Source organism: Carcharhinus amblyrhynchos, chromosome 14 (assembly GCF_965287045.1).
Source record: "Carcharhinus amblyrhynchos chromosome 14, sCarAmb.v2.hapA, whole genome shotgun sequence".
In the NCBI taxonomy this organism is placed as follows: Eukaryota; Metazoa; Chordata; class Chondrichthyes; order Carcharhiniformes; family Carcharhinidae; genus Carcharhinus; species Carcharhinus amblyrhynchos.
The window spans coordinates 36,263,467-36,388,852 of NC_137337.1; the positions used below are offsets into that span (position 1 = coordinate 36,263,467).

The 125,386-nt window shown below is 43.4% G+C and overlaps 1 protein-coding gene across 3 annotated transcripts; it reads left to right on the plus strand.

Moving 5' to 3' along the window:
* Nucleotides 1-35,551: 35,551 nt before the first annotated feature.
* LOC145352597 (guanine nucleotide-binding protein G(I)/G(S)/G(O) subunit gamma-2) lies at nucleotides 35,552-113,199 on the plus strand. Of its 3 annotated transcripts, XM_080202684.1 has the most exons (5): nucleotides 35,553-36,177; nucleotides 37,487-37,572; nucleotides 87,204-87,295; nucleotides 103,589-103,682; nucleotides 111,245-113,199. In XM_080202684.1, the coding sequence occupies exons 4-5, from the start codon at nucleotides 103,596-103,598 to the stop codon at nucleotides 111,371-111,373; spliced, it is 216 nt and encodes a 71-aa protein (XP_080058810.1). In that variant the 5' UTR covers nucleotides 35,553-36,177; nucleotides 37,487-37,572; nucleotides 87,204-87,295; nucleotides 103,589-103,595; the 3' UTR covers nucleotides 111,374-113,199. The 3 variants fall into 3 exon arrangements, with proteins under 3 accessions (XP_080058812.1, XP_080058810.1, XP_080058811.1); XM_080202686.1 differs by lacking the exon at nucleotides 37,487-37,572 and having other exon boundaries at nucleotides 35,552-36,098; XM_080202685.1 differs by lacking the exon at nucleotides 37,487-37,572.
* Nucleotides 113,200-125,386: the final 12,187 nt, after the last annotated feature.

Consider the following 125,386-nt stretch of genomic DNA (forward strand, 5'->3'; position numbering starts at 1 on the left):
TCTTGCAAAGAGATGAACTAATTCCAATTCCCTTTTGCCATCATTGCACAGGATATTGACAGCAATGTCCACTTAAATATTATCCAGTTGTTTGAAAGAAAATCACACAGCCTAGTGAGCAATGCACCCTCAGCATGTTTTAAGGCAACATCCCAGATTTACACAAAGTTTCATTTCCTTTAATCTAATGAATCAATCCAGGATGACAAGATATGAACCGACTTGTGGGAGCCCAATTTGATTTGAAGAGTAATTCATGTTTCAACACTTTGGTCCCATAGCAATTTCCTCTTGATCATCGATGCAATCGGCAACAGCTGTTCAGCATAGTTGCAGAACCAATCGTCTTGGAGCTGAGGAGTTGCACAGGGAAGCCAGCCTATCAGAATAAGTGATCAAACCACTGATGATGTCACAGTGGGCCTCAGTTATGAGAGGAAGGGAGGGCAATAGGACCTGGGCCTTGGGCTGAGGTGAGCAATCTGTAAGATAGAAGCACAGTGATGGTTACAGCATGGAAGGAAGTCATTCAATCCATGGAGTCTTTGTGCCTCTCTGCAAGAGTATTTTAGTTATTGCTATTCCTTTGCCCATTCTATTTGGCACTTTTGTTCCCTTTTGGTGCTTATCTAATTCACATTTGAAAGCCATTTCTTGAATCTGTCACCACCATGGTCTCAGGCATTCCAGACCCTAACCATTCACTGTGTAAAGAAAGCTTTTCTTCATATCACCTTTGATTCTTTTGCCAACTATCTTGTATGTGTTCTCTGCTTCTTGACCTTTCCGCAAATGTGAGTAGTCTTTCTCTTTCCTGTCTTCAGATCGCTTCATCAAAATCTCCTCTCCACCAGCTCTGCTCTAAGGAGAACAACCCCAGCTTCTCCAATCTATTCACGTATCTGAAATCCCTCATCCCTGGAACCAGTCTTGTGAATCTTCTCTGCATCCTCTTGAAAGTTTTCACATCTTTCCTCAAATGTGGTGCTCAGAATTACAAACAATGCTGCATTTGAGGCTGAACTAATGTTTTATAAATGTTCCCCGCCTAGAAAGGTTGACAGCATTGTTTAAACAGATTGTCATCGCATTAGTAAGTTTCCCGCCCCATGTTCCCTCACATTAGTGAAGTTTACAACAGGTTTTTAAAAACAACAACCAGACATGGGAATCTACTGGTGGTGCATGTGTAGGTTTCGCTGCTAGGGACAGAAGGGCATGCTTAGGCACTGCTCCCAGCATCCTGACACAGCCCATGTGCCCTGCCTTGGCACCCTGTCATGTACTGGGGGTAGCATTAGTTGCTTTAAGGTGAGACTTCTGTCCCTCTCTTGGGATGCAGTTCCACCATTGTCAAGGCAAGTCCAGAGTCAAGGATCAGAACAATTCTCAGACTGAGAATGGGAGAACATTTTATGCTCAAGCAGTACAGGAGGCCAGGACGCCTTTAGCAAGGTTTCCGAGGCACCTTTTTGTAGTGCAATCAGCTCCGTGCTGGAAATCAGCGTGGAACTGATTATCATATGGAAATTACAATTTCTGGGAGTGGTTCCCATCAGTAGGGTTTACAACTGCTCCCCACTAACAAGAAACTGGCGTCATCACCCTGCTGGTGGGGACAAAGGCCATTGAGGACCCGCTGGGAGGTCAGGGAGCAAGTGCCAGCTAGTTAACAAATGGAGCATGTGACAAAATCTCCCACTCCACCATTTACAGGGCCATTGTCTACAGCCATCCTTTGCTATCTCCAGATTCTCTGGTATAATTTTTAAAGAGGATGTTTTGATTTTATCCTCAAGTTTCAAAGGGTCAACATTGACTTCTGCACTTTATTGATGCTGTGATAACAATGGTAATTATACCATCATCGCTTAAACAATTCATATGTGCAACTGTGGTTAACCCCTCACACTCTTTACTGCCCACGCCCCACCGTCCCCTCACCGTCTCCCGCACCCACAATCTCTCCCATTGTCACAATCTCACTAACCTGATATCGTCTCTTTGTGGCTAAGGCTTGATTTGGGGTGTCACAGCTCGCTATTGCTGGCCTGCTCATCTTACCTGCTGGGCACCTGACCTCACCTGGTGGCAGCTTGATTTTGGTGCCTTGCGCCTCACTGGTGGCTGACCTCTGCCCTGGGTCAAGTCGCCTGTTCATCTCGCCTGCCGCTCCCCTGGGCAGCAAACCTCACCTCATGATAGTTTTGGGCACCTGGCTGTTGCCAGCCCGCCCTCGGTCGAGTCACAAACCCACTGGCCTTTCACAAAAATGGTAAAACCTCAACAGCCCCTGCCTCTCCCTCCTCGCCTAGTCACCTCTCTTCATTCCTCCTGCATCTCAAATTAACCGTTCAAACGGCTCAGACTAATATTTTCCCGCTCTTTCAGAATCACCAATCAGAGTCTGATTTCTCTCTGCGTTGCACGCTGAATGAGCCTATCAGCAAATGCAGAGTAATCAGGCTCTGATTGGATGCTCAGTGCACCAGGGATCATAGAGACCCTCCATTGGTTGGGGCCCTGTATCTATGCCCCAGATACACAAAGAGTGTGTTTCATTGTAACTCTGCCTCTGTTTCCTGGTGATCAACTCTCTGCTCCCAAAACAATAGAAAAGGCATCAAGGAAATATAACAGTTGCACAAACTAAACAATTTACTGTGACCAGGTTGTTGAACTACATATAGAATATATAAGAACAGTTTCTAAAAGCATTGCTCAGGGTAGTATATTGTTGCATTGTTTTATTAAGTGCAATTATTTGAAGATTTCTGACAATCAAGTGATTTTTATGAGAAAGCCCCTTTCTGTTTCTTTTCTGTGTATCCATGATGTACATGTACAGTGAAATTATGCCACCTGGAGGAATGATGAAGAATGTACATCCAGAAGCCTATCAAAGTTGTACAAGAAATATTATTTAATTCTATTTTACTGAGGGAGGGGGACAGTGGTTCCCAAACAGTGGGCCGTGAGCCCCAACTTGGGTCATAACCGGCTAGAAGCATTTCCAGGGGTAGCAGTGTGGTTAGCACTGCTGCCTCACACTGCTGGGGACATGGGTTCGATTCCCGGCTTGGGCCACTGTCTAAGTGGAGTTTGCACATTCTCCCCGTGCCTGCATGAGTTTCCCCTGCGTGCTCAGATTCCTCCCAGAGCCCAAAGATGTGCGGGTTAGGTAGGTTGGTCATGCTAAATTGCTCCTCAGTGTCAGGGAGACTAGTTAGGGTAAATGCATGGGGATAGGGCCTGGATGGGACTGTGGTCAGTGCAAACTCAATAGGCTGAATGGCCTCCTTCTGCACTGAAGGATTCTATAATCTATAGAACCAGCCACTGGAGTCCTAAGGATCTCCTCCTCTGAGATGGTGCCCCTCACTGAGACCCAGGCAGCTCTCGGTCCTGCTATTGCTCTGTTTGTCACTCACTCTTGGGATTTCATTTTTCTTCTTCCCAGGATCTTTCAAAAATCTCACCTGGAGGCCCATAGCGGCACATCAGCTGGGGGATGGACAGTCAGAATTGTCACATCTCCATGCTGGTTGTCATCAGCCGGTTGACTTGAGTGTGTGCAGGGGAGAGGGGCTGACTGCAGTGTGTGGCTGTGTGTTTGGGATGGGCTTGCGTGGACTGGGTGGGTAAAGAAGTTTCATCAAGTCTCTTGACGCTGGGGAATATCGAGAGCTTGGGTGAAGCCTCAGTGGCCAGTAACTGTTGCACTTCTGTTCAGAAGATATTCCGCCTCCCACATTCCCAGCATAGCTCCACATTCAAAATAATCACTAACCTGATGAATTAAATCCATTTTATTTTGAAGCTGCATTATTTGTAGCGGAATCCACAGTGAAACACAGCCTCTGGAACAATAAATATTGTTTTGCGTCATTTGAAGCTCTCAGTAGAAAATGAAATGTTTATTTGACTCATCTCAGATGAAAATCAATAATGTTGATGGCCTTTAGGGTGTGATATTGCTATAGATCAGTAATGCCAAATGCAAATGTGAACGTCAATAGTATCCGCTGCTTCCTGGACAAGATCCAAGAGGTGGACTGGCTCTGATAAAGTAATGGACTGGTGAGTAGATAATGTCATAACAGTTCTGCAAAGTACGTCAAAACGGAGATTTTTGTATTTATATGATGTATTTTATGTTGCACTATGATATGTGAACTGTAATAATGCTGTGTTATTTCTGTTTTGTTTTTGTTGACAACTGTTGATTTTCACAGGTTAAAATGGGGTCACACTAAAAGATAATTTGGGAAGCAGGGATGTGAGAGGTCAGTAAAAAATATTAACAGGGTGCACGTCACAGTTTTGACTGTTGTACTTATATAAATACACAAAAGTAAAGCTGATTAGTAAATGTATTTTATCATTGAACTTGTGTAAGGTATCTATTTCTGATGCTTTCTGAGAAAAATTTCAAAATGCAGAACAATAAAATTTCTATGGCAGTGATTCTCTTCATAAAGAAGGGGAGAACAGGCAGGAAAACAGGAGAATTTCCTGCCTGGTTTTTTGGGCATACTTAGTGGAACAAATCTCTGCCTATCTGTGCTCCATAGAGCGCCTCAGGGAGATTCATGCTGGAAAGGTGAGGGAAGGCGGTGGGGAGGGGGGCTTCATCCTGCTCGAGAGGCTGGCAGCATAGAGCTGAGTGGGCCACTGTACAGGCGTGTAGGCCCATCGCCCGTCACTGGCTTCCCAGTCGCTGGCCACCTCCCCCTGATCGCCAGCTTCCCAAACAACCACTCAATCACCGGCTTACCCAACCCCCCCCTCCTCCCCCTGCAGCCTGATCGCCAGCCAGGGTGCCAGACTGGCACTGCCCAAGAGACATGCCCTGCCTGCCCCAACCTCCTGGGGGGACCTCACTGGACTTGGTCCCCACCAGCAGGGTGAGCACGTCTGGTCCCCATTAGTGGGGACCAGTTGTAATCCCCGTTAATGGGAACACCTCCCAGCAAGATGGCAAGCCACTAGCAAGCCCAGACAGTACTGTCCTGTCAATTTCCACATGGTAATCAGTCTCACGCCAATTTCCATGATGGAGGACCTGGGGTGAAGTTCTGCCTGTTGGGAGCTGCCAGCCAATTAATGGTTGGCATTTCAATTGCCATAATGATGATGGGAGGGGGTTTGTGAGGGATGGGGCTTGGGGATTAGCAGAAATGGTGTTAGCAATCCCTCCCTTCCCAACACTAGTTTCCTCGATTAGGCACTGAGCATCTTTGAACGTGGGACCCCTTGTGAGCATATAAGCAACCCTGCATGGATTTACGTCTTGTTCTCCCTGCATGATGTCCACTGCATTAAATTTGGCCCCTTGAATGATTTCACTTCCAGAAGAGTATTTACTCAGAGGATGCACTTTTAGTTTTAAAACTTAATCGGTGTCACTGGTTTACTTGTAACTGTCTGCATTCTGATTGGGTTTAGCTTTAATAACCATTCAAAGCAGCGAGATCTTGTTCCTCTCTGCAATATAAGATGGTTTGAATAGATGGCCAGCAGCAGAGCACTCTGTGTCAGCTAGGTTAATAATGAAGAAGTATATATTTGTCATGTGTTTTAGTGAATAATAACACTGTTTGCCCTAAGAGAAATTCAAGCGCTTCAGTTGACCCTCATGTGCTACATTTTTAATTAATGTACATTTTTTAATTAAGGTTTTATTAGACTTTTTAGAAAGCGGAAGGAAAATCCCAGGTTGCATTTAGAATGCAGCAATATTCTGTAGATAGAGCAGAAGTGAAGGTAATCTGTTACAAGCCAATTATCAAATCCAGATTCTAGCAGTTTAACATGAGAAACATTGAAAATTGGAACAGGAGGAGGCCATTTGGCCCATTGAGCCTGCTCCACCATTCATTACAATCATGGCTGATCATCTAATTTATAGCCTAATCCTGCTTTCTTCCTATAATCTTGATCCCACTCACCGCATATCCAGCTGCCTCTTGAATACATTCAATGTTTTGGCATCAACTATTCCTGTGGTAACAAATTCCACAGGCTCACCGCCCTTTGGGTGAAGAAATGTCTTCTCACCTCTGTCCTAAATGGTCTACCCCGAATCTAGAAACTGTGACCCCTGGTTCTGAACTCCCCCACGATCGGGAACACTCTCCCTGCATCTACCCTGTCTAATACTGTTAGAATTTTATAAGTCTCTATGATTTCCCCCCTCATTTGTCTGAACTCCAGCGAGAACAATCCTAACCTAGTCAATCGCTCCTCATTCATCAGTCTTGCCATCCCCGGTATCAGCCTGGTAAACCTTTGCTGCACTCCCTCAAGAGCAAGAACATCCTTCCTCAGAAAAGGAGACCAAAACTGCACACAATATTCTAGGTGTGGCCTCATCAAGGCCCTGTATAATTGCAACAACGTATCCCTGCTCCTGTACTCAAAACCTCCTGCAATGAAGGCCAACATACCATTTGCCTTCTTTACCGCTTGCTGCAGCTGCATGGGGAGGGGAATGTGCTATGACATAACTCACCACATCTTCACTCAAGCTTGGAGGAAGGCTGTACATTCCTCGTCTGGGTTCTTGAGATGCTTCAGGTTTCAACCATGAATAAGTTTGCCAGAGGTTCCAGGATCCTTTTTCCCAGGAGATGGATCACTTCCATTGGCCAGGGTTTTACCTCAGAAATGTAAAATGGGCCTTTGTGCGCTTTTTTGGAATTTATTTTCTGCTGTCACAGGGGGGAAAAAGCATGTCTTGAGGGATAATGAGGTTGCTGTGGTTTTCTGAAGGCTACTCATTTGCTTTGTGTGAGTGGTAGCCAGTCATGTCTTTAGCCAATGTAAAACCTTTGTCCACCATATTCAAAATAATAACACTTTTATAACATAGCCAGGATGATACAGATAGAGACTTTTTATTTTGTCTTCTTGGCATGGCATGTATTTAAGCTACTTACTTCAAATACTTTCTATATAGTGAGTTCAAATTTTAACAGAATCCTGAGTATGGTTACATCTCTCCACATTTCCCTATTGGATTTATTAGTTTCTTGTATTTATGGTCCTGATTTTGGATTCTTCCACTGTTGGAAAAATTCTCTTCATACCTACCCCTGTCCAACCCATTCATCATTTTAAAAGCTTCCACTACGTCTCCTCTGAGACCTGTCTCTTTGAAATGAAAATGCCCCAATCTCCCTGTTTTGGTATCATTCTAGTAAAGCTTTTTTTTTGCACATTCTCCAGTGCTACTGTGTCCTATTTCTGTATAGAGAATAGAATTGTGCACACACCTATAATATCTTAACTACTCTTTCTGTTTTCTCTTCAGAGAATTGCATTAGGCTAACTAAGCGTGACATGGCCTTTCACAAAGTATAATTTGTTTCATGTTGCCTATCTTTAGATTCACATGTCTTTCCTAGAGCAAAGGTGACAGGATTATACTTCCCAAGCTTTCATCACTCTTTATGTATATCCAAACAACATCTGTTGTCCACCCATCCTCTGGCAGTATCATTATTCATGATATGGCGCAGCTGGCGTTGGACTGGGGTGGGCACAATAAGAAGTCTCACAACATCAGGTTCAAGTCCAACAGGTTTATTGGAATCACGAGCTTTCGGAGCACTGATCCTTCAGCAGGTGAGTCACCTGATGAAGGAGCAGTGCTCTGAAAGCTTGTGATTCCAGATAAACCCACTGGACTTTAACCTGGTGTTGAGACTTCTTATAGTACCATTATTGTATCAAACTCTTTATGTCAATCAGCCCAGTTTCCTTGAGTATTGGCATTATATTCTTTTTTGACTTGGCTAATTCATCAGTTGATGTTTCCTTTAAAATCATTTCTATAAGCTCATGCTCTAATGAAATATATATTATCTTTAATAAAAACTGAGGCAAAATAATAGATTATTCAGTACATCGCATGTCCCTGTCATTGTCTGTGAATGTGGGCGAGATTCTATGGCCATTCATGACAACGGGATTCTCTGGTCCCGCTGCAGTGAATGGAGACTTGGCTGAGTGCCAAATCCTCCATACTCATTGGCAATGGCGGCAGGGAGTGGATGGCCAGAGAATTCTAGCCTATACCTTGTTCAACCTTTAGTGGGCCTAGCCCTACTTTAATTTCTCTTTTGTTTTTAAACGTCTACTTGGTTATTTCTTCTTATGTTCTTTAGTAAATAACTTTGAAATTTCTTTTTGCCACCTTAAGAGTTTTTTTCAAACTAATTGTACTTTTGTTGTGTCTTTCTCTTCAGATTCATGTTCCATTTCATTCTTTATTCAACCATGGTGCTCAACAATTAACGTGCTGATTTGGGCTTTTAATGGAATACATTTCTCTTGATCTCTATTGATTAGCCTTTTAAGGTTTCTCACAGATTTTCAGTCCGCTTTTCTACATTTTCTCCTAGTTTGCCTTGTCTAATACCATTCTCATTTTCATCTAATGTGTTGCTTTCCAATCTATTAATCTAACCTTTGCTCTACTTACGTCACTCATGATTCTAAACTTGAAACTTATCAATGTTGTGATCATGACTGTTAAGACACTTTTACTTCTCCTGTCTGCTCTGATTAATTATCCATTAAAAGATTCAGCAGTAATTCTTGTGGAACTTTTTGGCCGGAATCTTATCACCGTTCACACCGGTGGGGGGGGATTTTCCCATCTGGCTCAGTGAATGGAGATTTGGCTGGCTGCCCTTGCTGCAGTGGGAGTGCAGTGTGAACGGCCAGTAAGATCGTGCCCTTTATGTTTTGTGTGGGAAGGCAATCCTGTGTAAACCACAAAAAAACACTTTTTCCCCTTTTGCTACTTATTTCTGCTACATTATTAGAAAGTAGTTGAACAACAACTACTGTGTTTATACAGTAAAGTAAACTCATCATAGTCCCAGATGATCATTGGTGGTGATTTAACCTGAGGATCACCACACCTCAGGTGAGGGGCAAGGTTTCTTTACCTTCATGAATAACCTCAGCTAGGTCAGGAATTGAACCCATGCTAGGTAGATGACTCAACATTGTTAATCAGCCGTCCAGCCAACTGAGCTAACTGACTTCCCACATTTGTAAAGTAGCTTTAATGTAATAAATTGTTCAAAGGCACTTTAATGGACTTTTACAAAGAAGAACCTGACAGCCAGCCGCATTAGGTGGAATGAGGGAAGGTGGCAAAAACAATGATGAAAAAGGTAAACAGCATCGGAAAGGAGAAAAGAGAGATAGATAAAGAATTCCAGAGATTAAGGCCTAGGCAGTTTAAGATGCAACCACCAATTGTGATGCAATTAAAGCTGGACATGGAATTAGATGATGCAGGTATCTTGGAGGATTGGGGGAGTGGGGGCAAGAGGAGATTACAGAGATGGGGAAAGGCTCTGGAGGGATTGAAAATAAGGGTGAGAATGTTAAAATCGAAGCACTAGGGGCCAGTGTAAGTCAGGGAGCACAGACTGAAGGGAACTTGGTACAACTGAGGACATGGACAGCAGAGCTATGGATAACCTAATGTTTGCAGACAGTCAAATGTGGGAGACTAGCCAGGAGTGCTCGAAACTGCCAAGTCCAAAGGTAACAAGGGCTCCCTTGATGAAATCTCCTACAATTATTTTAAACTCACCCCTCACCTTGTAGATTTGCCTCCACATTTCCTCCTGTAATTCCCTTAGACCATTTAGTAATCTATACTAAAAGTAAAGTGGCCATTGGCTGTCCTCCCCTTTGAGGGGCAGAGCTAACTGGTGGTGCTTTAACCCGAGGACCACCATACCGCAGGTGAGGGGCAAGATTAAGGTGGTGAGCCTTCATGAATAATCTCAGCCAGTATGGGAATTGAACCCACACTTCTGGCAGCACTAACCAGCTGTCCAGCTGTGGCTTTCCTTGGAGCAGAAAAGGTTAAGGGGGTTTGAAATTATGATGGACATAAATAAGGTAGCTAGGAAAGAATTTTCCCCTTAATAGTGGGTTCAATTACCAGAAGGCGCAGATTTCAGGTAAAGGGTAAGAGATTTAGAGGGGATTTGAGGAAAAACTTTCTCACCCAGAGGGTGTGGGGAATCTAGAACTCACTGCCCGAAAGAGTGACAGGCAGGAACCCTTACGCCATTTAAGAAACATTTAGATGAACACTTGAAATGCCATAGCATGCAAAACTATGGGCCAAGTGCTAGAAAATGGGAATAGGAAAGATAGGTGCTTGATGGTTGGCACAGACATGATGGGCCAAAGGACCACTTGCTATGCTGTAATACACTATGACCCCAATCTATACTATACAACCTATAAAGGTGGTGGATCTCTTCTTAGATTTATGAGTTGTTGCTTCTGTCTAACTATGAAACTGACAGTTCAATTGGGTAATTAGTTTCATTCTGAGTGGCATGGTCCAAAGGGCTTCTCTGCCTCTGCAGAACTAGAGGGCACAGCCTCAAGATAAGTGGGGGGGGGCGGGGGAGAAGTTTAGATCAGAGTTGAGGAGGAACTTCTTCACTCAAAGGGTGGTGAATCTCTGGAATTCTCTGCCCGTTGAAGTGGTGGAGGCTACCTCGCTGAATATATTTAAGTCACGGGTAGATAGCTTTCTGATAGACAAGGGAACTCCGGGTTATGGGGAGAAAGCGGGAAAGTGGAACTGAGCCACTTCAGATCAACCATGATCTTGTTGAATGGCGGGGCAGGCTTGAAGGGCTAGATGGCCTACTCCTGCTCTTATTTCTTATGTTCTTGGAGTGGCTAGCTGTGAATTATGGTACTTTGCATAGTGGAAAAAGCCGCAAACACTCAGCAGGTCAGGCAGCATCTGTGAGGAGAGGAATAGAGCTAGAAGATGAAATTTTCCCAGACCATTGGAGTCGTGGTGGAGGTGAGGGTAGGGGGATTGGGGGGCGGCAACCTCCTAGATCTATTGAGGTTGTTAAGAAGCCTATTATGAGCTGTGTTAGCTGAATCCTGGATTTCCCAGCCATTTGACCTGTTTCCCGAACAATCAGCAACTTGCCAGGGTCACTGAGGTGGGTACACGGTGGGTAGAATGTTTGCAGTGTAACTGAAAGAGTGCGGTAGTTTTTATCAGTTACACTGAAGAGCTCCAGTCATGTCCAGGTGAAAGATTGCTGTTCAAACCTTTTCTTCTGAGTGTTGGCACTGCTTGTCGGGTGATTTCCAACTTCCTGAACGACAACTCTCATTTGTCGAGCACTTTATTCACCTCCAGCGTCATTCTCCTGTTCTCAGCTTTCACCATGGTTTACACAGCTCACCTTCCATGTCTGCTGTGGGTCAGGAGTAGCAGTCGGAGAAACACCAGTGGCAGCATCAGCTGCCTTCTCCTCAACCACATACTCCCTCTTAGAGTAAAAGAGTTGGCTTACAAGATCCAGCTGGAAGCGGATGAGACGGTCACAGTGGTTAGCACTGCTGCCTCACAGCGCCAGGGACCCGCATTCAATTCCAGCCTTGGATCACTGTCTGTGTGGAGTAGCACATTCTCCCTGTGTCTGCGTGGGTTTTGCCTGGGTGCTCCAGTTTCCTCCTGTACTCCAAAGATGTGCAGGTTAGGTTGATTGGCCATGCTAACTTACCTCGCAGTGTCAGGGTAAATAGGTAGGGTTACAGGGATGGGGTCTAGATGGGATTGTAATCGGTGCACACTCAATGGGCTAAATGGCCTCCTCGTGCACTGTCGGGATTCTAAAAAAGACCTCCCAGTGACAGCCACAAGCAGACGATCGACTTTCTTGACATGTCTGAGCACCAGCCCCTTACGAGGATCAGCTCCTCACAGCAGATAGTTGCTGACCACCTTCCCTGTGGAGCACATAATGCCAATTGCTGAGAAAGTGCCAGTCATCCAAAAGCCACCCCGTCCATGCCTAGTTGTTTGCCTCTTGTCAGGTTGTGAGCACCCTACACCTGAGAGGAAAGAAAGCAGAGAATGGTCTTGATGTGGACAGGCTGACTGTAAAGCATGGGTGTGGAAGGGCAGTTGGGTGAGGGTGAGTGGGAGGGTTGCTCAGAAGAGGAAAGAGTGGAGCTACAAGCTGTGTCAGTCTGAGTAGTGTTGGGCAGGAGAATGCTTGGAAAGTGAGAATGTATGTCTTGGCATTATACCATTCGCAGCTATGGCCTCATGGTATCCTTTTGGTGTACCGTCTGCAGGTTGGAGGGACCACACTCCTGCTACTGACTTCCTCAGCCACTGCTTTTCTTGCTTGTTTGGTTGGAGAAGTTGTCACTTCTTCATGTCCTTGGAAGGCCAGCAATCCAGAAATTCAGTTAATAGACTTGGTTTCAAATCCCGCCAAGGCAGATGGTAGAGTTTGAATTCAATAAAAATATCTGGAATTAAGAATCTACTGATGACCATGAAACCATTGTTGATTGTCCGAAAAACCCATCTGGTTCACTAATGTTCTTTAGGAAGGAAATCTGCTGTCCTTACCTGGTCTGGCCTTCATGTGATTCCAGAGCCATAGCAATGTGATTGACTCTGAATTGGCCTAGCAAACCACTCAGTTCAAGGGCAACTAGGGATGGGCAATAAGTGCTGGCCAGCCAGCAACATCCAAGTCCCATGAATGAATAAAAAAAAAAGCCCTCCTCACTGCGTCAGCCTAGATTTCTCTGCTCAAGTCTCAGGAGTGGGGCTTGAACACGTAATTTTCTGACTCAGTCTCCTTCTGTGCTGTAAGATTCTATGATTCGCTCTGATGTGACAGCTGAACTAAATGCTAAAGCAACTATGTGTCAAGTCTTGTGCATACCATTGAGTCCTGAAGGAAGCTGCATAATGTAAGTGTCAGAGAAGACAAGGCCAGAGTGTGGCACAGACAGAATGTGCAGTTGGGAATTTGGTTCCAGTGGGAATTCGGTGCAGAGGGGCAAAGAGGTGTTTCATTTTCTTACTCTTTTCTCAGCCTCCGGTAGTTGGTGAGTTTTCTTTCTTGTCTCCAAGCTAGGTGAGTGAAACTTTCTGTTACTTTTTTGTGTAAATTTTCAATTAATTGACTAATTAAATAAGGTTGGACAGAAATGGCAGGGCTAGTGACATGCCATCACTGCAGCATGTGGGAATCTGTGGAATTCACTGCAATCCCAGATAACCATATATGCAGCAAGTGACTACAACTCGGGAAACTTCGGTTCAGAGTTACTGAGCTGGAGTTCAAGTTGCAGACACTGCAGGGCATCAGGGAGGGGGAGAGTACATAGACCTATTCTCAGGAGACAGTCATACCTCTTAATTTAGGCAGAACCTTAAGTGTTGGTCAATGGTCAGGGATAGGAGAGTGTGACTGAGAGTCAGGCGGGCATGCGGAAACAGTATGTAGTGACGGACATTGACTTTGTCCAAAAGATATGAAGTGCTTGCTACTCGTGGATGCGATAAAGGCTTGCAAGGTGGGTGAGCAGACTAGATATGGCACAATGGCAAAGGATGCCATTCTAGTAGGGAGAATGAAGAGGAAGAGGGTAGTGATAGGAGACAGTTTTGCAAAGGGGAGATCGATACTGTCCTCTGCTGCTTTAAACAGGAGCTCCAAGGGTGGTGTTGCCTGCCTGGTGCCAGGATGAAGGACAGTGATACCACTCCATGCCATAGAGCCATACATTTGCAGCGAGAAAGAGGCCATTGAGCCCATCTGGCCTGTGGCAATGTTTACACTCCAACCAAGACTCCTCTCTCTGCTTCATTTACCTTCATTAGCAAATGATGGTTTAGGGACAGGATTAATTAACTTTGGTCTATTTCTGCTGACATTAGAGGAGCTATAATAGACTTCTTGCTTCTCTTGATAAGTGAGGTGGATTTGGGGTGGGTGAGAATAGGGGCTAGGACCTGACTCCCAGTTTTTGTCTACTGAGATATACTGAAAAGTCGTGATAGGGGGAAGATGAGAATCAGGCTGGCTGTGAAATCCTCTAATGGTCAAATAGTGGAGCACCATAGTGATGGCCATATCAACAAGCAGCACAGGCACTGGTTCATAATTCAAAGACGTATATTCTGAGGTGTAATGCGAGGGCTTATCATTGGAGTAGGAGCAATAACCTTGTATATGGCACCTTCACTATTAAAGTTTATTAGTCACAAGTAGGCCCACATTAACGCTGTAATGAAGTTACTATGAAAGTCCCCTAGTCGCCCCACTCCGGCGCCTGTTAGGGTACACTGAAAGAGAATTTAGTATGGCCAATACACCTAACCAGCAGGTCTTTTGGACTGTGGAAGGAAACCGGAGCACCCGGAGGAAACCCACACAGGGAGAATGTGCAGACTCCACACAGACAGGGACCCAAGTCAAGAATTGAACCCGGGTCCCTAACACTGTGAGGTGCCAGTGCTAACCACTGTGCCATCGTGCCCACTGGATGATCTCACATGAAGTATGACTGCTGGTTCATGAAGACTCATGGATGCAATGGGAATGACGACCCACAGGGCTGTCCCTTATTCTGAGGAGGCCTCCAAGGCATTGAATGTTTTCCTATTGTTGGAAACTTATATACTAAAAGTGGAGAGGTTAGAAGCTGTTTCTCACACAGTTGCTCAAGCATAGAATATTTTGTCACAGGAATAGTTTAGGCAGAAAGCATGATAGCCTTGACAGAGGAAGGGAATAAATATTTGAAGCAGGGAAAGATACAAGGTTCATAAAGGAAAAGCAATTACTTTAGTTTAATTTAGCAGAGAGTTAGCACAGTCATAGTAGTGGGATGGGAATGCAGGGATCCGCTCAGGAACTCGCAGGTACATTTGGAGGCAGGAAGGGCTGGGAAAACCATGGAGCAAGGGGCAACACGGTGGCACAGTGGTTAGCACTGCTGCCTCACAGTACCAGGGACCCAGGTTCAATTCCTGGCTTGCGTGACTGTGTGGAGTTTGCACATTCTCCCTGTTTCTGCATGGGTTCCCTCAGGGTGCTCCAGTTTCCTCCCACATTCTGAAAGACGTGCTGGTTAGGGATATTGACCATGCTAAATTCTTCCTCGGTGTACCCAAAGTAGATGCAGGAGTGTGGCAATTAGGGGAAATTTCACAGTAACTTCGTTGCAATGTTAATGTAAGCATTACTTAGTTAAAGTTAATTCATTTCTTAATCACAAGTAGGCTTACATTAACACTACAATGAAGTTACTGTGAAAACCCCCTAGTTGCCACACTCCGGCACCTGTTTGGGAACACTGAGGGAGAATTTAGCATGGCCAGTGCACTTAACCAGCACATCTTTCAAACTGTGGGAGGAAACTGGGGCACCCGGAGGAAACCCATGCAGACACTGGGAGAACGTGCAGGCTCCACACAGACAGTGACCCAAGGCAGGAATCGAACCTGGGTCCCTGGCGCTGTGAGGCAGCAGCGCTAACCACTGTGCCACCATGTTGCCCTAATTGTGACTAATAAATAAACTTTTTTAGATGTCATGCCTGGTCCCTCCTCCTGCTCCTCCTGCTTCAGTGCAGTGATGGTCACCTTCTCAGTGGCAGAAGGAAGTTGATTAAGGCTCGTCAGCAAAAAATTAGCAGTGATTTTCCAGTGCTGAGACGTCATACAGAAATTCCACTGTGCCTGCAGCTCGTCAAGTAACACAACAAGGAAATTAATTCAACCATTTAAATTGTAAATCAATAGGTCCAAAACCCTTTGTGGGCAGAAATTAACAATTTCCTTCCAGCCTCCAGGAGACTGCTGTGAGGTATAGCGCTGGTGCTGAGGAAGTAGTGACCTTTACCTCAGCCACTTCTCCATTTTGTTCCCATTGTCCCTCTGTGTCCCACACACAGCAGCATTCTCACTACATACATGGTGAAGACAGCCGGCTGGCCTTGTGACCTCACGTGCTCACACACCAGCCTGACTCCACAACCTGCTACTATTCCTCATCGGGATGGTGATCCAGAGATGGCCTCTTCATTCGATGCCTCACATAAAATGACCACATGAGGAACGCTGCTTCCAAAATTGTCCCAGCTGTTGAAAGTTTTCACAGCCTGATCACGATCCCCCCTGACCATTCCTGGGCCAGCCTCAATCCTCCCCCTATCACTCGACCCCGATCTCCAGTGCCCTCTGCCATACCACAGTGCCAATCCCCTCCACACCCCCTCAGGCAGTCTCCCCCAGCCCCCAAGCCCACTCCAATCGCTGACCTCCATCCTGCCCCCATCAATGCCAATGGTAGAGTGGCAGCAGGACCTTCCACCCCCACCGATCACACCCAAGCCATGCCCACCATATGCCCCACCCCAATAGGCTCCTCCCCCAGGCACTGCCCCATGCCCAGTGGGCAGTGCCAAGGTGCCCGCTGAGCATGGACACTTTGCCCCTTGGGCAGTGCCAGGGGTCACAAGCTGGCACTGTAAAGGTGCCCATGTACAGGGGGCACCACACCCCACTGCCAACCCCTTGGGGGGCCCGGTTGCCCCCCTTCACTCCCGCGGGGTCGTCCTGTTAGGTCCCTGAAAGTGGGGAGCTAGTCTGAACCTCGCCGGAGTGAAATTGTACTGACGGAGTGAGAGACAATAGCAGGCCTGGAGACTTCAGTGCTGGGCCCGCTAATAGACCAGCCTCCCTGCTGATTTCCAGTGCTGGGAGATGGTAGTAGAGTGTAAACTCTTGTGCGAACCATCTGAAATATTGAATTCAATGTTAGCTTTGAAAAGGAGAAATGTAACACAGTCACTAAGATTAATCTTAGCAAGGATTACACAGAGGCTGAGCACAGCAAATTGTTATTGGGTAAGTACAGATGACACTCTACGGACGATAACATTCTTTAGCTTCTCAGCCTTTTGGCTAAGATCAAGTGTAATATTGGCAGTCCTACACTTGATTGAAGTCAATGAGGATTGATTTGCCCTTGTTTGTGAGAATAGGGATTGCAATTCATAAGCTGTGTAGCACTTTCTTGTCGAGGTAAGCGTCTGCAAATTTGGTGCTGCTTCCTCATTTGAATGGTTGTGGCATTCAGTCGAGCACAACCTTCACTACTGGTTGGTTGAACTCAATGGGGGGCCCAGCAGTGTGTGTGTGGCTAGCATGTGTTTGAGTTAGCCTGAACCTTTGAAAGTGAAGAGGCACTCATTAGAAGGAATGCACTCCAAATGGAGCACCACTAAGAAGTCTCACAACACCAGGTTAAAGTCGAACGGGTTTATTTGATAGTAAACACCCCCAAGCTTTCGGAATATGCTGTCCCTTCGTCAGGTGAGTGGAGAGTTCTGATCAGAAACAGGGCATATAAAGGCACTCAGTTTACAGAATACTGATTAGAATGCGAGTCTTTACAGTTAATCCGCTATTCAAGTCTTAAAGGTGCAGACAAGGTGAGTGGTGATAGCATTAAGCATAGGTTAAAGAGATGTGTATTGTCTCCAGACAGGACAGTGAGAGAGATATTGCAAGTTCGGGCAAGTCATGGGGGTTACAGATAGTGCGACATGAACCCAAGATCCCGGTTGAGGCTGTCCTCGTGTGCGGAACTTGGCTATCAGTCTCTGCTCAGCGACTCTGCGCTGTCATGTGTTGTGAAGGCCGCCTTGGAGAACGCTTACCTGAAGATCAGAGGCTGAATGCCCGTGACCGCTGAAGTGTTCACCAACAGGAAGGGAACAGTCTTGCCTGGTGATCGTCGAGCGGTGTTCATTCATCCGTTGTCGTAGCATCTGCATGGTCTCCCCAACATGCCATGCTTCGGGACATCCTCCCCTGCAGTGTATTAGGTAGACAATGTATGCTTAATGCTATCTCCACTCACATTGCCTACACCTTTAAGACTTGAATAGCAGATTAGCTGTAAAGACTCGCATTCTAATCAGTATTCTGTAAACTGTGAGTGCCTTTATACGCCCTGTTTCTGACAGAACTCTCCACTCACCTGACGAAGGGACAGCGTGTTCCAAAAGCTTGTGGCGTTTACTATCAAATAAACCTGTTGGACTTTAATCTGGTGTTGTGAGACTTCTTACTGTGTTTACCCCAGTCCAGTGCCGGCATCTCCACATCATGACTCCAAATGGAGCACCAGGGAAGACATGATGTGGAGATGCCGGCGTTGGACTGGGGTAAACACAGTAAGAAATCTGATAACACCAAGTTAAGTCCAACCAATTTATTTGATAGTAAACTCACAAGCTTTTGGGGTTTCTCCCTTCGTCAGGTGAATGAAGAGTTCTGGCCTCAGACAGAGCATATAACAGCACAGACAATTTACAGATTACTGATTAGAATGTGAGTTTTTACAACTAACCTGCTATTCAAGTCTTAAAGAGGCCAACAATGTGAGTGAAAAGAGCATTAAGCACAGGTTAAAGAGATGTGTATTGTCTCCAGTCAGGGCTTGCGGTTTGCAAAACCTCACTTACCGTACTGTCTGGAGACAATACACATCTTTTTAACCTGTGCTTAATGCTCTTTCCACTCACATTGTTGGCCTCTTTAAGACTTGAATGGCAGGCTAGTTGTAAAGGCTTGCATTCTAATCAGTAATCTGTAAATTGTCTGTGCTGTTATATGCTCTGTCTGAGGCCAGAACTCTTCATTCATCTGACGAAGGGAGAAGCCCCAAAAGCTTGTGAGTTTACTAGCAAATAAATCGGTTGGACTGAACCTGATGTTGTCAGATTTCTTACTGTGTGCACCAGGGAAGAGACAGGCCCCCAGATTCTTGGATATGGCACTGGAGGCCTTAGACCAGAAAAAGATGCTGTGTTTCTGCTAGGAGTTGGGAAGCTGTCAAGGGATGAGAGCAGGTGGCCAGGTAAGTCACTTCCCAGAATCTAATCCTGTGAGTGGCAAAAGTGCCACAAGAAGTTCAATAAGCTTGCATGGGTAGTTAAGATTAACATCTGTATCTGCATATACATCTCCCATCAATGTCTCACAATCTCAATGCACCATCACTCACTCATTAGCAGTCCCTAGAAGTCAGGACTCAGCCTTAACATTCAGATACTCCACCTCATCTTCGTACGCCTACCAATGCCAGCCTCACCTTAACACCTGGCCGCTTCCTGATGCCTCCAGCTGTTCAACTTTGGTAGGGACATCACCCAGTGTAAGATGGGCACTGACATTCTTTCCTCTCTCTTGCGGGGCAAGGTGGCCCATAACCACAATGTTATGCCCAGTGAAGACATGTCCATGTTTAAACATGAATTGCATTCAATGTATAATTTTCTGGAACCGTCTTTTATTTCAAAATGGACAAAACAAGATGGCTAAAATGGTTTCCAAGGGTCAGGTGACTTTTTCAATTTCTGTATCTAGAATCATAGAATCCCTACGGTGCAGAAGGAGGCCATTCGGCCCATTGCATCTGCACTGACCACAATCCTACCCAAGCCCTAACCCCATAACTCTATGCATTTACTCTAGCTAGTCCCCCAACACTAAGGGGCAATTTTAGCATAGCCAATCCACCAAACCCACGCATCTTTGGACTTTGGAGGATACTGGAGCACCCGAAGGAACCCCATGCAGACATAGGGAGAATGTATAAACTCCACATAGTAAGTGACCCAAGCTGGGAATCGAACCCAGGTCCCTGGCACTGTGAGGCAGCAGTGCTAACCACTGTGTCACTGCCATAGGCTCATAAATACCTCAAGCCTCTGGAAAGTTCCTAACTGAATAACCTTGGACTCCTCCTTAGTTTCTGTCCAGCCATGCCCATTCTATCTGTGGAATTTACACCTGTTGTTGTTTGTGGTTTACCCAAACCTCAAAATAAATTGACTTCCAAACTTCACGGTTGGAATTCTACTGCCCCGCTCACCGTGAAAATTGGAGTGGTGAGGGACGGACAATGGGAAGGTCCGTTGATCTAGGGCAGGATTTTCCAGTCTCGGGTCGAGCGAGGCCGTAAAATCCTGCCCAACATCTCTAAACTTGAAAGTTAACAAAAGAGAGGAGGAACAAGTTAGCTACAAGTGAATGTGAATGACTAACTTCCATTGTGTAACAAGGTCTTCAGATTTCCAAACAATTCCAGATGGGACCACAGCAGTTGATCTCATGACCCAAAACTATCACATATTTATTGTTCCAAGGAGCAGTGACAATCTAGGCAGTCTACACAAGAACACCATCCACACAGAACATCAACAACATCCCAAGGCAGTAAGATCCATGCCTTTCTAGGATACTGTCAGTTGTTACATCTTAAAGGTCTCTCCAGCCTTTTCCTTTATACAATGTCCACCAAAACAGAAGGCTACAAATGACTCATGTCATAACCTGCAGCTTCCTGAGGAAGTTCCCACGCTACTGGTCTAATTATGGTTGGATTTAACAAGGCCCCTGCCTTCAAGGCCACCTGCGGGAGTGTGTAAAATTCAGGCCTATGTTTCTGTCTGTCTGATATGAAGAGGACATATCTTCCCTATCGAAGCAAATGTCACTAACCTCATTCCAGAGAACTTGGGTGGAGATGGGCAACAGCCAAGGGCTTAGTATTTCCCCAGTGTGTGCAAGAGTTTAATCAGTTAAACCCTGCATGACATCCCAGCAGAGGCCATGTACAACCAATCAATTTTGTATCCAGCTATGGCTATCCCACTGTTAGAGCGCTGAGATATAGAGTTAACTGGAGCTATGTGAGAACAATCTCAGTTGTTGCTAACAGGTCTGTCATCCATCTCCCATTAATGAGTCCAAGTGTCTACATTACCCCAGAATAATCTTCAGAATATTTTTGCTTTGGAGGCCTCCTTTCCATGTAAAACATTTCCTCAAACCTCATTTAACACAATTTTGTTTCCTGTTTTAAAAAAAAAATCTATACAATCAGTTTCTTTAATTTGCTCATGGGATGTGTGTGTCACTGGCTGGACAGCATTTATTACCCATCCCTGAGGGCATTTAAGAGTCAACCACATTGCTGTGGCTCTGGAGTCACATGTAGGCCAAACCAGGTCAGAGGATGGTGAACCTATGGAATTCGTTGCCAAAGATGGTCTGTGGAGGCCAGGTCATTGAGCATATTTAAGACAGAGATAGATGGGCTCTTGATTGGTAAGAGGAGCAAAGGTTATGGGGAAAAAGCGGGAGAATGAGGTTAAGAAAATTATCAGCCATCATTGAATGGCAGAGCAGACTCGATGGGCCAAATGGCCTAATTCTGTTCCTTTATCTAATGGTCTTACAGTAAAGATGACAGATTTCCTTCCCTCAAGGAATCATTAATCATACATTTATTATTTTCCTTCCAATATGTAATTGCTGCAGGTGCTGGGGCCAGATGGAGGTTCAAGTAAAGGGAGCAGCACTTGAGTGCAGCCCAGAGGAGAAGAATAGGTATTAGAATAAAGTTCTTTTTTCACAGAATTAAATAGAAGCACATCACACACACAGTCTGTTATTGACAGGAAGAGATACTAAATCATTTCTTCCCTTTTCCCATCTCATGACTGACTGCAACAAGATGTATTTTTGAGAAGGTGTGTCTTTCCCCCTTTTTAGTGCTGCGACCTTAATGGATAGACAAAAAAAGAAGCTCTCTTGTATCTTTGAGTCAAAAGAAAGGATAAACACTTAATTCTTGGCTGGGTTTGCTGCCAATGTGGTACGTGTGCAGTTATACCGTTGTGACACCATTGCAAGCGATGGAGATAATGTTCTACTCACTCCACCAACCTCAGCATGAAACCTATCCTCGCCATCCAGTTTCTTTTTTTTTAGAAGCAAAAGTCAAACTGGCAGCAACCCTGAAGAGAACTGAACCCAACTGTTGTGGCATTATAGTTAGTACTGCTGCTTCACAGTGCCAGGGACCTGGGTTCGACTCCCACCTTGGGTCACTGTCTGTGTGGAGTCTGCACATTCTCCCCCTGTCTGCGTGGATTTCTTCCGGTTGCTTCAGTTTCCTCCCACAGTCTGAAAGATGTGCTGGTTAGGTGCATTAGCCATGTTAAATACCCCCTCTGTGTATCCGAACAGGAGCTGGAGTGTGACAACAAGGGGATTTTCAGACTAACTTCATTAATGTAAGCCTACTTGTGACACTAATGAATAAACTTTAAATGAACAGTCTGTTTCTTTTTAATATGAAATCTGATAAATGGCAGCAGCTTCAGGGAAGAGAGGAAAAGGGGAGAGATTTGAATAATATATGCTGGTGGTGGGGAGAAAATAATTCATAGCTTTATCTTATGACGTAGCATAGCAATACCTGTGTGAAAGCCTGCAGAGGAATTACAGCATTACCCAGAAACAGCATAAGTGTTGTTGGCACTTTTGTTACTGGAACAGAAAATTGGACACTCTGATACCTAAGTTTCTAACCTGCGTTAATACCCAATGAGACTGTGTACCCACCATTTGGGGCTCAGGCTTGTTTCAAGGTTGCTCTTTTGTCAGATTTTCAAGAAGAATTTAAAAAACTGGGTTTGTGCACGTGTGCATGGGCAGATGGGTATCAGCAGCTATCTTGATTTGGCAGGAGAAACAGCGTTTATTTCTCACAATATCTAAGATGTAATCAGAACAATGCTCACTCCTCACACAGACTAGATAAACACACACACACACACACACACACACACACACACACACACATAATTTTTAAAGATGTAACATGCACTTAAATTATTTGAAGGGAATAAAGAAACGGGTTACTTCTTTACACAGTCCTTAAGATGATGATTGAAATGTTGCAAGCCTGGAGGATTCTTTTTTGGTTTACTGAAAACAAAGGAGGTTGGTATTTTCAGGTTTTTCAGTCAAAGTTGCGTTCCGAGTCTCTGTCATGATGAAATATAAGTTTGCAGGGAAAATGAATAAGTCCCATTTCTCTTCCTAAGGTGACTTCTGAGGCAGGGTCCTGCCTTGTGCTGGATGAGAAAGGCTTTTCTCTCATCTTTATATTCCAGTCTGACATGCTGGGCTGCCCTGGTGGATGGCTAAGGTATTAAGACCATAAGATATAGGAGCAGAATTAGGCCATTCGGCCCATCGAATCTGCTCCAGTATTCAAACATGGCTGATATGGTTTTCATCTCCATTCCCCTTTCCCCCTTAACTCTTGATCCCCTTATTGATCAAGAACCTATTTATCTCTGTCTTAAAGACACTCAGTGACCTGGTCTCCACAGCCCTCTGTGGCAATACATTCCCCAGATTCACCAACCTCTGGCTGAAGAAATTCCCTCTCATCTCATTTTTAAAGGGGCGTCCCTTCACTCTGAGGTTGTGCATCTGGGTTCTAGTCTCTCTCACTAGTGGAAACATCCTCTCCCTATTCTATGTTGGCCTCTCAGTAGTCTGTAAGTTTCAATTAGATCCCCCCTCCTCCTTCTAAACTCCATCGAGTACAGACCCAGATTCCTCAACCACTCCTCATATGACAAACCCTTCATTCCAGGGATCATTCTTGTGAATCTCCTCTGGACCCCCTCCAAGATCAGCACATCCTTCCTTTGGTATGGGGCCCAAAACTGCTCACAATATTCCCAATGGGGTCTGACCAGAGCCTTAGACAGCCTCACCAGTACATCCCTGCTCTTGTATTCTAGCCCTCTAGAAATGAATGCTAACATTGCATTTGCCTTCCTAACTGCCAACTAAACCTGCATGTTAACCCTCAGGGAGTCCTGAATCAGCTCTTTCTCCAGTCAGCTTCAGTCATGTGAGAACAGTATCACTATTCCATTGCCACACAATGGATTGCTGGCAGATGATATTATTGAGACATATAGGATTCTCGGGAATTAACAAAAATAGATGCTGAGAGGTTCTTTCCCCTTGTGGGAGAGTCTAGGCTGAGAAGGCATAATCTTGGAGTACAGGATCACCCATTTAAGACAGAGATGAAGAGGGATTTCTTCTCTCAGAGGGTAGTGAACCTGTGGAATTCTTTTCTGTGGAGGTTGGGTCATTAGGTTTGTTTAAGACTGAGTGTGAAAGTTTATTGGGATAAGGTGAGAAAGTGAAGTTGAGAATTGTCATTTCAAATCAGCCATGACCTCATTGAATAGTGGGGCAAACCTGATGGGTTGAATGGCCTACTTTTGCTCCTCTGTTTTGTGGTAATTGACAAACAATCAGGAATTAATGATATCCCAACAACATTCCAGCTATAATTAGCCTCCTGAAATGTCTTTATTTGAAATTACATCTTCATGGGACCAGCCAGTCTAGCAGTCATTATCATTTTAAGTCTCTCATAGGAATGATGAGGGGTATCATTGGGAAGTCTATTTGCATTTTACGTAACTTCCCAACGATGTGTTCAGATATATCTGTCTGTCTGTACAGAAACCACAAACTCAAAACAACCAAGACCATCACCGTGTTTAAGGTCCATGATGCCTTTTATGTCTCCATGTCCCAACAACCCTAATGCGTATATGATGTGTCCATAACAAGCCCAACTAGTCTGTGCTGGCATTTCTACTCCCCCAGGTCTCCTCCCATTCAATATCTCAGCTCAGTCTTTCAGCATCACTTTCTATTCCTTTTTCCTCTCTCTTTCTTTAGAAGGCATCTAAGCTGTTTGCCTGAACCACTTTCAGTGGTAGTGGGTTCCAGTTTCTAAACACTTTCCAGAGGACTTATTGGTTATTATCTTCTATTTATAAGTTCACAAGTTCATAAGGTTTAGGAGCAGAATTAGGTCCACTCCACCATTCAATCATGGCTGGTATGCTCCTCGTCCCCATTTTCCTGCCTTCTCCCCATAACCTTTCAACCCATCATAATTAAAAATCTGCCCAGCTCCTCCTTAAATTTACTCACTGTCCCAGCATCCACCGCACTTTAGGGTAGCGATTTCCACACATTTACAACCCTTTGGGAGAAATAGTTTCTCCTCAACTCTGTTTTAAATTTGCTACCCCTTCTCCTTACCTCTCGTCCTGGAATGCCCTACCAGCGGAAGCATGCGCTCCACACTTTGGATTCTCCCACTAATGGAAACATTGGGCTGAATCTTGTTGGCTCTGGAGAAGCTCCGCAGCTGCAGGGGTTGAAGCGGGAACTAGTCCTGCTCTGGTGGGAAGCGGGTGATGCTGAAACCAATTCTGCTCTGGTGGGGAGCAGTCGATGTTGTCCCCTTCCACACTGCCAGCCCTCCTGTCTCCAAGCTTGTCTCCAACGGCCCTGGATAATTCAGCTATTGTCTCCACATTGACCCCTATCAGGTCATCGCCAAGTCTTTTTTAAAAGAAAATAGATCTGACTTGTTCATCTTTTCCTGGTAGCTGTAAATGCTCATTATTGGTAGCAAGCCTATTTTTTTTTGCACTTTCTCCAGTTCTCCTACATCATTTTTATAATATGTGAACCTGAACTGTGCATGATTAAGTGTGGACTGGCCAAAGCTGTATGCAGTTTTAACACAGCTTTGAATTCTATACCTCTATAACAGGGACCAGCAATATTCTTTAACCTGAAGAGCCTCTAATAATAAAAAAAAGCCTTAAATAAGAGCTGTTAGGAGTCACGAGACAAAACCACAGAATTTCGAAACCAAATGCATGGCAAATTGCCAAATGTCACTGGTAGAATGTGTAATTTGCATTTAAATAAAGAAGAAGCTTGCATTGAATTTATGGTATCAATATTCAAAAAATTGAAATTAGAATGAATCTAAATTAATTGTTGCATTTAGATTTTGTCAGGGAAACCATTGTTAAAAGAAATGGTAACTTAAGATTGTAGAATTAAGACAAATTTTTCAGCTATTCATTCTCATTAATAAAGAAGCTTCTAATAGCACATTGGAATAATTGATTATCTGAGATATATTAGAAATAATAATGGTTGCAGCTCCAAAACCCGTTCCTTGAATCAAAGGTTATCTTTAACCATGTTGTAGCTAAACAGGCTTATTTAGAGTACAGTTATGTTTTTTAAAATACTAACTTGAAAATGTAAGGTGCAACAATGATTACCTTGTTATCGTCACTATAAAATCATAGTTCTTTCTTTTCTTGACTTGGGGATGACACAGTGGTTAGCACTGCTGCCTCATAGCGCTAGCGACCCAGGTTTGATTCCCGGCTTAGCTGACTGTCTGTGCAGACTCTGCACGTTCTCCCTGTGTCTGCGTGGGTTTCCTCCAGGTGTTTCGGTTTCCTCCCACAGTCGGAAAGTCGTGCTGGTTGGGTGCATTGGCAGTGCTAAATTCTCCCTCGGTGTACCTGAACAGGCATCGGAGTGTGGCGACTAGGGGGTTTTCACAGTAACTTCACTCAGTGTTAATATAAGCCTAATTGTGACACTAATAAATAACATTTTAAAATGTTTTTGCGATGGATTTCTTTTCATGTTAATTTGATATTGATGGAAGCCACAATATCCAGTCAGAGAGTTGACAGCTCTGGAGTCTTGGCAGCCTCACCAAAGAGTTGTGTTACTAATGCAGCTTGGTGCATGAGGGCACCTCACTATGAAGGCGCCTTTGGGGATGTGGGTGCAGCTGCCTAGTAACTCCCAAAGGTTCCCTTCCACGCTCCACACCATTCAGTTACCGCACATGCACAGACGTAGAAAAAAATTAAAGGCCATGGCCATTTAAACAAATAGCCCACACACCCAGGATACATTTCAGCAGAGAGCAGGCACTTGACCAATGCTTCAGTGAGGAGTGCAGTGATGTATAGCTATACAACTCCTCTTGTGCCTGTGGGAGGGGTGAAGCCAGCTCCACTGATCATTGGAAGTGGATGTTTAAACATTCATTAGAGAGAGAGGTAAGAGGCAGGTTGTGCAAAGCTCACATTCTACACACCTTCCACTGCAGCCTCCGAGGTATAGGTATACCCATAGTGCTGTTAGGGAGAAAGTTCCAGGATTTTGTTCCAGTGACAGTGAACGAACAGCAATGTATTTTCAAGTCGAAGTATATTTCCAGGGCAGACTGTAACGTAGTGGTTAGCACTGCTGCCTCACAGCATCAGGGTCCTAGGTTCGATTCCCAGCTTAGGTCAATGTCTGTGTGGAGTTTGCATGTCCTCCCTGTGTCTGAGTGGGTTTCCTCCTGGTGCTTCGGTTTCCTCCCACAGTCCAAAGATGTACAAATTCGGTAGATTGGCCATGCTAAATTGCCCCTCAGTGATAGGAGGACTAGCTAGGGTAAATGCATGAGGTTATGGAAATAGGGCATGGGTGGGATTGTGGTTGGTGCAGACTTGATGGGCTGAATGGCCTCCTTCTACACTGTAGGATTCTAAATCAGGATGGTGAGTGACTTGGCGAGGGACCTGCAAGTGGTGTTGTTCCCATGTGTCTGCTTTCCTTGTCCTTCTAAATAGTTATGGGTTTAGAAGTTGTGTAATCATTTAATACAATAGTTTAAACATGAGGATGAGAATTTTAAATGGTGAGTCAGAAGACTGGAGGGGTGCTAAAGATTCAGTGGGGACAGAGGTAAAGGTGAGTGGGATATGGTATGGGTGAAGATAGAGGCGGCAGTTGTTTGGACAAGCTGTTGTGTCGTGTGGAGATGAGTGAACAAAGAGCTTATTGGGTATTAAATAAAACAAAATTCCTCCCATTCTGAGGAAGTTGGAAAGTAACCTGGTGGGCACTAGGACCAAGCAAATAGCAACTTTCCAGTTTATCTTAAATAACATCGCAATGCCCCACCTAAACATCCCCAAGTTGAATCACTAATTTGTTTTGGGCAAATCGAAAGGATCCTTACTGTTTGTAGTCAGTGAATGGATGGAGAGGAAAATCACAATTCAGAACGTAGGACAAAGAGGGTAACCATGAGTGACGAGGGGTGAGATTTACTTTGTTGGCATCACATGTAAGGCTCAAATGAGGTCAGAAGGCCACATCATATGTGTATCAGTTATTCAATAAGATTTTTCTAGCGAGGCCAATTAATGGCCAGAGGGTGGGCTTACCATCCAGTTAAAGAAGATGGGTGGTCTTTCAAAGGGCCAATTAAATGCCTTCCAGCTGGAAAGCAGCAGCAGATTGCGATGACAGGAAAGTGAGGAAGAGAAAAGTGGAAAACTCAGGTGCCCTCTTCCCATATTCTAGAAATAAAACTGCAAAATAGTATTTGAAGCCAGGTGAAGAAAAAGCGACTGCCCTTGACATCAAGGCAGGGTTAGACTGAGTGAGGCTTCAAGAGTGTCAGTAAAACTGGAGTCAGTGAGAATCAGGGGAAAATGTCTCCACTAGTTGGAATCATGTCTGGCACAAAGGAAGATGGTTGGAGGCCAATCATCTCAGCCCCAGGACATCACTGCAGGAGTCCCTCAGGGACTCCAACCATCTTCAGCTGCTTCATCAATGACCTTCCTTCCATCGTAACATTAGAAGTGGGGATGTTCATTGATTGTACAATGTTCAGCACCCTTCATGAGTCCTCAGATATTAATGTAGTCTGTGTCCATATGCAGCAAGACCTGGACAAAATTCAGGCTGGGGCTGATTAGTGGCAAGAAACATCCATGACACGCAAGTGCCAGACAATGGCCATCTCCAACATGGAGAATCTCACTGCTGTATTGTTACAATGAAATAAAGGTACCAATCACTCATGGGTAACACATCATGGGTTTATTTATTTACACCAGCCGTATGAGAACAGATATAGATTTCTAGAAAGTAATCAGCAGCAGAGCTTTGTGTGTGTGTGTTCTGCTCAGTAGTAAAAGTGAAACTACGCTGGATCATGTGGGCTCACTTCCCTTGCATTAAAGACTTACTCACACCACCCATCTCTCCTTGACATTCACTGGCATTTTTTTCTTATTCATTCGTGGTGCATAGGCATTGCTGGCTGGCTAGCATTTATTGCCTATCCCTAGTTGCCCTTGAGAAGGTGGTGGTGAGCTGTCGTCTTGAATTGCTGCAGTCCATGTGCTGTGGGTTGACCCACAATGCCGTTAGGGAGGGAATTCCAGGATTTTGACCCAGCGACTGCAAAGGAACAATGATATATTTCCATGTCAGGACAGTGAGTGGCTTGGCAGGAAACTTGCAGGTGATAGTGTTCCCATATATCTGCTGCCCTTGTCCTTCTAGACGGAAGTAGTCGTGGGTTCGGAAAGTGCTGTCTAAGGATCTTTGATGAATTGCTGCAGTGCATCCTGTAGATAGTACACACTGCTGCTACTGAGCATCGGTGGTGGAGGGATTGAATGTTTGTAGATATGGCGCCAATCAAGTGGGCTGCTTTGTCCTGGATGTATTAAGCTTCGTGAGTGTTGTTGGAGCTGCACCCATCCAGGCAAGTGGGGAGTATTTCATTACACTCCTGACTTGCCTTGTACATGGTGGATAGGCTCTAGGGAGTCAGGAGGTGAGTTACTCGCCACAGTATTCCTAGCCTCTAACCTGCTCTTGTCATCACTGTGTTTATGTGGTGAGTCCAGTTGAGTTTCTGGTCAATGGTAACCCCAAGGATGTTGACAGTGGGGGATTCACTGGTTATGCCAAGGGGCGATGGTTAGAGTGTCTCTTATTGGTGATGGTTATTGCCTGGCATTTGTGTGGCACAAATGTTATTGGCCACTTGTCAGCCCAAGCCTACATATTGTCCAGATCTTGTTGCATTTGACTGCTTCAATATCTGTGGAGTCATGAATGGTGCTGAACATTGTGCAATCATCGGCAAACATCCCCACTTCTGACCTTAGAACGGGGGAAGGTCATTGATGAAGAAGCTGAAGATTGTTGGGCCGAGGATACTATCCAGAGGGACTCCCACAGAGATGTCCTGGAGCTGAGATGTCTGACCATTCACAACCACAACCATCTTCCTATATGCCAGGTCTGACTCCAACCAGCAGAAAGTTTGCCCCCGATACCCATTGATTCTATTTTCGCTAGGGCTCCTTGATGCCACACTCAGTCAGATGTTGCCTTGATGTCAAGGGCTGTCACTCATACCTAACCTCTGGAATTCAGCTCTTTTGTCCATGTTTGAACTAAGGTTGTAATGAGATCAGGAGCTGAGTGACCCTGGCAAAACCCAAACTGGGCATCGCTGAACAGGTTATTGCTGAGCAGATGCTGCTTGATAGCACTGTTGACGGCCCCTCCCATCACTTTACTGATGATCGAGAGTAGACTGGGTGGTAATTGGCTAGGTTGGATTTGTCCTCCTTTTTGTGTACAGGATATACCTGGGCAATTTTCCAAATTGTTGGGTTGATGCCAGTGTTGTAACTGTTCTGAAAGAGTTTGTGCTAGGGGAGTGGCAAGGAGGACAAATCCAACCTGGCCAACAAGTCTTCAGTACTATTTCAGTATTATCACTGAATCCCCCTCTATTCACATCTTTGGGATTAGCATTGATCTGTAAGTGAACTGGACCAGCCATATAAGTATTATGATTACAAGGGCAAGTTGGCAGAGGTTGGGAATTCTGTGCTGAGTAACTCATCTTCTGACTCCCTACAACTAATCCACAAGGCACAAGTCAGGAGCATGATGGAACACTCCACTTGCCTGGATGAGTGCACCATCCAAGACAAAGCAGCCTATTTCATTGGCACACATTCACCCACTTAAACGTTTACTCTCTCCACTACTGGTGAATTGTGGCAGCAGTGTGTACATCTACAAGATGTATTGTAGCAATTCATCAAGTTTCCTTTGATACCACCTTCCAAAACTGCAACTTCAAACAGCTGGAAGGACAAATGCAGCAGATGCATGGAAATACTACCACCTGGAAGTACCCCTCCAAGCCACACATCATCTCGACTTGAAACTATACTTGCATTCATTCACTGTCATTGGGTCAAAATGTTGGAGCTCCCTTCTAAAGCACGGTGGATCTACCAGTACCAATACCACTGTGGTTCAGGGAGAGGGCTCACCATCACCTTAGACAGTAAATAATGGCCTAGCCAGTGACACTCACATCCCCCGACATTATTCACAAAGATGACCACTGCTGGGGAAGGGTTGTAAAACAAGCCACTCTACAGGGTGGTCGGTGGTTGCTGCTGTACCCAGGCAAGCAATGACTTGTGGGCCTCCCTAGAACTGGGCACCCTTCATATTGCTGATATCCAGCCAGCTAATCTGGTCCTGTCAGCTACTGAGAATGGAGGCTGAATGGAAAATCCCAATTGGCCTCCTTTAACTGACTTTAACAAGTGCCTAATGAGCTCTATGCCCTCTCTATCCTGGCAGATGCTAAAAATCAAGCCCCAAAAGTATTTCAAAAATCACATGTCAGAAAATATAGTTTTGAAAATACAGTTTTTATTACAAGAGAGAAAAACACAAGGCACAATGATTATCTTTGTCAGACCTCCTGGAACCTGTTCTTAGACCCCCTGAATGAGAACCCCAGCACTAGAGAACTACAGAGCTGCTTGCTTCAACTATCAGATTTGTAAGCTTGCCAACTTTGTTCTGTCTAATGTGTTCGCCACCATAGATGTGCCAAGTGGATGATCCAACTCCTGACGTCCCCAACATCACAGCAGCTAATTTTCAGCCAATTTGTTTCACTCCAAGTGATATCAAGCATAGGATAGAGCAAAGGCACAACATCCCAGCTGTAGTACTGAAGTCTTTTGCTCCAAACTAGCCAAGCTGTTCCAGCAGAGCTACAATAAAGACATCTCCCTGACATTGTGGAAAATTGTCTAGGTGTGACTTGTTCACAAGATGCAGGGCAAATCCAAACCAAACACCATTCCTCTCCAACCCCACCCACCCACCACCACCAGGGCCAGTCAGCTCCAGATCTCATTGCTTGGTAAAAACATAATCCAAGAATTGAGTTCCAAGGATGAGGTGAGATTGGCTATCCTTGACATTGAGACAGCAGCTGACTAAGTGTGACATCAAAGGATCCAAGCAAAATTAAAGCAGTGGGAGTCAAAGGGTATATTCCCAACGAGTTTAATCAAATCCAGCACAAAGGAAGATGGTTCTGGTTGTCGGATACCAATCATTTCAGCTCAAAAACATCACAGTGGGAGCTCATTAGGTCATAGAATCCATACAGTGCAGAAGAAGGCCAATCAGCTCATTGAATGTGCACAGACACCAATCCCACCTGGCCTCTATCACTGTAACCTCATGTATTTACCCTATTAATCTCCCTAACCAACACATCTTGGGACACTAAGGAGCAATTTAGCATGGCCAATTAATCTAACCCACATATCTTTGGACAGTGGGAGGAAAGCAGAGCACCCAGAGGAAACACACGCAGACACGGGGAGAATGTGCAAGCTCCACCCAAACAGTGACCCGAGGCCGGAATTGAACCTGGGTCCCTGGCACTATGAGGCAGCAGTGCTAACCACTGTGCCACTGTGCCGCCCCGATGTTCTAGTCATATTCTAGGCTTAACCATCTTCAGCTTCTTCATCAATCAATTCCTCAAATACTGAAGTTTCCGTATCAGCAAAATCTGGACAACGTTCCGGCCTAGGCTGACATGCGGCAAACCACATTGCTCCTACACGAGAGAGTCAAGTTGACTTTCACTGGCATTACCACTCCGTATATCACACCATCAACATCCTGGCAGCTCACAGGGATCATAAACCTAACTGGACCAGCGACATGAAAAGCTGCAAATTATGCCCTTAGTAACTCAGCCTGTGACTCCCCACAGCCTGTCCAAGATCTACAAGGCACAAGTCAGGACCGTGATGGAATACTTTGCACTTACCTGGATGACTGCAGCTCCAACAACGCTTAAAAGACTCAGTATCATCCAGAGCAAAGCAGCTCACTTGATTGGCATACATCCACCACCTTAAACATTCTCTCCCTCAATTCTAATCGCTTGCATGAGTGTGCCTTTGACTGTTCTGCTCTTAGGTTGACATTTATTCTTATTGACTTTCCCAAAGTGGTTTGATACATTGGGTGGAATTTTCCCTTCCCGCCTGCCACAGGAATCGTAGGCGACAGGACATGTACCATGCAAATGTCCATTGACCTTGGGTGAGATTTACGATCTTGGGGCGAGCACAGCTGGAGAATTCCGCCCATTGGGTGTTTTGCTGGCCGTTTCAGAAGGCAATTTATCGCATTGATATGGATTTGGAGTCACATGTAGGCCAGACCTTGTAAGCACAGCAGATTTATTTCCCTAAAGGACGTTATATGGATTTTTTTCTGAGCATCTGATAGTTTCATGGTCACCATTACTGCGACTAGTTTTCTGTTTCAGATTCATTTAATTGAATTTCAGTTCTCCAGATGCCATGCCAGGATTTCAGCTCATGTCTCTGGTGTACTAACCTAGAGCTCTGGATTATTAATTCAATAACATAACCATAATGTCGCCATTCTCTTTGCAAAGTTTCTTCATGCTGCAGGTTCTGATAGTGTCATCTGATTTGGGCCTCATGTACTTGCCTTAACATTTGCTCTGTTCCCCAAGAGGCAGAAGAACTGCCAGTCACATGATGGTGGGGGTTCCAACGCCATTGTATTATTTTAATATATGTTAATGTATTCCCAATAGCATCTGTGAACGTACATATGGAAGACTGCAGATTGTAGCCGCTATGGGATGGAAATCCGACTGAAATATGTTTTGGCCCCAGAACCTTCCCACAAAATTGATAGCATGCTGATGTCACCAAGGAAATTAAATACAAATGATGTCAAGAAAACAAGAACATAGAATATTTTTCTTTTCGTATTATCATTGTCTTATTTCTCATGTACTGGAAGAAAAGCTGTTGTAATTGGAGTAAGAGACAGCAACTGTAAGAACCTAAGCCTGCAGTTAGAAGTGGTTTTGCTATGTTAATGAACCAAGAGGAACATCAATCAGGATTTTACATATGGAAATGACAGGGGTCGTTTTGAATGTGTTGTTTTACTCTGAAGGGGGATATATGCAGGTTGTAAAATAGATGTTAATAAATAAAGGTAGGCTAAGTTTAGATTTTTTTAATTCTGGGAAGAAAACATTTCTAAAAGGACTGAGTGAGACAATGGAGAGATCAAAGGGATTTAAGGAAATTCTGCAGCCAATATGAGGAGGTAGCTGGTTGGATCTCCTAGAAGACAGCTGGTTAAACTCCCAGAAACTCCCAATGTGAACAAAACTGATGTCTTAATAAACATTTACTTTACTATAAAATCATCACAAGTAGTTGGGGATATTGGCTGGAATTTTGCGGCTGTTCACACCAGCAGGATTTTCTGGCCTCGCTAAAGGCACGTCCCCACTGTGGGTTTCCCAGTGGCGTGAGGTGGAGTAAATAGAAATCTCTCCTTATACTACACAAGTTGCAAAAATCATTTTGGCAGCTGTTTCAGGGTTCCTTTAGGGTTTGGACAGCTCAGGATTTACCATCAGTCTTCCATAATAATGAGAATTGTATCTAAAGTAATAATCTAGTTCACAGCAGCGCAGAGGGACTGCTTCATCGCTGAAAGTGCCATCTCTCAAATAAGACATGAAATTGAGACCCTGTCAGCTTGTACATGGGTCAGCGATCCCATAGCATTACTCTGAGACTAGGGAGTTCTGATGTTATTTATTAGTGTCACAAGTAAGCTTACATTAACACCACAATGAAGTTACTGTGAAAATCCCCTAGTCACCACAGTCTGGCGCCGGTTCAGGTACACTGAGGGAGAATTTAACATGGCCAACGTACCTAACCAGCACAACTTTCAGACTGTGGGAGGAAACCGGAGCACTCAGAGGAAACCCACACAGATATGGGAAGAACATGCAGACTCCACACAGACAGTGACCCAAGCTGGGAATTGAACCTGGGTTCCTGCTGTTGTGAGGCAGCAGTGCTAACCACCGTGCCACCGTGCTGCCCCCTCAATGTTCTGGTTATTAATCCCATTTGAATTTTGCTGTTCTTGTCTGTGTAATAACTATGATAACACTTCAAAAGTAATCCATTTTTTGTGAACCTCTTTGGAGCATCCCAAAGCTGTGATAAGACACTAAATAAATGCAAAAGGTTTGTTGGCACATGTGGGGACAACGTGTAAAGGAAGATTCATTGTTGTCAATGCAAAACAACGTGATGCACACTAGGAAGGTGGAAATGCAACATTGGTGTTAACTCATTGTGCTAGACCTGTAAATGGGGATCAGAATTAATTCAGATAGAAATCATTATGATGGCCACCAGAAAATGAACACGAGTAATAATTTCTATCTGGTTATTTGTGTTCAGGTTGAAATATTGGTGAATGCTGTATATAGTACACAGTGTTTAGAGATCACTGGGGCATAGAGATCAATAAAACCCTCAATTATCACGCATGAGGAATCGTTACTGGGTGAGGTAACAAGTGAATAGGGCACCTAAAGGAAAGAACGTATGTACAGAGTCTAAAGTAATCGTACTTCAATCAGGACTTGGCATGAATGAAGCTTTACTTTTGAACAAATCGCATCCTTCTTCATAGCATAAATGTATGCCCGGAGCACACGAAGAATGAAAATGATTCCTGTTTCTAACCACTGAGGATTGGATTCTGGTTACGGTTCTCTGTCTGCTGTGCAAAGACAGCCACATTTACATAAACAACACAGGAAATCAGTCATTCACTGTTGCCATGGTAGCACTGGGGAAATCCATTTTATTAAAGTCCACTGTGCCCCTCACAGGAACATTGCAAACAAAAAAACTGGGATAATGGAACTAGATTGGGTACAAAAGACTAGTCGTTGTATGATAACTGAGTTTTAACACGGGCAGCGATTGTTGCTGATGCATGTCTGGTAGCCTTGAACAGGGAACACCCCATTCATGCCAGCAGCTGGGAAGAATACAAAAGTCAGATAGAGGTTTCTGTTGATAGGGGGGAAGGAAAGCAAGCCCTCAGAATATGTTCATTTTCTGTTTAGTATTTCAGCATGAGATTAAATCCCCAGATTACTTCAACCAGTGCTTTGGGAGAGGTTGGGAGAGCAGCCCAGGGCAATGCTAGTAGTGGAATCTCTGCAGAAGAGCAAGCATTCAGCTGCTGGGAGAAATAGTTGCAAGGAAGGGATTAACAAGGAACAGAGAAGGACCAAATGAAAGAGCGAGAGAGAGAGGAGGGGAAGTTACAGCAGCTAGTAAGGGGAGGAAGTGGGAGATCTGCTGCTTCCTGTAGACAGAATGATGATTGAAGACAAAGCTGGGTGTGGACTCGTCTCTCAGGGCTGCTGCTTACACAGCTGGTAAGCTTGGATTCTCCTGCATATTTAATCTATTTTAAGAAGAGAAGAGTGAATATCTGCTTTCAGTTTGCTGGACAAGGTAAATTTGCCTTTTTCCTTCCTTGGCTTTTAATCTTACACTGAAGAATTGACTTGATTAATGTATTTTTCTTTGCCCAAACAGACTTGGCTTGCCCACTGTGCTGTTACACGAGTCTGTAAATATTGTGAAAGATTTGTGACTATGATTCCACGAACCGACATTATCAACAACTGTGGGATGACTGTTATTGGTTATGTTAGTGATTTGGTGTTAAGAGAAGGCTATGCTTTTAATCTGAAAGCTAGGAGAAAACAAATGTGTAGCTGTTAATAAGGAGAAGGCTAGCTCTTCACTGCGAAGGAGGACAGAATGATTTAATTGTAACTGAGGTTTTGCACTTTATCACTAAATGCTGCTTGCAAATGTTATGCAAAAGAACACACAGCAACAGCCAGTGACCAACCCTTGTTCTGAAAACCATATAAACCACAAAAGGACCCTATGTGGATTTTGCTGTTTAAATGTATTTTCGTATTCAAATTTTAATTATAGTTAAATGTCTGTATTTATTAAATCATTGTCTGAATCAATAAAGACAAAATACCAAAACAGCGGAATGCTACATAGAATAGAAACACATTTTTAATATTGAAATTACTTCTAAAAGCTGTTCAGATGACTCCACGGGGGCAGTACAAAAACAATACTCAAACCAGCCTTTTTTAAATAATATCATACTGTCTGTATGGAGAAGTCCATCAGATAGAAAAAGGTGTTGATTTGGTTGCCAGTAATAGCATTTAATTAGTATCTATGAATGCTATTTTTGAATACTCTGATGTCACATGACTTATTTATACTGCACCTCCTCCATTTTATTGAAGAAAATGTAGACACTTCAAAATTCAGATGAACTCACTCAGACTGACTCATAGCCGCATGCTACAGTGATGCCTTTGAATTCTACAGATCTGTGACCTGTAACAGGTTAACTTGACATTAAGGAATGGATATTTTGGAGGTGAAATATCAGTCAAATGAAGTGAATTGAAAACCTCAACAGATCAGGCAATATCCATGGGGAGGGAAAGAGAGTTAATGTTTCAGGCCTCTGATCTCTCATTGCATCTTCTGTTGGAAGGTCACTACACTGAAACGCTTAATTTGGGTGAGATTCTGTGGCCTCTCCCCAGTGTTTTTCTCAGGGGTGAGGGGTGGTACACTATTCGCTGACAGAGGGAATTCCCACTGAAGCCACTCAAACTGATAGGAAACCCATGCTGGAGAATTCTGGCCAATGTTTCTCTCTCCACAGATGCTGCCTGATCTTCTGACTATTTCCAGCATTGTTGTGTTTTTATTTCAGGTTTCCAGCATCTGCAATATTTTGCTTTAGCTTCCTGACTACGTGACTGAATAGCCAGACCCAGTGAGGTTTTCACATACTTTCTGGTGAGCTCTATTGTTGATTATAGATTGTGCCTAAACCTCTGAGAAAGCAAATATGGTGGACAAACTTGTCTCAAAATAACCTCTGCTTTATATATTCACTAATTGGCTTTTATTTGTTGTGTAACTTGAGACTCATTTAACCAATTGGTCCTGTATTCAGGCTTGATGAGCACAGGGGAATGTAACTGTTACACAAATGAGAATCATTTGGGAAATCATGCACACATTGTCTGAAAGGTTTACTGTCCATTGGGGTTTCCACAGCACCTCCCAATCTGCGAGAGAGATTTTCTCCTGCCTATTGCAACTGTGAGTACTTCATAGACACATTTCAGTTTTAGACAGTACATTCTTTTTTATCCATTTATGGGACATGAGCATCACTGGCTGGCCAGCTTTTATTGCCTGTCCCTAGTTGCTCAAGGATCAACCACATTGCTGTGGCAAATTCCCTTCCCTAAAGGACATTAATGAATCAGATCAGTTTTTCCCAATAATTGAACAATGGTTTATGGTCATCAGTAGATTCTTAATTCCAGATATTTTTTATTGAATTCAAATTCTACCATCTGCCATGGTGGGGTTTGAACCTGGGTCCCCAGAATGTTAGATGAGTTTCTAAATTAATAATCTAGTGATAATACCATTAAACCATTGCATACCCGCCTATCAGCCTGTTCTTGCACGGAAAGATTAGTCGAATCCAATAGGTATTTGATTTTTAATATTTAAATCAATCTTTGCCTACTGTCATTTTCTTTTACTGATATTTAGAAATGTTAACTGGACTAAATTATTGCCAGCACCTGGTATTGATGTAATCTTTTATTAACTGAATTGTTAATCCCTTAATTAAACTGAAGAGCTTCTCTCATTGTCATAAGGATGTTCAATCTGATATAGAAGAAGTCCACAGCAAAGGCCTCCCATTGTCTAACAATAGGTCATTTTGTATTGATAAATAAGTCAACATCAGATGTTTGAATTGAATTAGAAATGATCACAATGGTACATTTATAAACGTATAAATGTTGCCTTTGGATTGGATGGTTTGAAGAAATTAGCACAGTGCTGTACTGAAATGTGGGAACTGGTACCACCATTACTCATTCTTTTATTGCCATTCTCAATAACAATACATGATTCAATCAGAATCAGTTATAGACATTGAATAGTAAGCTGAATGTTACAGTATGGTGCCATGTTGTAACAGATCACTATGTAGTATGACACATTAATGCATTTTTTTTGGATTATAAAACAAAAGAAAGAGTTTGGACCCCCTAAGTAGGTCCTTCTATCTGAGTGCAGAAATTATTGTGGCACAAATTTTGTGATGGGAATAAGGGACACTGCAACAGATGGGATGACACAAGAATACATAGGATATAGGTCACAGAAGTAGACCATTTGATCCAAGCAGTCCATTCAGATGTTTATGGGCCATTTGAATCTCTTCCCATATTTCCACATTTAAATTTACCACTTTCTTGACTATCTTCTCTTTGAATGCATCTATACTGCGGTAGAAAGTTCCACCATTCTCACCACTCTATGGATAAAGAAGTTTCTTTTGAATTCCCAATTGGATTTGTTGGTGACTCTTGTCTATTGATGGCCTATCATAGAATCGTATTGCACAGAAGAGGCCCTTCAGCCCAATGAGTCCACACTGGCACATTAGAAACACCTGAACTCCCACCTAATCCCATCTGCAGCATATGGCCCATAGCCCTGAATGATATGATGTGCCAAGTACTTATTCAGATACTTTTTAAAGGATGTGAGGCAACCTGCTTCTATCACTCTCCCAGGCAGCGCATTCCAGATTGTTACCACCTTTTGGGTGAAAAAGGGTTTCCTCACATCCCCGCTAAACCTCCTGTCCCTCACGTTGAACCTATGTCTTCTCATGACTGACTCTCCAACTAAGGGGAATAGCTGCTCCTTATCCACTCTGCCCATGTCTCTCATAATCTTGTACACCTCGAACAGGTCGTCCCTCAGCCTTCTCTGCTCTAACAAGCCTATCCAACCTCTCTTCATAACTTAACTGTTCCATCCCAGGCAGCATCCCAGTGAATCTCCTCTGCACTCCCTCCAGTGTAATCACATACTTCTGATAATGTGGCAATCAGAATTGCACACAATACTCTAGCTGTGGCCTCACCAAAGTTCTATATAACTCTGATGTGACTTCTTGCTTTTGTAACCTATGCCTCAACTGATGAAGACATAGTGTCCCATATACCTTTTTCACCACCCTACTAAAATGCCCTTCTGCTTTTAGAGGTCTGTGGACAAACACCATGGTCCCTTTTGTTCCACAGAACTTCATAGTGTCCTACCATTCATTGAATACTTGCTTGTCAAATTACTCCCTCCAAAGTATTTCGCCTCTCGCTTTTCATTGTTAAATTCTATGTGCCACTTTTGTGCCCATTTGACCATTCCGTCTATATCATCTTGCGCCCAAGGCACTCCACCTCACTGTTAACCACCTGGCCAATCTTGTGTCTCCCACAAACTTACTAATCCTACCCTCACATAGTCATCAGTGTCATTTATATAAATGATAAATAATAGGGAGCCCAACACAGATCCCTGTGGTACGCTACTGGACAGTAAAGCAGCCTTCTATCATCACTCTCTGTCTCCTATAACTGAGCCAATTTTGAATCCACTTTATCAAATTACTCTGTATCCCATGTGAATTTACCTTTTGTATTATGCTGTTCCCTACAAGAGGAAACATTCTCACTCTGCATCCAGTCTATCAAAACTTTGCTTAATTTTAGGCCTCCTTTAGGTTATCCCTGACCCTTTTTTAAAATAGAGAAGATTGTCTATTCATCCTTTCCTGATATGTATATTTATGTATTTCTGGTATTATCCTTGTAAATCTTTCCTGCACCCTGTCCAGTGCCTCTATCTTTTTTATAATACAGTGACTGGGATTCATTGTACATTAAAATACCAGCTGGCCAACATTTGTTGCCCTAAGGCAACTGAGAGTCAACTGCATTGCTGTGGAGTCACATATGGGCCAGACCAGGTAAGGATGGCAGATTTCCTTCCATAAAGAACATTAGTGAGTGAGGTGGGTTTTTCCTGACGAAACCATCTGCAATGGCTGGAATCAAACGCAGGTCCCCAGAACATTAGCTGAGTTTCAGGATTAATAATGTAATGATAATACCACTAGGCCATCACCTCCCCTTATGTGGGTCTAAGTTTTAAGTGATTGATGTATTTGTAACCCAAACCCACTTCATTCCTCTGTCCTAGCTAGACTTTCACTTTCCAAGTAATAAGTGACCTCCCTCTTCTTCCCACCTAAATTACCATCTCAAATTTATGTATTGAGCTTCATTTGTTACGTAATTGCACGTTCTGCAAGTTTATTAAGGTCCTCCTGTAATTTGTTGCAAGCCTCTCTCAGTATTGACCATTCCCCTCCCCCACCGCCCAACTTAGTGTCACCTGCAAATTTAGAAATTGCGTTTTTGACTCCAGAGCCCAAATCTTTAAATGTAAAATTGTGAACAGCACTGATCCTTGTGGGACACCACTTACCATCTTCTGCCACTCTCTGCTTTCTGTCCTGAAGCCAGCTGGCAATCCATTCTGTCACATGTTCCTTAATTCCACATTCTGTGACCTTATTCATTAGCCTATTATGAATCATTTTTATCGAAAGTCTTTTGAAAATCCAGATAAATTACATGTACTACGTTATCATTGTCTACTTTCTCCGTTACCTACTCAAAAAATTCAGTCAGGTTGATGAAATACAATTTTTCGTTTTAAATTCCATACTGATTTATTCATTATTACAGTTTTCTTCTCTAGATATTCCTCTATTCTCTCCTTTGGGATTCCATTACTTTTCTATAGTTCCTGGGTAACCAGGGACAATAATGTAATAGACCAGAAGGCTGAAAATGAGTAATTCAAAGTGAGATGGTCCTCACTCTCAGCAATAATCTAAACTTTAAATGGTCTGATGTCATGGTTAATGTGGTATTTTAATGATTCTCAGCATTACTTGTGTATCAAAATACAGAATAATGATTACGGTATCAGAAAAACTGATGGTGTTTGTCTGATTCTATCTCCTTTGCTTCATTTGAAAGTTGATAAGATATATAGACACCCTGAGATATGTCAGTATCATCTTGTGTACATACGTTTCAAGTTTAACTTGACATAAATCAGCATTATGGAGGCTGAAAATATTTGGTGCTTTGGGGTTGTGATGAATATCACAGGAGGGTTGAACACCATGAAAATTTGGGCTTCTGGGGAGGCTGGATAATAGTGGGAGGATTTTAACATAATGAGAGGAAAATTGGACACCGCCAGGGAAAAGTGAATTGGACATGATGGGGATTAGACAATTGCCAAGGATCTGATCATGTGGAGGTAAAGTTGTAGGGCCTGAAGGAAATATTCCTGCCCCTCCTGGTTCACAGGTGGTGCAATAAAGGCATTTCCTCATTGATTGAATTTTTTCATCTCCTTCTACTTGCCAGGATTGGTGGGAATTCTAGCCCCCCATGTGTTAAAAATTCAGCTGAAATAGCTTTGTCTCTCAGTGCTCCCCTGGCATGTTTCCAGGTGATGATTTCGAGCCCCTAGTGGCAGGTATTGTGGAACCAAGAAACCTTCACTTTTGGATTCTAGATCCTTTTTGCCATGGTAAAAAGGAATGTGGGCAATTATTGTGATTGGGTATTACATGCATAGACGTTATGTAATATACTGCTCAAATGTTCCTGGAATGATTTTGTTTTTTTCAAACCTTTCAGAGAATCTCAACATGAACTCAATTCCAGTAACAACCCAAAATAGGCCATGTGGAAAATTCCATTTTTCAGTCATTACTGAATCAGTAGTAGGGTAGATACACTTATCAGAGAGCTAATTTTTGAGATGTGTGGTTTAGTGCTCTATATGGCAAAGCATCTTCTTAAACCCCACTCCCCTGTTTCCTTCAGCAGGTGCCAGAGTTTTAACGCCCCACCCATCACGGAATTGGGGTGGACAATGGAAATGTCTGTTGACCTTGGGTGGGATTTTACAGTTTCAGGACAAGCGAGACCATAAATTCCTGCCCAACACATGAGAGGGACTCCTCAACTACTTTGTTACTAAGATCAGGACCACCTGATCCAGTGCCTCTGCTGCTTCCATCCCTTCCACTAGCCCACTAGATCACACTACCTCCAATGTTCCCCACTGTCCTCACCCTAAACTTGCATCTTCCTTCATGTTCTCTCCTGTCTCCCCTCATGCCCTCTTGGAACTCAGATGTTTCTGAGATCCACCTCCTGCTTTCCTGACCCTATTCTCACTAAACTGCTGACCATCCAACTTCTCCTCCTGGTCTCTATGTTAGCCAGTATTGTTTATGTCTCTCTGATTTCTGAAATCGTCCTTTTTCTCCTTTAAATCTGCCATCTTTTCTCTATCCTCAAAAAAATCCTCTTAACTTCACCATCTTTGCAAACTGCTATAATATCCCATCTCCAACCTCCGTCTTGTCCTTAACATTCTTGAACCTGCTGTTGCCTCCAGAATCCCTTTCCAACTGTCCCAGGCCTCCATGATTGAATCCCTCCAGTAAGGTTTCTACTCCTGCCATTATACCAAAATGAATCTTATCAAAGTCACATGTGACTGTGACAAAGATAAACTGTTCCTCCTCATCTTTCTCAACCTTTGATACATTTGTCTACACCATCTATGTTCAACATTTCTCCACTGTTGTCCGGCTGGATGAGATTTCTCTCACCTGGCTCCCTTATCTATTTAATCATAGCCTGCACTATTGTCTCCGATGTCCCCCCCATGGATTGATCATTGACCCCCTCTTATTCCTTATGTATATGCTTCCCCTCAGTGACATTATCCTAAAGTAAGGTGTCAGTACACGAATGCTAATGACATCTATTTCCCACCACCTCTCTTCACTCCTCCACTGTTGCTAAATTTTCTGGCCTAACTGACATCCAGTACTGAATGAGCAGAAATATCTTCCATTTAACTACATACTGGGGAGACTTCAGCCGTTACTGACTCCATTCCTGTTTCTGGCAACTGTCTGAGACTAAACTGAACAGTTTGCATCTTTGGAGTCACGTGTGACCCGGAGGTGGGCTTCTAACCATATATTCTCATCTTCATTAAGACCAATTTTCACATCTGTAATATTACCTGGCGTTTCTCCTGCCTTGGCTCATCTGCTGCTGAAACCTTCATCAATGCTTATTACCCCAAGTGTTGACCATTCAAATGCAAACCTGCCTCCTCTCCTACATTTGATTCTCCCTAAACTTGATGTAATTTAGAATTCTGTGGCCCGTTTCCCAACTCCCACTAAGTACCGCTTATCTATCACCTCTTTGCTCGTTGAGTCACACTGAGTCTCAGTCAAGCAAAGACTTGATTTTGAAATTCTCATCCTTTTTTTGCAAATCCATTCATGGCCTCATCCCTCACTCTCTGTGAACTCCTTCGGCCCCACAACCTTCTAGATACCTCTTCTTGTCTAATTCTGGTGTCTTGAGCAACCTCAGTTTTATTTGCTCCATAGTTAGTAGCTAGGTCTTCATTTGACTAGGCCCTAAGCTCTTGAATTCCTTCCATACACCTCCAGATTTCTACTTTGCTTTCATCGTTTGAGATACTTGTTAAAACTTAGGTTTTTGACAAACTTTTGGTTATCTGACCTAATATCTCCTTTTGTGAAATTAATTTGTTTAAAAGGCTCCTGTGAAGATACTGGGGCCATTTTATTTCATTTGAAAGTGATATATAAGTATATAAGTATTGCAATATTTAATATACTTTTGAAAATATGTGTTTAAGTTAGGGTGGTCATTTATTTGGCCTTGTATTGAACAATTCAGACTCCAGTGCATCCAGCACCATTTCACTAATGGACATCCTTGGTCCTGTATTTTGAAGTCCTGTTTCAATCTCTCTGTATCCTGGAACCACCGCATAAGTGCCAAGTGCTGGGGGAGGGAGTTGGAAAACTGACCACAGCTGGCGGCTGGGACAGGTCGCACAATTGGAAGGTGGGGATTGGGAAGTGAGCCAGGAAAGGCTGCAACGGTAGAGAAGGGGCTAGGTTGGTAGGCCAGCAATATGCAGTGTGTGTGTGTGTGTGTGTGTGTGTGTTTTTGTGTGTGTGTGTGTGTGTGTGGGGGGGGGGGGGGGGGAGGGGTGGGGTTGGAATGGGGTTAGTTGATTTGAAGGGGAGGAGGATCAGCCCAGAATTATGTGCCAGTCCCCGATGGGCAATGATCAATAAGAAGGCTGGGACTGCTATTACCACCATGGGGCCCCATGACGCAAGCCCATATCATTTACTTAGCAGTTTTCTTCACTTAATGAACATGAAATCTCTCATGCTCTACTTAACATCCAAGACTCTATGTATATTTCTTTATGTTTGTATTCTTGGTAGTTCAAGAAACCGATTCAATATGGTGCGCAATGCAATCAGAGCAAAACTATTAATAGCTATCCTGTTTCAGACTGTTTGTTCTCTCTTTCTTTGCCATATATTATAACAGTTCTATTTATTTCTCCAATTATATGTATAGATGCTGCCCACATACTGCACTCAACTGGGGGCTAGGAATGCCCTCAGTATCCAAGTAGTCCAGCGAATTTCAACCCCAATTGGAACAAAAAGTATGAAGATACAAGAACTTCCAGTTGGTTATGGGTGACACAAGCCTAAAAATGGGTAACTTTGTTGTTAGTCTGAGTCCAGCCAACTTGTTTTTTTTAATGCAAGTAGCTGACACTCTGACACTGCATAAACACTAGCCTGGATTTTTGTTCCTGAGAGCTGTAGAATCAGGAAATTTCCCGACTCACCAAATGGGATTGGATTAGATTGGCTGACAGCTTCACCAGCCCTGGCAGCGCTAGGAGTGTGCTAGTGGTAACAGCCAGGACGGCAAAAAACAGGTTCATGGATCCTGGAAATGCCTTGGGCAGGGAGGGTTTGTTTGCACAGCCCAGCAGGAGGGTTGCTGGGGAAGGTAGTGCAGGGATGGGCATAAGACTGCAGGCAGATAGAAAGAAAGGGGGTGTTTGATCTTGGGTGGCCATCTCCCCGCCCCCCCAAATCAACAAAGGGCAGCCCCCAGAAGTAGTACCTTCCACCACCCCCACCTCCTTCTCACTCTTTGAGAAGAAATTACTTTCAAAATCAGACTGTCCACTCCCACACAACTGTCTGCACCATATGTTTTATGGTTTGGGCAACATTTTATTGGGGTCATTTGGCTTGTCAACCAGCCCAATTGACCCTTGTTTATCTATTTAAATATGGTGGGCGAGCTGGCAGAGTGGACATGATCTGTTTACTGAGGTTGAGGAAAATATGGCAAGCATGACTGATTTAATAGTGTTTTTCTTATTTTCTTCCTACCATGTGCTATACTTTACAGGAAGCAATTTTGCTCTGATTGAAGTGAAAGTGTCTGAAATGTATAGCGGAACTGGTTAATTTACTTGTTTTTGGCAAGTCCATGGTTGCGTGAGATTTCTGAACTGGGCTAGGGGCTGGGTTTGTCTGTAAATGCTACAGGAAGAGATAACTAAAATTCAAACACTAAATATTACGTTTGGCGTACTGTCTCTCTGCCATCAGTCCACTGTTCTTTGTTACACTGCGAGACATCTCAGGCACACATCAATTTGACTCGTGTTAGAAAAGCGCTTAGTTTAAAGTTTATTTATTAGTGTCACAAGTAGGCTTACATTAACACTGCAATGAAGTTACTGTAAAAATCCCCTAGTGGCTTATTTGGGTAGACCAAGGGAGAATTTGGCATGGCCAATGCCATGGGAGAACATGCAGATCTGCACAGTGACCCAAGCCGGGAATCGAATCTAGGTCCCTGGTGCTGTGAGACAGCAGTGCTAACCACTGTGCCGTCCCTGATGCATTGGTCTGTAGGGTACAGAACTGTGACAGCTTTGTGTCCAGCTTTATGATCCCTATAACAGAAAATAGTAATGTGTGTTTAATGTAACCAGAGGCATTATTATAATATGAATATATTGCTATAATATTGCATTAAGAGTCTTTAATGGCTTATTGGAACATCAGAAGCCCACTGCCTAGCAATCAAAAGAAATGAAGCACCATAGTAATTAGTGACAAAGCTAAGAGTTCATATCTGTTCGCCTGAACAGATAATATCATGATTAATTAGCATTTCAACAACAGAAATTCTGCATTCTTTTATTTTTTTGGGAAGGTTCTAGATTAGGCTGTATCCTTCCATGCAAAATTGTTAAGCCTTTTTTTGGAATGTCTCAGTGAGAACCTGCAATGTTTTATCTTCAGAAGGACTGCAAATTCTAAAATTCAATACAGGTTCTTCCTTTAATATGTACTTTCTGGGTCCAAATAGATTATTCACATACAAATGAAGAAATTATCTTGCTTCTGTTTGATAAATATGCTGGTCTGGTAAAGTTCCATCGTAGGCTGGTCAAGAAGATTAGTTTATATAATTCACATATTACTACAACCCTCCTGCAATAAATTATAGTCAAAACAGAATGCTTACAGTTGTTAAATTGAGCCAGATCATTGTTTAATTGGTACTTAATTAGCCAATCATAACACCTACTGGGGAAATCTCCCTGTCAAACCCCTTCATAATTTTGAATGTCTCAATAAAATCACACTTCATTCTTCTAAGCTCCAGAAAATATGAATGCAATTTACTCAGTTTCTCATTCCAAGGACCAATCTAGTGAACCTTCACTATACTACCCACGATGCAAGGATATCCTTCCTTAAATATGGAGACCAGAAGTGCACACAGTGGCTGGAACTTTCCGGCTGTTCACACCAGTGGGATTTTCCGGTCTTGCTGGCAGCACACTGGGTTTTATAGTGGTGAGGTGTGCATTCAATGGGAATCCCATTAACAACAGCGGGACCAGAACATTCCACTGCTGGCCAGTCTCTGGCCTTCTTGTTTCATGGCAGTTTGTTTGGTAAATCCTGCCCATTGTATTCTAGGCGTGGTCTCACTAAAGCCCAGTTAGTGGTAGTAGGACTTTATTCTTTATTCTTGTACTGTGATCCCTATGCAACTTTCTGTCTACTTCATTGCTGCCTGTACCTACTGGTTAACTTATGTTTCTTCTACAAATCTCTCTGAACATCAACATTTACAAGTATCATGCCTTTTGGAAAAAATATTCTTGTTTTCTATTCCTATGACCAAAGCAAATAACATGACAATTCCCCACATTATTCTGTATCTGTCATCTTGTTGCCCTCTATATCTCTTTGCAGACTCTGTGTCCCCAGCTAGAATTCCCATCTAGCTTTGTATTGTTAGCAAACTTGGATGCATTCATTAATATGGATTATGAATAGCTCAGGTCCCAGCACTGATCTGTGTGGCGCTCCACTAGTCAGCGATTACCAGCTTGAAAATGCTCTATTTATCCCCACTCTGCTTCCTGTCTGAACCAATTCTCTATTCATGCTGCTATATCACCCACAACTCTATGAGCTCTTATCCTGTGTCGTAACCTTTTGTGTGGCACCTTATCAACTGCTTTTTCAAAATCCACGTATTAGCACATCTCGTGGTTCCCCGTTGTCTGCCCTACTAGTTACATTCTCAGTAAAACGCCAATAAATTTGTCCCAACAGGATTTCCCTTTTGTAAAACATGTTTACTCGTTCAAATCATATTATGCTTTTCTGAGTGCATTAAGTCTTCCTTAGTAACATAACTTTCCCACTGACAAATGTCAGGCTAGCTGACCTGTGTGTCCCTCTTTTCTCTCTCCCTCTTTTCATAGATTCATAGAATCCCTACAGAGCAGAAGAAGGCCATTTGGCCTATCGAGTCTGCACCAACAACAATCCCATGCAGGCTCTACCTCTATAACCCCACGTATTTACCTTACTAATCTCCCTGACATCCCCCAAACGTAAGGAGCAATTTAGCATGGCCAATCAAACTGACCCCCACACATTTTTTGACTGTGGGAGGAAACCCAGGCACCTTAAAAAATGTTACATTTGCCAATTTCTAATTTGCTGTGACCCTTCCGGGATCCAGAGAACTTTGGAAAATCTTTGCCATCACATCTGCCATTTCGGCAACAATCTCTTTTAAAACGTTAGGTTGTGTTTGTGGACCATCAGGTCTGGGAGATTTGGATTTCAGTCCCTTGAGTTCCCCCAGTACGGTACATTTTCTCTGCTGATATTAATTACCTTAATTTCTTCAATCTTATTAGTCCCCAGGTTGCCCTTTATTTCTGGCATGTGGAGGATATTATAATAATCTATACCCTGGTGAATATTCTTCACAGGTGCTTGCTTATCCCTACTTCAGTAGCAAAAAGCAATCATCACATAATTCCCCAAAGTTGCTCCAAACAGCACTCAGGAGCTGGAAAAGTTTGGTTTGCGTAATAAATTCCAAATTGGTTTCGGGCAAACCATTACAGCAAAGAACAGTTAGTAAAGCACAAGGTTTTGGGAACTTTTTCTTTAATGAATCTCATGCCATGTCATGCGTGACAAAAACCACTTGATTTCGTTGCAAAACTTCCTTTTCCTGTCGCGTCACCTTTTTAAAAAAAGAATTTGTACAGCCCAAACTCTAAGGGCGGAATGTTGGTGGCACTGAGGAGAGATGACAAACTTGCAAGGAATTGCATTCGACACTTATTTGTACAAGTGGCTGAAAGTGTTTTGGACAGTAAATGACTGGAGTTTCACCAGTGCAGTTTATGAAGTGGGAGCCTCTGAACTGTACTGCGGGCTTGTAACACAGTCCGTCTTTAAGCCAGAAAAGAAACAGTAATGCTCCGCAACGTATTGGTGGTGGGCAGAAACTTCCACCCCAGTGCAAAGCCTTTGAGTTAGGTTGTGAAATTATCTGATAGTTTTGAACACATTAATGACATTTTATCACAGCCTCATGATGAGTGTGTTTTATTTGCCCGTTATAGTGAAGGAGCTTGGATGCTACACTGAATCAGATACTTAGCTTTGAGCAACATCAAATAATGAACAATAAAGTAAATATAACGTGCATGAGATTTATTTATGTGAAATTAACATATTCATTACTCATTCTTTTCATAACGTTACTACAGACTGCGGGTGGATTCACTTCTGTTGAAATACAGTGATTTCCTGTGAATGATCATAAGGCTGATCAACCAGCACAATGATTTTTTTCCAGAGCCCAAGAGGAACTCCTTTACACTGGGATTTTTACAGAGGAAACTATAGACTCCCTACAGTGCAGAAGAGGCCATTTAGCCCATCACGTCTGCACCAACTCTCTGACAGAGTATCTTACCCAGGCGTTATCCCCATAACCCCACATATTTACCTGTATGTTTAATCCCTTTCCCATGTCTAAGAATTTGGAGAATTGCATTCAACAAGCCAGCCAAAAATATAAATGTGCAAACACACTTTATTTTGTTTAAGTACATCATTTCTAATAAACCAAACACAGAAAAAGGTTTTGCAATGCAAAGATTAACAGAAGTAAATAGTATCACCAAACAAGGGTTTATCCCAGGGTGGAAGGGTCAATTACTAGGGGACACAGGTTTAAGGTGCGAGGGGCAAGGTTTAAAGGAGATGTCCGAGACAGATTTTATTTGCTTGTTGTTAGTCTAATCAAACCAAATCTTCTTGGTTTAAGATTGACTTGTTCCCTGCCATTTGGGGTCCTTCTCAAATATTATGTTGCAGCCTTCTGGCCTCTATACATAAATGATTTGGAACTAGAGTCAGCAATATGATCCAACATTGACCTGTGGAGCACCTACTAATCACCTTCTCACTAGCTAGCACTGCTCCATCATGAAGCTATTAATCTTTGTTTTTCATTTTGTTCTTCCATTTGGAAGATATCAGTATTAAGAGTTGTGCTTTATAAGGTGAGAGATGTCTGCACTGTGGAATGAAATAGTTTTCTGCTCTTCTGCCCACCGGAATCAACATTAAGCACTCCGGGTTAAACATAACATGAAATCTTAAGTTGCCTGTAGACATGACAATGTGCCGTACCTACAAGATCAGGTGGACAGATACAACACACATTCATGCACAAGCTCTCATCAGGATGGAATGTTTCTCACTTATATAGAAAATACATTACAGCACAGTACAGGCCCTTCAGCCCTCGATGTTACGCTGACCTGTGAAATCAAGCTAAAACCCATCTAACCTACACTATTCCAATATCATCCATATGTTTGTCCAATGATCGTTTAAATGCCCTAAATGTTGGCGAATCCACTACTGTTGCAGGCAGGGCATTCCATGCCCTTACTACTCTGAGTAAAGAACCTACCTCTGACATCTGTCCTATATCTATCACCCCTCAATTTAAAGCTATGTCCCCTCGTGCTAGCCATCTCCATCCGAGAAAAAGGCTCACACTATCCACCATATCTAATCCTCTGATCATCTTATATCCCTCACTTAATCATCTTCTCTCTAATGAAAACAGCATCAAGTTTCTCAGCCTTTCCTCATAAGATCTTCCCACCATACCAGGCAACATCCTGGTAAATCTCCTCTGCACCCTTTCCAATGCTTCCACATCCTTCCTATAATGCGGCGATCAGAACTGTATGCAATACTCCAAGTGCAGCCGCACCAGAGTTTTGTACAGCTGCAACATGACCTCATGGCTCCAAAACTCAATCCCTCTACCAATAAAAGCTAACACACTGTACGCCTTCTTTACAATCCTATCAACCTGGGTACCAACTTTCAGGGATCTATGCACATGGACACTGAGATCTCTCTGCTCATCCACTCTACCAAGTAACTTACCATTAGCCCAGTACTCTGTATTCCTGTTACTCCTATCAAAATGAATCACTTCACACTTTTCCGCATTAAACTCCATTTGTCACCTCTCAACCCAGCTCTGCAGCTTATCCATGTCCCTCTGTAGCCTGCAACATCCTTCCGCACTGTCCGCAACTCCGCTGACATTAGTGTCATCTGCAAATTTACTAACCCATCCCTCTATAGCCTCATCCAGATCATTTATAAAAATGACAAACAGCAGTAGCCCCAAAACAGATCTTTGCGGTACACCACTAGTAACTGAACTCCAGGATGAACATTTGCCATATTAATATTTCCCATATTAAGTAGAGGTTCCAAGTTCTTTGGGCTAGGCCATCAGCATAAATGAATCCAGCTGTTTTCAATTCAAGCCTCATGAATAGAAGGGCAATATTTTAATCCATCCCTGGCTATTTGTGCATGTCCTTGTGCATGAGTCGCAAAAACCCAGCCTGCAGGTGCAGCAGGTGGTCAGGAAGGCTAATGGGATGCTGGCCTTCATAGCGAGGGAGATTGAATATAAAAGTAGGGAGGTCTTGCTGCGGCTGTATAGGGCATTGGTGAGGCCACAGCTGGAGTACTGTGTGCAGTTTTGGTCGCCGCACTTACGCAAGGATATTTTGGCCTTGGAGGGAGTGCAGAGGAGGTTTACTAGGCTGATACCGGAGTTGAGGGGGTTGAGCTATGAGGAGAGGCTGAATAAACTAGGCTTGTACTCGTTAGAGTTTAGAAGAATGAGGGGAGATCTCATTGAGACATATAAGATGATGAATGGGATGGATAGGATAGAGGTGGAGAGACTCTCCCCGCTCAGAAAGGACAGTAGGACTAGAGGGCACAGCCTCAAGATAATGGGGGGGCGGTTTAGAACGGAGTTGAGGAGGAACTTCTTCACTCAAAGGGTGGTGAATCTCTGGAATTCTCTGCCTGTTGAAGTGGTGGAGGCTGCCTCGCTAAATATTTTTAAGACACGGGTTGATGGGTTTTTGATAAGCAAGGGGATTAAGGGTTATGGGGAGAGGGCGGGAATGTGGAACTGAGCCACGACAGGTCAGCCATGATCTTATTGAATGGCGGGGCAGGCTCGAAGGGCTAGATGGCCTACTCCTGCTCCTATTTCTTATGTTCTTATGTTCTTTATTTGTCCATTTTAGTAACACTTTTTATTCTCTGTCAGTCATTAGTATCAGTTGAATATAGTTGTTACATGACCATGCCAGCAGATCTCCTCTTTGCAACACCATCAGCTCCACAAATGTCTGCCCATTGTCACTCTCCCATTCAGGTCTTGTACTCAGTGACCACTCACATTTTGCCATACCATGTGATCTTTTCACAGCTGGAACCCATTCTATATCCCTTGAAGATACCCATATTGTTAGTACACGTGTGTTACCAATTATAATTTTCATGCAAAAACAGACTCTAATTACATGCAAGCCACTTCTCCTCCTCCAACTTGGTCATACAATCCTTCCATCTTAAGAAGGTGATGATGAGAAATTTTCTTGAATCACTACAGTCCATGTGGTATAGGAGCACAGTGCCCACTCTGCTGTTCAGAAAAGAGTTTCAGGATTTTGACTGGCAGTGAAGGAATGGTGAAGTAGTTCAAAGTCGGCATGGTGTGTGCCCTGGGAGGTAACTTGGTAATATTCCCATGTATCCAGTACTGTTGTCCTTCTAGCTGTTGGACTATTGGTTCAGAAGGTGCTGTTGAAGAAGCCTTGGTGATTTGCTGCAGTGCATCTTGCAGGTTCACACTGCTGCTATCATATGTCGGTGGAGGAGGAAGTGAACATTCCTTGATGGGGTGCCAATTAAGTGGGCTGCTTTGTCTGGATGGTGTTGAGCTTCACTCATCCAGGCAACCAGAGTATGTAGATGATGGACAGACTTGGGGAGTTGGGAGATGAGTTACTCTTTGCAAACTTTTCAGCCAAAGTACTTGTATGGCTGGTTCAGTTCAGTTTTTGGTCAATGGTGACTACCAAGGTGTTGATGGTGGGGGATTCAATGATGGTAATGTCACGGAATGTCAAGGGGAGATGGTTAGATTCTCTCTTGTTGGAGATGGTTGTTGCCTGGCACTTGTGTGGTGTGATTATCAGCCCAAGTCTGAATATTGTCCAGGTCTTGCTGTATTGGAAATGGAATGCTTCAGTATTTGAAGAGTCACGTATGGTGCTGAACATTGTGCAAACATCCTCACTACTGACCTGCCATGATCTGAACCCTGCAACTCTCCAGTGGTTTCTACGTTTTGTCAAAACAGTTCTTGTCAATTGGTATCTCAATGATTTTTATCTTCGTCACATTAAACATAATCACTTTCAGTATAGTTAAACCTGAATTCTTAAGCACGGCAAAGCATTGGAATCCATCCATGATGCAGAAGTGTAGAACTAAAGAGGCAAATCCCGTACAGTCTTACAGAGTATGGTTGTGGTTTTTCTCTCCTAATGAAATGGTTTTGTTGAAATTTCACCAGCTTGCATGAATCACATACCTGAATCACAGAAAACCTATATTGCGGAAGGAGGCCATTTGGCCCATCAAGTCTGTAATGACAACAATCCCACCTAGGCCTTACCTCCACTACCCCACACATTTACCCTCCAATCCCTCCAATCTACACAAGACACTAAGAGGCAATTTAGCATGGCCAATCAACCTAATCTGCACATCTTTGGATTGTGGGAGGAAACCCACACAGACGCAGGGAAAATGTGCAAACTCCACACAGACAGTGACCCGAGCCGGAATTGGTACCCAGGTCCCTGGAGCTGTGAGGCAGCAGTGCCAACCATCATGCCACCTATGAACGATGCAGTGCCTTTGGTTCAGCATGTCAACTTTGTCCATGTGCTTGCAACTGTTATGTGTCACTGAAGTAATTCTTGCCCAGTAAGGGCAGATTAAGCCCAAAATGTCTCAACTGTGAAGACTCTTACTATTGTCTCTTGGCTGGCTGCTGACACTATAGCATCTTGCTAAAGTGCAATGGTGGGTGTGAATATCTCCCATCCCCCCACCTTTGCTGTGCCAAATGAAACCACATTCAGCAGTACAGAGTTATGCCTGCCTGCAGACAGCATGTTAAACTATACAACACAGGATGAAGTACAGTCAATTATGCTTGATGCAGTTACTCTGAGACCAATTTGAAATCATCAGTTAAGGGTATAGCACAAGATGGATATTGACATGTTTTGGAATACTGTGTATAGTTTTCTTTTTCTCTCCAGACAAAGCTAACAGAAACATTAAATTCAATAATTAGCACCCACTATAGACATGTGTAGGAATCCCTGTCATGGAAAGTTTGTGATATACAGACCTGGCTCCAGTTTAGGGGACACCAGAATAACAATGGATTTTCAAGTCTGTTACATGAATTGGTGGTCGTCTAACCCTAGGATCAGAAATTCAAGTAGTTTTCTACATCCGCTAGCAGTCTCCAGTTGGGATATTGTTTGTGCGTGTGATACTGGAGAGTGAGCACTACTAGATATTTAGCCATTTGGGCTATCAAGGAAAAGCATAAATCAGAAGGAGCCACTGGATAGGAATTAAGAGCTTCACTCCAGAACATATTCCCCTCCTTAGCTCAGGGGTACTGATCCAGTCCAGTAACTTAAATTAACATTCTGTATCTTTTTATTGTTTTATTGATTTGAGCTCTCATTCTGATTGTACACAAGTCTGCAAGTAGAGGGAAAGTGATGAGATGTATTGAAAGGAAAGATAATAAGGAATGTGTATTCAACATATTCACACTAGGGATCAAAGCAGGGGTTAGGTTTTACAAAGGCTCACTAAAGCCATTAGCCTGGTGTTTGGATGAATAAAAACAACTTTTTTTTTGTTTCTTATTCCAATTCAATCCAATCAAGTCCAATTCAGAGTCTCAACAAGTTGGGACATTCCCGATCCAAGCTAACAAGACAGGTGTCCCACCTCCTGTCTTGGGCTTGATCTACATGATCCAAGCTGATTGGAGTAGGCATAGCTCCTCCTCCAAGGCTTGATCTTACTTGCATCTTAGCCAAAAGGCCAAGATGCCGCTTTTAAAAATTGCTTCAAATGAAGCTAAAATGTAACCTAATGACTTCAACCAAGCACAGCATTTCAATACTACACTTAATCTTAGCCAAAAGGTCGAGAAGCGATTTGCTTAGCAGCAACATCAACTTAAATTTAATATGGATTATTGTCTCAAAACACTTAGAACATAATAAATGGAAGCCAAGCCAATGAATTGAAAGTGGTCGTGGTGGGCTTTGCAGACAGTGGGAGAGGTTGTAGGGCTTATGGAGGGAATTCCTTTCTGCAATGCCCAGGTAGCTACAAGGAATGGCTGCCTAATGTGGAACAACAGGGGGTAAGATACAGAAGAGGCACGGGTCAGAAGAACAGATAGATTAATGCGAGCTTTAGGTTGGAGGTTACAGAGAAGGAGCAGACAAGGTCGTGAAGTGTTTTGAAGAAGAATCATAATTAGACTTGAAGCATTAACTCTCGCCAAAAACCTCCAACCTCACCCGCGTCTGGGGTTCTCCTATTGTGTTGCAGTGAATGGAGTTATGGCAGAGCACCAAAATCTCCCTTCTTGCTGGCAAACGAGATTGGAGGATCCCACCCTCTCTTTCTCTCTTCACAAATGCTGCCAGTCCTGTTGAGTTTGTCCAGCATTTCTGTTTTTATTTAACGTGAGTACTCTCCACAGAGAGTCTCCAGATCTTGGTGACGTGCTGAGCTCTACATAACCTAGTGCAGCAAAGGGGGTGAAAAATTTGCGTGTGGGGAGACGTGGGAGCTGGATTCCACCCCCAACAGGAAGAAAGTAGAAACTAGTGTTCGTGAGGGAATGGATGGTGGGGTTCCAGCTCCAGCTGCCAGAACAGATGGATCAAACATCCTCATTGCATCCAGATTTCACACAGACAGTTGCCATTGGATGACAAGGAACGGTTGCTTGAATGGGTGCCATTTAAATATGGCACCCGGATCTTCGACCCTATTAGGTAACGTCGGGGCTGGCATTGATTGGCCAGGGCTATTGCTTCTGCATATCTAATTGGCTGGCTGCTTCATCATTGCACGGGGCTAGCTGCTCCAGGTTTGAGTGGAAGTGCCGCGCATTTCCAGTTTCGCCATTGGGTCCCCTGACATGGGAAGAATATTCTCTCAATAAGATAGTCAGAGGCTCAGCTTAGGGGTCAAAGAGTACGAAGGTTCAGTTTGTGAGAGTGGCTGGAGAAGAAAATGAAATGTGTTAGCGAGGGTATGAGAGTTTAGGGCCAAAAGTAATGGTTTCAGTCTTTATGTTTAGCTGTTTTGAAGCTGCGGCTCATGCATCCAAGGCTGGATGTTGGCCTTGCAGTTCCACCAACACAGAGTGTGAAAGGGACAAAAGAAGTGATGAAAAGCTGTGTATCGCCACTATACCTCTGGAAGTCGACTCTTTTGTCTTTATTTCACCGAGATGCAGCTTGTAGATGGAGAAGAGGAAGCATCCGAACATAGATCCATGTCTGAAAGGATATCATATGAAATTCAAAGATGAGTTGTGGCTTTGTGATCACAAAGGGGATTTTTGGCAGATTTTGCGACTCTGCATCAAAGGGGGTATAATTTTATTGGCAAGTGCTCAACCATAGGACTAGATGACTAATGAGGAGCGAGAAGTGTGCACCCTTTCTTCCTTGAGAAAAGAAACCACAGAGGAATATTGATAGAAGTTTATAAAACTTCCTAGGGTGAATGACTTTGCAACTGGCATATTTTTCTGGTGGCATGATGGCATAGTGGTAGCACTGCTGCCTCACAGTGCCAGGGACCCGAGTTCAATTCCGGCCTCGGGTCGCTGTCTGTGTGGAGTTTGCGAATTCTCCCCATGTCTGTGTGCCTTTACTCCGGGTGCTTCGGTTTCCTCCCACAGTCCAAAGATGTGTGGGTTACTTTTAATGTCAGGGGGATTAGGAGGGTAAATATGAGGGGTTACAAGAGTAGGATCTGCGTGGGATTGTGGTTGGAGCAGACTCGATGGGCTGAATGGCCTCCTTTTGCACTGTAGGAATTCTGTGTTTCTAATACAACTTGAGAATGAGATACACATTTTAAAGATGTGGCAAATTAAACAATATGTACTTCCTTTAATAAAAGTGAACTGAGATATGAAACAAAACCTTAGGAACAAAGTGTAGGCGATAAACAGGAAATTTTAATTTGTTTCAAAAAAAGGAAATTGACAAGCTGGAAGGTTTTGAGGCTGTTAAGTTTTATAAATTGTAAACTGAGATGTTTCATTGAAAGAAAATGTGATAAATTGTGTAGGCTTGCAATATATATTGATGAGTTTTTCCCTTTTGAACATGTTGCTATGTTATGTCTCCATGTGGTACATGGCAAGAAGGCTTCAATAAACGCAACAGGGCTCACTATAGATGGGCATCTTCTAGATCCCACTTACACTTTCTGTGGATTCCTTTTACATAGTACTGGTTTGAATTAGGTGCTTTTAGATTCATTGGATAGTCTGGGGCAATCCAGAATCTAATGTCCCTTTCTGACTAGAGTAACGACTTCAGGTTCCACAACAACACCAATGCATTTGGTCTGTTTGGCATGACCAACTCTCAGAACCACATAATTGGACAATATGAAACAATGAATGAAACAAATCAAATCAGCCATTTAACAAAAATGTACATTGAAATTAGTAAATGAACACAAAATGGTAACTGAAGATGTTTAGAATTAAAATTCCATGTAACAGATTATAAAATAGTTACAAGATGGAGGGAACTCTCTTCAGAACACAGGAATAGGCCATTCAGCCCCTCCAGCTTCTACTGCCATCCAGTAAGATCATGACTGATTTGTTTTTGACACCATTCACCTGCATTGACTCCATATTCTTTTATATTTTCCTCTGATAACTTTAATTTGGGATTGATAGTTCAATTCATAAATAAATTCTATCATTTATATTGTTTATGGAATGGAATTCCACACTTTTGTATCTCTCTTTTTATATGAAGTGTTTCCTAACTGCTCTCCTGAATGGCCTGGATCTGATAAGATTATGTTTCTCTGTCCTAGTCTCATTTATGGACAAATCGTCTCTTCAAAACCCTTACCTGTTAACCCTCCGTATTCCCAGAATTACCTGTCTCATTTACATAATCTCTCTTCATGATCTAACCCTTGGAGCACTGGTAACAGTCCAATGAATCTGTGCTGCACTCCTTCCAAACGCCAATCCTTTCTAAGGTGTGGTTCCAGGAAATGTACACAGTCCAAATGTGGTCTAACCAGAGCTTTGTAAACTGGAGCAGAACATGCTCCCCTTTAATATAATAGCCTTCTTGTATCTTTAAAATATTTGTATTACAAAAAATGTAGATATGTAGCATATTTAATAATGTACTGATTTACAGTGAGAATTTGGTAACATAAGTTTACTTCATCTGGTGGGGCAAAAATATGAACCATGAGTTATGTCAGTGAGAGCTAAGTATGAATCTTGTAAAAGGCGTTGCTTGGTAACAGTTCCAAATATTCTCTTCACACATCTTCCATCCCCCACTCCCAGACTGCAGACAGCTTCAGAATCCGTGTTGAAAGTCAGGTTGTGATATCAGAGCTGTGGGGGTGGCACCTCGGGAAAGTCATTCCAGCAGATACAATAAGGGCAGTGAAGGTAAAATTAAAATTGAAAGGCACTGAAATCCATTAAGTTGCAGATTGTAGTGTTCACATTGCCTCTGTGCAGTATATATAGCCCTTGTTTATTTGACCCTCCATCCATTCTAACATGGCTGTAAGGGTCAGATGTCAATTAAGAACATGTGTACATAGCACCAAAGATAATGGATTCCCACCTGAATGTGCACCATTTGGAAAGGAACTAAACTCAAATTTCACCATCTGCTATGGTGGGATACAAATCTGGATGCCCAGAGCATTATCCTGAGTTTCTGGATCACTAGCCCAATGACTGAATCAGTTTGCCATCGCCTCCCCATTGTCTCCCCTTTTGGTCTTGTATTTTGCACCTCCCATGAGTTATGCCTTTGTCTCACCCCTCCCTTCTCTTGTTCTCCCTTACCTTAATCCATCCCCAGTCTCACTCCCGCCCTCTGATCTTGCTTTCATGCTCAGCTTGGCACAATGTGTAATAGAGGCACCCAATACCTCGTAGCAATGCTGGTCAAGGTAGGCAAAAGCATCTTCTACTGACCTGCAAATCAGTGGTGAAAATCATTATGTGCAAGGCCCTTACGTATAGTTGTGAAACAGACCATTATAATTACCCACTAGCAGGCCACTTAATTTGGAGGGGGAGTGTAATTCTGGTGAGTTGGCCTTTCATGACATACAATATAGATCAGCGGAAAACTCAACCCTCCATTAACCCACCTCAAAGCCAGGAGAACAAAATACCAAACAACTGTCCTGCTGGCAGGAAGCTGACTTTTTCTATTGCACCAGTTTTAGTGGCCCCGTCTGCCACGATTCCTGCCACTGGTGGAAGTGGAGAATTCGGTCCCCACAGTACAATCAATCTTCTACTTCAGTAAGAAATGCTGTTAAACAGGATGTAGAATAAGATTGCTCTATTGTCACTTGAGCCCTCACCAACATGTGGTTTCCTTCCGCTGGGACGGCAGGGTGAACAAAAAGTCACTTCTTCCTGCTCCATAAAATGCTAAAAACAAATCAAAATTTGAGGTTGGTGTTTGAGAAATGTCCAGTGTCTCCTTAAAGGAGTGCTGGTGAGGCTATTGAAGATGTGGAATGCCATTGCAACATCCGGGTAAGGCAGCAGTTTTAGGACATGGGTCTGAAACGAGAGTTTGACCCAAACCTGCTCCAAAACAGGCTTTGACGAATTTAATAGTGGCTGAGATCCCATGTTGGCCTTTGTTGCACTCAGTTGGTCACTAATGTGCCTGTTTCAAACATATACATTGAGCACAATAAGGTTATATTTAGACCCATTAAATACTGCTGTTGATGTGTGATAATTATCTGGAGAGTTACTATGATGGTTGGATTGGAAGGCAGACCAGAGTGAAAATACTTAACAGCCAAATCTGATTTCTTTTAGAATCTGAGATAAATGGTGGTAATCTCTGGGGAAAATAGTATTGAGTTCTTGAATGTAACCAATATTTATTGTATTATTGAAATCTTATTGAAGGGAATTCATTGCTATTTCAGACAGGAAATAGGAATCACACAATTCTGTGAGGGTTCAATGTAATTGCAAGTCATGTTGCTGCCACTTACATGTAAAAGAGGCACAATTGCAAGAACTACTTCCTCTTAAACGCCAATCAATTTTTGCAGAGCTCCGGACAGGATTTCTGCTCCCGTTTGCGCTGGATAGGTTTGATGATGAGAGCAGAAAATATCGTAAGATGGCCAAAGTTACATTTCATGTTGATGTGAAATTAGGAAGCAATCATTTCCCCCCGCCCCACCACTCCCTCTGTCAGTGGCAGGCTGCATTCAAAGTTGGGAACTTCATTGTTATATATTATCATATTACTGGGCCCATATGCCAGAATCATACCTCCATGTCAACAAATATTTGATTTGATTTATGATTATAGTATAGAACATAGAACACTACAGCACAAACAGGCCCTTCGGCCCACGAGTTGCGCCGATCACATCAACACCTATCTATAACCCCCAATCCCATAAAACCCCATATACTCATCCAGAAGTCTTTTAAAAGACCCCAGCGAGTTCACCTCCACCACCACTGATGGCAGCCGATTCCACTCACTCACCACCCTCTGAGTGAAAAACTTACCCCTAACATCACTTCTGTACTTTCCTCCCCGCACCTTAAATCTGTGTCCTCTCGTAGCGACCATTTCAACCCGGGGAAATAGCCTCTGAGAATCCACCCTATCCGTTCCTCTCAACATTTTATAAACCTCTATCAGGTCGCCTCTCAACCTTCGTCTCTCCAGGGAAAAGAGACCCAGCTCCCTCAACCTAACTTCATAAGGCATGCCTCCCTGTCCAGGCAACATCCTTGTAAATCTCCTCTGTACCCTTTCAATAGCTTCTATGTCTTTCCTATAGTGAGGCGACCAGAACTGCGCATAGTACTCCAAATGAGGCCTGACAAGGGTCTTATAAAGTTGCAGCATTACCTCCCGACTCCTAAACTCAATCCCTCAATTAATGAAGGCCATTACACCATACGCCTTCTTGACCACCTCTTCCACCTGCGAGGCCAATTTAAGAGTCCTATGGACCCGGACCCCAAGATCCTTCTGCTCTTCAACACTACTAAGACTCCTGCCCTTGATAGTGTACTCGTTCATCCCGTTGGTTCTGCCAAAATGGACGACTACGCATTTATCCGCGTTGAAGTTCACCTGCCACTTCTCCGCCCAGTCCTGCATCCTATTTATGTCCTGTATTGATATACAGTGAAACGTATTATTTCTTGCGCACTATACAGACAAAGCATACCATTTCTACATATGGAGAGAGTTCAAAACATAGTGTTACCGTCATAGGTAGGGTGTAGAGAAAGATCAACTTAATGCGAGGTAGGTTTATTCAAAAGTCTGATGGCAGCAGGGAAGAAGCTGTTCTTGAATTGGTTGGTATGAGTTCTCAGACTTTTGTATCTTTTTCCTGATGGAAGAAGGTGGAAGAGAGCATGTCCAGAGTGCTTTGGGTCCTTAATTATGCTGGCTTCTTTTCCAATCCATGGGAAGCGTAGACAGAGTCAATGGATGGGAGGCTGGTTTGAGTGATGGACTGCGCTTTATTCATGACCCTTTATAGTTTCTTGCTGTCTTGGGCAGAGCAGGAGCCATACCAAGCTGTGATACAACCAGAGAATGCTTTCCATGGTGCATCTGTAAAAGTTAGTAAGAGTTGTAGCTGACATGCCAAATTTCCTTAGGCTTCTGAGAAAGTAGAGGCGTTAGTGGGCTTTCTTAACTATAGTGTCGGCATGGGGGGACCAGCGCAGGTTGTTGGTGAGGTGGAAATCTAAAAACTTGAAGCTTTCAACCATTTTTACTTCATCTCCATTGATGTAGACAGGGGTATGTCCTCTACTACGCTTTTTGAAGTCAATGACAATCTTCTTCATTTTACTGATGTTGAGAGAGAGATTATTGTCGTTGCACCAGTCCACTAGATTCCTTATTTCTTTCCTGTACTCCATCTCATCAATATTTAAGATCTGACCCATTACAGTGGTGTCATCAGCAAACTTGAAAATCGAGTTGGAGGGGAATTTGGCCACACAGTCATAGGTGAATAAGGAGTATACTAAGGACTAGGGACACGGCCTTGTGGAACACTTGTGTTGAGGATGATTGTGGAGGAGGTGTTGTTGCCTATCCTTACTAATTGTGGTCTGTGGGTTAGGAAGTCAAGGATCCGGTTGCAGAGGGAGGAGCCAAGACCCAGGTCACAGAGTTTGGAGATGAGTCTCACAGGAATAATGGTGTTAAAGGCTGAGCTGGAGTCTATAGATAGGAGTCTGACATAGGTGTCTTTGTTATCGAAGTGTTCCAGGATTGAGTATAGATACAAAGGAAATGGGTCTGCTACGGGCTTGTTGTGGCGGTAGGCAAAATGTAACGGATCCAGGTAGTCCGGGAAGCTGGAATTGACTCGTGCCATGACAAGCCTTTCAAAGCACTTCATAACGATGGATGTCGGAGCTACCAAACGATAGTCATTAAGGCACACTGCCTGGCTTTTCTTTGTATCGGGATAATGGTGGTCTTCCTGAAGTAGATAGGGACTTCAGATTCGTGTAAAGAGAGATTGAAGATGTCTGAGACTACCCCCACCTTCTGGTCCATGCAGCACCTGAGTGTCCACAGTGATCTAATATGTCCATGTTGGCATAATGTCAGAATGGTGCAAAACATAACTGGTCTTAGAGGACTTGCACCTGTCAAACTGCTCTCAGAGGGGAGTTCAGACGTGATGCAGCGCTGGGAGAGAGGGTCATGCCAGGGGGTGGTGATGACGATTGTTTTCTGGTATGTTCGCTGTCTGCTGGAGAGGCCTTTAAAAATGGCACCGGGATTGCTGATTTGCTGAGTAGTCGGGGCAGGCAAATTGGAGGCCCACGCCTGCCTACATTTTTTTTCCAAAGTCCTACACGAGATAGCAAAAAAAACACCCTTGCCAAAATCGGAGAAAAATCTCATCCTCTGTCTTACAACATCATGGAGAGGTCAAGTAAAATATTTCTGCTGGACTTGAATTTGTGTGTGGACAACAGAGTCATCTGCTTATTAAAATAAGCTTGGCAGGTGTCACAAGGAGAGCTAATGTGGAGTGGATGTCTCTGTACTCCATCTGCTTTGCTAAACCCAAATGTTGTAACTTTACTGAAAGGCAAGTCTAAAGCAGAGCAGGATAGGAAGATAGATTCTCTTTGCTGATGTTGGATTCTTGTGGTTGTCAAGAATTTGGAAGTGGTTGGGGCTGCACAGTGGTATTCCCAATTTCCTGATGTAACCCTGGCAGAGGATCAGTACTAATCAATGGGGAAATGGCAAAAAATGGAGAGAAGTGAAAGACATTTAAGATCCAGAAGATATGTCAGTGCTGCATGGGTATACATATCTATAATGTAATCACGTTTTATACTTCACCTAGTTACATCCTAGACTTATTTGTTCTTCTGTGTGTGGCCATTTTTCTTATTGTGTACCATTTTCCCTGGCTCTGCCCCTTCTTAAGAACATAAGAAATCGGGGCAGGTTATTCAGCCCATCGAGAGCCTGCTGTGCCTATCAGTAAGATTATGGCTAAACTGCTACATCAACGCCACATTCCTTACAAGGTTCAATTTATTATGTAAAATGATGGGATAATTTTCTCTTTAAGTGGGTAATTTCCCCTGGCTTTAGACATTGCTGGTACTTAAATTTAAGTTAATTTTATTTATTAGTGTCGCAAGTAGGCTTACATTAACACTGCAATGAAGTTACTGTGAAAATCCCCTAATTGCCACACTCCAGTGCAAGTTCGGGTACACTGAGGGAAAATTTAGCATGGTCAATACACCTAACCAGCACGACTTTCGGAGGAAACTGGAGCACCCGGAGGAAACCCATGCAGACATGGGGAGAATGTGCAAACTCCACACAGACAGTCACCCAAGCTGGGAATTGAACCCAGGTCCCTGGCGCTGTGAGGCAACAGTGCTAACCACCGTGCCACACGTAAGTGATGCAGATTATTTCAAGTGTAGAGTTCTGTACAGAGTTTGCGGTGTTGCTAATTCTGACAAGCGACCAAATAGAACAATTTTGCCCATTGTGTTTTCCTGTGTAGTTCAAAAAGAATAATTGTGCGGGATTTTCCAGCTGCACTCACCCCGAGGCCGGAAAATCCCGCCCAAGATCAATGGACCTTTTGCATGATCCACTAGGATTGCCATGGTGGGCGGGATGGGAAAATTCTGCCCATGTGGGACCGCAGATTGACCGCAAATATGAGCATGCCATTTTCAAAATGTGTATGTGGTTTCAATCCACAAAACTTGCAAAATGTGCGAAGTGCTTCTTGAATCTTGGCACCAATATGATAAAATGGCAGCTGAGTGTGGTCTGGCTGTGATTACTGTAAAATAAATTATTGGACTCAAAATTTGTAAGAAGCTGCATGACAACCCAGGGCAATTAGATAATAGCTAATCACTACTGAGCTAAGTCATTTACTCTGTTATGTCCTTGATAAATTAGACTTTTATTATTTTCTATTGACCAACAAGTCTCCTGTGATATTATTCCACATACTGTATTATCATTGTTATAATGTGCAGCTGCCACCATGGAAACTCTGACTTTAATTCTGGATTGCCTCCTGTTATCTCCTGTCCTTTTACTATTAACATCAAGTGTTCTTGTCATTCTCTACCCCTTCCAACTCACCCTGACCCCTGACCTTATGACTCTAACCAGCAGGTCAGGTCTCGCACTCCACTCCAAATCTCCCTTTTCAAATGTTTGTTCATTTGTGAAAAGGCCCCGATCATTCACTAACCGACTACAGATGATTGGCCTAATATCTTGGCCCTGATACAAAACTGACTGACAGGTGTTGACACCATTTTCCCCCAAGAGAAGCCTTGCTGCCCAGTTCTACCTTCTCTCACTTGCCTTGTCCAGACAATTCCAGTGGTGGTGTGGTTCTTATCATCAAATCACACTTCGGCCTATCTCCCTACTCCACCAACACTTTCCCTCTTTTCAGTATCTTGCCATGTTCCAACCTTCTTAAGTCGAATCCTCATTCTCCACAGCCCACACAAGCGCCATAAAAAAATGTTCTCACCCAGAAATCTTCACTGCTTTCCCCCCTCAGCCTGTGCTGATTTCTCATCAGAACTGATTTCAATCTCCAGCTCAGTTCATCATGGCCCTTTCTGCATTCACTGACCTCCTATTACCCCCTAATCTCTCCTTCCATGTAAATTCCCCAACCCATATTCACAGGTTTCCCCTTGACTTTTCCATCCCAGGTGGCCTCACTATTCACATTGCAGTAGTCACACAAGTTCATCTTTGATCACTTCTTTAAATTGCTTTCTGTCCACATATCTCTGCTGCATTTTAACCCTATTTCCTTCCATATTGACCTTGGAACAAACTACCTCCCAATCCACTTACAAAGGCAATTACAAAATCCCAGCTGTCTAGCCTTTGGCCCTCCATTTGCCGTAACATTCAGCAGCTACTGATTTACTCAACCACACCCTCAGCTCTACTTTGATGCCCTGGTATCCAATAATAAATACCATTACTCCCTCTCTCACCCTGGCCATTCACCCTCATGTGGCCCAGTTCACCATTCCGTTAAATCCAAGGAATGCAGTCTTGAAAGGATGCTGGACATTCATTGTCAGGTATGGCTGGACCACAAAACATTATCGGATCCTGCTCTCATCTACTAAGGCTGCTCACTAATTCAAGCCCATCCTGGAATGCAAAGATAAACCCCAGCTTTGTTTCTCTACTGCAAAATGTCTTCTTAAACAACTCATCCCTGTCTCTACACCAACAAGTGCAAGGAGCTCATGAGCTATCTTACCACAAAGGTTGTGGTCATCTGATCAGCTACTTCCCTATTTCCACTAGCTCACCAGGTCAAACTTCCTCTAAAGGTCTCTTCCCCTCTAATTAGCTCTGAACTTGCATTGTTCGCTAATTTCTGTCCTATCAACCTTCTCTGAATTCCCCCTGTCCACGAGACCCATCTCATGTTACCTTGACCCTATTCCCTTAAACACTGATCACTCAACCTCCAGGTCAATATTGTTAATGGTTTTCTTTCCAAATATTGTCTCTCTTGAATCTGCCATTATCAGCACAATCTTCAAAGGACCAACTCCTGACCCCACCATGTTTTTAAATTTCCACTTTCATCCCCAGCGTCGCTTTTCTCTTCTGTTTTGATCCTTGGTGAAATCCAGTTAGTTAAACTCATTCTTAGTTTGAAATTCAAGACAGTTACTCGGTGAATAAAGCCACAAGGTTCCATGGGCTTTGAACAAACAAAGATAAATTTTGTTACTCGAGGTCAGAAAGGTAAAACTTTTTATAATGTCTATCTAATACACTAACATTATGGATATGTGTGAGGTAGAATCATAGAATGCCTACGGTGCAGAAGGAGACCATTTGGCCTATTGAGTCTGCACTGATCACAATCCCACCCAGGATCCATTCCCGTAATCTCTCACAGGGGGTGCATATGAATTAATAGGCTAAACTGTGGTCAGATATGTCACACTGGACAATAAATGATGTCCATGACCATAGATTCCTCAATAACACACCCAGACATCAGTCACACTGTGGGTCTTACTGAAACTCATCTTTCTCGTAAGGCTTTCTGATTTTTATCTTCGAAGACCTCGCCTTGGAAATCTCTCCAACAGTCACTCCAACTTGGACAGCTTCAAGGATGGCTCACCTCAATCTCTTCTCCCAGGAGATTCCGTGCCACTAGATTCCTGAATACACCAATTTGCAAGTCCAATTTCAGTGCTTTGACCATGCCAAGCACTGGCCACTGCACCAAAGGGTTGTCTTTGCCCCAGTAACCTGCAGCATGGGGTCACCAATCTTCCACTCCTTCTTGCATCTTCAGGGCTTCTTTTGAGTCCTCTTCAAACAGCAACTCAGATGGCATCAACAAGAGCTCATCTGGCAGGGTGAAGGTCCTGCCTCCCGAGTTCCATTCCCCTTGTTTCCCACCGGCATTGTGTAGACACACAGAGATTAAATTATAGGCACACCTTCCAATCTTTGGTCACACTGAGCAGAATGCTATAGCTCCAAAGGGAAGCCTAGCCCTTTCCACACCTATTTCCCTGCTCCTCTCTGAACTGAATGGGGATCTGTTTCTGGCCCTCTCTTTGCTCCTTCCCTGGGATTTCCTTTTGAAACCCCTGTCTGTCTCCTTCCATTTTCCCTTGTTAGGGACACTTCCTGAGACCTTTCCCTGTCCCCCTCCCTTGTCTCCCAATTGGGGTACTAACTGTCCTTGGCACCGTACACCCTGTTCACCGGACACAGGTTTTTGTTCCCTTTTTCTTTTGTGCAAGTGCACTGGGCCAGTCCTCAGCCCAAAGGACATGACTGATGTAGAACTGGACTAGCACAGCCCGCTCCCTTGTCTGTGCATGTGTAGGAGGTCCGAGATTTGTTACAATTTTAGATCCTGATCTCTGTGCTCATGATTATGGTAAGTTGGGTTTCATAACACTCAAGTCCTTGAATATATTGCAAACTCCCAAATCCGTGACCATCTCTCCAGGAATTTATCTTCAATTAGATTTCTGCCCCCGCCACAGTACCAAAACAGCTCATATTAAAATTACAATGGACATCCTAGGTAACAGTGACAAAGGCAAACATTCCCTCCTCATCCTTCTTGACCTCCCTGCATCCTTTGACAAAATTTCCTACACAATCCTTCTCTAACATCGCTCCATTTCATTTAGCCGTGAGAACCTACTTTCACCAGGCTCCATTTTTATTAATCTATTCATGGTCAGAGTTGCAATGGCCTCTCTTCCTGCTCCCATACCATTTTCTCAGGTGTATCCTTGGTTCCCTCCTTTTTCCCATCTATGGGCTGCTCCTCGGTGACATCATCCGAAAGCATTTGTTTTAACATAGACCCTTGACACCCAGCTCTGGTTCTCCCGACTTCTCCATTGTTATTGAATTATCAGACTGCTCCTTCAGCATCCGGTACAGGAAGAGCAAAGGTTTCCTTCCATTAAATATTGGGGAAACCATTGTCCCTGTTCCATTTCCCAGCTGCTGTATCCATCTCTCTCCCTGGCAATCTGAGGTTGAATCGAACTGTTTGGAACAGACCTGGAGATGAGCTTCCAATAACGTGTACTTGGCATCACTAGGACCACATTCTTCTATCTCCATAGTACCACACAGTTATACCCCTGCTCTATCTCATGTGCTGTTGAAACCCTCACCCATGTCCTTGTTACTTCTAGACTTGAGAATTCCAGTGCTCCCATTGTTGGCCTTCCACATTTTGTTCTCCATAAACTTTAGGTTACCCAAACCTCTGCTGCCAGTGTCCCTACTTGCAACTGAGTCCCATTCCATCTCTGTGTTTGCTGAACTACATTAGTAAAAAGATTCTCCTCCTTTTCAAATCCCTCCATGGTCTCACCCCTCACTACCTCTGGAATCTCCTCCAGTTCCACAACCCTCAGATATCTGCACTCCTCTAATTCTGGCCTCTAAGCCTGACCAATTTTAATTGCAGCACCATTGACAGTGGTTCCTTCAGCTGCTGATGTGCTAAGATCTGTCTGAAATTTTCTCCCTAAGCCTCTCCTCTCTTTGTCTTTCATGCCCCCTTTAAGACGCTCCTTAAAATCTACCTCTTTGACACAGTTTTTGGCCACCTGCTCTCATATCTCCTGATGCAGCTTTGACGTCAGATTTTGCTTTAAGACATTTTTACAGAAGTGCCTTATTGAGATGTTTTATCACAATAGAGGCACTATATAAAACGAGGTTGATCTTGAGTTGCCTCTGTTAATTTGTGCTGTCCCTTTAAGACTATTGTTCATGTTTACCCCTGTGGGAATCCAGATAATTGAAGCTGACTGGATTTAGTCAATTAGAACCAATCAATTGTGCGCAACTTCAGAGTCCAGGACAATCAAGAAAACAGAATATGCTGGATAAATTCAGCCGGTCTGGCAGCATCTTGTGCTTCTGTCTCCCGAGTTAATGTCCTGAGTCCATATGACCCTTCAATGACCCTAAAGATTGGTTTGCATGTTTTAAAAATGTGATAAAGCACACATTATGGGTGGCACAGTGGTTAGCACTGCTGCCTCACAGCGCCAGGGACCTGGGTTCAATTCCAGCCTCCGGTACCTATCTGTGTGCGGTTTGCATGTTCTTCCCGTGTCTGCATGGGTTTCCTCTGAGTACTCTGGTTTCCTTCCACGCTCCAAAGATGTGTGGGTTAGGTTGATTGGCCATGATAAATTGCTCCTTAACGTTAGGGGGATTAGCAAGGTAAATGGGTGCGTTTACAGGGATAGAGCCTGGGTGGGATTGTTGTTGGTGCAGGCTCGATGGGCCAATGGCCTCTTTCTGCACTGTAGAGATTCCATGACATTAGAAGCAAGAATGTATATGATGAGATCACAATGCCAGTGTTGCACACTGAATTCTGACAGCTCTTTGAGCCACATTTTCAGTTGTAAATCAATAAATCTCATTTATTGAATGACGGTAATCCTCCCAGTTGATACATCGGCCATGCACAGGTAACTTGGTACAGCATAGGCCTTGGCAATTAGTGAAGATTGTGCACTGTGCAGAAATGAGTATCAGTGCTAAGAATAGCTGGTATCAGACAATAATTTGAGATATAAAAATTATTGCAGGGTCATTTTAAACACAATAAGACATGAGATTGAGATTAATTTCTTGTCACTTGGGCTCAGTAACATACAGTGCATTAATCAGTGTTGAGGAGTTGTAAGTCATCGAATCATTTATGGCACAGAAGATCATGAGTTCATGTCGGCTCAATTTCTGTTAGTGGTAGTCATGAAGATCCCTAATGGGGCCAGATTTTAATGAGTTGCAAAAACCTGTACGGTGTAGCTGATCATTCTTTTGTTCTTTATTTCTACTTAAATGACTGTCGCATGGAATGTTTTCCACATTTTGTAACCATTCAACATCAAATGTATAATATGAAGGTTATCACAGTTCAGAAGCTACTCCATTCAGCAACACGTGTATTGCCAGTTGTGGAATATCATCCCTTATAGTCAATGTTTCCATTTTCCCCCACCAGCCATAACCAGGACCTTATTGTAATTTTCACCTAAGTTTAGGCTGTGAACTCGCGTTCACTCGAAATGGGACAACTACAATTTATTTCTCGTAATATCCTCACACTCATCAGAATTCTTTTTTATGCCAGTCAGGGCCAGATAAAAATCTGGCCACCAATACACGTGCCAAAAATCCCTAGTAATCAGGACTCATTCCTAATGTACTTATGCATTGGGCAGTGTGTGAGACTGGCAGTACAGTTGGTGGGATGTGGCATTTGAAGACACATTGACTGAACTTGACAGCTCATTTGAGGTCTTGATGTCCAGCTTCTTGGGGCTTAAATCCTGGCTTTGGCCATCATAGCTATCAGTCCCCATTGCCTTTTTCTATTGTGTATTTGGAAGATCTTTTCTTCCCCCTTCCTCCCACATCCTTCACAAAGATCTGCAGTGTAACCTTGGAGCCTGCTCTTCCCCCACACCTCTTGTGCTACGCTTCACTCTCTTGGCCAGTCAGAGTCTCTTTGACCACAATCCTCAGCCACACAGCTCCAGCCACATTGCTCTTCTCCATTAAAAGTGCAGGCTTGTTTGGAGCAGTGCGAGATTACATTTTTTAAAGTGGTACTATCCACCCTGTGATGAAACAGCATGGGTCATGCTGGCTGGATATAAAGATTTTGGAAATGAATAGGCAACTCTAAGCTGGTGTGTTTGCCTATATTGCAATCAACAGGCGCAGGATAATCATGCATTGTGACAGCTGTGCAAAAGACCGTAAGATATAGGAGCAGAATTAGGCCAGTAGGCCCTTTGAGTCTGCTCTGCCATTCACTCATGGCTGATATGTTTCTCAACCTCATTCTCCCACTTCTCCCCATGACATTTGATCCTTTTACCAATCAAGAACCGATCTTTCTCTGTATTAAACACACTCCATGACCTGGCCTCCCCAGCCTTCTGTGGCAATGAATTCCACAGATTCACCACCCTCTGGCTGAAGAAATTCCTCCTCATCTCAGCTCTAGAGGGCCATCCTTTTACCCTGAGGCTGTACCCTCAGATCCTACTCTCTTTTATTAATGGAAATATCTTCCCCACATCCACTCAATCCAGGCCTTTCATTATTCTTAAGTTTCAATGAGATCCACCTCATCCTTCTAAGCAGACCCAGTGGGCCCAATTTTACCATTTTGATTCTAAGTGCTGGGTGGACTTGAAACTGGGAACGTTTCAGATCCGACTTTTAGATCCGTTCTCAGGTGCCCCCATGACCACTCTGCCTGGAAAAATATTAGCAATTCCAAATCACGCTGCAGAAGCCTGTTGGCGGGGCTTAACATGCCCAAAATCCTGCAGCTCTGATTAGTGCCTCCAACTGCACGTGCGCAGAAAAGAAATGATAGGATGCGGCTCCCTTGCCACATCGCTCAGAGGCCAGATAATGCCTGTCCCTGGCCCCCACAGACATTGCCCCACTCCCACAACATTACTGATCCTCTTATCCCCTCATCACTAATTCCAGGCCCTTCTCCCAGTTCCCTGTCGCTAATCACAGGCAGAATCACAGATGACCCCACCCCACCCCTCCTCCCCTCTCCCCCACCACCACCACCAATCTCCAGCAGAGAGCTGTTGGATGCTCGACACTTACATCCTCACTAACTGGAACGCCCAAGTCGGACTTTTATACAGCATGTCTGTTTCATGCCAATTCTGGATGGGCGAATACAGGGGTAAAGGGGAAGTGCTGGTAAGGGTGGGCGTGCAGCCCATTCAGTCAATCTAAATGCATGCAAATCCCTTTGAATGGCCATTGCCCCCATTTCAGCCACAGCCCCGATCATGACCATTTTCAGGGCCTTGGTAAAAGAGGAACTGGCATGGAGGCGGGCGCAGATCACGACACCCAACTTTAGGCGTGACTTGATGGTAAAATCAGGCCCAGAGTGATCAGATGCTCCTTTATACGTCAAATTTTTCATTCCAATTTAGTTCCTACTATAATTCTCATGCTATTTACAATTAAAGTCATTGTTCAGTCAAAATATCCCTTTGTATTTTTTGTAAAGTGGTTTCAGATGTGCATCAGCTTGAAAAGTGAGCGTATAGTTCAGACGTCAGATCCCCTAATATGATCCCAGTATGCACGAAAGCCAAGCTGTGGGAGAAACACTTCAAAAAGATTGTCTTGCCCTGCTTAATAGTTTTCACTGGCTTTTAAGATTAGTTAGTCAATCCCATGAATGTTTCAAAGTCTTGTGATAAATCAGGCTATATACTTAAACCAGCATTCCCTCAACATTAAAAAGGAGCTGCAAATATAGGGGAGGCGATGGCCTAGTGGTATTATTGCTCAACCATCAATCCAGAGCCGCACCTAATGTTCTGGGGACCCGGGTTCGAATCCTGTCACGGCAAATTCAGTAAAAATATCTGGAATTAAGAATCTACTGATGACTGTGAAGCCACTGTCAATTGTCTGAAAACCCCATCTGGTTCACTAATATCCTTTAGGGAAGGAAATCTGCCCTCCTTACCTAGTTTGGCCTACATGTGACTCCAGAGCCACAGCAATGTGGTTGACTCTCAACTGCCCTCGGGCAACTCGGGATAAGCAATAAATGCTGGCCAGCCAGCAATGTCCATATGCCATGAATAAATTAAAAAAATTAAATGAGAATTTGTGTGGGGATTGAAGCTGTGTTTTAACAGTCAGACCAAGATCCAATGAAAAGTAGTTTCCTGATGGTGTGTTGCAGATAGCCTCTTTCCAGACATTTTCCAAAACCACCTCTTTGCTTTCTGAAAGAATGAGTCCCAGATTGTGAACAATTGCTTACTCTGGAGGGAGCCACCCTTATTACAAATTCAAAAGCAAAATACCGATGCTGGATATCTGAAATAACAACAAAAAATGCTGGAAATATTCAACAGGTCTGTGACAAGAGAAATGGTTAACGTCTTGGGTCAATGATGGTCCTGATGAAAGGTCGTTGACAAGAAATGGTTCTGTTTCTTTCAGCGCAGTTGCTTCTACATTTGGAAATTGGCTAGAGACGATGCAATCCACAGGAATTAAACCTCTTAGAAAGGCAGAGTGAGGAATCTACTTTGGGTTTAAAGTGAGGTGACAGGACAGTGTGTTAATCAACTATGGTGTAAATTCTCCAAAACACTGAAATGTATCATAATTCCATTTTATTTGAAGCAAGTTTGGAATTTTAACTTAAAATGTGATCTGGACTGACAGGGCACTTGCATGTATTTACATTAGCTTGTTTTAATGCACCTCGGAAATTTTTCCAGCAACAGTTTGGCATACATATCAAGGGGATGACTCATTTTGCCAGACAATGCTTACCAGCAATCAGACCCTTTATTGATCTGACTTCATGAGCCCGAAATAAGACACTGATTTTGAAATAACACAATACCCTTCATATGTCGAGTTCGGGAATCTGCTGCATCATTGTCTTTATGACTTCAACAGAGTTCTGTTTTTGAATCTTGGGATTTACAATGTTACGACAGCGATTCCACCACTCCAAGGGTCACATATTTAAATGATTTCTCCAGCTAGCTATATGGCAAAATATGTGCTTTAACTGTTAATTTCCAAATGACCATTCAATGTCCAGGTTTCTTCAATAAACAACAAAATGATTATTATAAAAACAGACTTGTTTAGTGAAGGCAAAGGGTATTAACGTTGTACAAAATATGGAAATGTAATTACTTCTTCCACTTTTTTTCTCTGATGCACATACACACACTGTTTAAAAACAAATGGTTCAAGGTAGACACGGTGGTTAGCCGTGCTGCCTCACAGTGCCAGGGACATGGGTACAATTCCCGGCTTGGTTCATTGTCTGTGCAGAATCTGCACATTTTTCCTGTGTCTGCGTGGGTTTCCTCCGGGTGTTCCAGTTTCCTCCTGTAGTCCGAAAGACTTGCTGATTAGCTGCATTGCCATACTAAATTCTCCCTCAGTGTACCCGAACAGGCGACTACGGGATTTTCAGAGTAACTTCATTGCAGTGTTAATGTAAACCTACGTATAACATTAAATAAACTTTGATGGTGGAGTCCTTGAAATAGCATCTGGGTTATATGCTTGGTTTCTCAGCAAGGCTGCAGGAAACAATCGATGACACTTGCACTATTTTTCAGGCAGACTTTGAGGAAAGCTTGCAGTCAGCTGGTTTCAGAACATAAGAGTAACTTTGGAGCAACTTTCATTTGCTTTTTGCTTTCGACTGGATCAGGAGCTTCAGGAGCTGTTATCTCCTTTACCCACTTGATCCTACTTGTTTCAAACTAAGGAGTCTACCAGCTTTTAAATGCAGTTTTTCAAAGCTTGAGATTTTTTTCAAAGCCTTAAACCACCATATGACCCCTTCGTAAGCATTCCACCAGGGTCAAGAAGTTTACAGCTTCTTTTAAAACTGCTTAGTTGCCTTATCTCAAAGTGTTGTGTTTTCCAAGAACCACAGCGACCAGTCTCCTCCTTCAAGGATCAGCATCTTTTAAAAACACAGACTTAACCAGAATGTTCTCAGCACTTGAAGATGAAGCATTTTCTGTGATTAGAGCATTTATGACAACAGATTAATGTTGAGGAATTTAAGAAAGAACTTTGTCATTTTATACCATACACAATGATTCAAAGTTTACTCCATATTCATTTGCTTTTGCTTTTGCTGTATTGTATTGCTGAAAGATGATTCCATTAGCATTGGTAAAGCAGTGCTGCCATTTTGAATTGCATCTAAAACTTAAACGTTTGGACATTCATGCAGCTTGGCCTTTGACATCTAATGAAATCATATTTTTAGTCCAATAGGTAGGGAAGACAGCTTGAGTGTTGGAGGAACCAATCTGCTAGTGTGAGATAACTGACCACAATGACAAGGCTCTGAAGCTCATGCAGATAATTATTTCTGAACAATCTGTAAATTCCACTGGCTGCTAATGCAAATGCTCTCATTTTACAGACGCCTGGAAGAAATGTTTTACCATCAATATAGCAACAATATTTTAGTCAGCCTTTTTTTTGTTTAAAATGTCAGCTCGTGGCGGACTCACCTCTTGAATTCAAAGGCTGAAAATTTACTACCTCATCCACTCCAAAATTGGGGAGGGGGGGGATGGTTTCCAGAACGGAAATCTCTGTTGGCCTGGGGCGGGGAATCTAGGATCTTGCCCGAGCAAGACCATAAAATTCTGCCCATTCAGTTCAAGTCCCCTTCCAGCGTCTTGAGCACAAAGGTGCAAGCTGACACTGCACTGCAGCACTGTCAAAGGTGCCACCTTTTGGATGAGATGCTAAACAGAGCCCCCTCTGCACTTAAAAGATCTGGCACTATTTTGAAGAAGAGCAGGAGAGGTGTGTCCCTGTTGTCCTGGTGTATATTTACCCATTAGCCAACATCACAAAAAATAGATGATCTATTCATTGTTACCTTGTTGTTTGTGGGCACTTGCTCTCAGCAAATTGGCTGCCATGTTTCCACATTATGTATGTACACTTCCAAAACGCTCAACTGACTACAAACCACTTTGGGACTTTGTCATGTGTCTGACAGTCATGTAAGGCACTATATAAATGCAAGTCATTCTTTCAGCAGTTTCTGGTTTTGCCCATTATAAAAGCAAGTTCTGTAATGGATTGGAAAACAGACCCTTAACACAGCACCACTGCCTTTTAAATGTTAGAGTGGATGCTGATGATCGAATATGATGAATGGGATGGATAGGATAGAGGTGGAGAGGCTCTTCCCGCTCAGAAAGGACAGTAGGACTAGGGGGCACAGCCTCAAGATAAAGGGGGGGTGGTTTAGAACAGAGTTGAGGAGGAACTTCTTCACACAAAGGGTGGTGAATCTCTGGAATTCTCTGCCCGTTGAAGTGGTGGAAGCTGCCTCGCTCAATAATTTTAAGACGCGGGTTGGTAGGTTTTTGATAGGCAAGGGGATTAAGGGTTATGGGGAGAAAGCGGGAATGTGGAACTGAGCCACGACAGATCAGCCATGATCTTATTGAATGGCGGGGCAGGCTCGAAGGGCCAGATGACCTACTCCTGCTTCTATTTCTTATGAATAGGGTGACAGCTTTTTATTTAATCTCAAATGATGTTGGGCCTAAAAATGCTTTATTTTTCATTCATTCAATAACAGCTGGATTGGAAATCCCTTCTTGCCCTTAAATGAAACATTTCAATAAATAGGCTGGAATATCGCTAATGAAAAGCTCCGTTATTATAATAATGAGCTTACCTGTGTTTGCACACAGGGGAATCTTAAACTGATGTGGGTTGTCAGGAAAAACATTCTGTACTCATTGCATTAATTGTAGACAAACAATTCATTACATTTAGATGAATGAACCCATTTTGGTAACAGTCAACACTGCCATATGAGAAAAAGTATTGCTTAACTTGTAGCAGAAAGTAATCTTCATTAGTAATGATAAAAGGACCTGAATGTTTACTTGTAATGTTTGCCATTTCAAATGGTTCTGAAATTCAAAGTTGAAGTTGAGTAATTCATACAATGTTTTTGTTTCTGATTCCAGCATCTGCGGTATTTTGCCTTTTATTCTATTACTGGCCTTTTGCCCCCTGAGTTGTCGTGTATCTGCCAGTCTAAAGATTGAGGTGGGGTTGGGGAGAAGGCCCAGGAATGAAGTGTAAGGGAGGCAGCAACCTGAATACCCCTTTTTAGTTAAGTGGAAGAGTGGAATGCCAATAACTGTAGCTCCAATTCTCCATTCATTGACATTCCTTATCTTCCCTCTGGCGCTGACAGTTACAAAGTTATCTTGGCCACAGTTCAAACATTCAAGCTACCATAAATTATCCATGCCAAACTAAATTTCTAAATGAAATTCCATATTGCGTTCAAACAAAACCTAAGCATTTCTTCAGTGCCTGCCTGTTATGTGCCTTTGCATGTCCTGGCAGCTCCTACACAGTGACCACAGCTTGGTTGGTATATGGCTGATGAAGATGAGTGGTGGAGGACAGATGGCTGGACTGCTGTGACACCCCTCAAGTACCATTGAATACTGTTTTCCCCAAGCTGCCCCTGTGTGACTTCAGTCTGTGCTTCTGCTGCAGTGGAAGTTGAGACATTAGCCATCAGTTGCTGCATTGTGGCAGGGTCCAGGAGTGTCTTGATCACCACCACCACGCTAGAAAGTGTGGGTTCCAAGCTCTGTGCAGAACCCTGTGCCCGGTGATACCAGACCTTTCTATGCTGCTTGAATATTGATTGCAAACTCTGTGGTAGGCTTCCCAATCCACCAACCATTTCACTGTGCAAACTTCTTCTGTGGTCTTCCCCACCAAAAGCTTCATTTCAGTTCCCTGCAGCAGAACCCAAATGGCAATCTGCCCTCTGGCGAACTGACAAATGCAGTATCCATGTTCCCCATCCTAGCTACATGTTAAACATGCACTGAGTCTTACCAACTGACGCCATTGTTTAAATAGTGTGCAGTATCAGTGTCTAGTAGCTGCAAATGATGCTGTGTCTTCACTATTACTGTCTTCTTTCTCTTCCTCCCATGGCCCTGGCCAGGCTGCATTTCTTAGCTATCTGGAAGTAGAAAGACACAAAGGTACAGTTGTGGTGAAAGGGAGGGAAATGAATGCCTCCAGCTTAGTAAATCAGAAGAAATTGTGGGGTGAGGAGGATGTGAGATGTGAGAAAATGGATCAAATATGAGATATCCTCATCTTCAATTGATTCAATCCCATCACTGACCATAGGATCAGCAATTGCTGCTCCAGTAATAACCAGCATTGTCTCCTCCATGGGATTTGGAGCATGCAATGGGACCTTTTCCCCTTCAGTTAGTTCCTGCTGCCTGTGGTTCAGAGAAGGTAACATGTCAGTGAGAGTGGTGCTGTCTGTTTAGCTAATGTGGTTATCATTATTAAATAGACAGTGCTTGCAAGCTGAGAGATATAGGTGCAACTGTGCCAAGTGGGTGAGGGTGTGGTGAAGTATAGGAATGTAAGGCATGAATCCTAATTAATAGGTGAGCGATGGCTTTGTGATGAATGGTGCAGTGTCTGAGATTAGTGACGCAATTGAAAAAGAATACAGCATTTGAAGACCTAACCACTTGTGCAAAGTCATTGAACTTCTTGTAATGTTGCTTTAAGTTTCTCGAGACTGGATCCTGGCATGGATCTCTCTGGCTCTCTGCTCCCCTTGCCAATGAGTACGGTTCCTCCTGGCCCCCTGAGGAATCAGGATATTACTTTTCACCTCCAACTAAGAATGTACCCCTCCTTTCCTGCCCGTTAAGCAGTTTGCTTACAAAAGCAACCTACCCACTCCAGCCTGCTTGTTCATGCCAGCTGTATTATGGTGTGGACATGGCAATAATATAACAAGCTCAATTGCCTGGTAATTACCTATTTACATATGGTAGGGTGGACTGCTGATTTCAATGACTGCCCACGTACCATGTTATAGGGACCGGATGGAAGGCGGGCAAAAAGGTGGTGGATAAGCCAGCCACCTGTCGTACTTTACAAGCCCCCTCAATGAAAATATGCCCAAAGGGGGCCATAAAATCCAGCCCAAAAGTTAATGTTTAAATCCTCAACTCAAACTTCTGAAAGAATGAGACTCTACACGTACAAAATTAAGTTTCCTGGTTGTCTAGCTGTATTTGTCACTAATCATTTGCTCCTGAATGCTTCAGGCCTAATCATTCCTGTTTAACGGACAAGTGCTTGGGCGGCATGGTAGCAGCACTGGCTATGGCTATGGGCCATAATGGCTATGGGTGGCACAGTAGCATAGTGGTTAGCATTACTGCTTCACAGCGCCAGGGACCTGGGTTCAATTCCCGGCTTGGGTCACTGTCTGTGTGGAGTTTGCATATTCTCCTCGCGTCTGCGTGGGTTTCCTCCGGGTGCTCTGGTTTCCTCCCACAGTCCAAAGATGTGCAGGTTAGGTTGATTGGCCATGCTTAAAAACAATGCCCTCAGTGTCCTCAGATGTGTAGGTTAGAGGGGTTAGTGGGTAAATATGTAGGGATATGGGGGTATTTCCTGGGTGGGATTGTGGTTGGTGCAGACTCAATGGGCTGAATGGCCTCTCTATACTGTAGGGTTTCTATGATTTCTATGCTTAAGATTCACATCATTACAGTGATTTCAGTACCAAGCCAATAGATGATGACAGTTAGTTACTTTTTTGAGGGTACGGTATAGTATCTCTCTAATGGCAACTTCTAGATTAACATGTTTAACAGGTGGGATTTTCTGGCCACGCTCGCCCTGAAACCGGAAAATCCCACCCGACGTCAACAGATCTTTCCATGGTCCGCCCCTCCCCTGCTCTGATTCCCGTGGTGGGCGGAATGGGAAAATTTGCCCCCACACGTGTGGACACTGGAAGCTGCCATCAGATTTCTTCCAGTGTAGGGGTGATCATTGTTAGCTTCACTGTCACCGCAGTACCCAGGCTGTAACCCGCTGCTTTTGTGAGTTGCTTTCTGTGCTTTGACCTACCCCTGAATCACTCTTTCCACAATACTCCTGCTCACACTTTTAACGCTGATATCAATCAATTCTGTTGCTTTTCACTAAACAGGCAAGAAAGGACACAGCTTGTATCATGTAGCTGCAAAGAACTTATCAGCCTATTAAAAAGTTTGTCCAACAAAAACATTAAAATACCTTTACTTTCTGCAAAGATCATAAAGTTGTGCACTGGAACTCTGCACAAAAACAACTTAAATAGAGTCAATCCCACTTTAAATGGTGAAATATTTAAATAAATTGCAAAAGTTTTGATCTATTTTGTTGTACTTGCTTGTTGAAGCCGATCTGTTCAGTCCTTTTTGCCAATCAATGTGTTAAATCTTTTCATCAACGTTTTTGTCTAGGTGTGAAAATTAAGACATCAACGTTTCAGAGTCTTTTATGCCTCATTAGGTATAAGGACACAAACACTTTCTGGCAACCAATGTGATGATCACTTTTGTGTATCCTAGGTGTGGAAGTGTCTTACTCGTGCTAATATTCAAGTCATGATTAACTTGTTTGACGTAACTCATCTGTTTCAAAGGCCTGCCTGCTTTTTCATAAATGTGTTTTTAAAAATTTTACGTCTTTTTTAAAGAAATGATGTTGTGCTCTTTCTGTAATATGTATTTTGTAATGAAACGAATTTCATCGATGTACTGTTATCAATGACAGTTGTGCAACATTGTAGTTGCACTTCCGGTTTGCGTTCAATTGCCACCATTGTCAAATGCGTTGCATCAGTTAAAGTTCACACAAGGATAAAATGGTAAAATTCAAAAAAATGATCTGCCAAAATCATTGCCCTCTTAATCCATTTGGCACTGTAATAAAAAAAACCTATGCTATGGGGATGATCTTACCAAAAGAATTCCAAGTGCCAGATGAGCATAAAAAAGGGAGAGAATAGCACCAATTTTTTGGGAAGTTAAAAATCCAATCTTACCATACTCTTGAGGCAAGATCTGTTTCCCGCCAGCGATTTTCCAGCAGAGGATGCCATTGCGCATGCGTCATTGGCTAGCTTTGCTGTCCAATTATTTCAACCCACACTCCACCCCGCCCTCCACCCCAATATGGACCAGCCAATCGTCAGTCACAGAGAGTATAGCATTCTCACTCCACCTTCCTCCAGCTCCCCCACCATCTGATCTTAGTTCCAGAGTGTGCAACGTCCCCAAGCCCCCTTCAGGCTATGCCTCCTCCCAGTAGGCTCTGCCCCATGGCACTCTCCAATGCCTGGTAATCACTGCCAGGGTGCCCAATGGGTATTCCCAGGCTGGCAATGCTTTGAAATTGCATATTTTTTGGAAATTTTCAAAAAGATTTTTTTTGCTATTGTATCCTTAAATTCTTAGCACATTTTAGGTGCTACAGCAAAAAATCAATTTCCCAAAAAGAACAAGTAACTTAACAAAATTTATTGGCGTAGACATTCTGGATGAATGACTATGCATGCCATTTCACCAGGTTTCTGCCAAAGTAAGGTAGGCAATGAGTAGAACCGCCTCAAATTGCAAGCGATTGCAAACAAAATGCTGCACATGCTATGTGATCCCCAGTTTCTAGCTTTGAATAGATGAATTGTAATCATAGAATCTTACAACATAGTGCGCAGAATGGTCTCATTCTATGTATGCACTGGCTCCTTGAAAGACTTATGCAATTAGATGACACATTCCACCCTTTTCTTATAGGCCTACAATCTTTTTTAACTATATATTTATGGTGGTTGTCCTTTTTAGGGCAACACAGCAGAATAAAGGTTGCCTGGCCTGGGTGACCAATCAGGGCTCAATGAAGAATCATCTCTGGGGGCAGGAGTTCTCCTTGGCAAAGGTATTTTAGAATTAGCTGCATGTGTGACCCTGTGCTGCCCTCAAAAGGGACAATCATCGCAATATCCTATTACTTTTTACATGGTTATTATTGAACCTTCAAACTGCCCTTTCAGACTATGCATTCCAGATTGCAACAATTGGGGGGGAATATCTTCTCATCTATCCATTGATTCTTCTGCCAATTTTCTTAGTGTTTTCTGTCCTATTTTCGCCATCCTTCCCACTTTTAGGCAATTGTTAGATTATTAGTTTGATAAAATCTGTTGGAATCTGTTAGAAAATCCAGGCAACAAATGGTCATTACCAACTGGAAAATAATTAATAGCAAGGCAAGAACCAAAAAGGTTTGTTCGCTCAGAATTGAAATTTGAAATTGTAAAACGTCCTGCCCTCCCCTATGTTTAATATATAAATGTTGTTTTTTTGGGGGGAGAGATAAATCTTCCTGCTTTTATTTTCACTGCCATTGTCAGGCATCCCCAGATCTAAACATAGAAACTAGAAGCAGGAGTAGGCCAGTCGGCCCTTTTTAAGATGCTCTGCTGTTCACTTTGATGATAACTGATCATCAAATTCAATATCCTGATCCCACTCACCCAATCTACACCTCCCACCCCCCCATCCCCTCCCCTGATCCCTTTAGCCCCAGGAGTTATATCTTATTTCTTCTTGAAATCAGACAACATTTTGGTCTCAACTATATTCTGTGGTAGTGAATTTCACACATTCAGCACCGTCTAGGTGAAGAAATTTCTCCTCACTTCAGTTCTAAAAGTTTTACCCCTTATCCTCAAACTATAAAGAACTTTGTTCTTTATAACTCCTAGTTCTGGACTCCCCCCACCTTTGGGAACAATCTTTCTGAATCTACCCTGTCTAATCCTGTTAGAATTTTGTAAGTTTCTATGAGATCCCCTCTTTCTCTTCTAAACTCCAGTGAATGCAAACCCAACTGAATTAATCTCTCCTCATACGGCAGACCTGCCATCCCAGCAATCAGCTTGGTAAATCTTTGCTGCACTCCCTCCACAGCAAGGAATCTATTCGGAAACTGATGCTTTCTGAGGTGAATTAGATCATTGTACTATCAATGACATCTTTACGTGTTTGCCAACAGCGGAAGGTTTGCCAAACACCAGTCAATGATGATAATACTCTTTTGAGTATTCACTGTACAGTGGATTGATTGTGTAAATTTTATCTTATGGAAACTGTGTAGCAGTTTTGAGACTTGTCAGAGGAATAGAAAATCTTAACATACATGCTTTGTGAACTGCAGTTAGCTCATCGATTGTTTGTGCCTCTAATCTCAAAAGCAGCACACAGGCTTAGTCCAAAGCTTTCAGAAAGTTGCAAGAAAATCATCTCAGGCCTGTGTTGCTCTGCTTTATATATCATGTAAACAACACCCTTTAGTCGATATACAAATAGTCAGATGGCTTTCTACATTATTCAGCTTTTGTGCTTAATTTAATGTGTTGTTTTACAATGCCTGCCCCTTTTTTTCAGCATAGAAAGAACTGGTCTGTAGCTTGCAAAACATTCTGGTGGACAATTAGCCATTTCTACAGCTTTTTGCTGCATAATCTTTAGAAATCTTTGGAATGCTCCTTCCCACTACATCTGACTTTTGCCTGACATGCTGCCTCAGATCCAAAATAACCCAGTTCTTTAACATAAAGAACAGGCTGTCCTGTAGCTATGATTCTGAATATAAAGTAGGAGTTTAGTATACTTAATAACACTTGCTTTCTTGAACTTGTGTGGATTTTATTCATTGAGCAACACAATGAAATGAATTTGTGAATCTTTTATCCACCCACCCCTTCCCCAAGAAATCTAAGAAATGCATGTGGATTTAATTGTATAGCAGTTGTACTTGACATGCCTTTAGATGACTTGAGCCAGGAACTGCTGGATGGATTCCAAAGGCTCCGATTTCCCGTAGTTTTGAAGCACCTTAGGTCTGCCACTGTACTGGGGAAGTGGTGGTATTAAAGTTTATTTATTAGTGTCAAAAGTAGGCTTACATTAACACTGCAATAATATTATTGTGAAAATACACTAGTCGCCACACCCCGGTGCCTATTTGGGTACACAGAGAATTTAGCATGGCCGATGCATCTAACCAGCACGTGTTTCAGACTGTAGTGGGAAACCGGAGCACCTAGAGGAAACCCAAGCAGGCATGGGGAGAACGTGCAGACTCCACACAGACAGTCACCCAAGGCCGGAATCGAACCTGGGTCCCTGGCGCTGAGGCAGCAATGCTAACCACTGTGTGCAAACCGTCTGGACCTGTAATCCAGAGTAATGCTCTGGGGATCTGAGTGCAAATCCCACCATAGCAGATGGTGAAATTTGAATTCTATAAAAATTAATCTGCAATGAAAAGTCTTACGATGACCATTGTCATAAAGAACCTATCTGGTTCACTAATCTCCTTTTGGAGAAGGGAATCTGCTGTCCTTGCCTGGCCTGGCCCACATGTGACTGCAGATGTACAGCAATGTCATTGACTCATAACTGCCCTCTGAAATATACTCGGTTCAAGGGCAATTAGGGATGGGCAATAAACGCTGGCCCAGCCAGCAACGCCCACTGAACAAATTGGAAACAAAAACACAATTGCAACATTCAGATGGGTTGGTGTATTGGAATGATTCTCATTTTGTATTTATCTCATGTCTATGACGGTTGCTAAGAGACTCATTGAATTCAGCAACTCCTGCAGGTCTGATGATGGTTAATGTAGGATACGTCTTGATTATGTGTAACAGCAAGTGGGTTGCTACCCTGTGATGTGGCCAAGGCGACACTAACTAATTACAGTTATAGTGCGCCAACCAGATGCCCATGGGTGCCATTTTGGAACATCTGCGTAAATATTTACTAGAATGCTTCAAGTCACACCACTGAATACTTGCCAAAGTGTTTGACTCATTTTAAGTTACTGGTAAATAAAGCTCTTTTTAAAACAAATATTCCAAAGGCTTGCCTGTAGTTAAAGGAAGTGGCTGGTCTTGTTAAAATGCCCTCCTTGATAGAAATTAAAAGCACAGCTTACACACTTGCCTTTGCTTTGGTAAGTAATATTCATTTTGCAGAGAAGAAGGTTGAGTCATTCTACCACGTGTACAGGAAGTAGATCAACAGCTGAGCAACTTTTGAGACTCTAATCCTTGTTCAAAAGTCCAGAGTCGCCATATTTGGGAATTTTGGAGAAGGTGTACTTCCTGGAAACAGGCTCACTCTGGAAACATTGCTGCAAAGTTACCATTTCTATAGAAGGGTCATTTAGACCTGAAAAGTTAACTCTTGTTTCGTAGAATCATTGCACACTACAGTGTAGAAGGAGGCCATTTGGCCCATTGAGCCTGCACCGATAACAACCCCACCCAGGCCCTATCCCTGTAACCCAACAAATGTACCCTGTTGATCCCCCTGATACTAAGGGGCAATTAAGCATGGCCAATCAATGTAAGCTGCATATCTTTGGACTGTAGGAGGAAACCTACGTAAACTCCACACAGTCACCCAAGGCTGAAATTGAACTCTGGTTCCTGGAGCTGAGAGGCAGCAGTGCTAACCACTGTGCCACTCCACCTTGACACAGAGGCTGCCAGGTCTACTGAGTTTATCCAGCATTTTCTGTTTTTACTTTAGTCAAGTTATCTTGTTCATTGCCATAAGCATTACAGTATCTGCTGCATCGTTGGTTTGCAAAATGTAAAGTTGCTACATTATTGGTGCTAAAAAAAAAGTAAGTGCAAAAGTTCCAGACATGGTGTAACGTTATGCCAATGTTCATGTACTTGTCACATCCAAAACTGATGATACTGCACACTAACCGTCTGCCAATTAGAGGTACTGGTTCAAATAAAAAGTGTTTTCCAAAGGCAGTTTTTGTGGTTGAGGATGAAGAGGAACTCGAATAATGTATCTTGTGGTGCACATATCACACAAAAGTACAAAAGTGATACAATACTGCATTCTTGGTTGCCAATCACTTTTTTCTGAAGGAAAGAAACATTTAAAAATAGAATTTATAAAGCACTATAAAACCAATTTTACAAGTTTATTTTGTTAGAGTTACAAGTAGATTTACATTAACACTGTAATGAAGTTACTGTGAAAATCCCCTAGTCGCCACACTCTGGCACCTGTTCAGGTACACTGAGGGAGAATTTAGCATGGCCAGTGCACCTAACTAGCGTGTCTTTTGGACTGTGGGAAGAAACCAGAGCACCTGGAGGAAACCCACACAGACACAGGGAGAACATGTAGATTCCGCACACTCAGTCACCCAAGCTGGAATCGAACCCAAGTCCCTGGCGCTGTGAGGCAGCAGTGCTAGCCACTGTGCCACAGTGTCGCCCTTGTGATGGATTTGGGAATTTTACAGGCTTTGGGGCCTAGGCCCAGCGTGTATTTATAATATATAAAATGAAAAATAAAAAGGCCATTTATTTAAAATGGCAGCTAGGGCACCCAAATCGAATGTAATCAGTTTTTAGGTCCTTCCGGATTTTGGTATGCCGGACAAGAGATCCGGTACCTGTATTTTATAGATGTGACATGTACACCATCTAACCTGATCTGAAGGGAGATGGTATCAGCTGTTTTATTGATGCATTGGTCTTGCCAATACAACCTACATGTTTCAAATTAAAAAATATGTTTTGACCAAAAAAAATGGCCTCATCTGAAATGGTGCAAAGGTTACTCTGGCTGGTCCTATGTAACTTCTAATTAAATTTTAAAATGATACTGCATGAATGGTGGGTGCAGCAAGGGAGGGGAAATGGAACTGTAAGAGAATATGAGCATATTTGAAACAGACTAAAAGAGTTTGAAAACGATTGCCAAATTTAGTTCAGTACTTCTTTTTGTTTCCTGTTTGCAACTGAGCATTATTTTCATACTGCTTAAATTCCATGCAACAATTGGCCTCTTGTTTATTTGCTTTAGGTTTATTGAACTAGCTGCTGGAAGAAGAGGAAACTAACAAGGGATTGTAAAGAAACCGAAGCCCTCCGAGAGGACATAACACCAACATTTAGGTACAACTTTTTTCTTTTGAATATGGAAAGTGTTACAGATATTTAGTTCTGTGGCAAGAATAAGCTGTGGTTTGGAGGGGTTGTAAGCAGAAGGCTTGAAATGATCCTCCATCTGTAGAACTGATTGCGCTGTGACAGTAGGGTGTACTTTCTGAGCTGTGACATTTGTACAAGGCCTGCATAACAGAGTTAGGTATTTACCAGAAATTAACCGATTTGCAGACGCTAAAGTTTCCCAAATTTTGCATGGGATCTTCAGTGTCGAGCACTATTCTCTGCCCAGTTCTCGAGTGAATGTCTGAGCTACAGGTTTTTTTCAAAAACAAGATGGCCCGCTGGTGAAAAAAATGTTAGTCATGAATGAAGCTGCGCTGTGAACCTTCAGTTCACTTCAGATTCAGTCAAGCATGTCGCAAATCAGTCTCACCAGTCTGGATGTGGCTGACTAAATTTATACTTCAGATTGATTTCACTTGACTGCGCTCGTCTTGAGTCTCATTTTAAATGGAGTTGAATTTGTTCTGATGTGAATTTGATTAGCATTGATTGCTGAAAATATTGAATTTAACTTTAGAAAAGTTTTACTATGTATACTTCATTTACTGGCAGAATTTGTTTGCGATGCAACATTTTTACATGTAGCTGAGCTCAGGGGATCATAAAGGGCTTTTGACTCATAGTAACGAGTTGAATATGAAACAAGCAAAACAGTACTGGGAGGAGGCTGACATAGAGCTTTCACAATTACACAAGTCAGCAGGAAATCCCTTTGCTTTAAACTTTCAAAAACACTGCAGGGTACTTACAAAACAGATGAAGAGGCCAAAACGAAAAGATGACAACTTTTATGTCAAATAAATATATCATTGTGAAGATTTAGCAAGATAATGCATATAGTCAGGATCTGCTAGCACTGTTGGAAGCATGGTGCAGCATGAAGAAACACTCGAGAGATTGCTGGAGTTTCATTTGAATCCCTTTTATGTGCTTGGTCCTCAGACTCAGCTGGACTGGCCTCTGACAGCCTGGTGTCTTTTGGGACAATAAGTAGTTGGTGTTTCCCTTTGCCATTTAAAGTTAGACAAGGATATCAGGAAGAGCAGAGAGTGCTTTGCTAGTACTTTGTCTCCACCTTGTCTCATGCTACGTAGTTTCAGATACCAAGTTAAATTGATGTCACGGTGCGCCAAAGTTACGTCTAACGATAGAAATAGTTTTAAGTGTCAGCCTTAGAATTCAGCCTGCTGCATTGCAAGTGCTGGCATAAGATCTAAACCAGTCTTCACTTTCCTGGATCACTGAGTTGCGAGCAGCTATTATTTATTGGAGGCCTCACGCTTCAATGATTATGTGGATCCAATGAATAAATAGCTCCAGATCTAGATGTTTGGGAGTCATTTCCTTAAATAGAGCCCGAAGGCTTGGGCTATGATTTTCCTATGTACAGTTCAGGATAATTGATAGGAGGGGGTCCCTGCCTCCTTTTTTTTCCTGTCTTCTATCCCAGAACTAGTTGCAGAAAGTGTTATAGAGGAAATCCTTAATATACAAAATGTGCCCAAGTGACATCAAGCAAACTTAAATATCTAACATATACCCACAAGAATGAAATATCCTCACTGAGGTTTTCCTGGCTCCAAAATGATCAATTCCTGCTGTTGAATTCCCATTCACTCCTTGACAGCCCCTTGCTTAGTCAGTGGGTGAATTTTCTTGCAACCATGCAAAGGCCTCTGGTGGGATTTGGGGGCGAGCACGGCTGGAAAATCCTGCCAGATGTGTTTGTTAGGAGTCCACCTCTAGGGCCTGAACTTTGCGTCGGATTGGGTATGCTCACCCGATGGGCCTGGAACCAGGCGTGAAGCCTGATTCCGACGATGATTGGTCCCGGAACACAATTTCATACTTTCCGGCCAATTACCTTGCAGCTAACACGAGACGCTCGCTGGAAAAGACTCAGTGCTGCCGGGGAGAGCAGGAAAGGGACTGGTGCTGAGAAAAGGGAGGGCGTGTATGGGCACTGAGTTCATTCAGGAAGATAATTGCTGTGGAGCTGTCTCGGGAAACTGCAGACCTGTTTAAAAACAAAAATTCTGATGGAGAAATGCTGTTAAAAGCATCTAGGCAGCACATTTCTAACACAATCCTCAGTCACCAAAAACCGTTTTAAATTTTATTTTAGCCCTAACATTCCATCCTATCCCGAATCAAGGCTGTAGATGAAACATGAAGGCCGCCTGGCCAATGAATTCCCCCCACCTCCACCTGTAACCATAAAAGTAGACAGGCCACATTAAATTGCTTTCAACTTGCCATCTAATGGGCTAGATTGCCTGTTTGATTGTTGACTCTTGTGCACGCTGCTGACTGAATTATCGCATGGCAACGCAGTGATGTCAAGCTGCGTACTCAATGTCACCTTTCACATTTTCCTGTGCTTCCAGCTCGAGTACCCACCCGCCCGAGCAACACAAAATTCTGGCCAGGAACCCGAGTTCTTCCCGCAGGGTTCCACTTCATCTCTGCCTTCCATCTCTGTCTCCCCACCCCAAGTCCAAAGCACTGCAATAATCCTCCTGGTTTTCTCAAGATGTGATTAGTTACTATAATTAGACTCTTCGTATTACGCAGACCTCTCACTTAGCAACAGAGCAATGCATTGTGCGTGATGTGCAATACACTTCCCATCCTTTGAAAAATAACATGACAATTAAGGATTTGCAACAGAATGGGTGGTCTGCTGACAATTCCTCTCTGAAGAGGAAGGGAACGAAGCTTTAGGCGTGAGGAGAAACGAAAGGCTCTTTGCAGAGGAGTAGAAAAGGCCGGAGAACACTTGACAGGGATTTTAAAATAATGAGGATCCACAGCATAAGTAGGGAAATGCTATTTCCTCTGACCAGGGAGGCAGCACCTGCAGGATCCAAAAGTAACACAATCGCCACAAAAATAGGAGGATTTGGAGAAATGTTTTTGAGCAGGATGTGTTGGTGCTTGGAATGGAGTGGTGGGGGGCAAAATACATAATACCCTTTAAAAAAGGGAAGAAAATAACTACTTGCAAAAGAAAAAAAACATGAAAGTACACGAGGAAGGAGAAGAGAAATGGGACAGAACAGATAATAGATTCAAAGATAAGAGAACTGAAAGATCTTCTGTACTGTACAATTCCATCGAACAGCTTCTCCTGTTTGCAGGTTAGGTTGATTGGCCATGCTAAATTGATCCTTAGTGTTAGGGGATTAACAGAGCAAAAATGTGGGATTACTGGGATGGGGCCTGGATGGGTCAGTGTAGGCTGGGTGGGCCGAATGGATTGGACTGTAGGGATTCTATGATTCTAAGATTTGTGTAACGTTTTTTTAGCGGCCTATAGGTTACTGGTTGGCTCATGATTTTTTTAAAATCTACTTGCTGAAAGCCTTGAGTGTTTCACTGAGAAATGATCAGGTTTTCTTCAGCACCTGCACAATAAACAGGAAAACCTCAACATCCTGTTCTGGGTAGTTTGTCAGTACCAGCAGTTTTATGGCGACGCTGTCAGTTTCCATTTAGAGTTTAAGTTAAAGTAGTGTTTAATCTCTGCACTTAAGTTTTTTTTAAAAAAATTAACGTCTGCCCCTCAGTTTCGAAAGGCACAGTGGCTAGCACTGCTGCCTCTCAGTGCCAGGGACCCAGGTTCAATTCCGGCCTCGGGTCTGTGTGGAGTTTGCACATTCTCCCCGTGTCTGTGTGGGTTTCCTCCAGGTGCTCCGGTTTCCTCTCACACTCCAAAGATGTGCGGATTAGATTGATTGGCCATATAAAATTGCCCCTTATTGTCAGGGGCACTTGCAAGGTAAATACATGGTGTTGCGGGATAGGGCCTGGGTCGGATTGTTGTTGGTGCAAGTTCGATGGACCAAATGGGCTACTTCTGCACTGTAGGGATTCTATGAACTTCCTGTGCTTCTTTCTTTCGGTAAGTTTGATCAAAGGTTTAACAGTGGAAGAAGCTATTCTGATCATGCCATAGTATTTCTAAATGATGCAGTAATTATCTACAGCGAATGCAGTACTTTTTATTGTGGGGACAGAATCTTTCATGCATTTTAAGTGCAGAAGCTTAGGAATGAAATATTTCTCCTTTTTGCTCACACTCAGATGATCTTTAGTAGTGGATTGGAGAGTGAAAATAAATCTCCTCTGCTCACCAAAAATGATGAGTGCAGATCTCTTACTGATCGATCTGCTTTGAGTGTGACAATCCTCACCAAATGGTTACCCTGTTGGAGAGGATTGTGCAAACAACAACTTGCATTTATATAGCATCATTAATGTTGTAACATGTTTCAAAGTGACTCACAGGGGCGTTATCAGATAAAATTGTCACTGAGCCGCAAAAGGAGATATGAGGCCAAAGTTAGGAAGTTTACTGAAGGAAAGACGGCAAGGTAGAAAGGCCAAGAGGTTTGGGAAGGGAATTCTAGAACTTAGGCCCTTGGCATAGTCACCAATGGGAACACCCACCACCTGGATGTTCCTGTCCAAGCCGTTCACCACCCTGACTTGGAACTACATCGCTGTTCCTTCATCGCTGGGTCAAAAATCCTGATACTCCCTTCCTCACAGCATTTTAGGTGTACCTGCAAAACAAGGACTACAGTCGTTCAGGAGTGGCTCACCACCACCTTCTCATGGTGGAATTAGCAATGAACGCTAGCCTTGCCAGCGACGTCCATATTCCATAAATCAGTCAAAAAAAAAATGCTCAGGAGGTCAGAGTTAGAGGAGCACAGAGATCTCAAAGGTCATGGAGGGATTTGAAAACCAGGAGGAGAATTTTAAAATTGTGGTGTTGCTGAACCAGGAGCCAGGCTGTTGTGGGAATGGAATTTTGGCAGCAGGATTTTGATGGCCTCAGGTTTACAGAGGGTAGAATGTGGAAGCCTGACATTTGGTTGCTTTGGAATAGTCAAATCTAGAAGTGACAAAAGCACAGATGAATGTTCAAGCAACAGACGAGCTGAGGCAGCTGCAGAATCAGGCGATGTTACGTAGGGTGGAAAAAGGCAGTTTTTGTGATGGCATCGATATGTGGTCAGAAACATGAACACAACATCAAGATTGTGAACATTGTGGTTCAGCCTCAAAGTGGCCAGAGAGAGAGGGTTGGTGTCAATGGCTAGGGAACAGAGTTTAGAGTGGGACTGAACACAGTGGGCTGAATTTTCTGTGCCCCCAGTGGGCATGATGTGGGGGTGGGTGGGAGGGAGGGCAGCAGGTAAAGTAGAATGAGTGCCCATCCCACCACCTGCCCACCAGGCTGGAATTCTCCCAAAAAAATAAAAAAAAGAATTCATATGAGAACTGGAGTAATTCACACTTTTTTTCAGTGAGAGTTCAGAGAAGAATCTCCCACATTCTGTAAATATCATTAAAATCCAAGGGATGGGGCCTATCCCCACTGGAGACGCTGAAATCAGCATGCTGAGTGGGCCACTGCACATGCACCTATCTGTTGGTGTCAATCTGCACGTTGTAGTGGCCCTGCTCTAAGAACCTACCGATCACTGGCCGATCCCCTCCCAGCCCATCCCGATTTCCAGCCTCCTCCCACCTCCACCCCACCCCGGCATACTCCTGCCCACCCAGCACATCCCGATCGCTGGCCTCCCTCCTTCCTCCACCAATCCTGACTGCAAAGTGGCAGCAGGACCCTTTCACCCCCGCCGATCACCCTCTAGGCCCCACCCCCTTGGCACTTCGCCTGCCAGGGGGCACAGGCTGACACTGTCAGGTTGCCAATGCCCAGGAGGCACCCTCTGCTGCCCAAACCTCTGGAGGGCCCTGATTGCCGCTCCTGCCCCCTTCCTTTCACTCCAGCAGGGGGGGTTGGAAGATGCTAGTGGCCATGGAGACTTCAGTCCTGGGCCCGCTAATTATATTGAAATTATATTCAAATGACCATTTAAATAGCCTTTGCGCCTCCCTGCAGGTTTCCAGCGCAGATCTGCTGGAAATCCAGCACTCGGAAATGCTAGTGGGGCACAAATGCGCATGCAAGTCCTGCCAATCAGCCGTGCGAGAATCCCCACGCTCTCTGCACTAAAATATGAGTAAGAAGTCTCACAACACCAGGTTAGAGTCTAACCAGTTTATTTGATAGTAATCTTACAAGCTTTCGGAAATGGTGTTCCTTCGTCAGGCGCGTGGAAGGTTCTGATCAGAGAAAGGCATATAAAGTCCTCAGGAACTGCACTTTTCAATGGGCAGAGTTACATTTTAGATATTTTCTCTTAAGGCTTCTTGTGAGAGCTTTTTTTGACGGTTCATTGAATATTATCCTGTCCTTAACCCAGGGGTGTGGGAAGCATACTCTCTGAGACAGATGGGGTTTGTGGTCTTGAAGAGAGGAAGATTGGGAGAAATTGGAGAGGAATAAGGGATGAGAGGGGGCTCGGAATGCTGAGACTCCACAGGAAGAGGAAAGAGCAGTGCCAAATCCCAATGGTCAGGGGAAGCCTGGAAACCCTCCAAGGCGGAGGTGACATGATGCAGCACCAAGAGTATATAGGCAGAGATTCAGCTACATGCCACTGAGCGAGACTCAGTGAAAAGGACAACTGATACTTCGTTTTGAGAGATGGGTGATCTCGTCACTGGGAGGCCATCCGATGCTTGTCACCATGAAGGAGATAGTGGTGCGGAAACTTTTCACCACAGCTTCTTTTCGGGCAGCCAATGAAGGCCTGCCTGGGAATAACACAGCTTGCTGCATATCATTACATCAAAGTGTTCACTTACGCAATGTTCCAGAAGGCTGGCAATTACATCACCTTCACACAGTCACCTCAGGTCACTGTCTGTGTGGAGTCTGTACGTTCTCCTCATGTCTGCATGGGTTTCCTCCTAGTGCTCTGGTTTCCTCCAGCACTCCAAAGATGTGCAAGTTAGGTTGATTAGCCATGCTAAATTGCCCCTAAGTGTCAAGAGGATTAGCAGGGTAAATATGTGGGATTATGGGGATAGAGCCTGCGTGGGATTGTTGAGGATGCTTGCCCAATGGGCCGAATGGCCTCCTTCTGCACTGTAGGGATTCTATGTCAATATGCCAAAGACTTAAGTGGAGTCTCTCGCCATAGCCACATTGGGTTGTGTAAAATATTGTCACTCCATCTCGCCGTTGCAAGTACTGAAGCCCTTACATCCACATTTTCTCTATCTAGCCACATGTTTACATGATCCTCCCAGCCCTCCCTCTGCCTTTCATTTCCTACCTCAACCATCAAACACAATTCACACACCCACAGCTATCAATGAGAACATAAGTACGAGGGAACGTGAGCTTTGTGTTGATTCACAAGTCTTCAAGACATACCAGGAAAGGAAAATGTCACCCATGTGTCCCAATTGTGACATTTGGATATTTACTTACTTGTTTATGAGGGCTCCAGCACTGCCCCGCCCTCCACCCTGACTCATACTTGCAGGTGCACTGGAGAGGAGTGACTGATCTGCCACTTCCCTTATCCTGATGTCTGGTGGCGTAGCTATCCGTGCATGAAAATATTTAGTTAATATATAAATTATCAATGTCTGAAGGTGGTAGACTTGCTGATTTGCGATTTTGCCACCTTGGAAGTTTCCAATAGTTGGCCGATATAAGCTCAAATTAAAATAGACTAATTTGGATAGACTGCAAAAATCACATTTCTTCAAGATGCACAGTTTCTGCTCTTAAGGAATCATCTGATTGGTCATCTGACACTGACCTGTGCTAGGGCACCTTTTAAAGGGCTGGCCGTGTCACTGCCTGATGTCTCCGAGACCAGGCATCCCGTCCTCCAGCATACATTGGGCAGGATGAAAGTCTACGACCCACACTTACTGGTAATTGGCAGCAATCAGTGTTTTGTCAGGCGCTGATTTACTAGTGAGCCCAGAGCTTGGAAGGCACCTGAGTGCAGAACCCACCTTTTGCACAGGCCCATGTTATTCAGCCCATGTTGTCAAGCCAGTTGACTCTGTTAATATGCTTCCCAACCCATAAAATGTTTGGTGTGGCAGCAAGGCAGGATCAGGAAGCCCATTTTTTGAACTTTAATGATTAATAGGTGGGAAGAGGCGGTGTTGCTTTTCAGGGGTCGTCTTTTGCATCCTGTCTAACCTACCCAAACCTTCCCAGTTTGCACTTACCTTTCTCGGAGATCTGTGGGCTTTGATGTTTCTCTTTTCCTGTAGTCCCAGCAGCTGCCACTGGCGCCTTCCTGGTCTTGTTGGGACTGATGGCCAGCAACCTCAGGGGCTGGTCTCCTCCACCCCAAAAAGGGGCAGAAGTTGCACTCAATCCTGGTTTTAGGGCAGAGTGGAGCCAATTCCACCCAATGGCTCCAATCTTCCTAATATTTAGTCAAGGGAAAATTCTGCAATCTAGTTGCTGAAAGCAGATGAGCACTGACAAATTTGGACACAATGAAAGAGTCAGAAGAGGTTTTGGTGAGGTAGCACTTGGTGTCATCAACATTCATGTGGAAACTAATGCTGTACATTTGAATAACGTTGTCAAAGATAGAATACAAATGAGGAATAGGAGGGGGTCAAGGATAAATCCTTGGGGGACACCAGAGGTAACAGTGTGGGAATAGGAAGAGAAACCATTGCAAGTGATTCTCTGACTTTGATTCGAAAGTAAGAATGGAATAAAGTCATGGTAGTTTTACCTAGCTGTGTGAAGGAGGAGGAGAGATGTGTGGAGGATGCTGGTTGAAGACTGTAGACAGGTCAGGAAGAAGGGAGAGAGATAGTCTATCTTAGCGACAAAACACACATTAGTCAATAAGCTTCTTGGCCTTTTCATAGAATCCCTACAGTGGAGAAGGAGGCCATTGGGTCCATCGAGTCTGCACTGATCTCAATCCCATCCAGGCCCCATTCCTGTAACCCCACACATTTACCCTGCTAATCACTCTGACACTAGGATCAATTTAGCATGGCCAATCAACCCAACCTGCAATTCTTTGGACTGTGGGAGGAAACCGGAGCGCATGGAGGAAACCCACACAAACACTGGGAGAACGTGCAAACTTCACATAGACAGTGACCCGAGGCTGGAATTAAACCTGGGTCCCTGGCGCTGAGGCAACAGGGCTAACCACTGTGCCACCATGCCACCCCCTAATGAGATCTTTTGGTTAAGATCAAACATCAGATCAAGCCCAAGACGGGGTGGGCAATGCCTTATTTTGTCGACGTGGATCTTGGATGCGATTTGAATTTGGTTATTTGAGCAAACAAGGAGATGGATTCGGGTCTGCCCAGTCGACTCTGAACATTGATTTTGTGACTTTAAGAATGGAGTAAAAATTACAAAAACTAAATAAGTACAAATTCATTTGCATGAATTTTCTGCATAGCGATGTGCCAGCAACTCATAAGAGGGCAAGGGGGGAAACAGCTGCACCTGCTACAATTAGAATAACAGGACAATTGATTTTCAAAAAAAACACAACATACACAGCACAGCTTTGTTCCCGAGAAAAATAAAAGCTAAAATTTTTTTGGCTGCAAATATCTGAATGATAACTTCTTTGTATCATTCCCCACCCACATCGCCCTTCCACACCCCAATACCATCTTCTTCTGTATTTATTACTAGAAAAAACAACCCCACCCACACCCCCAGTTCAGTTTCAAGCTGTCAACTGGCTAGCCCTTGTCACAATATTTCTGCAGCTAGCGATTTACTTAGTCGCATCTTTGGACATCTTTGTGGGTTTTGACAGGCTTTTCAAAACAAATCAGAAGCACAAAGCTGGCTGAGAACAGTGCAGCAACTGGTGAAACTGACAGACCAGAATTTTAAAAATCAAAACCTTCACCCTGTCAGATGCAGTTTTTTTAAAGCCAGTCCGTCTGGCCTGTAGCCCAGGCTACTCAGTTTGGACGACGCGAAACTCCCATTTACAACAAGAAACCCAAGCGCCCCCTTCTAACCCTGGGCCCTGATGTTTCACGCCACCTGCAATCCCATCTCCGAGACCCTGCCAGGGTCATCATAGAGTGAAAAGTTTATTTTCTCTACTGGATACTATCTATTTAACCCCCACTCCCTCCCCATCTCATTGCATCCATTCTCACCTCAAACAAGTGTGACGATCTCATGGACTTTTGTATCAGTAAGATTGAGACCACCATTTTCCTCTGTATATTCCTCCCTTTCAGTGCTCACTTGACCAAACATCCTCTCTTTCCTTTCTTTCCTGCTTTAACCCTGAACTTCAAGTTTCTCTAATTTCTTGGTCGTTTTTCTCTCAAGTTCCTTTTTCAAGCACATTAAATCCATGAGACCTACCTCATGCTCCCTTGACTTAATTCCCACTAAATTGCTGACCTCCAACCGCCCCTCCTGACCTCATGCTAGCCAACATTGTTAAAGCCTCTCTCTCTTGAGGTGTTGCCCTGCCCCCTCCATTAAATCCACTGTCTTCACCCCTCATCAAAAACACCAACCCTTGACTCCCACATCCTTGCAAATTATCGTCCCATCTCAATCTCACTGTAACTTTAAAAGTTCTTGGATGCATTGTTGCCTCTCAAATCTGTGCCCAGCTCTCCCAGAAGCAGAATGTGGGCAGTATGGTGGCACAATGGTTAGCACTGCTGCCTCACAGTGTCAGGGACCCAGGTCCAATTCCGACCACGAGTCAGTCTGCGTGAAGTTTGCACTTACTCTCTGTGTCTGCATTGGTTTCCTCCCGGTGCTCCAGTTTCCTCCCACAGTCCAAAGATCTGCAGGTTAGGTTGACTGGCCTTGCTAAATTGCCCCTTAGTGTCAGGGGGATTAGCAGAGTAAATGTATAGGTTTACGGGAACAGGGCCTGGGTAGGATTGTGGTCGGTGCAGACTCGATGGGCTGAATGGCCCCCTTCTATACTATAGGGACTATCTGATAACTGGATGTTTGGATCTCTCAAATGAAAGCAAATTACTGCGGATGCTGGAAATCTGAAATGAAAACAGGAAATGCTGGAAAAGCTTGGCAGGTCTGGCAACATCTGTGGAAAGGGAAACCCTAATATGCCTCATCTTCAGAAACATTCGGAAGTTACAAATTTCAGTATTTTCTATTTTCATTTTCAATCTCTTGTTTTGGGTTTTGACCTTGGTCACAGCAAACAAAATTACAAATGGCATTTCATGTGACTGTGACAAAGGTAAACTATTCTCCCTCGCTTTCGTGACTTGGCTGCAGCCTTTTGAGCACTCCTGACCATACCGTCCTCCTCAAGGGCCTCAACACCATAACTGTATGGAGCTGTTCTCACCTTGGTTCATTTTTACCGATCTAATCAGCATCAGGGAATTGCTGGTATTTGCATCTTTCTACAGTGTTAGCTCTCAAACTGCCTCCTAATTCCTGCCTACAAGCTGCTCCTTGGTGACATCCACTGCAGCTGTTTTCACATGTATGCTGTTGACACCCAGTTCCACCTCATCAGCACCTCCTCTCCACTTCTCCGCTGTTGCTAAGTTATCAGACTATTTATCTGACATCCAGTGCGGGATGTGCAGAAATTTCCTCCTGTTAACTGTTGGGAAGACTGAAGCTATTGTTTTTAGTCCCTGTTCCAAACTCTGTTCGCTCGCTACCAACTCAGTCCCTCTCCCTGAGGGAGGAATCTGAAGCATCTGGAGAAAACCCATGGAGACATGGGGCGAAGACAGTTTGATCACTCTCCTCCAACCCTTTGACATATGTGAGCTGATCCAATTCTAGCCTCTTGAGCATTCCTGATTTTAATTGCTACACCTTTGCCTGAGCCTTGAGCTCTGGGATCCTTCCCTGCATCTCTCTGCCTCTCTAGCTCGGTATCCATCTTTAAAACAATCTTTAAAAGCTGCCCCTTTGAGTAAGCTTGTGATAGTCTGTCCTTGTATCTCCCTGTGTGACTCTGCATTTTTCAGATAAAAGTACTGTGAAGGGTCTTTGGCATGTTTTATTATGTTAATGGTGCTATATAAATTGACGGAGTTATTGTGAAGTTATTCCCTCCACTGTTTATACTCCTGTCATCACCAAAGGAGCTTACACCAGCCAAAGCAAAAGCATATGGTGTGAATGTTTTTGCCACATTTGCTAGTGGCCTTGTAGAAAAGAGGAAGAAATAAACATTGTTTTTTTAACATGGAGAGTAACTTTTGTAACATCGAGTAGAAACTAAGCTGTGTTTTTGCAGCCTTTGCACAATAGAATTAAATGCTTATAAAGCACCAATCTTTAAAATCACTTGAATGTTGGTTCCTTGCAGAGCTTCCCTATCAGTAAGCATTACTTTCTGAACTCCGGGAAAACATTTGGCCACCTAACTTTTTCGGTGCCAGATAATTAACCTTTTTCACACCAAATAATACCATCTCCAGAGGAGTTCAGAGCTGAAGGAAGGGGTCTGTGATTCAGCAGGAGGGTGCCATGTTCCGGCATGGCTGGGACAGTCAAGGACTGGACCACCCCTCTTAGAGGGGCGCAAGTCCCACACTTGTTAAGTCTGTCCCTGGCTACTATTGTTGCAGGGCATAAAGACTGCAGGCTGAAAACTGACTTCCTACCAGGGAGGAGGAGATGATGAGCAGTCCACACACTCTCTACCCTCCCCAGTTTTGTTCCTCCATGGAAAATCCATCCCCAACTCACTACTTTTGGTTCCTAGTATCAGTCTTTATGTTGGACTTTTTCAACAGTTACTGAGTTATGACCTGCATTAATAAATATTGAACACTCCAGAACTTTTTTTGCCATTTTATATTAGTTAAGTGGCTTAGTAACTGCTCAGGACATATTAACAGATTGTTGTTATTGCATCTCATGGTAATTTACATTCCAACTGAAAAAAATAGGAGTTGCACATTATGAACCAAACCTTTTCATGATTTCGTTAGAAGGCTGCAAATTACAGAGAAAATGACCTTCCGTCTTTCAAATAAAATCAAAATATTTGCTTAAAAGGCTTTCCATGGAAATGCATTATTACCCTTTTTTGTGTAATAGGGTTATATAAGTTCCCCATTTATTCTCAACTTTTTCAAAACTCATTTGACACTAAGTCTGTCTGTGTGGAGTTTGCACGTTCTCACTGCATCTGCATGGGTTTCCTCTGGGTGCTCCAGTTTCCTCCCACAGTCTAAAGGTATGAAGGTTAGGTTGATTGGCCATACTAAATTGACCCAAGTGTCGGGGGATTAGCAGGGTAAGCAGGTGAGGTTATGGGAATAGGGCCCGGGTGGGATTGTGGTTGGTGCAGATTTGATGGTCTGAATCACCTCCTTCTGCACTGTAGGGATTCTATGATAAATGTGTGATTCCCATTGGGAAATGCATCATAGAGCTCTGCGCTGGTTTGGAAACGTTGTGGCCAGAGTTTGTTTGAGCTCAGCATCACGTGGTTTGACTTGTTTGTTTGACTTGTTCTTTGGCCCCCTTCAGCGCAGTGATGATTTTTCTTGCTTAATTTACACATTGCTGTCCCCTTTGCATTAAGGATGGAGTGCTTTGTTGAGACACCATTATTTTCTTAGCAAAATTTCTTACGGGTGGCACAGTGGTTTAGCACTGCTGCCTCCTAGCATCAGAGATCTAGGTTCAATTCCAGCCTTGGGTGACTGTGTGGAGTTTACACCTTCTCACTGTGCCTGCTTGGGTTTCCTCCAGATGCTCCTGATTCCTCCAACAATCCAAAGATTTGCAGGTTAGGTGGATTGTCCATGCTAAATTGTCCCTTAGTGTCCTAAGATGTGTAGGTTAGGGGAATTAGCAGACTATATGCATGGGGTTACGTAGCGGGTGGACCAAGGTGAGATGCCCTGTTGGCAAGCCGGTGCAGACTCGATGGACCAAATGGTCTGCACTGTAGTGATGCTATGAAAGTTCCAGCCCAATATGTTCTACAAACAGCACAATTGGTGTCTGTTTCTTTCCTTTTGAAGACATTGAATAATGTTTAAACTTGTAAGTGGGCAAGAATACCCAAAATATCCCAGGATTTTCTTTTTCAAAACTGCTTTATACTCCACTGGGGTTCTGCTCCAGATGAAGCAAACAGTGTGAACCAATGTCTCTGAAGGGCTCTTAACATTATTGTGTGTCAAAGTCAAATCAAGAAGGGAAATTATACAAAAGCAAGAAAGTTTCAATATTTAAATGTATCTAATTTTCCACAACCAATTCCAAAGCAATAAAGTCTTGTCACTTTTTACCTTTTACAAGGGCAGCATGGTGACACGGGGGTAGCACTGTTGCATCACAGTGCCAAGGACCCAGTTTTGGGTGACTGTGGAATCTGCACGTTCTCCCCATTTCAGCATAGGCTACTTCCAAGTGCTCCAGTTTCCTCCCACATTACAAAGCTGTGCAAATGTGAATTGGCCATGGTAAATTGCTCCTTAGCTTCCCAAGATGTGTGGGTTGGGGGATTAGCAGAGTAAATACATGGGGTTACGAGCATAGGTGCAGGGTGAGATGCTCTGTCAGAGACATGATGGGCCAAGTGGCCTCTTTCTGCATGGTAGAGATTCTATGATTCTGCAGTAACTTTTGAGCATGAGCTTGTGGTGAAAAGCTTTATATGAGGAATAAATCTCATGAAGGTGCTATAAACCCTGACTCAAAGCAGCACAAAGCAACAGGAAACTGAAGAGCGTAGGATACCAGCTTTGATTCTCTCTCTCTGTTGCTCTCATGCCCCAGCACACACAATTTTTCAAAAGAGTAACTATTCTTTCCAATTAATCAAGGCAGTCTAGACACATGAGGAAATTCATCTCAGGCTGAGATGAAATAAGTTTGGTTTTATTGGACTCGGACTCTAGACCGAAGTTTGGCTGTTTTCTCCTAATTGACCGAAGTTATCAGAGAAAACTGCCTCTTATCAAGCCCCAAACAGGAAAATGTGTAAATTTGTCTAACTGTTACCCCTAAGCCTCTCTCATAAAACAATTACAATGGCCCAGTTACAAATTCACAGAGAAAAGGTAACATTAAATTTATTGTTGTCTGCACCTGACACTACCTTGTATCTGTGCCACTCCTTGTGTCAGCACAACCCAATACTCGTAAATACTGGGCTGATACCGGAGTTGAGGGGGTTAAGCTATGAAGAGAGGCTGAATAGACTGGGCTTGTACTCGTTAGAGTTTAGAAGGATGAGGGGGGATCTTTTTGAGACGTATAAGATGATGAAAGGGATGGATAGGGTAGAGATAGAGAGATTCTTCCCTCTCAGAAAGGACAGCAGGACTAGAGGGCACAGCCTCAAGATAAGGGGGGGGTGCAGTTTAGAACAGAGTTGAGGAGGAACTTCTTCACTCAAATGGTGGTGAATCTCTGGAATTCTCTGCCCGTTGAAGTGGTGGAGGCTACCTCACTAAATATTATTTAAGACACGGGTAGATAGGTTTTTGGTAGGCAAGGGGATTAAGGGTTATGGGGAGAAAGCGGGAAAGTGGAACTGATCCACCATGATCAGCCATGATCTTATTAAATGGCAGGGCAGGCTCAAAGGGTTAGATGGCCTACTCCTGCTCCTATTTCTTATGATCTTATGTAAAGTTTGTTTATTTATTAGTCACAAGTAGGGCTTACATTAAACTGCAATGACATTACTGTGAAATTCCAGTACTGCCCATTTTTGGTGAGCACTGCTGCCTCACAGTGCCAGCGACTCGGTTTCGACACCCAGCTTGGGTCACTGTCTGTGTGGAGTTTGCACATTCTCCCCGTGTCTGTGTGGGTTTGCTCTGGCTGCTCCAGTTTCCTCCCATAGCTCGAAAGATGTGCTGGTTAGGTGCATTGGCCTTGCTAAAAAATTCTCCCTCAGTGCACCCGAACAGGCCCCGGAGTGTGCGATTAGGGATTTTCACAGTAACTTCATTCCTACTTGTGAAACTAATAGATAAATTTACTGCAACAAAATACTTAACAGCTTTTTGTTTTGCAAGAAGCACGAAATCCTTTAGTGATCCATATATTGAACGGTTGTCCTATCAACTCAATGACCGTAACAAGGACGATAGCAAAGAAGTAATGTAGAGCTTATCTACTGAATGAAACAATATTAATATGGCGGTTCAGGGCGGGGGGGGGAACTACTTGCATTGTAAAGAGGCCCAAAAACTAACCTTTAGGGTAATTCATTCATAAGCCTTTGCAGTTTAAAAATCTCCACTTGAGATTATTGCATGAACTTAAGCTATATTTTATTCAGCAGTCGTCTTTATTCTATAATTCGTTTTGGCATAATTTCGGTTTTCCCTTACTAGATATCAAATGGCTAGCAACAACACAGCAGGCATAGCACACGCCAGGAAGATGGTGGAACAGCTGAAAATGGAAACCAACATTGACAGAATAAAGGTGAGAAGCTTATTACTTCTGCTTGCCATTTATTAGGTAAAATAACAGGGGTTTATTCAGTGGTTTGATGCATCTCTCTTTGGTTTTATGTTCACTTCTTTCTCTGTGCCACAACGAAGAAGCATAGGTTGTTCCTCTATTTTAAATGTGCTGTTTTAAAAGTTGGGTTGTTGGTAAACAAACTTCGGGTGGCACAGTGGTTAGCACTGTTGCCTCACAGTGCCAGGGATCTGGGTTTGATTCCAGAATCTGTGCAGAGTCTGCATGTTCTTCCTGTGTCTGCATGGGTTTCCTCTGGGTGCCCCGATTTCCTCCCACAATCCAAAAGATGTGCTTCTTAGGTGCACTGGCTATGCTAAATTCTCCCTCAGTGTACCTGAACAAGTATGGCAACTAGGGGATTTTCACAGTAACTTCATTTCAATGTTAATGTAAGCCTACTTGTGGCACTAATAAAATAAACTTTTAGCTCTTATCCCTTCTCATTTCAAAAAATGAAATTAATAGAATCCAACCAGCTAAGATTAAAAGGATAAAGCACTATTAAACATAGTTAATATATTTGAGTCTATAATGCAGTTTAGTCTGCTTAGGACAGGTATGTTTATAGCCTAGGAATGATCTTTTCAGGAACCAAAAATCATTGTGAGCCTGTGACTTAAACACAGATAACTGCAGCAAAACTATGTTTTAACGTATTAATAGATGCCCTTTTATCAGTCGAGTTAACAGGTTAGATGGTGCTCATACATGGTGACAGATACTTGTCAAAGATCATTAAATTGTATTTCAACATGAAATCTCATGCATTTTTATGTGCAAACTGCTTGGATTATGTTTGTAATTCAATGCCTGCAGGTGTAGTACAAGAATGATAAAACAACCATGGGGCACAAAAACTTCATTTACACAATTACATGTCGGCAGCATTTGAAGAGAAAAATGTGAATCTGGGAGCAAGTGAAACTGCTGCCAATGGCAAAACATCTGATACACTGCAATCACCAGAAAGAAGAAACTGGACCTTGTGTTTACTTAGAACACTTCCATCTGAGTCCTTTTTTTCCATTAATATATTTCAAAGAATAATTCTGCTGTATTGATCCTATTACTGGTGACCCTACGACTAAATCAAAGTTGCACAAAACACAATGTTTAAAACAACTAAGATATACCGAGGCCAAAGTTTCTCGCCATTCCGGCCAGGAGAATGCTGGAAAGGCCAAGTGGAAACATCTAGTGCTTGTTTTGCCCAAGAGTTTTCTTCAGCACTTGAGCTTCTAGTCATCCTGTGTGAAGCCATTGCTGTTGGGGGGGGTCAGGGCTGGCAGCGAGGGCACCAGTTAAAGGATTGTTGGTATGCCCAAAGGCAACCATAGCAGGACTGACATTTGTAGGAGTCTGACAAAGGGTAATCTAGACTTGAAACATTGGCTCTATTCTAAACTCATGGATGCTGTCAGATCTGCTGAGATTTTCCAGCATTTTCTGTTTTTGTTTCGGGTTCTAGCATCCGCAGTATTTTGCTTTTATATTTGTAGTATTCGTATTGGGGGTTCAGGTCTGGGCTGATGAAGAAGTCAAACGTTTATTTTTAAGTAAACCACTTACCAAAGAAGCTATTACAGACAAAGACTGTGACGGCCTTCTCCGCTTCAGCCAGATTGCTAAAGCCACCTTTTGCACACCGAATGGTAACAGCACCTATCAGCTCATGCAGAAGGACACCGACAGATCACCACATATTTCAACAGCAACTGCAAGGGCTGAGACCATCGGTAGTCACAACATTGACCTAAATACTGGATTGCACAGCCAATGATTTTCAGGATCATTGTAATTGACTGTCATTATAGGCTGTGAACGATGTCAGTAAAAAGCATAGGAAGGATCCATCATAAAACATAGAAAGGACACATTCCAATATGTGTGTTGAATCCATCATACAAGGTGAAATGAATGTGAATAACTAGACCCAATGTCCGTGTTCCCCAGTATGTCACAAGACAAATGTGGATTAGATAGGGAAATAGTTTGAAATGACATAGAGGAGCATAACTAAAAATGTAAGGGCAATTAGAATGTTTATTCCAATCAAAAAATAGTTGAATAACAGGCAGAATGACTTGCATTCAGTGAATCAGAGTTCCACTTAAAAATATGGCTAAGGACAGAAACCACAAAACTGCAGAGCTGGCGGAAGAGGAACTTCAGCACTTAAACATAATCTGTTCCAAGCCACTTCCAATCATGAGTGCGAAAGTAGAACTTCTTTCAATTATTGCATGTGTAAGGATCATATGATGGATACCATAAAATAATGTGGAATATCTCCTGCAATAAATCAGTTCAACAAGGAATCCTAAAGTCATTCTTCTTGGTTTTAACTTTTTCAATTACAAAAGCAGCCTTCCCTAAGAGAGTGAGCAGATGTACACGAGCACTTCAATGCAAACTGCCTGTGGGAGGTGGGTGAGAAAACACATGGAATGGCTTGTAGGTGGCTCCATATGAGGAAGTGGTTTGCCTCCACTTTGCTGCCACCTTGCCAACACAATCAGAACCGTTATTGCTGTTATAGGAAATTACAAATGTAAACCTCCATCCTATCAATCTGTAGCACAAACTCTAAACCAATTGACCTGACCAAGCCTTTTATTGAACCAACAACATGTTTCAAAAACAAAACAAAGTTGATGGAATGGATGAGAGCAGTTCCTAACTCAGAAGCAAAATACTGTGGATGCTGGAAATCTGACATAAAAATGGAAAGTGCTGAAAATTCTTACATCAGGTAGCATTTGTGGAGCAAGCAATAGGTTTAACAGGCAGGAAACTGGCCCGATGGAGGAGCTTAATTTGGTGGGAGATCAAAATTCAGTTTCCCAACAGCAGGATTAACTTCAGCGTTTAAGTTCTCAGAACTTTAAATGTGGTCATGCTGCCTGGCAAACTCATGTCGAGGGACCATTAGCATGTCCTGCATAGTCATTGGAAGGCTACTTGCCCAGGTTTGTCCTCCAGATGAAAGATGGAGTTTGCCACTCCCACCAGCAGTGGGTATTGTGGTGTGCTGGGGCACATAAAGTTAAAGTTTATTTATTTATTAGTCACAAGTAAGGCTTACATTAACACTGCAGTGAAATTACTGTGAAAATCCCCTAGTCGCCACAGTCTGGAGCCTTTTGGGTTAGTGCACCTGACCAGCACGTCTTTCAGAATGTGGGAGGAAACCGGAGCACCCAGAGGAAACCCACACAGACACGGAGAACGTGCAAACTCCACACTGACAGTGACCCAAGCTGGGAATCGGTGGCTAACCACTGTGCCGCCCAAATAGGGTCAGAGTCAAAAAATCTGTTTCCCGACAGCAGGATGAATTTTTGGAATTCTGTTCTCCTGACTACCAAGACGGGTCAAGCTTCCTGACGAACGATGTCAGGAATTTCATTTGCATGAAATAACATCTCATGCATACTCATTAAACGTCCTCTGGAGTGGAATTAAGCTTGCCCTCCAAATTAGATTTCCTGCTGAATTTTGAATGTCCAATTTTTCAACTATGTTGGCGGCATGTCTCCGGCAAGCTTCACCTCCTTTCATGAGTTTAAGGTTCATGTATGTTGCACTCGGGGACCTTGCATATCTTCACTCATATTGAGTGCAATTAGCAAGAACTGTGCCAAAGCTGGATAAGGAAGGCAAGTGAAAGCCAGAGACAAGCAAGGTGGAAGGATGGAGTGAAGGCTGGATAGGAGAGGCAGGCTTACAGGACAATGGTGAGGAGAGTGCCATGGGAAGTGGGGTTTAATGTCCAGGAAGGTGTGAGGTGGGAGTGTGTTTTAGAGGGCAGTGTTAGTGATTTCGATGGTGGGTTCCTGGAGAGAGAACTAAGAGTACTGTTGACAGGAAGGAATGGTTATAGTCAGCAGAGGGCAGGTGTGGGGTGCGGGGGGGTGGGTGGGCGGGGGGCCGTAGTAGGGTGGGGGGGAGAGGGAGAGTGGGTGCAGTCTGGTGAGAGTCTGGCAGGTGAAGCTTTCATCATGAGGACGACCAGGCAGGTGGCTTGGATAAAGGGAGAAGCAGGGTCAGAGTGCGCATGGAAACAGTAACAGGTGCTGGTTCTGCAGGGAGGGAAGGCAAGTTCAGGTAGATTGTGATAGGGTCCAAGTTACAGGGGCAGCTTCATGGGTCACTGAGGGGAGAGGAATGGCGATGTTGGATAGGTCTTTGGTGATGGGGGAGGGGAATGCGCAAGGGGCGACAAATAGGGCAGAAGATAGTGGAGCGAGTTTAAATGATGAGCAGCATTTTTCCAAATTGACTGTGACCCCACTGTTAGTCAGAGAGGTCCCTCGAGATTGGAAGAGGGTCTTCCTGGGTGAATGGAGTTGAAGGTCAGCACATGTGACCAACTGGGGCACCCTAATGATTATGAGACAACTTAATGTGAGAGATGCTCAGTTAGAATATCATGGCATCAGGTCAAACAGGGGCAAGGAAACCTGCCATGCACCATTTCCGCACCCCCCAGTACTCTCTTTTGTTGAACACCATTTGGAGAAAGCACTGAGGGTGGCAAGGGTGCACAGATCACTGAGGAATCCAGCTCTAATAGTAATAATCTGCTCACTGACACTCAGAATGCACTTCGCCTGGGTCACTCAGTTCTTGACCTCATTAGAATTCCTTTTGTAGCCTCCTTGTGTCCTCTTCAAAACTTATTTTCCTACCTATCTTTGTGAAATAGGTTTTAAGCAAGTGCAAGTGGGGAGGGTGGGAAGCAAAGCGAAAAGGAAGATCTGTGGAAGGGAGGAGAGAGTTCCATGACAAATGGTTTCATGGTGCAAGGCCAAAGAGAGTAAAAATAAAGAAACAAAAGATTTGTTTGATGAAAGTCTGAATGGTTGCTTTCTGAAAGAAAATAAAATAAGGAAGAAACACAACAGAGGGTTGGGGAATAAACCAACCAAGAGAAAGAAAACAAAATGGGGGCAGAGATTATGATTTTAAAATTCTGGAACTCAGTGTTGAGTCCAGAAGATTGGAAAGCGTTCTGCTGAAAGATGAGGTGCTGTTCCTCAAGCTTGCCTTGAACTTCACTGTAACACTGCAGAAGTTCCGAGGACAGAGAGGTCAGTGTAGGGACAACACAGCACAGGAACTGGACTTCAGCCCTCCAAGCCTGCACCGACCATGCTGCCCGACTTAACCGAAACCCCCACCCTCCCGGGGGCCATAATCCCTCTATTCCTATCATATTCATGTACTTGTCAAGATGCCCCTTAAAAGCCACTATCATATCTGCTTCCACCATCTCCCCCAGCAACGAGTTTCAGGCACCCAACACTCTGTGTAAAAAATCTGCCTCATACATCTTCTGTAAACCTTGTCCCTCACACCTTAAACCTATGCCCCCTAGTAATTGACTCTTCCACCCTGGGGAAAAAACTTCTGACTAACTACTCTGTCCATGCCTCTCATAATATTGTAGACTTCTATCAAGTCCCCCTCAACTTCCATCGCTCCAGTGAGAACAAACTAAGTTTCTCCAACCTCTTCTCATAGCTAATGCCTTCCATACCAGGCAACATCCTGGTAAATCTTTTCTGTAGCCTCTCCAAGGCCTCCACATCCTTCTGGTAATGTGGAGATTCTATAAAGCTGCAACATTACTTGCCAATTTTTAAACTCAATACCCCGGCCGATTGAAGGCAAGCATGCCGTTTGCCTTCTTGACTATCTTCTCCACCTGCATTGCCACTTTCAGTGACCTGTGTACTTGTACACCCAGATCCCTTTGCCTATCAATACTCTTAAGGGTTCTGCCATTTACTGTATATTTCTTGTCTGTATTAGACCTTCCAAAATGCATTACCTTTGTCCAGATTAAACTCCATCTGCCATCTCTCCGCCCAAGTCTCCAACTGATCTATATCCTGCTGTATCCTCTGTTGGTCCTCATTACTATCCGCAAATCCACCAAGCTTTATGTCATCTGCAAACTTACTAATCAATTCAGTTACATTTTCCTCCAAATCATTTACATATATAACAAACAGCAAAGGTCCCAGCTCTGATCCCTAAGGAACACCACTTGTCACAGCCCTCCATTCAGAAATGCACCCTTCCACTGCTACCCTCTGTCTTCTTTGACTGAGCCAGTTTTGTATCCACCTTGCCAATTCACCTGTTATCCCACGCGACTTCACCTTTTGCACCAGTCTGCCGTGAGGGACCTTGTCAAAGGCCTTACTGAAGTCCATGTAGACAACATCCACTGCCCTACCCTCATCAATCATCTTTGTCACTTCCTCGAAAAACTCTCTCAAGTTAGTGAGACATGGCCTCGCCTTCACAAAACCATGTTGCCTTTCACTAATACGTCCACTTATTTCCAAGTGGGAATAAATCCTGTCTCAAAGAATCTTCTCCAATTATTTCCCTACCATTGATGTAAGACTCACCAGCCTGTAATTACCTGGATTATTCTTGCTACCCTCCTTAAACAAAGGAACAACATTGGAGAATAGCCAATGTGGAAAATTAAAATAACAGGGAGTCGCATCAGTAGCAAAACAAGCTGATGTGCAAAGCAGTCACTTACATTGTAATCTCCCTGAGCTAGAAGAGAGCACATCATTTTGACGTTTGGGTCTGACCTTGGCCAGAGAAATGATGGGGGTTCATTTCCATAGGTTGTCTCCCGCTCAGCCATAACAACTTTAGCAGCAGAGCCATGGAAGTCACTGGGATTGGTGTCGTTCTTCCATTAATCTCATGACAGATCTCTCCAGTTTGAAGTTAGTATCCAATCTGGCGACTTGCACAAAAGCAAAAAAACTGAGTTTACTTAAAATGCAATTACTTCTTCAGCTTAAGTGTGTTTGCCTAGTCTCTTTGTGGTCACAAGAGTCCTAGTAATTTCAACCTAGAATCTTTCAAAGAACTGGCATTTATATTCTGTTTCACAGCCAGACATCCCAAGCTGCTTCACAGCCAATGAAGTATTTGTACTTGAAGTAATTGGTATTTTGAAAATACTTCATTGGCTGTGAAAATCAAAGTTAGGAAATTGCAGTGGGTAGATTATAGAAAGCAATTAGATAAATGGACGAATAATGTGCTTCTGTGGTGTTGGTTGAGGGATAAACTTTTGATAGGATAACTGGCCTGCAGTTCTTCAAATAGCACCGGACTCTCTCTGACTCCACCAAAGAAAGTATACAACTCGATTTGACGGTTTATCTTAAGTGTCACCCAGCTAGTGCAGCTCTGTCCTCATTACTGCTCTGATGCGTCAGCCTGGATTTATGGTATAAAAACCTTTGAGCAGCACTTCTGACTCAACTGCAGAAGTGATGCTACCCAGCCACTGTGCATTTCACAAATATCACTGATTTCCCATTATTGCCACATTTTGCAAAAGATATGGCTATGGTGTGCTCTGGTGGAAAACTTAGTGGCTTGACTTTTTGTTGATTGTAGGCAATCACTTGAACTTGGTACTCACCGGCTACAGGCAAATGTGGAAAAGTCTAACTCTTACCTGCATGTTCCAGGTATCCAAAGCAGCAGCAGATTTGATGGCCTACTGCGAAGCTCATTCTAAAGAAGATCCTTTACTGACACCGGTTCCTGCGTCAGAAAATCCCTTCAGAGAGAAGAAGTTCTTCTGCGCCATCCTGTAAAGCCCCAGCTCGCCTGAGAACCAGGCTGCTCTGAACAATGGTATTGAATTTTACCAATGTGGACACATTCCTGTCTGCAGAATTTTTAGCAAAGCCAGGAAGCTACAGGGATGTGCATGTTTAAAGAATCTTGTCCGCTTATTGGGAATGGAAGCAGAAGAACCACCTTGTGAAAATAGAGATTCTAAAAACCGCTTAGAATGAAACCGTGTAGAGATGTGTTAACATTTTTTTTGCTCTTGCAAGGACCGTAAATTATGTTTGGTAGTTTGATGTCTAAAGTATGACAGTTGTTCCACGAAAGGTAAATACTGAAGAAAATGTATAATTTTATTGGAATGATAATTGTTGTTCTTCAATATGATTTTAATTTAAGTTAAACAGACAAGTATACAATTAAGATAGATTTACTGTGGTGTTGTACCTTAACATTTGGTTATGTGCTTTTTGCATTAGAGTAGCACAATGATATGCTGGACGTTCCTTTGAGAGACGATTTCCAAGGAAGAGAAATGTTACTAACAAGCACTTGGCAAATGGAATGCCATTTGCGAAACATAAAAGCTGGCAGCTTGCGTATTTTCTTAAACTCTTTAGTGTTTCTCCGACATTTGTGGATAGTTGCTTACAGTTTTTGCTAGTATAAGTAACACGTGCTATTTAGTGATCCTAATATTTGTGACAGCAGCAAACGAGTTGCATGGAAATGTCCCTGCCATTCCCCTTTTTAATTGATTTTAGTTTAGATGATCTGAAATGATGCAATGTAAATACACAGAACAGCCAAGATTTTAATTTCAAACTCTGACTGCTAAAGAAGCACACTGCCTATTTCTTAACAGCCCTGTTCTCTCACTAATGCTTGTGAACACTATAAGAAATATCTGTCATTAAAATCATTTATATAAACAATTTATACCAAATTAAATATTGTAAAATAACACACATTTTACTGGAAGTAAAACTTGCATGCAAACAATAGTACATAGACATACATGGCAATGTTTGAAACGCAAGACTAATTGTCAAAAAGTAGCTTTGTATACAAAGAAGTGAACAAACAGGCGAATGGTTTACAAAAAATCTTCTTAGTCCATCAAGTTAACAAAATAAAACAATTTTGGAAGATAGAATCTGTCCCTCGATGCAATCTTTCTGTGCATCTTTTTTACCCAACAAAACAGGAAAAGGTTATCGTACAGTGTAATATGCAGATGCACAAACAGGTCTCAGCTTTTGTGAATAATCGGATAATTTTACCTTGGACTGTTTCACCGCCTTTTAACAAACCTTTTTGATATTTTCAGATAACGTATTTTTACTCGATTGCTAATTTTCTTAGATCTGTCGGCACCAACATCTGCCATTACACTGCCAAACTAGCCCTCCTCTTCCATTTCCAATTCCGTACAAAGGAGTGATCCACCATAGTATTAGCCCACAAAAGTAGGAGTTATCATCAAACAAACTGATACATTAACCAAAGTAGCTACATTGAAAACATTACAAAACAAGAAAGACTGACATGTATGACTATGGCTTGTTGAGTCTAATTTTTCTGTAAACTTGTGTTCATGGCAGCAGTGAGTTGTAGTGCCTATGAGTCACCAGGAATGCTATATATGACAGTAAGAATAAAAGGGATGTGTGAATTTTCTTAAACTGAGTACATTGTAAAAAAAAATGTGTATTGTATTTCTGGTTGTATACCCTTGTTAGCTTTGTATAGGGAAACTTGAACAAAGTCTGATGTATTGCACATTTTCATGCCAGCCATGTGAACAATGTATCAGTTTTAAATAAAAATCTTCAGAACATTTCACTTACAGGCATTTTAAACAGCATTGGGTTATACATAATATACGTCCGCCTAATGAACACACTGAATCATTACTGTTGAAATATTAAACATGGTGCTGTTCTTGAGAAGTTCCTGCTACCATGCCTGCCCAAGAAAACAGTATTGAATTTTGTCTGCAAGCACAGCTATTGCTTGGTGGGAGTCATATTCAGACCTAAATTGTCAATTTTTTCATTATGTGGAGATGCCAGTGTCTGACTTGGGGGGTGGGCACAGCAAGAAGTCTCTCAACACCAGGTTAAAGTCCAACGGGTTTACTTGGAATCATGAGCTGCTCCTTCATCGGGTGCCTCTTTAACCTGTGATTATCCCTGTCTTCCCTTGCACTGTCTGTATCGGGAAAGACTTGATTGCCTGTAAAACTCACATTCCAACTATTATCTTGCAATTGTGTCTTTGCCTATATATGTCATGTTTGTGAACCCACCTCTCCATTCACCTGATGAAGGAACAGTGCTCCAAAAGCTCGTGATTCCAAATAAACCTGTTGGACTTTAACCTGGCATTGTGAGACTTCTTAACAGTTTTTTCGTTAACAAATTGTGTGACCAATTGTTCTGTATGGGGATCATCCCATAATTTTATTTTACATTTTGTCCCATGATCCATTTATCAGTTCCCTGGTAGATATGCTACTTGTCCTGTATTTTCCAGGGTGGGGACAGGGAGACTACTGAGGAATCTCCCCTTTTCTGCTGCCCTTGTATCTATGGTGCTTGTGCATGCTCACTGTGATTGTGGTGCTGATTGGCCAGGGTTCAAGAGAAATTCTGGAGGAGGACTCACTCAAGGCCAGCACTCTGGGCGGAAAATAAAAGTTGCCAAAACTTGGTGAAGCCATCAGGATTCTTGACAGGCCCAGGGTTGTAACGGCACAGCCTTAGTCTTGCGCAGTGTGGGCCCAGACCTGGAGTGTGTTTAGGGATGGAGGGAAGAGGGTTTGCTGAGTGAGTAAAGGGGGATTGAGAAGAGGAGCTGCTGTGTGTGTGGGATGTTTGTGCAGACGGGCTGCAGAGTGAGTTTTGGAAGAGAACAGGCTGTTGAGAGAGTGAGGAGAGACTTTGAGAAGAGGGGAGTTTGTGCAGTGGGAAGAAGTATGGAGCTTCAGAGCAGTGCATGGGACATCGGGGGGAATCAAGGAAGTAGACTTGTGTAAATTATATCAAGCTGGGTGGAAAGGTAAGCTGTAGAGAGGGCACAGTGGTTGAGAAGAGATATAGGCTGCGATTCTCCCATCCTGCTGAGCTAATTTTTCAACGCGGCAAACTGGGAGAACCACACATCGGCCGATTCGCAGGGTTCCCACGAGTATTCACGCTGCGCTTGCATCTCCTAGGGATTTCTGGTGGCATCGGCACTGCACTGGAAATTGGCTGGAAGGCAAGGTTAGCATCTGAATAGTATAGAGCATATCACTTAAATGCTATTAGTGGGCCTGGACCGAATTCTCTGGGCCTGGTAGCATCTCCCACCCTGCCAGAGTATTTCACTCCAGTGGGGATTACACTAGAACCTCACTTTTGGGAAACTAATGGCCCAACCCCACTGGAGTGGTGAGGGCTCCCCAGCTGGTCAGGCAGAGAGGGGTGGTGCCCCCTGAGTATGGGCAACCCTGGCACTATCAGCCTGTATCCCCTGGCACTGTACAAGGTGCATAATGCCAATGCCCAAGGGGCACCTTGGCACTGTCTATTGGGCAGTGCCAAGGGGATGGAGCCTGATGGGGGGCGATTGGTAGGGGAGGGGTGGGAGGGTTCCGCTGTCATTCTGCTAGGATCAGTTGAGGCAGGAGAGAGGGCAGTTGGGGGGGGTTAATTGTCAGGAGGCAGAGGGCTGTCAGGGCTGGGCCCGGGAATGGTCGGTGGGCCAGTAATCAGCCTGTGAGGGTGCAGGGGGAGGAGGGCAGGCATTGCGGGGGAATCAAGGAAGTAGACTTGTGTAAATTATATCAAGCTGGGTGGAAAGGTAAGCTGTAGAGAGAGCACAGTGGTTGAGAAGAGATATAGGCTGCAATTCTCCCATCCTGCTGAGCTAATTTTTCAATGCGACAAACTGGGAGAACCACACATCGGCTGATTCGGCCGATGATCAGCGATCAAGCTGGCCAACAAAGCGGGAGGTTGCCAGTGTGGGGCTACTTGGCATGCACCAATCTCAGCACTGGTAGGAGAATTCAGCCATGGTTAGATTAACTGAATCAGCAGCAAGATGGAGTATTATGTAGGGAAGTGTTAAGTTATTCATTTTGGTTATAAAAATAGAAAGGCACAATCTCTTTACAAAGGTTTGAAACTTGTAAATGTTGATGGTCAGAAACTTGTGTGTGCACGTACAAGGACCATATAAGTAAGTGTGCAGGTGTAGCAAGCAGTTAGAAGGGTAAACAGCATCTTGGTCTTTACTGCAAGGGGTTTGGAATACAGAAATAAAGAAGTCTTGCTATAATTGTAAGGGCTTTGGTGAGACCACATCTGGAATGTTGTGTGCAGTTTTGATCTCCACGTTTAAGAAAGGATATACTTGCACTGGAGTTTGGCTAAAGTTCACTAGATTGGTCCCTGGGATGAGTGGGTTGTCCTTGATGAGAGATTGAATAAATTGGTCTTATACTCTCTGGAGTTTAGAAGAATAACAGGTAATCTCATTGAAATGTACAAAGCTCTGAAGGGGCTTGATGCTGAGAGATTGCTTCCACCGGTCAATCTAAAACAAAAGCAGTCTTGGGATGAGTTACCAATTGTTCAGGACCGAAATGAGAATTTACTTCATTCAAAGCATTGTGAATCTTTGGAATTCCCAACTACAGAGAGTTGTGGATGCTCCATCGTTGAATACATATAAGGCTGGGATAGACAGAATATTGGTCTCTCTGGGAATCGAGGGATATGGGGAGTGGGCAGGAGAGTGGAGTTGAAGCCCAAGGTCAGCCATGATCGTGTTGAATGGTGAAGCTGGTTCAATGGTTGTATGGTCTATTCCTGCTCTTAGTTTTTGTGTTCTATGTGGACCTTTGCCAAATGTCTAGTTTTGTAATTAAACAATTTCCTAAGAAACTTTTTGCTTAAAGTGCAGCATCTCTGTTGCCTTGACCTCACTGCATGGAAATTATGTCCATTGTTATCAATGACGCAGCCTCCATGACTGCATAGCTGCTGTGAAATGACTACAAATCCTTCTCAGAGTGCCATCATCAGTTGAATGATTGCGTATGCAAAGGACTTTTTATTGAGTTTTATTTAATGGATGATTATTGAAAATACACTTGCTCCCCACCCCAATCTCTGGTCTTGCCACAACCCTATTTCCTATCCCTCTTTATCAAAATGTATTTTATTTCCTCAGAATTTGTCACCTTGTTGACAAAGGGTCTAAACTTGACCAATATAAGAGGAAAGAATTAACCATCAGGCTCCAGATATAACAAGTTGAACGTTGGTGAATTACTCTCAAATTGCCTGGATCTGATTAGCTACAAGAGCAATCATTCCAATTATATATTACTGTTCACGTTATATATTAATGATTTGGAAGAGGGAACTGAACGTGTTATCTCCAAATTTGCAGATGATACAAAGTTGGGTGAGAGGTTGAGCTGTGAGGAGGGTGCAAAGATGTTTCAGTGTAATTTGGATAGGCTGGGTGTGTGGCTATTTGCATGCGGATAAACGTGAGGTTATCCACTTCGGTGGCAATAATAGGAACACAGATTATTACTTGAATGAGTGTAAATTAAGAGAAGTGGATACTTATCAGGACCTCGGAGTCCTCAAGCATTAGTTGCTGAAAGTAAGAGCACAGGTACAGTAGGCAGTAAAGAAGGCAAATGGTATGTTGGCTTTCATACTGAGAGGAATTGAGTATAGGGATAGGGATGTTTTGCTGCAATTGTATAGGGGGTTGGTTCACATCTAGAGTTTGTGTGCAGTTTTGGTGTCCTTATCTGAGGAAGGATGTCCTTGCTATTGAAGGAGCGCAACAAAGGTTTACCAGGCTGATTCCTGGGAAGGCAGGTCTAATATATGAGGAGAGACTAAATCGGTTAGGATTATTTTCACTGGAGTTTAGAAGAGTGAGAGGGGTTTTCATAGAAACTTATAAAATTCAAACAGGCTTAGGGTAGATTCAGAAAGAATTATCCAAATGGTGGGGGAGTCCAGAACTAAGAGTCATAGTTTGAGGATAAGGGGTAAACCTTTTACAACTGAGCTGAGGAGAAATTTCTTCACTCGAAGGATAGTGAATGTGTGGAATTTACTATCATAAGATGTAACTGTGGCCAAAACATCTGATTTCAAGAAGAAATTAGATATAGCTCTTGGGGCTAAAGGGATATGGGAGGAAGAGATGATCAGGATATTGAATTCGATGATCAAAATGAATGGTGGAGCAGGTTCAAAGGACCAAAGGCCCTACTCCTGCTTCTAGTTTCTGTATTAAAAATCTTGATACCATCCAGGATAAAACAGTTTACTTGACCAGCACTCCATCCACCACCTTAAACCTTCACTGGTATATTGTGGCTGAGTGCAGCTAGCATGTAACAAGTCAGGGGTTTGGGCAGAAGCTTTGTTGATCTCCATCACATATGAAAACAAGGACTGGCCACAAGTGCATACGAACACTATCACTTCCAATGCTCTTCCAAGTCAGGGGAGGTGGTGGGATAGTGGTCTTCCTCTTCAAGAATTTATCTAATTTTGGAATTAACCAGCCTTTAATAGCAATAACTACAAGCATTTGACACCTCCTTATCTTGTGTAAATAAACATTGAGCAATTGAGAAATAAATCGAGGAGGAATCAGTGGCAGGTCTGTTTATGAGACCCACAATAAAAATACAACCGACTGTGTGTGAGTCAGAGGTGATAGGTTTTCACTAGGTGTACTGTACAACAACAGCAAAAAAAACTTGCATTTCTGTAGCACCTTTAAAATAGTAGAACATCTCAGGGCACTTCACAAGAATATTATCAAATAAGATTTAACAACAAATGCCATAAGGAGATGTACAGTCAAATGACCAATAGCTTGGTCAAAGAGGTTGGTTTTTAGGAATGATTTAAACCAGGGGTACTGGCATTAACACGGGCCAAGTAATACAGAGACCCAGGGTAATGCTCTGGAGACCTAGGTTCAAATCTCACCATGGCAGATGGTGAAGTTTGAATTCAATATCATAGAATCATAGAAACCCTACAGTGCAGAAAGAGGCCATTTGGCCCATCAAGTCTGCACCGACCACAACCCCACACAGACCCTACCCCCATATCCCTACATATTTACCTGCTAATCCCTCTAACCTAAGCATCTCAGGACACTAAGGGCAATTTTAGCATGGCCAATCGACCTAACCCGCACATCTTTGGACTGTGGGAGGTAACTGGAGCACCCAGTTGAATAAATCTGAAATTAAAAGTCTAATGATGGTCATGAAACTATTTGATTCACTAACATCCTTTAGGGAAGGAACTTTGGTCTGGCCAACATATCACACTCGATCCACAGCAATGTGATCTACTTCTGAGCCACTCAGTTCAAGGGCAATTAAGGATGGGCAACAAATGCTGGCCTCACCAATGACGCCCACATCCTATGAATGAATAAAAAATGTAAGTGCTCTAAAAATAAGAGGAAAGGAATCCTCAGAGGAACTGGCTCAAGGCCATTTTAGTTGCTGAGACTAACGTCCAAAAAACCCAGAAATTACTGGCACCAAATAAAATACCAAATCTGCAAAGAATTAATGCAGAAAAATGAATCCCAAAACTAAAACTCCACTAATCTAAATTTCAATTGCAAAAGGCAGCAATCATTTTTCAGAGTACAAAAATAGTGCGACAATTCCAAACTGTGTCTTCTCAGTGGTACTCCATAGAAACATTAGTTCCCCTCAGGTGCAGCCTGGGAGCAACAGAGCGTAACAGTAATACATGTGTGGGTTCAGTTCAGTCAATTAGTCTGATAATCCCACAGAATTACAATAAGAATCATTTTTAAATTAATTATAGTTATAAGAATTTAAATGTACAGTTGAATGCAAATGCAATAATAATGTTTGTTTCCCCCCTTGCTGTCTTTGTTGTTAAGCCTGTCTGACATCTGTCTAAAACCTCACTGTCCTACAGGACTCTTCCTGCAGTGCATGTAATCTCATCATTAATTCATGGTGTATCTATGTACTCTGCTGATATCGCTGTATCGCTGCAGTCGACCAGCGTGGCAGCTGCTTCAGAGAACTCCCACAAAGTTTCAAAAGCCGTTGGACACTTAAGACACCAAAGCGCTTAATAATCAGCAGAGATATCTCTCAGAGACTGCAGAATCCCACTGGGAGCTATCTAAATTGGTGAGCAAGGTAAACTCTTACAGGGAAATACTTTGAAGCTGGAAGAAGAGCTTGGTGTTCCAAAGCCTCAGTTTCACAAAACAAGTTAAATAACAAGAGGGCAGGAAAGATGATTGGTAACAAAATATTTTCTTCCAGGGAAGCACATAAGAAATCTATTTCAAAGGAAAGTAACTGGGAAGTTAAGGGGTGCGCCACAGTGGCACAATGATTAGCACGGCTGCCTCACAGCGCCAGGGACCAGTGTTCGATTCCTGGCCTTGGGTCACTGTCTGTGCGGAGTCTATACGTTCTCCCTGTGTCTGCGTGGGTTTCCTCCGGGTGCTCCAGTTTTCTCCCACAGTCTGAAAGACATGCTGGTTAGGTATGTTGGTCAAGCTAAATTCTCCCTCAGTGAACCCGAATAGGTTCCAGAATGTGGCCACTAGGGGATTTTCACAGTAATTTCATTGCAGTGTTAATGTAAACCTACTTATGACAAATAAGTTTTACACTTTTTTAGGAACTACTGGTAAGGCAAAAACAAACACCTGAATGAAATAGATGATAAAAGGGGGCCACTCAAATTATATCCAGAAAAATAGAAAGTAAGTTACCACATTCGATAGAAGTAAAATAGAGTATCCAAGATTTAAAAAAAGTTCAACCAGAAGAGGTCAAGTGAGAAATATAACAAGGGAAACAGCTGAGGCAATGAAAATTAAGATGGAGCTAATAAGTTGTATTTCACAGAATCATAGAATTCTACAGTGTAGAAGGAGGCCATTTGGCCCATCGAGTTTGCACTGGCCACAATCCCACCCAGGCCCTATCACACAACCCTATGCATTTACCTTAGCTAGTACCCCTGACACTAAGGGGCAATTTAGCATGGACAATCCACCTAATCTGCAAACTTTTGGACTGTGGGAGGAAACCAGAGCACCCAGAGGAAACCTTTTGCTGGGCAATGTTCACAAATGAGAACTACTCAGAAGATTAATGAACATATACCAGGCATTGAGCAACACAGCAGAATAATACAAGATCCCAGAGGCAAAGGAAGAAAACCAGAAAATGTGGCCTGGAAAAAAGCTGCAATTTGCAGGTCATAGACAGATGGTAACCATAGCCACCTGTTTCATCAGGAGAGTTGATAATCATGTATGCTGCAAGGAAAACACATTCAGAATGCTGAGCTGTTTACATGGATGTACAGACAAAAAAAATGAGATATTGAATAGGGAAATCCATTGGTGATATCCTATTTTAGGATGAATGCCAAAGGGAGAAATACCCTGGCTCTGAGAAGTAAAGTTTTAAAAAATAAATTTATTTGGTCACAAGTAGGCTTACATTCACAAAGACACATATGTAAGGATTGGTTTAAGTTCAAACAGAGACGGTTACATGTATTTTCATTATTTATAAGGATGGAGTTTTCCAAAAGAACTGAGCAGAATTATTGGTGTCTGGTACAATGGAGGGGGGGGAGGGGGGTGGGCAGGCAGGGGAGTGGAGAGAGAGCGGGAGGTGGTTGGGGGAAGAGTTGAGAGGGTCTAATGTTACATGAGAAATTCACAAGGAGTTCCAGGGTGTTGTCAGAGGCAATTTAACTCAAAGTCTTATTGTTATTTTATTTGGACTTGGCATCACATGCATGGCGACAGGTATAGTACCATCCACATGACACCATTTCAACTTGAGTAACTAAAGGCCCAATTAAAAGATGGAATTTGGAGGAATTGGGAGGTCTTTGTACAGAGACAACCATCACACAAGATGGCTGCTGGATACTCGAAGGCTGTGCTGCATTTCAGCACTGCCTCCCTTGCTCTAATGCTGGTTTCAGTGAGAAGTCAGGGAGAAATATTCCTCCGCAGTGAAGGGAGGATGAAGCCTGCTCACAAGGGAAGCAGAGGTGGCTGAGCAGGTCAGCAGTAGGAGTATTGTGCCTCAATTCATGGAAGAAGTGCTTTAATGGCATAACAAGGCGGGGAAAGAATTGCAGTTCATGTCCAAATGCAACAAGAGCTGCATAATATCCAGGTTTCAGATGATAAACGACAAATAACATTCATGCAACACAAGTGCCAGGCAATAGCCATCTCCAACAAGACAGAATCTAACTGTTGCCCCTTGACATCCAATGATATCGTTGTTGAATTCCCCCACTGTAAACATCCTGGGGCTACCATTGACTAGAAACCAAATTGAGCTAGCCTTATAAATACTGTGGCCACAAGAGCAGGTCAGAGGAGTCCCACTGTGAGTAACTCACCTCCTGACTCCCCAAAGCCTGTCCACAATCCACAAGATATAGGTGAGGAGTGTTATGGAATACTCTCCATATGCCTGAATGAGTGCAGTTCCAACAACACTCAAGTAGCTTGGAAACATCCAGAACAGAGCAGTCCACTTGGTTGGCTCCCATATTCATACATTCACTCTCTCCACCAATGACACACAGTCTCTGCAGTGTGCACCATCTACAAGATGCAATGCAGGACCAGGGCTCCTTAGACAACACCTAACAAACCGACGACCAGTACCATCTAGGGAGCAGATACATGGAAACATCGTCACCTGGAAGTTCCTGCCAAGCCACCCATCATCCTGACTTGGAAATACTTTGTTGTTCCTTCACTGTTGCCGGGCCAAAATCCTGAAACTCCTTTCCTAACAGCACTGTGAATGTAACTACACGACATGGACTGCAACAGTTCGGGAATGTAGCTCACCATCATCTTCTCAAGGGTCAATTAGGGATGAGCATTAAATGCTGGTCTACCCAGTGACAGCGCATCACAAGAATGAATTTTTTAAAATATCACTTACATCCTGTTGTGCACATCCTTCCTCCATCCCCAAACTTCTTCAAGTCTACTCCATCACATCACCCCCACACCTGCTTACCTTGCAAGAACATCCTTTTCTTTCTCTGCACTTCCTCACATCCCCATCCATCTATCCACCACTGCTGATATTTATGCAGTTTTTGCCTTACTCTGGTGGCTGCCCCTCGCCAAGTGTATTGTATCTCTCAGGTGAACACATTTTTGCTTTGGCAATCACGGTGAGTCGCATGTAGTCTTATATTGCTCATGCCCATCAAATGTAACTCCATTTTCTATTTTCAAGGCCAACAAGGCAGTCAAGCAGCAGTTCTGAGCCCCTGGAATATGTCAGGAGAAAGCTCTGGAAGAACCATCACAGCGCTTATCTGCACCCTCCACCAGTGCAGAGACACTCACCTCTAGAGTAGGCACAGGTTCACTTCATGGAGAACACCTCACTGACACGTCCCGGCAGCAGGCAGGGGCACGGACAACCAGGTCTTCAGCACTCAATCCCAGTCAGACAATGAGCCATGGGAGCAGCCCCTAACTCAATGCTGGGGATATAAGGACAGGCGGTGGATCATCAGACAGGGATTCAACAATAACTCAACAGACTAGAGCGAATGATGGAGGAATCTGTGCGTTCTGTATGATGATGTGGAGCTCACCTGACGAAGGAACAGCATGTTCCTAAAGCTCGTGGCGTTTACTATCAAATAAACCTGTTGGACTTTAACCTGGTGTTGTGAGACTTCTTACTGCGTTCTGTATGATGTCATGGCTCCAACATCTGAGGTCACTATAGGAAGGTTGGTGACCACCACAGAGAGACCTTGGTCCAGCAGGTCCTGCCAGATTTATGCTTGGCCCAGCACTCAATTGCCACACACTCTGTGGGGAGCACCACCAAGATATAGGCAAAATGGGAACAAGGAACCTTGACCTCCCTCCAGGCATACGTCATGCCAGGGCCCGCAGGCACCCACAGGGAGGATGAGCTTCAGCCAGACACCCTGGGGACCTCTTTACAGGATACTTCAAAGGTGTGCAGCTGCTCAGAGTCCCCTTTGCCTGTGACCCCCCCATCCACTCCAGCTGCTCAGGTTGCCAAGGGCGATTCTGCCCCTGAGCAGGAGACAATTATCAGGCCAGGGGCCCTCCAGGCCTTGAACCAAACGACAGCAAGACAGAGACATCAGAATGTAGTAGTCATCAGGCTGTCTCCACCAAGCCAACAGATCCAGCAGTGTGGCGTTCATTGCAACAAGAGCAGTGCAGCACTACGGTGCGTAGGTTCTGTATGTTGCACTCACCTCAAAGTCATGAGTAAACAGAGGTTTGATGTATGCATGCCACTCATTTTTAAATAGGTTTGAGGCCAGCTTAATTTCCTGACTGTGTGACACAAGATTGGAAGGCGTGAGGAGATCCCAGTGAGCAGCTGTTTTGATGACGAACAATCATGAGATTTAAATGAATGCAAATGGCGTTCAGGCCACCAGGCAGTGGGTTAGTTGACCAACCATTAACCCACCATCAGGAGAATTGCAAACTGTTTATTCACCAGCGGGTTTCTGACATTTTGCCTACAGCTGGATTCTCCTTCCCACCCGTCACGAAATCCGTTGCCGGTGAGATGGGAGAATTCCACCCATCGCCAACTGCAAAAATATTACAGTTTGGCAATGAGAATAGAATTGCAGATTCTATATCTGAACAAATCTGGTTGAAGAAGCTTCTAACACACCAGTGGAATAGCTGTGAGATTTTGTTTTGCTGAGAAACAGGCTTAAAAATCCAATTTAGAGAGAAGGCTGATTGTACACGTGGGTGGATTGACCTTTGCAATTTGGCTGCATCAATTGGCATTATTGGGCATCTGGGAGAGTACAGCTGTGACCAAGAGTCTTCCAGTGTTTATGTGGAGCAGTTCATGATGTTCTTCACTGCTAATAATATCCTTGATGATTTTGATAATCTATTCATTAATCAGGCAGCGGGGAAAAGGAAAAGGCTGATATTTTTGTCTGAAATAGGGCTAGAAGTGCATGAAGCACTCAAAAATGTGCTCACCCCAGGAGAGCCAAAAGACAGACTTTTGTCAGACATTTTGCTTAAGTTAGAGTAGAATTACAGTCCCAAGCCATTGGAAATTCCTGAAACCAATTATTTAGAACAAGGAATCAGTTATCCAGTGAAGACATTGGCGAGTTTATCATTTGATTTTATGTGGAGGTGTCATGAGAATGTGCTTCACGCCAAATATTGATTTTAATCCACTGATTGAAAACCTGAAATTAACTCTTAAAAGCAGGTTTTTGAAAAAAAGACTAAGTGACGACTAGCGTCAATTCACAATACGATTGTCACGATTTTGCCATTTTGATTCTAAGTGCTGGGTGATTTGAAACTGGGAGTGTTTCAGATCCTACTTTTAGACCCATTCTCAGGCACCTCCATACATTGAAAAATATCAGCAATTTCGAATCGCACTGCAGAAGCCTGTGGGTGGGGTTTAACATGCCTGTAATCCTGTAACTCGAAACAGCACCTCCAACTGCACATGTGCAAAAAAAAGATAGAATGCTGCTCCCCTGCCAAATTGCTCCCAGGCCGGCTAATGACTCCACCTGGCCCCCACAGACATTGCCCCACCCCCACATTATGGGCCCTCTTATTTCCCTCCCCCCACCTCACTGATCTCAAGCAGAGTGGCAGTGGACCCACTCACTGATCTCAGGCAGACTATCAGTGGATGCCTCCTTCCTCCTCTCTAATCTCAGGCAGAGTGGCAGCCAATCCCCTTCCCCCTCATTGATCTCAGGCAGAATGGCAGCGGGCCCCTCTTCCCCGCCTCCCTTCCACACCCCCGCCCCCCCCCCCCCCCCCCCCCACCGGCACCAATCTCAAGCAGAGAGCCATCGAATCGACCCCCTCCTGCCCAACGGATCTCAAGCAGAGAGCCGTTGGACGCATGGCACCTACTC

Coding starts and splice junctions, on each gene's coding strand:
- LOC145352597 (XM_080202686.1), top strand. CDS start 103,596: ATGGCTAGCAACAACACAGCAGGCATAGCACACGCCAGGAAGATGGTG. Junction 103,683..111,244: donor CCAACATTGACAGAATAAAG/GTGAGAAGCTTA, acceptor TGCATGTTCCAG/GTATCCAAAGCAGCAGCAGA.